Here is a 143,145-nt window from a genome sequence, read left to right as displayed (position 1 = left end):
TCAGAGAGTTTGTGCTACTGAGGAGTCAAGATTGTAGGAAAGACATTTTTTTCTTATTTAGATTGATTGTGTAATAGAGGTAGAATAGTTATGTAATAAAACTTCTACTTTTAGCCTAAAGAAGAAATAGGACAGTGTGACCTTTGTCTACTTTGTGTCTTTTTGGAGGCTTCAGGACTTCATTAAAACGCAAAGGCCCAAATCATCTTCATTTTTGGAGTTTTCTGATAAATATATGATTAAAAGCTTACCCCAAATTTGAAAATGACTTCCAGTTTCATTACTGGGGTAGCTGATATGTAATAAAAGGAGGGGCTTTATGTTCATTGAGTGAACTTAGAACTTGTATTGAGGCATACACACCAATTACAATGCGCATATATCACATTTTGAAAAATTACAGAGCATGTGCAGCATGGTTTGAAAAGTTAGAAAGCTTAGGAGGAAAAACACATGATAGAATTATGGCATTTATGGGATAAAGGTATGGCACCAGTAATATACTACTTGCTTAGCAAGCATCAAGTCCTGACTGAAATAAAATATAATTATGGTATTCATAGTTTAAAAAATATATATTTTTGGCTGGGTGCCATGGCTCACGCCTGTCATCCTAGCTGCTCAGGAGGCTGAGATCTGAGGATCAAGGTTCAAAGCCAGCCTGGGCACAAAAGGATCTGAGACTCTAATCTCCAATTAACCTCTAGAAAACAGGAAGTGGGGCTTGGCTCACATTTCAGGCAAGAATTATCTACATGTAAAATAGTAGAGTCAGTTGTTAATACAATTAGATTTCTGTTGCCTAGCTTTTGGATTCTCATGAGTTCATTGTACTTTTTTTCCAGATTAATAATTATGTAACCAGATGCCAGTGGCTCATACCTAATCCTAGCTACCCAGGAGGCTGAGACCTGAGGATTATGGTTCAAAGCCAGACCAGGCAGGAAAGTCCAGGACTTATCGCCAATAAACTGCAGTTCCAGAGCACTGTGTGGCTCAAGTGGCAGAGGAAAGAAAAAAAAAAGAAAATGCTCAGAGACACACCCAGTCCCAGAGTCTAAGGCAAAGGACCAGAAAAAAATGGTATAGCCATTCCATGAGTTCAAGTCAGAAAAAGAAATACTTAATCCTAGCCAACATCCCTAATATGTTACCAGAACGTTTAGGGCAGGAAAAAACCTTGGTCCTTGCAACTGGTAGGAGCAGAATTCAGGCAAGATGCAAACTTGAGTAAAGAAGATAACATTTATTAGAAGAGGAAGATGGCGGAGAAAGACAGCATGTGGCATGATGAGGCTTCGCCTCTGTTTGCCATCTTGGTCAGTCCAGGCAGAGAAGTCCACACATCCCCATCACCAACTGATCAGCAATAAATAAATAATAATAAAATGTCTTGGGGACAGCGCCCCAGGGTTCAGGTCCTGAGTTCAAGCCCCATGATACACACACACACACACACACACACACACACACACACACACGGAAGTCTTTCTGATTAGTGTGTCTCCTTTCTTTCCTATATTGTGACACCAAAGATTTACTGTCCAGTCCTTACCTGCTCACTTTTTTTGTCCTTTTGCTTCCTCATTCTTTTGCAATCCCCTGCATCCATTTCATGGTCAGGCAGGTTTGGGCTCATCAACTTATCCTGCCATTGCAAGCTGTATAGGCCTCCATCCCTGACTGGCTGGCTGTTTGTGTGCTGATTTGTACAATTGGGCTTGTGGGATCATATTTAGAGATGCTTCACTAGAAAAAAGGCCTGAGGGTTGAAGGAAAACTACCCAACATGTTGTTCAGAAATGTAACACTGTTTTCAACAAATGTATCAAATAAATTATCACATTTCCAAGTCCCAGGAGGACTTATCAGCTTATATCTAGCTCATGAACAGCAATGACAGGAAAGCCGGACACAGCCTCCCAAAATAGGGCTTGCATTGGGGGAGTGGTGGAGACGGGAGAGTGGACCGAGGAGGAGGGAGAGGAGCCCCATTTGTGGCTGTCCTGGAGGCAGGTTAGCTACACAGAAGAAAAGCTACCATGTCCTGGGCGCTCCACCTCCTGGGCCCCTCACCCACTCCTGCCTTCCTAGGGAAAGCCAGGATTCAACAGTAGTCCTGGGCTGGTTTACGGGCTCACTTGGGGATGAAGAATGGATGGAAGGGAAGCCTATGTCCTGAGTACCTCTGGGAACCACTCTCTTACTCCCCTGCCATCCCCCCCCATCAACCATCAACCACTTTCTTACTTTGTCGTGTGTGTGTGTGTGTGTGTGTGTGTGTGTGTGTGTGTGTGTGTGCACGTGCGCGCACACGTGCACCCTTGTACCATTACTGGGATTTGAACTCAGGGCCCTACATTCTTGCTTGACTTTCTTCCCGCCCCCCCCCCCCCCTTTGGCTCAAGGCTGATGTTCAACCATTTCAGCCACAACTCCATTTCCAGCTTTTTTGGTAATTAATTGGAGGCCAGAATCTCACGGATTTTTCTCCCTGGCCTGGCCGTGATTCTCAGATCTTCCTTGCCCTTCTGAGGAGCCAGGATTTCAGCGTGTGCCATCGGTGTCCAGACTCTGTTCTTGGTGAGGTTGAGGCAAAGTTCAAGTAGACCCGGATTGAGTTGAGTTGCTCTTTTTTTCTTTCCTGGCTTCCTGATCCCAGAGCGTACCTGTGTAGAGCGGCCAGTGTTTGTGCATGTGCAATTGTGTGTGCACAGCTTGGAAATGGTAGTGGGGGACAGAGTGATGAGGAAGGAAAAAAATTCCAGAAAGAATAACAAGCCCGCAGAGGATGGAGCCTGAAGCAGAAAATCTTCTGGAGTACTCTTTCTCTCTCCCTCCCTCCCTCCCTCCCTCCCCCTCCTCCCCTCCCTCTCTGTCTCTCTCTCCTCCCCCTACCCCCCCCTCCCTCTGTGTTTCCCTTTTTAGACCCTCCCATTCAGGAGGCATCTCCTTGGGGACTGGGGAAACAAATGGTGTGAGTTCCCTAGGGTGCTGTCAGCTCAACCTGCAGCTTCTGGAAAGAGGGAAATAAAATACAAGGGGAAGGAAAAGCCTCCAGCCAGCTTCCAGGCAGAGGAGGGGAGAGGGCCCTGACCGGAATCCCTTGGAGAGGTTTCTGGGAGTGGTCACTGGCTGCACTGGCTGGTAGCTTGAGCTCTGCGGTCAGTCAGGGAAAGTGACCAGGGAGCATCCTGTGGCTCTGGTGGCCCTGTGGGTCTGGGACAACTGGAGGGGTGTACCTCACACCCTTCCCACACCTTGTGGCCAAGATCAAATCCATCCCTCCCCCCATTTTAATAAAGGGCCTTTCCTGCAATGCCACTAATAAAGTACAGACATGGCAGAACAGCTGAGGGCTTCTTGTCCCTAAACCACATAGCTCTCCCTCTCGTTCTTCAGCCAAGGGGGAGAAACATCAGGTTGGCCACTACCTGCTCTGCTCCTCCTTTTCCTTGTAAATGGGCATGAAGTTGTCTTCATTCTATTTATATCCAAGTCTGGAGAGAGTGTGTTCTACTTTGGTAAAAACAAAACCCTCATAAACATCCCAGACCCAGATTCTTGAGACCGTTTTCTCATAGCCTCTGCTGATGCCATTTATTTACTACAAGAAGCATGTTTCAGGCATCCTCTGCCAGCTCAGAAATGTTTTGTGGGTGTCTTCATACACTAGGCCACTACAGCAAGCATGGAGAGATGGTGTGACACCACATGTGGGCACAGTGGGAATGTCAGTGAGTCACAGAATGCGCAAGTGACACCTCTCAATTCTCTTCCCATCAGTTTATACCAAGAGCTGGGTCTCAGTTTAAAGCTAATAAAACTTTAACGCCTTTGTAATTCTTGCATGTTGTCATTAATGTAAACTTACTTTTTAAATAGCTATAGGCCTAGAGGATTTTTTTTTGAGAGGGTGGAGGAAAAGATTTCCCCTGCTACAATTTAATTTGTTTGCTTTGCTTTGATTGCGTTTCTTTTTTAAGTGACTTCTGCTTCTGGCCATTGTTCCTAGACTTTCTTTTGTGTTAGGATAATCTGATGCTACCGGTGGCCCAGAACAAAAGAGAAGACAAGGCATGCATAGGTCTTGGAAATGCAGTTGAAGGCCAGAGAGCGATGCCCAGAATGAGATGTCCAGGAGTGAACATTCTGGGCACAGGGAATGAAAAAGGCAGTGGCCGAGAGATCCAAGCATGACAAGTGATTCCAGGAACAGAACCAGTCCCAGGACACGGGACATGAGAGGAGAGGGGTGGGGCTCTGATGTATACTCTAAGACATACTCCAGATTCTGGGTTTTGGAGGAGCAAAAGTAAAACTAGAGAGACCCACGGAGGCCAATGCTAGAAGTGGATGAGTGATGAGGGCTTCAGAAGAGGTAACCCGTGCCTGGCCTTGGGTATAGTAGAAAGGTAGGCTCTGCAGCAGCAGGAATGGTTTTGTGTAGGGTTTCTGCTATCAGCCCTCATGAAGCCTATCACCTTTTGCCACCGGCTCTACCTTGAGGAACAGTCTCAATACATATTTCAGGTATGAAGGAATGGTGCCTCTAAGGGAGAGGGGAAAGATTTGGGGAAGAGAAATTGGCACATGATGGTGAAGAACTTCCAGAGAAGAAGGAGGAATACAAAAGGCAGAAAATTACAGCCGAAAACCCATCCTAATATCTAGATATGGACATGGTATCTAGCTATGGGAACTGGGCTTTTAAAGGAAAATGTCTTCAGGACTGGGAATGTAACTCAGAACACTGACTGTCTGCCTAGCAGGCTTGAGCCCCAGAGCTCAAACCCCAGGACCTCAAAACAGAAAAGAGAGAGGGAGGGAGGGAAGAAAGAAGGAAGGGAGGGAAGGGGGAAAGGAAGGAGGGAGGGAAACAGCTTCCATGTAGATAATCTCTATCAGACAATATATCCTAACCTGCATCCTGACAAGAAAAATTATTCCTTGTCACAATATAACCTAGGTAAGTCTGTATCAAATCCCCCAGGTTTAGTAGAAACCCCATCAGGAGAAGCCTGAGAGCAAGGCTTTCTTGCAAGGCCTGCTGCCCCTCTTGAGTGTGTACTTTCACTTGGAATTAAAACTTCCTCCCACCCCTTTGCTTTGTCTCCTGTTTGAATTCTTTCTTTGGTGGTGACAAGAATCTAGAAATCATGTGTTTTGTTTTTTTGGCTTTTCTAAGACCTTTCTAGCTGCAACCCACAGCAACCAGGGGAGGTAGAGCAATTTTGAGGCATGTTACTTTGGCAGTAATTCATTCTTGAATAGGCAGCTGATTCCAGGATAGGAATAGAGAGAAAGCCCAGGCTAGCCTCACCCTGGCGGAAGTCAGCACTGCCATGGCCTTTAGAGCCCGGGGATTAGAGGCAAGTGCCAAGAGTTAATGTAAGCAGAACTGAGGAGGTCTGAGAGCTGGGGCAGCATCCAGGTATTATGGAGAAGAGGGAGACCCAAGGAAGCAGAAGCCAGGTAGGAGTTGAAGAAGGTGACCTGCCAACCTGGAAGAGATGTGACAGATGGTAAAGTGGCTCCGGAGCCAAGCTGGGCCTGCAGCGAGGCCTGGAGCTCTTGAGAACCACATGGCCCAGGACGCTACCTGTGGAGGAGAGAGGGCAGATGCTGAGAGCCACGGGTGCATAAAACCCGGTGAGTTCTGCTCTAAAACGGAGGAGAGGGAAGAGTAGAAGGAGGTCAGATGTTCCTGGTTGTTTCCTAAAAGTCCTCTATTGGTGACGTTGTAGAGGCTGACAGAACAGATAGAAAGAGCCATGATGTGTGGAGTGTTGGAGCCTGACTGGTTCCCTAGCCTGGACTACCAGAGAAACAACAGCACCTGTCCGCCTGTGGGCTGGCTTTTGCTACATTTATTCCGAGTAAGAAGCAGGCAGATTGGTGGTATTGAGCAGGTGGGGGTAGATGGGTTAGTTGCAAATGTTCTTCTGATTGTGTCCATTTTTCTCCCTGCAATAAGAAACAAGGTTCTCAGCCTGGCCTGGGGATGGATGGACACTAGAAGAGCAAAAGGAAGGTGTGAAGCTTTTCCCCGCCCCCCCCCCCCCCAGTCTTATGTCATCTGAAATCTCCCAGCAAAGGAGGCAAGTCAGGAATTATTGGCCCCAATTTCCAGATGAGGAAATCAGCTCTGTGAGAGCTGCAGTGACTTGCCAAGGTCGGAGCACACTGACCCGGGTTTCCCACCCTCGTTTCAGTGCTTTACAGCTCTGGGCTGCCCCGGGCCTCCGCTGTACAGGAAGCATCGCTGGGGGCTGAGCAGCCAGTGAGACCAGGATTTCCAGGTAAAGAACAGAGATGATATGCCGGATTGAACAGGGGAGGGAGTGAGGGCACAGGAGGGAGACAGAGACAGAGAGACGTCTAAGGAGTGTTAGCAGGAAATCAACTAGACCAATTTCATTGATTAAAAAAAAAAGAGAGGGAGAGAGAGTGTGTGTGTGCCACAAGAAAACCCTTTTAAATCTCAGGAAAATTTCCCTGAAAGTCCAGATTTCTAGCTTCTGTTGAATAAGCAGAACAGCTGATAATCCTGGTTCCAAATCTCTTCATATTTCTTCATAGCAATAACTAGATCTATCTAGCTATCTATGAATGAATGGCAGAACCTTTCTTTGTAGCCCCATGAAGCTTAAAATATAATCCTTCTAGTTCAGCCTTTGAGATGCTGAGATTATAGTGAGAGCCACTGGACCTGGCTTTGCTTTTGCTTTTAAATGAGCCACATGCTCTTCAGTTTGCCAAAGCCCTCACTGGTTTTTATTGCTTAGTCAGGGCTCATATCAAGCACTTCCATTACCTTCTTATCCCTATTAAGCATTTGAGGTCTAGTCTTATTTTATTATTCTTCATCATAGTCAAACTTATGTATTTTTTTTCTCTGTGGTATGATGGTTTGAATTCAGAGCCTGGCACTTTCTAGGCAAGGGCTCTACCACTTAGGCCATACCACTAAGCTTTTTTAGCTTTAGATTTTTTTCTTCTTTTTGGTGGGTCATGGGGCTTGAACTCTGGTCCTGGGTGCTGTCCCTGATCTCTTCAGCTCAAGGCAACCGCCCTACTCCATAAGCCACAGCCCCACTTCCCATTTTCTAGTTAATTGGAGATAAGAGTTTCACATTCTTTAGTGCCCAGTCTGGCTTAGAACTGAGATCCTCAGATGAGATCCTCAGATCTCAGCCTCCTGAATAGCTAGGATTACAGGTGTCAGCTACCATGCCTGGCTTTGCTTTTGCTTTTTTTTTTTTTTTGCCATATTAATTTACTTTTTGTGCTAGTTCTAAAGCTTGTACTCAGTCTGGGTGCTGTTCCAAACATTTGCTCAAGGCTACTGCTTTACCAATTGAGCCTCAGCTCAGCTTCTGACTTTTTGGTTGGCTAATTGGAGATAAGAGTCTCATGGACTTTCCTGCCTGGTTGGCCTTTAATCTTGATCCTCAGACCTCAGCCTTTCAATAGTTAAGGATTACAAGCATGCTAGGCGAAAGATTTTAGCTCTGATCAACCAATAAAAAGCCAGAAATGGGGGCCGGAAGTTTGGCCTAGTGGTCAATGTAGAAAAAAAGCTGGAAATGGTGCTGTGGCTCAAGTGGTAGAGCTCTAGCCTCGAGAAATTCCAAGGATAGTGCTCAGGCCCTGAGTTCAAGCCACAGGACTGGCAAGAGAAAAAAAAATAAGCCAAAAATGAAGGCATGACTCAAGTGGTAGAGTGCTAGATGTGTGTGAAAATGCCAGGTGAGCCAGGTGTGGTGTCTCACACCTGTCTTCATAGCTACTTAAGAGGGCGAGATCTGAGGATCTCGGTTCAAAGCCAGCCCAGCCACTAAAGAACCACTAGAAAAGGGGAAATGGGGCTGTGGCTCAAGGGGGTAGGGTGGTAGTCTTGAGCTGAAGAGCTCAGGGACAGCACCCTGGCCAAGAGTGGCTCACAGGGGCTCCTGAGGGATGGGTCAGTTCAAGTGATGAGGGTGCTCAGGGCTGGGGACTTGTGGCCATCAGTGAGGGTAGATTCACCTGCCAAGAGCCCTGCCACGTGCCACAAGTAAGGACTTAGGAGGAGGAGCCTTCCAGGGGCTTCCAGGCTACTGGAGAACCACTTGAGAGGGTGGCCCCAAGGGTTGGGGCCAGGGTAGTGGCTATGGGGATGGAACTGAGGTGAGAGAGGGAAGAAGGACTCAGAAGATTCATCAGGAGGGTGGGGTTGATTAGGGAAGAGCTGGAGGAATTCAGGAGTCCATGGGGAGCCAAGGATACCTCCACACCTTTAACAAAGGCAAGTGAAGGAGGAAGTGTTCAGTGTGTCTGAGGTAGGAGGGGGGTGGATGGGAGAAGGCAGAGCAAAGCAAGAGAGAATGGGACAAGGCAGAAGGAAAAGCTGGTGAGCCTTCCTGTCAGAATAGCAGAGAAAGGGAGTAGGAGTGGAGGGGGGAAAAAGCCCAAGAGCCAGAGGATGCAAGAAAGGATCTTTGGCTGTGCTTTCACTTCAGGGATGTTTGAGAAAAGACTCTAACTCTGTGCTCGGTCCAGAGGCTACATGTTGAATTAGATCACCAACCTGAAAGAAAGCTGAGAAATCTCCAGGGAGAACCTATCTCTGGAGGTTACATCCCACTGCCAAAGATAGACAGGGTCAGTGCACCCATGTAAACAAACTGGGTGACTGAAGGGGGGAGGGACAGTGGAGAATACATCCAGAGAATTCTCCCTTCCTTTGAAAAACCCTAAAGGAAGCTTGAGAGGGAGGGAGCCAGTCTGAGGGAGCACATTCCAGTACTGGGGATAGGGAGGACCAGGGTCAATGTGGCACGTGGTCAGGGGGTGCCCAGAAGGCCAGAGCCATTGGAGCATGGGGGCAGGGGTCTGGCCAGATTACAAACACCTTGGAGCCAGCTAAGGATTTTTGCTGTCAATCTATCTGTGAAAGACCCATTTGAGGAGTAAAGTCAGGCAGAGACAGGCTGTTACTCATGTTTTAAAGGGTCATTGAGGGGCTGGGCACCAGTGACTTTTGCCTACAATCTTAACAACTGACGAGGCTGAAATCTGAGAATCACAGTAAGTGGACCTGTGGTTCAAGTGGTAGAGTGCCAGCCTAAAGCACAAAATCTCCGGGACAGTGTTCAAGTCCTGAGTTCAAGGCCCCAGGACCAACACACAGAGAGTCAGGGAGGATAGCTTTGGCTATTCTTGGAGCTGAGATCTGAGAAGCCTGGTTCCAAAGCCAACTTGGGTAGACAAATCTGTGGGACTCTTATTGCCAATTAATCAACAAAATCCCAGAGTGGAGGTGTGGCTTCTGTGGCAGACTGGCAATCTTGAGGGAATAAGGAAGAAAGAGTAAGAGGCTCTGTGTTTAAGCTCCATTGCCCACACAGAACAAACAAACAGAACTGCTTGGCTGGGTGTGTGGACAAAGCCAGGAGACACAGGCCTTGAGGCTGTGAAGTGGAATCGGGAGAGGAACCTTCCCAGCAAATAATGAGAGGATCTCCATCCTCTATGGGGCTGTATAAGGGGCTGAAGTACAAGAAGACAAAGTACCTGGCCTTCATCTCTACCACATTTTCGCAGCTCCCTGTGGCATAGCTCCTCACTGGTCAGTATGGAAAGATGGCTGGCTGTCTTGGGAGAAAGCTTGCTTTTGCCTTCCCAGCTTCTAGGAGGAAGTAGGGGACCCCCCCACCTCCAACCTCAGGCCTGCCAGGGCTGAGTTCCAGGATGGGACCCACAGCCTGGTCCTTGGCCCTGCCCCCAGGCTCTAGGTAGGTGGAGTGGCCACCTTTTCTCCTCCGGGGGAGCATGTTGGCCTTCACTCACCATCCCCAAGTCCTGTCTACATTTCTCTTACCAGGCCAAGATGTGTGCTTCCTGTGCACGGCCCCAGCCTCCTTTTGTGCCCTGCTGTTTCTCCCAAGGTCTGGACAAGATGACTGTGCTTTTGTGAATCATGTTTTCCTCCATCTGGGCCTTGGCTTTCACCATCCCTCCAATACTCTCCCCACACTGGATTCCTTTCCTGCCTGATGAAAACCTCTGTGTGTGTGTGTGTGTGTGTGTGTGTGTGTGTGTGTGTGTGTGTGTGTGTCTGTGTGTCTGTGTGTGTCTGTGTGTGTTTGTTTGCGCACCGGGCCTTGCACTCTGGGTAGGGTGTTTTGGTCGAGGCTGGTGTTCTACCACTTGGCCTCACCTCCACTTTCATGTTTCTGCCTGGATTTGTCTGCCCAGGCTAGCTTCCTGCTGGGATTCTACTACCTCAGCTTCCTGAGTTGCTCGGTTTACAGGCATGAGCGTGACACCTGACACAAACACTTTCTTGTCATTTAGTGTCTGGGTGGATAGGCCCTCTCCATGAAGTCTTCACTGAGGTCACCTCCTGAACCCGTCCTCCCTTGCCACACTTGCTAGAGTCTTTTTTTTTTTTTTTTAATTAGAATTGTGTCCTGGGTTGGTGCTAAACAAAAGCAACTACTCACTTTGCCCCATTTGTTTCCTCGGAGGTCCTCGTCCAGACTTGACCATGCCAGGCAGTTTACCCACACTGCACAGGGCAGCGTTTCAGAAGAGACAAGGAACTCTGAAACAGACTCCAGAATGTGGGAGAGAGGCTTGTAAGGAAGGCTGGCAGATGCTGGACTGCGCTGCAATCAGATGTGGCCTGAGCCGAGAGGTGGCCAATGAGGGGCAAGGACGTGGTGGGCGGCCAATGAGGGGGAGAGGGAGTGGCAGCTGGCCAATGAGGGAGCGAGGGCGTGGTGGGCGGCCAATGAGGGGGCGAGGGCGTGGTGGGCGGCCAATCCCAGGAGCCCCGCCGGGAGGAAGCGCAGGCCTCCAGCCAGGACCGCACTGACCAGTGGGCCACCCAAGGGCCCCGGGTCTAAGAACTGGTTTGTCCCTGGAGCCATTTCCGACTGGTGCTGCGAGTCTTTCCAGGTCGTCACCCTGTGGTCAGTTATGGAAGAATCGCCCCCTCCACGGGCTTCGCTAGGCTCTCTATCCCGCTGCTCAGGGCTCTGCCCACCAGGCCCGCGCCAGGCGCCCTCCCCTTGGCTTATTCTGGCTCTCTTGAACGGGTTATCATCAGGAATTCTCCAAAATTGGTGCCCTGCACCTAACCATCAAAATAACCTGGCACCGAAGACTCTCGATATACTTTCATACTGAAACAACCACGTTAGTATGATAGGCGCAGGTCTGAGGATCGCAGTTTGAGGCCGGCCTGAGCAGCGAAGTCCAGAAGACTCTTCTCCTTAGTTACCCACTAAAAGGCCAGAAATGGAGCTTTGCTCCAGTGGTAGAATACTAGCCTTAAGCAGGCCCCGAGTACAAGGCCCCGTAGTAGCCCAAATCCCAGACAGGATGTCATCTTCTTCCTTTTTGAAGGTGAATTCCTCCCTTGGTGTTTAAAGCCGCTTAGCTTTGCAGGCCGAGCCTCTTGAAGACACCCTGGAGTCCCTGGAGCAGGAGCGCAGCACATCTGCCAGTGGGGATTGCAGACTCTGGGCATCAAGTGTGGGCTGTCAATTATCCTGGCTGGCAAACACATGTGGGGCTCCACCTAAGCCGTCTAACTCCGCCCCATGTTGATTTCTGCCTGCTTTCCACAGGGTTCTCCACCCAACCTCTCTGCTCTGAAGATTGTTGAGTGGCATGCAGGGGGTGAGGGTCACTGTTAAAGGCTAGCCTCTGAAAAAACAACAACAACAACAACAACAACAAAAAACCCTCCCCATTCCAACCAATAGCTCTAATAGCTGGGTGTGGGAGCACGTTCCTGGCATCCCAGTTATTCTGGAAGCCTGAGAGGGAGGACTATGTTTGAGGCTGGCCCAGCAGAAATACTAGCTCCCATTCTAAATGGAAATCAAACCCTTAGAAGAGGATGTAGGGAAGCAGCAGACAACAGTTAGTGTTCAATTCAGAGGGGCCATGGTGTCTGAGTTTCTCCCAGAGTGAGACATAAACTGAGGCATAGGGACAGGCTGGGAAGGAAGCATCGAGGGCTCCATTCAGGCACCTATCAGATAGGTTACTGCTTCTGGAAATGGCTTGTTAGATGTTTTCCTGATGCTCTATGGCCACAGTCTGGCCACCTCCACAGAAGGGAGGTGGGCGTGGTGCCAGGCCCACTCCAGGGAGGCAGCCCCTCCCACCAGAGCCGAACCCATAGAACCCAGCCAGGGCCTTCAAACCCAGAGTTAAATAGGTTTTTGTCTGCAGCATTTTCTCATCTATTGGCACTGTCTCAGCCAACCCCTTCTGCAGGCCTCTTCCATCTGCCCAGCCTGGGAAGCCTCCTATATGCCAGGCCCCTGAGAGTCTTCCAGCTACCTTCTGCTGACACACCATCGAACGCAGGCCAGACACACTTATGTTACTATAACTTCTATTTCTGGGGCCCAAGGCATGTATGTGCCTGAAAATGCTTTGCAAAAGCAGGAATAGCCAGGCAAATGCTTCCAATCTTCTACCTGTAATCAAGTAGCCAGTATGTGGCTGCTCCTTCGTGGCCACAGGAGGCCATGTGAATGTCCTTCACCAGCTTGCTGGGACCTGACACCTGCCCACTCACAGGACTGCATTCCTGTGCTACCGCTACCCGGAAGGGAACTGATGTTATTTGATGTCCAGATCCACACCCCAGATTGCAAACAAGCAAGTGGCCGTATGTATTGAGCACGGGCTATGTCCTTCCAAGGCTGCAATTTCCACTGGAACATCAAAGGACTCCCTTGATTGGCTATTATCTTTTTGTGAAAGGGTATATCCACCTTGGCATGGAACAAAGCAGGTGCCATATGCTCAATTTACCTTCTCTCAATCCGGTAGAGACTTGGGTGCGGTCACACAGGTTAGGACACAAGAACTAAGCCAGCTCTGGGTCCTATGTGTGTGCCTCAGTGGGCCTCCCTCTCACGTGACAGACAGTGTGAGATGCCCTCCGTTTTGAGCCACAGGTGGACCAGAGACAGGTAGAGCACCATAGTCACTGTGCCAAGTCACCTTCTCAGTTCCAACACCGGAGGGTCTAAAGCAGTACCTTCAGGATGAGGCTCTGTCATCTTTCACAGTCGTTCCCTCAGGAATTTCTGATATGCAGCCAGATGTGGGACTCACTGATGTGTGTTTAGAATACCACAGTTAGAAGGTGACCTTCCTGGCATCTAGCATGCTTAGGTCCAAAGGAAAGTAGTGGATTGAATTTGGAGGATTCTCCATGTGAAAGCTCTTGTAGAGATTGGATTCTCTGGCAGGACTATGTTGTAAGCCACATACAATCTTGGAAACATTGTCTGAAACAAAGAGGGATCTGTTTTATGAAAGCTAGACGCACAGGGGTTGGTTACTGCTAGTCAAAGCCAGCAGCAGGCATCTCAGGTGTGCTGGCCTCCTGGTCCCCAAAAGACAGCCATGTTCTGGAGGATCATCTGCCTTCAAGATTGCCGGAGGCAGAAGCAGGAACATCCTCCCCACCATCTCCACCCACTTCCTAGCAGACCTCTGATGAGCCTCCTGGAGAAGGTCTCGTGGCCAGCTGTTGTCTGTTACCCAGGAAGTATCAAAGGGTAGACTCTCCACAAGGGGCTTAGACTTGTGTTTCTCATATTGTAGGGATGTGTTGCCATTCCCCAGAGGGCTTAGTAAAGCATGCATTCATTGCTGGGCTCCGCTCCATACCCACGGATTGAGCAGGCCTGGTGAAGACCTGAGAATCTGCATTACAGCCAGTCCCCAATTGTTGCTGCTGGTCTTAGGGAAACAGCTCAAGAGCCACTAACTTCTATTAGTAATTCATTACGGTGGTGGGGCATTCAGTGCTTCTAGACACTGTTTCTGAAAGGACAGATTCCCTGTGTCCTGCGCAGAGGTGTGTTGGCTCCATTTGTGCCTTGAGTCCAGGGCTCCTTATCATCAAAACATGATTCTAATTGTAGCCAGGAGTGAGAAATATAGAGACAGGCCAACCCAGATCCTTTATCGGGAGCTGATATCAAGGTTCTATTCAGAAGGAGAAAGAAGGAAGGGTAAGAGGCAGTAGAGTTCAGACAGAGCTACAGATTGCCTGCATTTCGGAAACACTTCGGGAATCTTTTAAGAAATTTATATTTCAGGACACAGTGCAGAGAGAGAAATCACTGTCTCTGGAGGGAGAGCACTTGCCTCAGATGCTCATAGCGGGAGTCCAGTGCGCAGGTGAATTTGGGGTAGGACAAGAAAAATGATTATGTTGGGAAACAATTTAAGAGGAAGGTGTGAAGGAATGTTTATATATAGTTTCCAGCCCTGGGCTTGTAATCATAGCTACACAAGGAGCTAAGATCTGAGGATCACGGTTCAAAGCCAGCCTGAGCATGAAAGTCCATGAGACTTATCTTCAGTTAACCACCAGAAACTGGAAGTGACACTCTGGCTCAAAATAGTAGAATTCTAGCCTTGGGCTGAAGAGCTCAGGGATGATGGTACCGAGGCATACACCAAACCTCAACAACAACAATAATAATAAGTAAATAAATATTGTTTCCAGGTATGTGATAAAACTTCATATTGTGGTTGACCCTTAGAGCGTAAGAATTCAGAGGAGCAGGGCGGGGGGCTGTGGGGGGGCGGGGAGAAGGAGGAGGAAGTGGGATCAACCCACACAGGGCCCTTGTCCTAGAGGCAAAGAAAAATTTCCAGGCTGAAAATTGCAAAGAAATGTGAGATGATCTGTCATTTAAGAGGTATAAAAAAACAACCTAGGGCCGGGAGTTTGGCCTAGTGGTTGAGTGCTTGCCTAGCATGCACAAAGACCCAGGTTCAATTCCTCGGTACCATATACATAAGAAAAAGCCGGAAGTGGTGCTGAGGTTCAAGTGGTAGAGCTCTAGCCTCGAGAAAGTCCAAGGACAGTGCTCAGGCCCTGAGCTCAAGCCCAGGACTGGCAAAAAAAAAAAAATCTAAGTTTTTATCTGTTTAGAATGTATTAATATCATTCTTTGAGGAGAAGAAGCAGATTAAATGAACTCCCAGGTTTTCCTCTTTGAAAATTTCCTATTTTACTTCTCATTTTTACATCTCGACTTAAAAGACAGATGTCTGTATTCACAATTCAAAGAAAATATAACCTTTGCCTGCTTATCTGCTTGAATGGATAACATATCCATTCTGCCTGGATCTCTAAAACGCTGTTTGAGTTTTTGGAGGACAGCTACACACTCGCACTGGCATTCACATTTGATTTGAGCAGGTTTCTGTTTGAGGATGCCTCACCATTGTGTCTGAGCCACACCCACTCTTATACACTCACATACAGAATAGATGTGTTGTCACACAAGAATAGCTTCAGTGAGTTGGTGTGGAAGCGGGTGCCTGCGTGAAAATGTCACTGGCTACTGTGGGCAGCAAGTGTCCCAGGAATTGTCTTCATTGTCGTTTGCAAGTCTGTTGATGAGATTGCCCTGGTCATTCTGACTAGAGTCTCAATAACAAACTACAGCAACAAACGGAAACAAAACCTTGGAAACCATTAATGGAGCAAACCCACACTTTGTGGATCTTGGGCCAAACATCACAAAGCAATGTCCAAGGCCTTATGTGTGTCCAAGGCCTTATGTGGCCTTCCTGGCCTGTGTATGTAGTTCAGGAAGTCAAGCGGTGAGTCTGATGGGTGCACCCCACCAGGTTTCCACCTTGTCTTGTCACTGCCTCACCTCTCTCACCTACAGCCATCATCATTTCCGGACCAGTCCTCGAGCAGCCCAGAGCCTTTACTCTAACTAGCACATCATCCATCCATCCGCTTCTGCAGCAGGATCTGGAAACTTGCAGTGTTGTGGATTCTCCTTTTAAAAAGAAAAAGTGATCAGTGCTCCAGGAGCAGTGGCTCCAGCCTGGCATCCGAGCTACTTTTCAGGGCAGAATTCTACCGTGAGCCACCACAGCTGACATTGCTAGCTATCGGAGAGCCACCAATGGAGAGATGGCAGGTCAAGGCCAGCGTGGGCATAAAAGCTTGAGAGACTCCATCTCAACCAATGGCTGGGCAACTCAGTACATCCCTGTCACCCCGGGACAAAGGAGAGCATAAATAGGACATAAATGCCAGCCTGGCATTTTGTTTCTGAGACCACATCTCAGAAACAATCACGTGGGGGGCTGGGAACGTGGCCTAGCGGTAGAGTGTGTACCTCACATGTACGAAGATGGGTTCAATTCCTCGTTATCACATACATAGAAAAAGCCAGAAGTGGTGCTGTGGCTCAAGTGATAGAGCGCTAGCCTTGAGAAAGCCCATGTACAGTGCTCAGGCTCTGAGTTCCAGTCCCAGGACTGGCAAAAAATGGAAAAAAGAATATCAAGTGGGGGCCAGGAGCATGGCCTAGTGGTAGAGTACTTGCCTAGCATGCACAAAGCCCTGGGATTCCTTAGTATCACATATACAGAAAAAGCCAGAAGTGAGGCTGTGGCTCAAGTGGTAGAGTGCCAGCCTTGAGAAAGCTCAAGGACAGTGCCCAAGCCCTGAGTTCAACCCCTAGACTGGCAAGAGAGAGAGAGAGAGAGGAGAGAGAGAGAGAGAGAGAGAGAGAGAGAGAGAGAGAGAGAGAGAGAGAGAGAGAGAGTCAGTTTTGACTAGATCTACTTAAGGTGCCAGAGTTAAAATCTTGCCCAGTGTTAAGAGGGGCTGGTAGAGTAGACATTTGGAAGAGTGTCTGCACAAGAACTTGAGTTTTTTAGACACCAGTATGGACATCAAAACAAAAAAAAAATAAAAAAATAAACAATGCAGGTGCTGGTGGCTCACGCCTATCATCCTAGCTACCAAGGAGGCTGAGATCTGAAGATCATGGTTTCCAGCCCAGACAGGAAAATCCTTGAGACGCTTACCTGCGATTAACTAGCAAAAGGCCAGGAGTAGAGCTATGGCTCTAGGGGTAGAGCACTAGCCTTGAGCAAAAAAGCTCAGGGATGGTGCCCAGGCCCTGAGTTCAAACCCCAGGGGCAGTGTGCATGTGTACATGGGCACGCATCACTCATAAAATTAGAACTCATCTTGCCTTCTCTGGAGGCCTGCACAACTTCTCTGTATTATAGGATTGCAGCTGGCTCCTCCTTGGGCTGCCTTTCTTTTGCTCCCTTGGCACTAGTCTTCAAATTGTAATTAACCTTTTCTTCTTCTCCCTGCTCCTCCGGGACCGATAAACCAATACTTGTAGCTGACCAGCTGGGGTCTGCAGGGGAAACCCAAGGCTGAGGCCAGGACTTCTCCAAGGCCTGTGATAGGGCTTTCTGCTTCAGATAAGACTATGAAAGGAGCCTGAAAGGAAAAGAGCCTGCCTCCCCCTGCTGCTTGGACTGGCCCTTTGTGCAGCCCTGGTGTGAACTTAGAACAAGATTAAATGCAGCGCTTTTTCACCCTTTGTCCCATCATACTTGTACTCACTAGATGCTGTGTTGAACATTAACTAAACAACCTGTGGGTGGGAATGCCAGGGAAAAACTGGGAGAAGGAAGGGGTGACATTGGTCAAAAAGAAATATATTCTTTATCTGACTTACAGAACTGTAACCATTCTGTACATCACCTTTATAATGACAATAAAAAGGCACAGACAATTTAAAAATAATTAAAGAGCTGGGAGTCTGGCCTAGTGGTAGAGTGCTTGCCGAGCATGCATGAAGACCTGGATTTGATTCCTCAGCACCACATATATAGAAAAGGCCAGAAGTGGTGCTGTGGTTCAAGTGGTAGAGCTCCAGCCCAAGGACAGTTCTCTGGCCCTGAATTCAAGCCCCAGGACTGGCCTAAATAAATAAATAAAAAATAAGCGCCATGTCTAGGAGCAGTGCTGTTGCTAGTTTTCGAATCTGTGATTATGTATTCGAGGTCGTCCTCAAGCAGCCAGCTCACCTCTCTGTGGGATGGTGAGACTTTCCTGTAGGAACACGTGTAAGCACCCCCAAAACCCATTACTTTGCTTACTCAGAGCGCAAGAGCCCCAGGTTGCTCCTCCCGAAAACATGACACATTTCTTCAGTCTTGGATCTTGTGGTGGTGCCTGCTGGCTTGGGGCTCACCGGCAGGCAAGCCCATGGTTAGACCACCATCCTCATGGAATGTACCACCTGGCACGCTCCTGGCACAGTATATCAAAATTATAGAAAGAATGAACTTATATTTCTTCCTTCCTTCCTTCCTTTCATTCATTCATTCATTTATGCAGTTAGTAGGGCTTGAACCCTCCTTTAACTTTTTTCTCTCATGCTGGCACTTTATCACTGGAGCCACACCTCCAATTTTGGCTATTTTTGTTAGTCCTGAGGCTCGAACTCAGGGCCTTGGCACTGTCCCTGAGCTTTCTCAAGGCTAGAACTCTATCATTTGAACCATAGCATCACTTCTTTTTCTTCTTTCTTTCTTTTCTTTTTTTGGGGGGGAGGTCATTGGGCTTGCACTCTGGGCCTGGGCAGAGCTCTTCAGCTCAAGGCTACTGCCCTACCCCTGACCTACAGCCTCACTTCCCCTTTTCTAGTGATTAATTGGAGATAAGGATATCACTGTCTTGAGCCAGGAGTTTGGCCTAGTCGTAGAGTGTTTGCCTAGCATGAAGGAAGACCCAAGTTTGATTCCTTGGTACCACATACATAAAAAAGGCAGAAGTGGTGCTGTGGCTCTGTCTTTAGTGCCTGGGCTGACTTTGAACCTCTACCTTTAGATCTCAGCCTCCTGAGTAGCTAGGATTACAGGTGTGAGACACTGTGCCTGACTCCTTCTGACTTTTTCTGATGTACGTGGTACCAAGGAATTGAACCCAGGGCTTTGTGTGTGCTAGGCAAGCACTATACCACTAGGCCATACTCCCAACCCTTAGCTTTTTTTTTTTCTTTTTCTTTCTTTTCTTTTTATGTTGGTTGGAAATAAAGGTCTCATGGATGTTTCTGCCCAAGCTGGCTTTAAACTGGGATCCTCAGAACTCAGTTTTCCAAGTAGCTAGGATACAGGTATGAGCCACCCAGCTCTTCCTTCTTTTTAAAAAGCAACTTGAATTTTTGATTCTCAGTTGGCCAACTTCTCCTAGATTACATTGTGAAAGCTTCCAGGTTGCCCCAGATGGGGATATACCTCAAAGTCTCTGCTCTTGCTCTAGGCAACCCACCAAGAAGGCCTTGCTGCTTCTCCTTTAGAGATGAGACAAGCAACAGGGAATCTCCTACCCCAAGCCACAGAGCCAGGAAATACCAAGTGAAATGAAACCTAGGCACCTTAGATTCCAAGACCTGCCGTCTTGGAGTGTTACTGGTTCCAAGTGACTCTTGTATCCCACTTTCTGGCGATGGCTTAAGGAGCTAGTAGGATAGTGATAGGAATCTTCACATTAACACAAGCCTTGGGCAGATTCCTTAACTCTAGTTTCAGGTTTGTAATCTATGAAACGGGCCTCACAGGGACATAATAGACTTTGTAGGATAGACCAGAGAAGGAAGGGGGGTAGTGCATAACACTGACATTAAAAAGAAAAAAAAAAGTTTAACAATGATTCCCTTGAGAGGCCTAGAAGGAGCTCATAATTTATGCACACATGCACATGTGTGTGCTGCCCCTCCCCCCAACACACACAATTTCCTAAGTAGGATTCAGGGCAGAGTGTGAGCCAGCTGTGGTGGGGAGAGGCTGGGATGCAGGACTCTTCTGGAAGGAACATGGAGACTTGCTAGCAAGGACACTGAAGGAGAGAAGAGCAATGTCGTAAGCCACCTGGGAATGAAAGAGAGACTTCTGGTTACATTTTGTTCTTCCCTCCTACAAGCTGGCTCGCTCACATCTTTCTGTAAAACCTTGGAATCAGCCTTTTTCAACACTTCACAGAACTTGTGTCACCAGATAGTAGGAGTTTCCTGGAATGGAGTCATCTCATTCAACACCAAATAGTGTAAATGCTAGATGAAAGAAAATCTGCCACTTGGGGAACAGAAGATGATCTGACAGTGCTAGATGCCGGGCAGAGGTGAGCCAAGGCTGGGAGGGGTCCTGGGGGGAACAACAGATGATTCCCAAGAGTCCAGTGTCCTTTGCTGAGGGCCCAGGCCTTCGTGCCTTCACCCTGGGGCATGGGGGTGAGATCTCAGGGATTAGTGCTATGCTATTTTCTTTCTAATATTACCTTGGGACATTTCAGTTATTCCTGAAAGAAACAAGTTAGTCTTATTATTTACTCTAAACTCACCTGAAGAATATTACAAAAGGACAATTTAAATACCTACAAACCTTGGATCTTAATGTAGCAACAACTAAACCTATTTAATAAGGACTCTGTTTGGGTGCTACTATTTCATAGCTATAATCCTCACAACAAAAGAGGCTGAGATCTGAGGATCATAATTTGAAACCATCTGAGACAAAAAAAAAAAAAGTCAGTGAAAATCTTGGTCTAAGTGGTAAGCCCAGCTTTGGGGGGAAAAGTTAAGTGAGAATGCAAAGCCCTGAGTTCAACCCCTATACCAGCATGGTGGGGAGGGAGACTGGAGAGAGAGGGGGGGAGGGGGGGCTCTGGTTAAGTATGTAGTACCTGTGAAATCCTTAGTCTTTTAGCTCATAATATAGGTTTCTGATACTGAGGAAGGTAGGACAGTAAGATAATATGTGTGTTAGGTTTAGAGCTGTGTGTAATAAAAACCTAAAAACATCAGCTTGGGTAAATGAACCGTTATTTCCTTGTTCTTTAACTCTATAGGTAGTCTAGAAGTAGCAGGGACTCCTTCCAGCTTTCTCTGTCTGCCATTTGTGGGTGGTGATACTTAAAGACTGGAAAGTGAAAGGTAGTGGAATGGTATGTATGCTCCTTCCTTTTAAGGAATCCTTGAAACTGTCATTTTTATAGTTACATCTTTTGTTGACTTTTATCTAAGTGGCTAGAACTTAGTCCCATGGCCACATGTAGCTGCAAGGGATGCTGGGAATGTAGTTTTTGAAGCTAGTTGTAATGTACCCAGGGAGAAATGGTTTTGCTGTAATGAAGAGGATGGCAGTCATGAGAAGCAATTGTCATCTGCCACCTTTTCCTTTCTAACTAGAGGGATCTTTAAGGAATAGTTGAGTACTTCTGGTATTCTGAATACAATATAAGAAAGCCTATATATATACATATATATTATCATATCTCACCTTACAGTGTCAATACATGCCACAGGATAAGGGCCATTAGACCCCTAAAATTATTCAAGAAAGCAGAGTGAAATAATATTTGAGAAAATGATTCAAAGCCTGGTTCATTTCCAACTGCTGTCATTTCAATTAATCTATATTAATTAGTACATTGAAGCCTAGAAAATTGGTTACCTTCTTTTTGGACCTTCAGGTAGTGATACCTTTGTGTAAATTATTTACTAGTGAATTTTTTTTATACTAGTGTGTGTGTGTGTGTGTGTGTGTGTGTGTGTTTTGTTTTTGTTTTTGTTTTTTGCCAGTCTTAGGCTTGGGCTCTGGGCCTGAACACTGTCCTTGGGTTTTCTCAAGGCTAGAGTTCTATCACAGCATCACTTCCTGTTTCTTTTTCTCTATGTGTGTGGTATAGAGGAATCAAACCTAGGCTTCGTGCATGCTAGGCAAGCACTCTACCACTAGGCCAAGCTCCCAGCCCCTATGATGTGTTTTATTTTTTTTTTCAGAAAACAGGTATTGTTAATTATATTTTTAATAAAAGAATGACCTACATTAGGCAATCTTTCATTTTTTCATATAATTTTTATTGTAATTAATAGAAGGGTTACATTATATTCACCAGATAGCAGGTGCATTACTTCACAAACTTTGATACTCTTTCTCATGTTTTGGTCCCCATTTTCCTCTCCCCACCCCCGTGATGTGTTTTTTTTAAAGAAAGATATTTGGTGGGCTTAAGAGAATATGATTAAATTCTTACATCTGATCTATTAAAGAATTTAAATTCTCAGAAAGATGCTATTAACAAGATTTATATGTCTTCTTAAGAGTTTGAAGCATTTCAGAGAATAAGCTAAAATAAATTCATATTTATGATGTGAAATGTCTGAGGGAATCTGATTAATTATGTAGGAGGTGTTGACTTTAAACCGCAAATTCCAATTCGTTAAATGTGAACTAAACCTCAGAATATTAAGAATATTAGAATATAAGGTATTCCATCTAATTTATGAAAATGCCTGATCTAATTTGTGTTATGTTTCATTGTTTAACAGTACATTTTAACATCACAATCCAACAAAATCAGCTGTGTGTGGGTGGCTCACATCTATAGTCCATACATCTATAAGCCAGCCCACACAGACAAATCTCAGATTCTTTTTGTTTGTTTTTGTTTTTGTTTTTGCCAGTACTGGGGACTGAACTCAGGGCCTGAGCACTGTCCTTGGGCTTTCCTCAAGGCTAGTGTTCTGCCACTTGAGCAGGGTACAGTGGCTCACGTCTGTAATCCTAGCTACTTAGGAGGCTGAGATCTGAGGATCAAAGCTCAAAGCCAGCCTGGGCATTACAAACCTGTGAGACTCTTATCTCCAATTAATCACTAGAAAACCAGAAGTGGTGCTGAGGCTCAAGGTTAGGGTGGTAGTCTTGAGTTGAAGAGCTCAGAGACAGTGCCCAGGCCCAGAGTTCAAGCCACATGACCCACCAAAACCAAAAACAAAACAGCCAGTGGATAGGTTGGGCACTGATGGCTCTCACCTGTAATCGTAGATACTCAGGAGACTGAGATCTAAGGATTGAGGTTCAAAGTGAGCTTGGGTACAGAAGTCTTATCTCCAAATAACTTCCAAAATGCCCAAAGTGGAGCTATGCCTTACAGATCCAGTGCTGCTCTTGCACAAAAAAGCTCAGGCCCTGAGTTCAAAAATATTCATTGGGAAAGGGCTGTGAGACCTCCCCTGGTTTACACAAAGCCCTGGGCTCCATTTCTAGATCCCCACCCCATAAAAAAGATATACAAAGTAAACCAATCTAAAATCAATCACAACAACATCAAAACAAAATCATTGGTGGAACTTGGAGTTATTACAAAAGTTGTGGGAAAATGATGGTTATAAGAGAATCACAAGGAAATTTCCATTTACTTCGATATAGCAATAACCAATTTAGCCAATATTTCCCATGCTTGGAGCATTAACGTAACACTTTGGTTATTTTTATGATCTCTAAGTACTCACTTTATCATTTACTTATTTCTCATACTTATTTAAATTCCGTGTATTAACCTATTATCCTCAGAGTAGCCACAGTAATTCTTTGAGAAGGCAAATCAGATCACATCTTCTCCCCCCCACCCCCATCCTCTAGGAGATTTATTCTGAATCTCACCTGATTTGGAATAGAAATCGTCTGCAAGCACCTCGATTGAGTCCTCTGAGTGCTTCCTCCCCTCCCTTTTGCTTGCCCCCCCTCCTCCTAGCCTCCCCTTTCCTTATCCTTCTGCATTTGCTACTTTGCTGTGAGCCCAGCTTATCAGGCGCATTCCCACCGGGCTTTGCGCTTTCCCAGGGCCCTGCCTTCCTCACTCCTCCGCCAGCTATCTCCTTATGTTGCTACTTTAATAGTCCAGGTCTCAACTATCTCTTTCTCAGGAAGGTCGCTCTGACCAATGTACCCAGAACAGCACTCCTTGTGTTTATTCCATTACACTCCTTACTGTCTTTATCACCACTCCAATTACTAATTTCTTTAATTATTATCTGGCTCTCTGACTACGAGCTCTCGGAGAGTTTGGAGGGTACTGCTTCTTTTGTTCATTCACTCTTATATTCCCAGAATTTGGAGTAGTGCCAGGCATACAACTGACTGCTAATAAATAATTGTTGTATGGATGGACAGATACACGATCAGATTTGATTGTCTGGGAACAATGGGCTCTGTTGTTTACTAAGGGCAGACTCACTGATAAATAGGATGGGTGCATTATTAGTCCATAAAACATTATAGAAAAAGCTGACTTGCCTTCAGTTATAGGAAAAAAAAACACAAAAAACTCAATAGGTACTCAATATCCTCAATTAACTAATTACATATGTACCTAGACAAATTAAAATGAATAATTTAGAGCAAATTGCTTTTAAGAATCCCTTAAAAAGAAAAGAACAATGCCAATCTAAAACACAGCAGAGAAGATCTGGGGTGTAACAGAAGCCACAATGTTAGCCTAGGAAGTACAAGGCCTCGCTTTTAAACTCTAGGTCTGAAAATAAAAGACAACAACAAAAAAATCCAACATTGGAAAAATATTGAAAGAGCTACACCTTTTTTAATTAATTCAAAAGCATTGTTAATTTCCTTAGGATGTTTATTCCATTAAGTTTTTGCATTCTAAGGAAATGTACATAAAATTCATCTAAAAACTCACTGAACCCTTACTCTCTCTCTATTAGGATCACCAAAACATGCCACAAACACACAACACAAACAAAAGCAGTGTTGGCAATTGTAAGTGGCAGTGAAAATGTACTCCCGTGGAAGCTTCTTTACTGTGCTCGTGGAATACTGAATGGCAGAGCTATTCAGAATTTCCTATGAAGTTAAACATGCACGTTCATAACCCTGACTAGACTAGCTGGTTTTCCATCGCCATGGTTTTCCATCAGGTATCACAGAATACCTGAGATAAGCGATGGATACAGAGAAAAGTTTTATTTTAGCTCGCTGTTTCTGAAGTCACAACCCGCAAGCAGTTGGCCCTGGTGCTGTAGGGCACCGGTGAGGCTGTGGAGCAAACCCACTCACCTGCGGGTGGGAAGAAAGCGCAGGACACTGGGGCTTAGAATCCCTTCAGAGGCACAGGGCCCTCCAGAGACCCTGGGCATTCCACCAGGCCCAACCCTGGCTTGAAGGCCCCTCACTGGGTCTCTTTGCCTTCATAAGAGCTGTTGGCAGCCTTTTCAGGATCCGGAAGGCAGTTTTAACAATCCCGCTTCTAGGTAGTTACTCAAGAGAAGGGAGATTTTATCTTTGAATACTTCCAGTGTCATTATCATTACCAACAGCAGCCATCTTTCCACTGGTATATTGATAAATGAAATGTGGAATTTCATGCAGGATAACACACTCAGCAGTACCAAAGACATGAAATACTGTCATACACAAGAGCATGGCTGGAACGAAGCCTCATCAGGCTAGAAAAGGCCAGGCGGGAAGGGAGGAAGACAGATCAGGAGCTGAAGGTGAGAGAAGACTCTACGGGGGCGTGAGGACTTTTTATTTTAGGTAATGAAATACTCTGCATTTCTATTGTATTACTGGTTACCTACTGTGTGTACTTGTGGAAGTTCATAAAGTTTACAGTGGGTGAATTTTAGTGTCTGTAAAAAGAATATCACAAGAAGGAAAGACTTAAAACAAAGATATAGTTAAAAGTAAGGCAAGTGGAAAAGTTTTTAAAGCAAGTATAACACGATACAGAACAGGAGCACAGAATCTGAAGACAAACACTAGTTAGTAAATGACAAAGGTAAACAATGTTCCTTCTACATAGGACACAATGACTTAGGGATTCAAGCACATTGACACACAAATTAGCAACTTTATTCTCTTTACCCACTGCTTTTCAGAACAGATTAAATAGAACATTGGTCACAGCATAGAGCAAAAGATATGTACTCCCTAAAAAAGATAACTGAGTTTTCTTCTGACTTCTTTCTGAGAAAGAACATTCTAATCTAGAAAAGGGCTGGAGTGTAATTCCCTGGTAGAGTGCCCTCCCAGGAAGGTTCCAGAAGTTTCTATCACTGATAAGACGTGCTCATACTTTTCGTGCCAGGAATTTTACCTCTGAAAACAATTTTTCTGCCATTGATGTAATTTGAAAATTATATATCATATTGTTAATGTCTGAAATATGTTAGAGGTTTTGTAACAAATTAGATTATGATTGTGTTTACACTTAGTCAATTAAATTCAAAACTTTGGAATATGAGATTTGAGGTTCTTTGGTAGTTATTGGCCATGTGTGGGTGTCTGTAAATACAAAACACATTCCAGATTTAGAAGACTCCTAGTGGGAAACAAATGAAGAATACATTATTAATGGCCGTTAGACAGATTGCATGTGGAGGATAAATAATATGTAGTACTTAATTTTTTTTCTTGCCTTTCAAAGTGGCCACTGGAAAATGTAAAATTACATGCAATACACTCTGCGTGCATTAGTTTTTTGCTGAGCAACAATGGTTTAAAAATCTGTTCGCAATCCAGGCTTTGCGTCTCCCTTCCCCCTCGTAGTTTTCGGGAATAAAGGCTGAGCCTTCCTCCGTCCTCGGGAAGACAGCTCCCTTCCTTTCTCAGCTGCCATTCTTCAGCCGCCTTACATGTGGGACAGCTGCATCTATGCGACGTCCTGTCCCCACCCACAGTTGTCCAGTTCATTTTCAACAGTGTCTAGTGAGTTCCATGGCTGCATTTGTTCACCCCTCGTCCCTCCATTTCTGTGCCCCCCTTCCCTTACCAAAGACGGAAAAATGAACCAACAAGACAAAAGGAAAGGAAACCAAAACCAAGGAAAGACTTCTTGTTTCCATTTCCCGGAGTTCATTTTGATAAATCTTGCTGCTGCTGCTCCTGCTGTTGCTCCTGTTATTTGTCAGTTCTTGAGTTTGAACTCAGGGCCTCAAGTTCTTGCTCAAGGCTAGTTCTTTCGCTTGAGTCTTCCCCCTCCCCCGCCCCGCCAGTCCTGGGGATTGAACTCAGGGCCTGAGCACTGTCCCTGGGCTTTCTCAAGGCTAGTGCTCTACCACCTGAGGCACAACAACACTTCCAGCTTTTACTGTGTAGGTGGTACTGAGGAATCGAACCCAGGGCCTCGTGCATGCTAGGTAAACTCTCTACCACTAGGCCATACTCCTGGCCCCAAAGCTCTTTTGCTCTGGGACTTGAGCTGCATTGCCAGTTTCTATTCCTTGCTGGTTTAATTGGAGATAAACAGTCTTCTAGCTTTGTCTGCCTGTTGCGGCTGTGACCTTAGGTTTTAGATCTCAGCCTCTTAATTATCTAGGATTGCAGGCATGAGCCTCTGGTGTCTGGCTGGTGTTGTATGGAGGTTTCTATATGAGGAAAGCAAACTTGAAGAAATCTTCAGTAGATTTTCATGTATGTCTTAGGCCAGCAGGATGTTAGAATGAAATCCCAGTTTGAAAGAAAGGGAAGAAAATACAATTTTTTGCGGTTTTGCTGTGACATTTTTGTTATTGTTTGTTGGCCTTATTGTTGGCTTCATTTCTGTTTTTGTTTTGCCAGACACACAGGAAGTATTAGTCAGGAAAAGGGATTTCTGAGTTTTGTCTGCCTACAACTTCTTTGTCAAAATTTATTTCCCTAGATGGTGCCGGAGTCCCACAGAAAGTGGTTACTACATGTGCTTGCCCCTTTCTAGCTTACAAAGGGACATTGTTTCTCTAGAAACACAATTTTGCTTCTGGCAAAAAACATGATAATTTATCACATTTTATATTTTCCTAATTACCGTCACATTTCAGTCTTGCCTCTGGGGCCTTTTCATCCTTGCACAATGCTGGCAGTCTAAGCTTTCAGAGTCTGAATATTTGAGATGTGAATAAAATATGGGTTTCCAAATACACCAACAAAATGGAGAAATCAAAGTTTGTTCAATAGTTAGATGTTACACTCACTACATTAATTTGTACATGTAGTAGTCCACCAAAATATTGACACATTTACAATGTATTTATAGATTATGGTGTCATTCTCCTGAGCATGCACCATGATTATACAGAAATCACAAGCAGCTAGCCATGAAGTGATTTGTTTCTAGATCTGTGGCGGGGAAGGGGTGTGTGTATGTGTGTGTGGGTGCACATGCGTGTGCATCTTGGGTTTAAACTTAGGATCTGGGTGCTGTCTTGAGCAAAAAAAGCTCAAGCACACTGCTAACGCTCCAGTTTTACTTCTGTTTTGGTTTAGTTTTGGTGGTTAATTGGAGATAAGAGTCTCACTGACTTTTCTGCCCAGACTGGTTTTGAACCGAGATCCTCAGATCTCAGCCTCCTCAGTTAGCTAAGACTTGAGCCACTGGCATGGGCTGGTACTTAACTTTTTACCCTGCTTTGGTAAATACATGAGCCCAAATGGGAAGTAAATGGGGAGTCCATTCATTGCATCAAAAGTGCCTTTTGGGCTCTTGTTATATTAGTGCAATGTGAGAGCTCTGAGTAAGACCCCGATTCCTGACTCCAGCTGTGCTTCCACATTGCAGTGTCTTACCAGCATAGATTACAAGGAAAACTTAGCATTCACAAAAGCTGTGCTGGAGAAGGGGGTGCAGGTGTGGGTTAGTCATCAGAGAAGCTGGAAGGAACTTGGCAAAGAGTAGGCTGAGGACTGGAGGCATGGCTCCATGGAAGATCACCTGCCAAGCTGGATGGAATGCTGCAAACTCTGAAAGCCTGCCTCAGCTGCAATTCTAGAGCCCAGTTTTAAAGGCAGAGTTTATTTTAATATGTAGAAAATGGAACCTCTCTATACTATTCAATTGTGGTGGGTTAGCTGTGTAAATTATGCCTGTCTGTCTATCTATCTACACAACCTTAAAAATTACAATGTAGACATATACTTCCTATCATGCAAAGGTAAGCATGAGAAAATTGGAGAAAGACCAATGTGTGTGCATGTGAGAGTGTGTGTGTGTGTGTGTGTGTGTGTGTGTGTGTGTATCTGTCTGTCTGTCTGTATTAGAGACTTGAACTCTTGCTTAAGCTTAAACTCAGGGTCAAGCACTGATCCCTAACTTTATCTCTCAAGGGTGCCACTCTACCACTTGAGCCACATCTCTACTTTTGGCCTTTTGCTGGTTGGTTGAAGATAAGAATTCATCTGCCTGACTGATATCAAGCCATGGTCCTCATATCCCTGAATAGCTGGGATCGCAGATGTGAGCCATTGAAAGACATGAATACTTTTTCTTACAAGTGATTTAAAATTAAATATTTTGCAAATGAGTAATGATAGGTCTTTACCTTATATGCAAAAATTAACCCCAATTTAATTTTTTTAAGAAAAGCCAATACTATACAATTTTTAAAAAATATATAAGGAAAAGCTTTAGTACATCAGACTTAGTGATGATCTCATGGATATGACACCAAAAATCACATCAGTGGGAGCCAAAACAGACAAATAGCACTACATCATATTTGTATACTTGTGCATGTTAAGGAAAATAAGTGAAATGACTGACTATGAAATGAAATGAGAGTATTTGCAAATTGTATATCTGATAATTATTAATGTCTGGAATGTATAAGAAACATCTACAACCCTACAGGAGCAATAGCAGTTCTAAAACAACTCAAACAAATGGGCAAATGGATCAAGCAATTATCCTAAGAGTACAGACAACGGTAAGCAGAGATATGAAAGCATAGTAATCATAAGAAAAACAAATCAAAGCCACAAGGAACCTGGAACAGTGGCTTATGTCTGGGAGCCTTGGTACTCCAGAGGTGGAGATAGATTTGTAGTTTGAGGACAGGCTAGGCCCAAAGTTAGTAAGAGCTCATCCTAGGAAAGAAGCTGAGTTGGGGCCGGGAGTTTGGCCTAGTGGTTAAAGTGCTTGCCTAGCATGCACAAAGACCTGGGTTCAATTCCTCGCTACCACATACATACAAAAAAAAAAAAGCCAGAAGTGGTGCTGAGGCTCAAGTGGTAGAGCTCTAGCCTTGAGAAAGTCCAAGGACAGTGCTCAGGCCCTGAGCTCAAGCCCAGGACTGGCAAAAAAAAAAAAGAAAGAACTGAAAGAAGCTGAGTGTGCTGATTCACATCGGTAATCCCAGCTGTGCAAGAGGCAGAGGTGATAGGATCATGGTCTGAGGCTGGCCCAAACCCAAACTCAAGACTGGCCCAGGTGATAAGATGCTTGCCTTGCAAGCCAGAGGCCTTGGGTTGATTTCCCAGTATTGCTGAAACCAAACTGAGCATAAACAAACCACTGAGAATGACCCCATTAACCATTACACTAGGATTGTGACTGAAAACACGTGCAGGGGAAGGTGTTGAGAAAGTGGAACCTTTGCACACTGTTTTGGGCTCTTTTGGAAAGCAGTATGGCAGTTCGATTAGAAATAGGATCAACACATGACCCGACAATCCCCTGCTGGACACATATGGAAGACTTTAAGCGGGATCTCAAAAAGATGTTTGTGTATCAGAATTACCATTAGCCTAAATAGCCAAGAAGTAGAAGCAACGCAAATGTCCACTGACAGATTTATAGATAATACATTATGTACATCTGAAGAAAATGTAGTGCATGAGGCAATAAGGATTATGCTGCCTTGAAAAAGGAAGTGGGGCACAGTTGCTCTCGCCTGTAATCTTAGATACTGAAAAGACTGAAAGCAGAGTGTTTGGGTTAAGGGCTGATCCAGCAGAAAAGCCGAGACTCCATCCCAGCAGAAGCTGTCATCTAGCTATGGGAGGAAGTAGAAATAGGAGGGTCTGAAAGTAAACTCCAATCCCCAAAGCAACCATTGCAGCCAGGTATGAGTGGCTCACATTTGTAATCCTAGGTATTTGAGAGGCTGGAAGCCAGCCTGGACAGACAAATCCAGGAGATTCTTATCTCACGGGCTGGAAATGGAGGTGTGGCTCAAGTGATAGTGAGTTCAAGCCCTAGTGCTAGCACAGAACAAACGGGTGCAATAAAAGGCCAGAGGCATGGCTCAAGTGGTTAGCACCTGCCAAACCAGTTCTAGGCCCTGACTTGTTATGTGAACCAACCAACCCTTCAGGAGCCATCTGCCATTCTCAGAGGACAACAAACACTGGTGACTGCAGTCTGATGAAGAGCCAGAAGTAGCTACACCTATGGATGCTCTGGCAGTCCTGTGGCTCAGAGCCCTGTGAGATGACTTCCAGGTTAGCCGACAGACTGAGAGACTGGAGTTTTGTTAAGATGAAGATGCTTGCACGATAATGCAAATACATACTGCCCACTGAACTCTGTACAAGTATTTAAGTGGGTTACCTCCATAAAATCCAACCCAGGATCACACACCATGGTAAGTTCTGATTTAAAATCACACTTAGTCATTGTATGTGCAAGGACCGGAGGCATGCCTGTGACACTTAGGTTCTTAAATTGTGGCAATCGTTTTTTCCTCTCTGCTTTACTTTTCCTTAATAATTTCAAAATAAAGCTGGGAAGTGTTATGTGTTGGGTTCAGAGAAAGGTCTGTGGGCATCGCAGGGGGGGCATGCTGGCCCATCCCGCGGGTGGCTGCCATGATCCAGACTCCCCCCCCCCCCAGCTGTTCAGCCAGGGGGGCACAAGGCCCTGCTTTGCCTGGGACCTGGCGCCCTGCCTGCCTCCCTGGGTGCAGGGCTGGGGAGAGCCCGTCCTCCCTCCCGATATCTGGGAAGCCAAGGCTTCCAGTCCGCGTGGGGAGTCCAGGCCCAGGCGGAATATCCCCGCCCTCGGCCCCGTTGCCCCCTCCCTGTCCGGCCCGCAGCCAGGACAGTGGCCATCCGCGCACCCGCACCCGGTCGGCCGCCCCACCTCCACTCCCAGAGGGGCCTCAGGGCCAGGCGCCCACGGTTGAGGGCAGCGCTTTGCCCTGGGCTTCGTCGGAAGCTGGCTGGAAGCGTGTACAGCCCATTTGCCGCAGACTTCTGGTCTCCTCCAGTTTTCCTTGCTCAGAGCACGGGAAGGGGGGGGGGGCCCACAAGAGACCTTTCCAGTGTGGTTCAGCGCGGAGGCTCCTGCACCCTCCCCAGCCCCTCTGTGTCCAGAGCTCTGCCCCCTCCCCTCCCCATAGAGAAAGCAGCGTCCTAGGCTGTGCCCAGGGGAAGGCCGGCACCCCCGGAGCAGCCCCACACCCAGGCCAAGGCGAGTGCCCCACCCCATCTGTGGACCCCTCCCCAGGTGATACACGCTGAAACTCTCCTTGAGGCTCCAGGTTCAGTATGCACCAGACGCGGGAAAGGATGCGGATGCGTCCCTGGATTCGCTTTTTCCTTTTCTCTTCTTTTTAAAAATGTTGTTACCATAAAGGCAATGCACGGAGAGGTTGCAGTTACATAAATCAGGCAAAGAGTACATTTCTCTTTGGACAGCCCTTCCCTGGCTTTCTCCTAGCTTTCCCTCCACCCCCCCCCCCTGCAAGTTGTATTTCTTTCCTTTTTCCTTTTTCTTTCTTTCTTTTTTTAATGGGTCACTCAGCTTGAACTCTGGGCCTGGGCACTGTCCTTGGGCTTTCTCAAGGCTAGAGCTCTACCACTCGAGCCACAGCACCACTTCTAGCTTTTTCTGTGTATGAGGTACTGAGGAATAGAATCCCAGTCTTCGTGCATGCTAGGCAAGCACTATGCTATGCTCTGGGCCCTTCTTTTCTTTATGTAATTGCTGGGGCCTAAATCTGTGGCTTCTTATTCTTGCTTCTTCTACTCAGGCCTGGGCTCTATCACTTTTCTTTGCTGTATACTTGGAGAGAAGAGCCTCATGGATGTGCTTTCCCAGAGTGGCTATGAACCAAGATCTTCTGATCTCAGTCTCCCAAGTAGCCCCCAGCATTTGACTCTAAGAAAAAAATTATTTTCAAAAAGATTTTTTTAATATAAGAAAACGTATCTATAATTATGTACAGCCAATCTTTACTTTTTTTTCATTCTCCTGTCTGGCTAGGAACTGCCCAAGATGAAACTGATACATAATCAAAGCAAGAAAAGCAAGTGTGTGTGTGTGTGTGTGTGTGTGTGTGTGTGTGTGTGTGTGTGTGTGTCGGTATTGGGGTATGAGCTCAAGCCATCTTGCTTGGTTTTTCTCTGCTCAGGTCTGGTGTTCTACCACTTGAGACACAGTTCCCCTTCTGGTTTATTGCTGTCTAATTGGAGATGAGCATTGGCTATTTTCCTGCCCAGGCTGGCTTTGAGCTGTGATTCTCAGATCTCAGCCTCCTGAGTAGCTGGGGATAACAGTGGCATGGGGGTAACAGTGTTGTGGAGGGAAAAACTCTATCTGATAAGGTTCTGGTCCCCTCCTCACCCCAATGTAGAAGGAGGGCTGCTCTTGCTTTGAAGAGTGAGTGATGGCCCTGTATACCACACCCGACACTGGGCAGACTGGATGGGCTGACTGTGGTTTCTTAGACATACATGCTGGAGGCAAGAGAGAACGTACGTCACAGGGGTTGCTCTGGGGAGGAGGATGAGTGTGCACAGCATGCAGAAGGCAGGCTGGGCTGTTGTCGGAGGCTAGTATGACCCCAGTTTCCTGCAGGAGGTTGAGCCTGGCTTGTTGGAAAGATTTTCTGGGCTGGCAGGAGAGCAAACTGTGAGGTGGAGGGCCTGGTAGGCAGTGGCTGACTCGTAACAGCAGGCCTTGGCCGCAGGAAGCCTTTCCTACCAACTCACAGTCAGGCGTTGAATCTCAGATGTGGCAGAGCAGCACAGGAAAGTTTAGGGCCTGCACTCTGGACACAGGAGAACAAAAGGAGCCATGGGTTGTGGCGAAGCCGAGAACCACACTGTGCGTGCATCCAGTCACAAACTGGCACAGGAATGACATCAGGAAACCCAGTGACTCTCTTCAGAGGTGGCCCCAGCGTTTTGAGGAGCGTGGCTTTTGCCAAGAAGCACAGAAGGGCCTGAAGCAGACCAGCAGTGTGGAGGCCATGGTGTACATGCCAACCAAGGCTATCAAGGCCCACCCAAGACCCCGCAAGGTGCCAGCCACCGGCTCCCTCCCAGCATCGCTCACCCCAAACCGGGGAAGCAGAGGTCCTAACTGCATCCCTAAGGGGCCCAGGGTCTGCCAGTCCAAGGCAAGCTGAAGCCAAGGCTTCATTCATTCAGGGCCTCGATCCAGACCTGGCCTTCTGATTCCACTCAGGTTCAAAGTGCCTAGGCCTCCACAAAGGCTTCTATCCTCATCATATCTAAGCTAATGAGCGTGTAAGAAGAAAGGTTTCTTTTAGCTTATGGTTTGAGCAAATTCTGTCCATTGTAACACAAACCCTGTTGGCTTGGGCCTATGGTGAGATATCATGGTGGAGGTTATGTGGCACAGTAGAAGTGCTTCCTTCATGTCAGGAAGTTAAAGAGAGGAGAGGGAGCCAGGCCCTCAGTGACTTCAAGTCCCCCCTCCACACTCCTACTCTTAAAAGTCCCTGTGGAGCCAAGCCAGAAGAACCTTTCTCGCATGGCCTTGGGGTCCTCACCAAAGCAGTGCTGTCATCAGGGCTTCTGCTTGCTGATGTGAACACAGGACTCTCTTGATCCCTGGTGTTCAGTGGGCTGTGCTATTAGTATAAAGCCAAGGAACAGGAGGAGGAGGAGAAAGAGGGGGAGGAACAGGAGGAGGAGGTAAGATAGAATGATTCTTGACGGCAAAGATCTTGAATTCTCCAGGCAGGGCGAGTGGGGGTTACGGCAGTGCCCAACTGTGATGCGTAGGTCTATGTGTTAGCACAAAACCTCTGAGCTCATAGAGGAAGGGAGGGAGGTTCAGTTATTTAGGCCTGGTACGTGGCGAGAAGGCTTGATGCGACATGGGTGGCATTTCAGAATGGGGGGCAGCACCTGCTGGCATGGATGGGGCAGGACACTGGGTGAGAACAAGGGCCTGGGGAGGGTGCGGGTCTTGCTTGTAGGATCCGGTTGGCGACTTCAGGCAGTGGCTGTGCAGGAAGGCAGCCAGCCAGCCAGGACTGTTTGTGGAGGACTTCAGCGTGCACCTACGGTGAACCACCCTGGAGGCACAATTTGGATATTCTTTTCAGCATGCACTTGCTTTGAAAGAGCCGGGACCCCCTGAAGGCAGGAAGTAGCCTTGGTGTTCCTTGTCTCCTGGGAACCCCTCAAAGTGGGTGGCCCCATCCTGGCAGGGTTAGCTCTGTCTAGCTCCCCCTGCCCTCCTCCCTCCGCTTGGTGCGTGCCCAGTGATGCCAGCTCAGCACTGGAGCTTGTTCTTGCCTGCAGAGCCCTGGGTACTCCATGCTCCAGCCAGCTGTGCTTCTAAGAGAAAAATGAGCCTCTAAATTACTGAAGGGAGCGCTGTGTTCTTTCCAGAACAGGGTGGTTGTTCCCTGGGCGTCCAGAGCAAGTATGCACCACTGAAGATATTTATCGGAGACTTGTTTCACCTCTTGTTCTTGGCAAATGAAGCACAAAGATACGCGGCAGCATGTCCTCAGCTTTGTTCTCATTTCGCATCCCTAGTGGCCTCCGAGGGGAAAGATACACGGGTGTTCTTTGACTCTAGGAAATTTATTATGGCTTCATTTTTTTCCTTCGTGAATTGCTATGTACTTCCTATGACACGCCAAATACTTTAACTGATATAAAGAGGAACAGACATCCTCCTATCTTAGGGAATCAACAGCAATATGAAAAAAAAAACCTTGAAGGGAAGAGAAGAGCTGGGTTCTGGTTATAATCCTTGCTACTCAGGAGGCTGAGATCTAAGGATTCCAGTTTGAAGTCTGTCTTTTTTTTTTTTTTTTTTTTTTTTTGGTCATGGGGCTTAAACTTGGGCTGGGTGCTGTCACTGAGCTCTTCAGCTCAAGGCTACCACCCTACCCTTGAGCCAAGCCCCAATTCCCATTTTCTAGAAGTTAATTGGAAGATAAGAGTCCCAGGTCCTTTTGTATCTGGGCTGGCTTTGAACCTTGATCCTCAGATCTCAGCCTCCTGAGTAGCTAGGATTACAGGCATGAGCCACAGGCCACGGCTTAGGCAGACAAATCTAAGAGACTTATCTCCAATCAGGCAGCACAACCAGGATGTAGGGGTGTGGCTCAAGTGATAGAGGGCAGACATAGAGTGAAAAAGCTAAGTGACAGCATGCAAGACCCTGAGTTCAAGCCCCAGTATTGGTGAGAGAAAGACAGAGAGAGGGAGAGAGAGAGGAGAAAAAAGCTCATGAGTACAATTACTTTAATCTACTTAATCTGTCATATAAGAAGTTTCAAATGATCCAGAATAAATGGCTGTATCAATGAACCCCAAGAGATCCAGCACAGCCAAAAGACTAGTTCGGTTGCTGGGGGCCACTGTGCATAGACATTCTGTTACTCATTCTGAGAAGTCTGCAGAGTTTGAGGGCAATCGTGATGCTTGGATGATGACCTTGAGGGGGAGATGCCCCGTGTGGGGACGCCAGGAGGTCTTCCAGTATGCACTGGGTCAGTTAGGAGGAAACAATTCTGACTAGAAGAGATCACCAGTCCAGTGCCTGCATCTGGACCACTGTAAACCATGCCAAGTCTGCCGAACTCGCTAAGGCATGCGGTGTTCTGCACAGGGAATGGCTGCACAGAGCGTGCTGCACGTGTGACTTACAGCTGTGCTCCTGGGATGTCAGATGATCTGAGAAAGGATCATGCCAGAGTTGTGACACCAACCAGTCACCACGTACTTCCTGGGGGAATTTTTCTTCTTTTTCTTTTCCTTTCTTTTCTTTTTTCCAGTCCTGGGCTTGAGCTCAGGGCCTGAGCACTGTCCTTGGGATTTCTCAAGCCTAGTCTCTTTCACTTGAGCCACAGCACCGCTTCCAGCTTTTCTCTATGTATGTGGTATCAAGGAATTGAATCCAGGTCTTTGTGCATGCTAGGTAGGTCCTCCTGGGAGAATTTCTGACCTCATCTTCACACTACCATTCTCTCTGAATTCCTGAGTGGTTTTTGAGTCATAATTCCTATTACCAAGTAGCTCCAAAATGAGGATTTAGGAGCTATAAACCTTAAGACACAGTGCAGAAGTGTGAGATTAGCAGCTGTTGGACAGCAGAGTCACATGGGACCTGCTGCAATCCTACTCTCCACTGTGGCTGCTTTATTTCCAACTCACTGCATTTGATCAGGGAGTTTATGGTACCTTGGCCTACTCTACCCCATTCTAGAAAGTACGATGGTGTCCATCTTGTTTCTCACTCATAAAAATGGATGGTGTGGTCTGAGGCGGCTGTATAGATGACGAACTGCACCCACACTACAGATGTAACTTGTTTTATCACTCATTTTATATATTATAATTTACTCAATATTCTGTATTTTATTATTCATCTCTTATGATATATTTTGCAACCCTTTTTGTTCCGTGTGTAAACCTCACTGTCCTTCTGACCTGCAAGGAAACCACAGTTCTCTAGGTGAAGCTCAGGGCCAGGATCAGGGCGAGGTGAATGAAACTTGTGGACACACGGTGAAGGGATGTGGAAAAACTCCAGCATCCACACGAGCAATGTCATGCTGCAGCGTTCTTAAAGGCCACCTGGGTAAACTGTAGCTGGGGGCCAGTTGCCCCATTTGATAAATAAAGCTTTATCGGAACCAGGGCCAGGATTTGGATGTGGCTAGTGAGGCAGGATCATGAAAAGTAGGGTTAGAGCCAGTCTCCACCTGGATTTTTATCATTTTCCCCCCTCGTGATTGTTTTTGCGTTTTTTTGTTTTTTGTTTTCTGTTTTTTGTTTTTGCCAGTCAGGGGACTGAGCTCAGGGCCTGAGCACTGTCCTTGGACTTTCTCAAGGCTAGAACTCTACCACTTGAGCCACAACACCACTTCCGGCTTTTTCTATGTATGTGATACCGAGGAATCGAACCCAGGACTTCGTGCATGCTAGGCAAGCACTCTACCGCTAGGCCACACTCCCGACACGGCATTGATTATTGGGATGGTTTATTCACATACATTGACTGTACAAGTGACATTTGTACATGTACACAATGTGTCCCCAACAACCTCACCCCTCTGGCACTCTCAATTCCAGCAGGCTTCCTTGTTCTGTTTTCAGAAGTGCATGACAACGACTTTGAGCATGTTTATCCTTGTTCACGCTCCTTGTTGCCTCCCCCCATTGGCACCCCTCTACAATCTTAAAAGGCAGTCTTCTGACCTCTTCCTTGTGCCATCATTCTAATAGCAGGCAAGATGTATCCGTGTACAGAACTGACCTGCTCTCTCCGGGCTGTTGCTCTGACCAGTGTGGCGTGTTCGATGTCATCATGTGTGCTCCAGCTCCCAGTTGACCGAATATCAGCACAGGAGTCACTTATGTTTAGTCATTTAAAAGAATGCTTTCTTCCTTCTCTTCTAATGACTAAAATACGTTCTATTCTATTAGGATATGTTTGCCAGTACTAGCTTGAACTCAGGGCCTGAGTACTGTCCTTGGGTTTTCTCAAGGCTAGAGTTCTACCACTTGAGCCACAACACTACTTCTGGCTTTTTCTGTGTAAGTGGTAACTGAAGAATCGAACCTGGGTCTTTGTGCATGCTAGGCAAGTACTCTACCAGTAGACCAAACTCCCGGCCCATCTATTAGCATATTTTAAAAACAAGTTTGTGTGTGTAAAGAATCTGTGTCAGTCAGGCACCAGTGGCTCATACCTGTAATTCCAGCTACCTGAGAGGCTGAAGATCTGAGGATTGCTATTTGAACCAGCCAGGGCAGAAAAGTTCATAAAATGCTTGTCTTCAATTAAGCACCAGAAAAGCTGGAAGTGAAGTTTCCAATGTCAGAGTGCTCAAAGCAATAGCTTTGAGCAATAAAACTCAGGGACAGCTCAGAAACAGTTCAAACTCCAGCACAGGCACACATGCATGCACCCATCCATGCATGCACTCAGGCACACACACACACACACACACACACACACACACACACACACACACACACACACACACCGGTCAGCTGGTCAAGGTGACACACACCTGTAACTCCCCTGCTCAAGAAATGGAAGATGGTGATTCAATACCAGCAGGGCACAAAATTAGTGAGATCCCATCTTAACCAGCAACCTGGGTGTGGTGATATACTTTGGCAGTCCCAGCTCTGAGGGAGGTACAAGGATCATACTGCGATGCAGGCCTGGGCAAACATGTAAGATCTTCCCCTCAAAGGGCCAAGGTACTGGCTGAGGTGGTAGGACACCTGCCTACCATGCTCAAGGTCCCAAATTCCAACTCCAGTACAGAAAGGAATCCATTAGTGCCAACCGTGTGACCTTATGGAGGCCCCACGCTCTTCATCTGCAAATTGGGGGATTCACAGGCTGGTCTTTACCTTTCTCTCCAGCTCTAGTTGGATCAGAGGTCAGGTTCTCTGATGGTTAAAGAATAATCCATTAGTAAACACTGGAAAAAGTCAATCCCTTTGCACCTCAAGGACTCCCTGTGCCCTGTACAAGAGCACACGTGCATTTTTTTTTTTGTCAGTCATAGGACTTGAACTCTGGGCTTAGGCACTATCCCTGAGCTCTTTAGCTCAAGGCTACCGCCCTACCCCTTGAGCCTAAATATCTTTAATATAAAATAACCTACAGCTGTGATTCAGACACATTAAAAAATGCTGATCTTTTTCCTCCCTGGTGGTATTGGGGTTTGAACTCAGTACCTGGAGTTTACCAGGCAGGAACTTTACCACTTGAGCTTTGACACCAGCCTTTTTTTGGGGGGGGGGGTTCTGGAGGGGTCTTTCTGCTGAGTCTGGGTCTTGAATTCAGTACCTCACACCCCTGCTTGGTTTGTTTTGCTCAAGCACTCTGCTATTTGAGCCATGCTATCCGCCTTGCTTTTGACTAGATAATTGGAGGTAGAGTCTTGAAGGCTTTTCTGCCTCTTGCTAGCTTTGAACCTCAGTGCCCCTAATCTCAATGTCTTGAATAGCTAGGATTATGGGTGCCAGCCCTTCTGGTTCTGGTTGTTTATGGGACAGATTCTTACTTTATTCCTGGCCAGCCCAGATTTCAACATGACTAGCGCATCTGCACAACCCACTTTTTCTATTGAGTGTGTGTGGTGGGGGAAGAGGGTGTGCTTCATGAACTCTTTTTGCCTGAGTTTGAACTACAGCCTCCCAGGTAGCTAGGACTCCAGGCGCAAGCCTCCATACCTAGTTTTTAAATGCTATTATTTTAAATTACCAATACTCAATGTTAACAGGGAAAATGGCTTGGATATTTTTATAGCATGCCTGAGTGAGACTATGCAGATTAAACAACAATCCCCATAGAAATGACGTTGTGACCTCTGTATACAGGTCAGTGTGGCCAGTGTAACACCTGGCCCTTCACTGGCAAACACAGGAGAAGAAAGAAAGTGGTCATGGTGTTAGGGGCTGGGGCAGAGGTTCAGGGCAGGGACCTGTGACAAGCTGAGAAGAGCAAGGAGCCAAGAAGGCCTGACCAGGAAGCCCCAGGGCCTCTGACTTCTCACTGGTGTCAGTTCATTGCAAGAGGACCAGCATGCCTATGAAGGGAGGAGGCAGGGGTAGTAAGTACCATGTCAAGTGCACCTCATGGTGGGGATTCTGTTTCCACCAAGTGTGTACTCCCCAGATTGGCAGAAGCAACCCTGCACTTTTGATTTTATTTATTTATTTATTTGCCAGTCGTGGGGCTTGGACTCAGGGCCTGAACACTGTCCTTTGACTTTCTCAAGGCTGGCATTCTACCACTTGAGCCATAGCACCACTTCCAGCTTTTTCTGTGTATGTGGTACTGAGGAATCAAAGCCAGGGCTTCATATGTTAGGTGAGGATTCTACCACTAGGCCAATGCTCTCAGCCAGCCCTTCACTTTTTTTTTGGGGGGGGGGGCACGCACGCACATGCGCGCGCAGATACTTAAGACCATCTGATCAACCTGCTTTCTGCCTTGCCTATATCCAAGGAAGGCTTTTCACAGAATGATTGTGACACTCAAATCTGAGTGAGTTATTTGTTCGGGTGTGAGCTATGAGTTTCATGTCTTATTCAGGTAGATCATATGACTCAGACACATAGTCTGTAAGCGTGCATGCTAGGATTCTTGCCCACGTAGAGGCCTGCGTGCAACTACACCCAGATCAATACAGAGAACGTTCTGAATCTTCTAGCAGCATCCTGCCCCTTCCCCACCTCTCCACCCACCTCTCCAGGCTTTGCCTGTACTTAAATTTAATACAAATACAATCATCCAGCACATATTGTGTCTATTTTCTTGCAACACTGATGCTTGCACTTTCTGCCCATTCGATGCACATCAATTTAGTTCATTCTTTTTCCTTATTGTGCAGTATGCCAGAGTGAATGTACCACAATTTATCTATTGTTTTACCTCTTTGCATTTGTTTTTGTACAAAACTTAGCATGGGAGAAGGTTTGAATTAAAAAAGTGAGAGGCACTTTTCTGGAGCCTGGGAAGGGGACGGTTCCCGACCTGGTCCAAAGTCTAACCTTCAGCCTCACAGCTCAACAGCCTGGATTTCAAGGTGCGGAAAGGACACCTGAAACCATTATGCCCTCAGAAATCCAGTGGAAGCTGGCACCATTTATTCATCTCTTAGGAGAAATAAGATCGTCACATTTGGGTGAACACATTTCATGTATTTTTTAAAGGGCTCTATAATATTTATGTGGCCTTCTCTTCCATGAAACAATGAATATATTGAAATAATGAGTTGCCACAATGCCTTGAGAAAGACTGAGAATTTACAAAGAATTTGGGCTGAAGAACTAAGGATCCTTGGGACAAACTTATAAAGACAAACATCAGAGTTAGCTTTATGTCTGCTTTGTTACCCCTTCCTAGTCTAGGAAGCAGGACAGGAAAATAGTTAAGGCTTCAGCCTCTGGGGTTGGCAGCCTCAGATTCAACCACACTTACCACCCAAGAAGAGGAAAATAGTCCTAGTTAAATCAGCTGACAGGGGCAGAGTGACTCGAACAGGACTGGCATGTGGCAACCAGTTACGAAATGCCAACTGTTATTATCATCTTGGGCTCCAGAAGTTGTTCCTTCCCTCATTCTCAGAAAATTAGATCCCATTTGGGTATTACCAACTCCTCAGCCTCAGCTTGAAGCCCTGAGGAGTGCACCAACTTTCTTGACGTTCCAGAGGGGCCAGGCAGTCCCACCCTCAGTCTGATGCCGGTCTGGACAACCGGAAAGAGATTAGAAAAATAAGGCCAAAGATCCGTCCAGACATCCCAAGGTGTCAGAATGTTTTAAGTAAATATACCACATTTCAGAGACTGGTTTGTTTGTTTTGCTTTTTAAAGTACATTCTGGAAAAGCAGAGAGAATGGAAGGCATTATGAGAGCAGAGGCCTCTTCTGAGATGTTGCTAAGGACAGTTAGGAATCCAGGGCTGCTAATTAAAATTGAGTCGACTTACTGTGCATAAATTAGATCCTAATGAGGTGGAAAAATGCAGAAAAATAATTAGAGAAAGAAAATATTTTCTCTGGATAAAAACAAAACAAAAGCCAGGTGGCTTTGGGTGCTGAGCTCCAGTGCTTCTCGGGACAGCTTGCCGCCGCAGCATGGAGCAGCCTGGCTGAGTCTGTGTGGCCAGAGGGATGCCAGGACGACTAACTGGGAACCATGAGTGCAAAACCTTATCTAGAAGGAAAGGACAGGAGCCAGAGAAGTTCTGGGACTCCAGGCCAGAGGGACAGGAACAGCCATAGGCCAGGATGAGTATCAGAGGAACCAAACTGGGTCTTACTTATCTCCTTTAAAGATTCCATTACCAGTGCTGGGGCTTGAGCTCAGGGCCTGAGCCCTGTCCTTGGGCTTTCTCGAGGCTAGAGCTCTACCATTTGAGCCATAGCACCATGTTCAGCTTTTTCTATGTATGTGGTGCCGAGGAATCGAACCCAGGTCTTTGTGCATGCTAGGTAAGCACTATACCACTAGGCCAAACTCCCAGCCCAAAGATAATTTTTGTTAAGGAGTAGCCTTCATTTTTTTCCTCCTGTGCCTACACTGGGACTTGAACTCAGGGCCCTTGCTCCCTCAGGTTTTTCACTCAGGGCTGGTGCTCTACCGTTTAACTCGGGCCTTTGCTTCAGGTTTCTTGCTCATTCATTGGAGATACGAGTCCTTTGGATTTATCTGCCCACGTTGACTTCAAACCTCAGTCCTCCAATTTCAGCCTCCTTAGGAACTAGAATTACAGGCATGAGCCACTAGCATCAGGCTAAATTCCACTGTTAACAAAAATAATTTAGATGGAAAGTGAGAAAGGTATGTGAGAGGAGATGGGGAGGGAGAGGGTTAAAGGGAGGAAGGAAGGGAGAGGGAGAGATGCAGGAAATCTGAATATATTTCTATGTCTTGAATTTTCATAAGCATGAGAGGGTGGGTGGGACTTCCTGGGAAAAGCAAATCCTAGCCAATTGGGTTCTTGTTAAGAGTTCGTGTAAACATCAGGAATAAGGAAGGGGTGGGTGCCCGTCTCTTGGGACTGGGGAAACCCTGCAGGGGCCTCAGACTAAAACTTGACTGCATACAAACCCTTTTGCAATGATCCACACAGCCTCCATGTGATTCTGAACTCTGAACTTTTACCATGGATGTTACAAAACACAAAGGTCCACGTAGCCTCCCAGTTTCTGGCCCCTCTCACAGACTGACATGGTGGCAATGTTATCCAGAAAGGCTGTCTACCTGCAGCTGAGCTGCACCACTGCTTTGCTGGTCCACACAGCTGGAGGGAGGTCTGGCTCAGCCCACTGTCTCCTCCCTCCCGCCCTGCGCCCCACCAGAGAAGACTGGAGGCCCAGGTTCACTTAGAATATTCACCATAGTGGATATGGTCTCTGGAAAAATCCAGGTTAGTCGGCTCTCTGTGTGCCCGAAGGCAGAGAAAGGAAGCAGGTGAGCAGGCCTTGGATCCACGTAGAAAGTGGCCCCAGTTAAGTGCCAGACTCTAAATATTTGGATAGACACTTCCAGTCTGAGCTTCTCCAGAGCTGTGGCCGGCTCTCATTCCTTGTGCGCCTAATCAGCTTGTGCATAGCACAAAGTCGGTATGTAATAAATATTTATTGAATGAATAAGAGTTCAGGTGGCTGGAATTCGTTTTCTCCGCCGAGCCTGAGGAAGCATTTGCTATTTTACAAAGAAACTTAGCTTGTGTCTCTGGCTACTGGTCTCAACCCATCAAAAGCCTGAACCTGTACTTGTATTAGTCCTGGGGGACGTTCAGCTCTAACAGCTAGTGACCTGGACAGGAAAATGACTGGGCCACCACTGCGGGCCCTAGGATGCTTGAAATGGGCCTTGCAGGGAGCAAGCCCAGTGGGTGTCTCTGAGGATCAGCGGTGTCACCTTCACTGCAGAGGAGTACAGGGCTTCTTCATCCAGTGTGTAAGTCAGCACAAGGCCTCCAACTCCATGAAGAATTCTATGTCAACCAGTGGCTGTGACTCTGGAAAAGGAAGCTGGTTTCCAGTGCACCGACTTGACCAATTTCCCCTTGGCAATGAGACAAACATCCAGTCCCACAGGATGTAAACTCTACTTTCAAACCAGGGGTGCCAACCTCAGCCTCTTCCCCTCCCCCCACCCCCACCCTGACTCAGGGGCTCTGGTAGGTAAGGGGGGTAAGGGACAGCCAGTCCTCTGCTGTCTCAGGCCACTAGTAGCCAGTCTTCTAATGTTTCCAGGGGCATGGTTTGATATGCACATGGCCCATTATATGTGACATGTTTCAAGGAATCAAAACAACAAGGCCTAAGGTGAGCAGGCAGATGGAGCCCCTAGCACTGGGGTTTGTGACATATGCTGTTCTGCCAGAGAGGGAACAGGGTCTCTGTGATTGGCCTGAGTAGAGCCCTCCCCAGCCCCCTCCCCCTCCAAACAGGGACCCAAACCTTCTGAGGTCATATCTTTGTGTATTTCATTCATTCATCCATTCATTATGTTTTAAGCTTTATTCTCAGATACTTTGGAATCTTTACATACAGAATAGAAGCATTAACAAGAGAAGTTTCACATGGGTGTGCACACACGCATTTATATATATATATATATATATATTTTTTTTTTTTTTTTTTTGCCAGTCCTGGGCTTGAGCTCAGAGCCTAAGCACTGTCCTTGGACTTTCTCAAGGCTAGAGCTCTACCACTTGAGCCTCAGCACCATTCTACCACTAGGCCAAACTCCCGGCCCACACATATTTTTATCACAGGTAACTAACATTTGCTTAAAGAATGCTTTTGCACTCCAATTTGGTTTGAGTAGGGGTTTTTTTCCTCTTTATTTCCCTGTACAACCATGGGATAGTAATGCATCCCTTACCCGGAGCTGTTTTGTTTGGGATGTGGGGAAATGAGAGAACTTTCCAGGCTTTGATCCCTGGAGCAGAGTATTGCACTATTATTATTATTATTTTTTCTGTCTCAGTGAGGTCAGGGGCAGGACATGGGAATGGAAGCAACTTTGGAAGCTCTCCTTTCCTCCCTCCCTCCCTCCCTCCTTCACTTTCTCCCTCCCTCCCTAAGTCTAGGGCAGTGCTTTAGGACACAGGAAGCTCCAGCCTGACTTTCCTTTTGTAATAATCCTGGAAGTGAAGACAAAGGTATTACCACTTGCATCCTGGGTGTGTGTCTTACTTGCACTGGGGAAAAGTGATGGCTAAAAGCGAAACTCATTTGATTTAAAGATTTTCACTTGCAGAGAGTAGATCTTTGTAACTACCCTGCAGGAATTTTGTGAACACCGATGCTTCCAACGTCTACAAAAATACAAATACTCAGCACAGAAGACACTCAAACAATGGTGTTAGTGTCGTTGGTATTCGTTTATACTCTCCTTTATGCCTTAAAACTTTTATTCCAAGTATGGCCTGGAACTCTCAGGGTCAGTATGTTCTAAAAACTAGTTAACTGGAGGTAAGAATCTCTGGGATGTGTCTGCCTGCCAGGGCTGTCTTTGTACCATGATCCTGTGATCTCAGCCTCCTAAGTAGCTGGGACCACAGTGAGCCATCAGCACACACATCTGTAACAGTATTTCAGAGTGCTTCTTTGAAATACAGAATCCCAGGGCTGGAGTCATGGCTGGGTGGCAGAGACCCTGCCTAGACAGTCAGTACAAAGCTCTGACTTCAAAATCCCAGTACTGCCAGTGGGAGAGAGGGCTGGGGGAGAGTAAGGGGAGAAGAGAGGAGGGGAGCAATTCAGAACCGCCCCCCCCACCATGATGTACAGAACCATGCAAGATCCTGCATGGTTCCTGGGTCTGGTGCTGTGGAGACATGCTGTTAGATTGCATTTTGGCTTCATTTTCTGAGAGAAGAGCTTGCTTCCTTCCAGGTGCATTCTTGGACTGGGATCCAGTCATATAGGGAATGCCCAGTCAGCGCCACCATGCCCAGTTTCCTCCATGGAAATGTGGGATGCCCTGGAACCATGATCCTCTCATTCATTCCCCTCACACAGCTGGACCCACACACCTTCACCTCCTCACACAGCGGGACCCACACCCTTTTACCCCTTCACACAGCTGGACCCACACACCTTCACCTCCTCACACAGCGGGACCCACACAGCTTCACCTCCTCACACAGCTGGATCCACACATTCACCCATTCACCCCCTCACACAGCTGGACCCATACTTGTGGGTCAGTTTATTGGCTGAAATGGGATCTTACAAAACTTCTGCTAGGACTGTCCTCAAACTGCAGTCTTCCTAATTTCTGCCTTCCAAGTGGCTGAGATTACAAGGCTGAGCCACTGCATTGGGTTGGGGTGGTGGTGGTGATGGTGGCAGCTGTGGCGGACATGGTGGTGGTGGTGATGATGGTGGTGGTGTGATGATGATGGTAGTAGTGGTGGTGATGGTGGTGGTGATAGTGGAGGTGATGGTGATAGTGAAGACGGTGATGGTGATGGTAAAGATGATGACGATGATGGTGGGGGTGGAGGTGGTGATGGTAGTCATACAGGTCATTATCTATACACACTTAGATCTTACCTTGTGTTGTCCTTACTTGGACATCATGAAGTACTTTGGTTTAAGTTTGGTTATTTCTGGGTTTAGATCTTGGCTTTGCTGCTTAACTGTCAAATGTGCCTGTACTGGGACTTGAACTCAGGAACTAGATGCTTTTTTACTCAAGAATCGTACTCTACTGCTATAGCCACACCCCCACCCCCAGCTTTCTGTCTTTTGTTATTTGGGCTGGTTTTGAGCCAAGTTCTTCATATCCCAGCCTCCTGCATGGCCGGGGCTGCAGGCATGAGCCCCTGGCCTGCCATTGTGAAGGAGGAGGCCGTCCTTCTCCAAGCACTGCTGCCCTGGTTTGGAAACCAGGTGGGAAGCACCACGCTAACCAAAACCGCAGGCCGCCTCCCCCCATGGCCTCTGGAAGAGCCAGCTCCTAGCTTCTGCAGAGCATGGGTCTGTTCTCCATGTTGAAAGCCCAAGCAAAGTGGTTTGGCATGCTACCTTTGACTTAATGTACTAATGTTTAAAGAGAGGCCAAAACACTCACTGCAGGCAGCAGGTATTTGCAGTTTTGAGGATTTGCTTTTCACTTGGTGAAAACAAAGTGTGGGGAGGAGGAAGAAATGTGTCTTCTCCCCATGCACTCGCCTGCAGGGGCGGGGCGACCTCACACAAGAAGAAAACGCCAGGAATTTCCACACTAATCTAATTTTAAATTTCTGCACTTTGTATTTCATCGTGTAGAGACGTATTTATCCATGGAAGGGAAAACCTCAAGCTTTGCTAGTGCCAAAGGCAATCCTGCTAAGTGTGGCTGGCAGGAGCATACTGTACCACTAAGGAGCAACCTACAGGGCGGAAGCGAGCCAAAATCTCCACCTGTTGGCAGGGCTCAGTGGCTCACGCCTGTAATCCTAGCTACTCAGGTGGCTGAGGCTGAGATCTGAGGATCAAAGTTCAAAGCCAGCCCACCCACAAAAGGACCCAAGACTCTTATCGCCAATTAACCTCTAGGAAATGGGAAGTGGGGTTGTGGCTCATGGGGTAGGGTGGTAGCCTTGAGCTGAAGAGCCCAGGAACAGTGCCCAGGCCAAGTTCAAGCCCCTTGACCACGACCACCACCGACAAAAAAATCTCCACCTGTCTTCCTAGCTACTCATGAGGCCATGATCTAAGGATCAGGGTTCAAAGCTAGCCTAGCAGGAAAATCCCTGAGACTCTTACCTTCAAGTACTCATGAAAAAGCTGGAAGTGGAAGTGTATGAAGAACCAGGTTTTTTTTTCCTGTTTGAATTCCCCCCCTTTTTTATTGTGGGGATAATGTATAGAGGGGTTACAGTTACATTCGTCAGATAGTAGGTGCATTACTTCTCACACATTGCTACCCCTTCTCATTGTCCCCATTCCCCCCTTCCCAATCATCTTGTTTTCCCCCTTCCCTTTCCTATTTCAAATAAACAAATAAATGTATATATAAAATATCAGGTAACAAAGTCAGATACAGTAACAATATGAGATTAACCACAAGGGCAAAAAAGAGAAGAGAAATAGCATAGTACATTAAGAACAACAATCATACAAGATAAAGCTATAAAGAGCCATCTTTGAGGGGAAAAGCTAAGCTAGGGGCCGAGGCCTTCAATTCAAGGCCCCTGTACCCGCACCAATAAATGAAATGAACCAAGAACACATTATATGTCACTTCCAGATGTGTTAAGAAAAGGAGTTAGACGAGGGGCTGGGAGTTTGGCCTAGTGGTAGAGTGCTTGCCTAGGATGCACAAAAGACCGTGGTTTGATTCCTCAGTATCACACAGAAAAACTGGACGTGGTGCTATAGCTCAAGTGGCACGGGAGGAAAAAGTCCAAGCACAGTGCTCAGACCCTGAGCACTGGCTCAAGCCCCAGGACTAGCAAACCAAAAAACAAAAATAAAAATAAAAACAAAAAAACAGAGCTACTATTGTAGTCACACTGTGACGAGATGGAGGGATCCGCGATCTTGGGGCAAAGGTTCTCCACACCCTGAGGCCTGAAGTTTTTCTCTGGACTAGCATTGGACACCCAGAAAGACGTTCAGCCCCCGAAGCAGCAGCCCATGGTTGATATCTGTGGAGAGTGTCACACAGAAAGTGAAATAAAATCCAGAGATCCAATCAGATGCAGAGAATGTGGATACAGAATAATGTACAAGAAAAGGACTAAAAGATTGGTGGTTTTTGATGCTCGATGAATCATAGAAATCCATGAGTGTCTTCATTTTACTTGCCTTTGCTCCATTAATGGTTCTTATTGTTGGTATAACATTTAGTTTAGCACACTTATCTTTTGATTGTAAAACTATACATAGGATTTTATTATGTTAAAAGCAAGATTGTATTTAGGTATCAATATTTGGTATAAAATATTTGTTCAACTACATGACATGTATTCTGACTCACAATGAAAATTAAAACTGGTTCCTCAAGCAAAAACAAAAAACAAAAAGCAAACAAACAACAAAAAAAAACCCCATGAACAAGAAATACCAAATGTCAGAATAGATAATTCATAAATCATAGTGAAAAATAAATGTCTGAACTTTATCCACTAAAAGATGAGATTCTTAGGTTGGCTCTTTAAAAACTATTGTATATACTGTTGTATAAGATGTATTCCTCAAACAAGATAGCACAGAAAGTTCCCAAATCAAAGAAGAAGAAAAGACCTGCCAGGAAATTAGTAACTGGAAGAAAGCTGGTTAGCAGTGCTAATATCAGATAGAGTGGACCTTAAGTTAAAAGTATCTCTGGCAACAAAGATCATACAGATAATAGAACTATTCACAACAACAGTATGGAACCACATATTTATGTGCCTTAGATGCAGCTTTTGTGGATGATCCTGAGAAGATTTTGGAAAGTGGCTTGCTGGGTATGAATCAGCCATTTGTGGAAAGTGTTTAGGAAGGATTGTGGTTTCTAGGTTTCCTTGCAATTGATTCTCCAAGCAACTGAGCTGCTATACAACAAAAGCAAATATTGTGAGCTGGACACAGGAAGTGTGGCCAATGCTGCTTTAGTGCGGAGGGTTGCATGAATTCTAATCCTGATGCTGGTGTCAGGGTTTGATATCAGCTGGTGGCTGGGAGTGGCAGCAGAGTCAGGCCCAAGGCTGTCTGCTGGGTGTTGGATGTGAGTCCTGGCTGTTGTGAACCTGGTCTAGGTGTTTTATAAGCTTGATTGTTCCGTCTGTCAGAAATCTGTAAGCTACCTGAACCCTACAGCATCTCCCTTCTGCTCAAACCAGCATATGCTGTGGAATGCACTGTGGTCTAGGAAGCCCCATATTGGTAGTTGCATATGGGATTCTTTTATTTTCTCTTTATTTAATTACTTTATTTTATATTTGTGCTGGTAAGGAGGCTTGAACTTGGGGGCCTGGGCGCTGTCCCTTAGCTTTTTCTGCTCAAGTGAGCCATAGCTTCACTTTCAGCTTCACTTTCAGCTTTCTGGTGGTTAATTAGAGATGAGTCTCACAGACTATTACACAGGCTGGCTTTGAACCTTGATCCTCAGAGCTCAGCCTCCGAGAGGCTAAGATTACAGTGTGTACACAGCTAACAACATTTTTGAGTGTCAGCTATGTAGAAAAAGGTGCGTCAGGCTCCAAGTTAAAGGAAGAAGATCTTTAAAAAATAATTCCATCTCCTGTGTCTGGTTTCCAGGCTTGACCTGAACTTTCAGCTAAGGTTGCCAAATATAATTGCTTTGTAGCTAGAGCTCAGGGTCAAAACTAGTCAGAGGCTGCGGCTGGTTAGTTTGTTCTTCATTCCAACCTTCACTGTAACTTTAATTTATTAGGACACAATTAGGCATGTATATGCATATATATAAACCAGCCTAAACTCAAGATTAAACTCTCCCCTCTTTCCTCCACCCTTCCTCCCCCCAGCCCCCAGCCTATGATTCCATCCTGTTTGAAGTATTCCTTCTTAGGTCACGGATTCCCCTGGCCTCTCCCTTGGCATCTGGCAGCCTCCTCCCTCAGGAACAGGACTTGAACCCACATCCATCATCTTCTCCTGACGGCTGGCTTTCTGGGGAGCTTGGTGAAAAAGACTGAGAGCCTCTCAGCCTCCCACGAGCCTAACCAGACTAGCATTCCCGGATCCATCCCTCTTAGCTAGTCAGAAAGTTTGGTGACAATGCTTCTTAATGGTGATTCCTCTTTCAGGATTATTAGATGCACTCGCTTTGCCCTTTAGACTTGATTGTTTTTTTTCATTTGCCTCAAGTTGCAAACCAAGGAGAGTAGACATTATTTTGCATTCAATAAAAATAGCCTTATCTTTTCTCCCACGAATTTCCTGCTTAGTTGGCACTACTGGAAAGCATTTCGCATACAGTACATGCCCAGGGCTGGATGCATTCCAGCTTAGGAGAAACTGGGCAAAGACTCAGGGCTCAGTGCGGGCTCCTCAGCAGCGCCATCTGCAGCACAAGTCAGTCAGGACCCTCTCCAGGACCATGCCTGTCCTTTGCCTGTCCTTTCTGTGCATGCTGATCCTGGGGCTTGAACTCAGGGCCTGGCAGCTACTCCCTTAGCTTTTTCCATTCAAAACAGGTGTTATACTACTGAACCACAGATCCGCTTCTGTTCTTTTTGTGTTTAACTGGAAATAAGAGTCTCACAGACTTTTGTGTCCAGGCTGGCTTCAAACCATGATTTTCAGATATAGCAGCTAGGATCATCACATCCCCATTGAAAATTGCATGTTGAAAGTCCAAGATCCAATCAATTACAGATAAGTTGAGTTTTTAAAATATTCTTGATCAAAGGAAGACTTCATTTTTCTTATGCATTAATTACATCTCTTTGAAACAATGAGCATTAGGTCATGAGCAAAGAGAAGTAAGGAAACGGTTTCCTTACTTTTTTATTTTTTTGGCAAGCATTTTCCCAACTTATTTTCTTAATTTATTTTTTGTCAGTCCTGAGGTTTGAACTCAGGGCCTGGTGCTGTCCCTGAGCTTCTTTTGCTCAAAGCTAGACTCTACCACTTGAGCCACAGTGTCACTTCTGGCCCTTTTTGTTTATGTAGTGCTAAGGAATCAAACCCAGGGCTTTATGAGTGCTAGGCATGCATGCCATTAAGCCACATTCCCAGCCCACATTTTCCCAACTTCTGACTAAGAAAGCATAGGAGCTAATAGAAAACTCACAGTGAATCTTAACACAGGTTGCCATCAACAACCTGAGAATAGCATAGGTCCTTGATTAAGATTCCTGAATTCATACTCAAAGCACTTATTAGGAAGTTATTTATCTACGATTCCAGTTTATATAAATCAAGGGGAGTGGTGATATCTACTTTACAGGGATTTGGAAAGATTAAGTGAGAAAATTTATGTAAAGTACTTAGCAAAGTACAAGACATGTGGTTTACATTCAGAATCTATTGTGTAAAGATTCATTTTTGTTTGCAACATTCTAAGTCTTACTCCTTCGCTTTGTAAGCAAGTCTGCCTTATTTATTTGCAAATCATGTGTGTGTGTGTGTGTGTGTGTGTGTGTGTGTGTGTAAACCAGGAGATAAGACAGAGAAACTCCATTGCAGAATAGAAAGCCATCCTTGGAGAAAGTGGAAACCGGCTTTACTCTCTTCCCAGGTCATCTCCACCCTCAGCTTCCTTCGGCAAATCCAAAAGGGACTTGAGCCTGACCCAGGAAAAGAGGAGAGAGAGGAAAGGCTTCCTTCCCTACCAAGGGCAGCAGAAATGGGTTTACTGCCTCCTCTCTACCAGAATCACAATTTCTTTCTGTGGTGGCTAATTTTATGCAGACTACCTGATGCCCTGGTAGCTGGCCACACACACTTCTTGGTGTGTTATACAGATCTTTCTGGAACAGATGAGTACTAGGACCAGTAGATCTCTTAGCCAATGGACAATATAGCATCTGTCCAGAGCCCAAATGGGAAAGAAAAGACCAGTTTATGTTGTGTTTGGGAGCTGGGAAATCCATCTTCTGCCATTGACACGGGCCATTCCAAGTGTCAGGCCATAAGGCTTTGCCTGGGGGACACCCACAGTTTTCCCGGTGTCTCAGCAGACTGGGGACTTCTCCACGCTCACATTAGACAATTGCTACAATTAATCATCAGCACGCATGTGTGCTATTGGCTGTTTCCCTGGGAACTAATATAACTAGGATGATAGAACAATTCTGCAAGTTGGAAAACATAAATGCACACAAAAGAAGGCAATAAAAATTGACCACGATCTCACAACCCAGAAAGAATTTCTATTAATACTTGGAGACAACTTCTCCAGTCACTCCCAAACATCTGTACCTCTATAATCCGTGCTGTATATATCTATATAGTTTTACTACATTCCCAGTAATTTTAGTGTGAGCATTTTTCAATGTCACTGAAAGTGTTTCAGAAACATTCTTTTCGATGACTACAAAATTGTCTTCCAGAGGAAATGCATCATAATTTATGTATTATTTTAATAACCATGATTATTTTCTAATCACAAAACAATTGGGCCCATTTATAAAATTAGAGACCATAGTATATAAATCACCAATAGTCTTATTGTTCAGACACAACCATTTTGAATCATTTATTTCCTTCCAGTATTTTTCTGTGATTAGCTACTCTATATTTAAAGAAATTGAGGTCATATTTTACAAGTATTTTCCCAAGTCATTTAAAATACTTTCAAAAAGTAATTTTTGGTGCCTGTAAAATATTAAGTGACAAATTTCTGATCTCAGCCCCTTACTGGGAAAGAGGCGAGTTATTTCCAGTCCATAAAGACAGGAAATGTCCAGGCAAAGGGAGGTAGGCCTGGGAAGACCAGACCCCAGGTAAGCATATTCAGCCTCAGCAATTCCTTCCAGACTGACAAAGCCAAGGGGGACAATGGCTTGGATCAAGTCCCTCTAGTTGCAAGTGGCTTCTTCCAAATCTAGTTTAAGAAAAGCATGTTAAAAAAAAAGTCAAGGGGCTGGGAGTGTGGCCTAGTGGAAGAGTGCTTGCCTAGCATGCACAAAGACTGGGGATCAATTCCTTGGAACCACATACACAGAAAAAGCCAGAAGTGGTGCTATGGCTCAAGTGGTAGAGCTCTAGCCTTGAGAAAGTCCAAGGACAGTGCTCAGGCCCTGAGTTCAAGCCCCAGGAATAGCAAAAAAAAAAAAAAAGTCAACAGCAGGGGTTGGGACCGTGGCCACTAGGCCACCAGTGGTAGAGTGCTTGTCTATCATGCATGAAGCCTGAGTTCAATTCCTAAGTACCATGTACACAGAAAAAGCTGGAAGTGGTGCTGGGGCTCAAGGGTAGAGCTAGCCTTGAGAAAGCTCAAGGATAGTGCCCAGGCCTTGAGTTCAAGCCCAGGATTGGCCAAAAAAAAAAAATCAACAAAAAGCCAAGCCCCAGTGGTTCCCACCTACAATCCTAGCTGCTCAGGAGGCTAAGATCTGAGGGTTATGGTTTGAAGTCAGCCTGGAAAACAAAATCTGTGAGACTCTTATATCCAATTAATCACCCAAAAGCTGGAAGTATTCTGGGGCTCAGCTGGTAGAGTGCTGCCTCGAGCAATGCAACAGTGCTCAGGCCCCAAATTCAAGCCTCACTGCTGGCAAAATGAAACAAAACAGCACCTTCTACCACCACCTTCCTCTGAAACAAAGGAAGACAGTACTGGAAAATAATGTAAGAGGGACTAGAGTTTAAGGTCAGAACTTCCTGGATTCCAGCAGCCAGCCTCCACGTCCAGCTGGCCCTTTGGAGACCATGGAGCCTGGGCCTGAGCCTGTAGGACAGAAGCACAGACTTGTGTCTTTATGTCTGTTGTCCCAGATGCTCTTCAGAAGGACTTGTAAAAAGCGTGAGTACTTGCAGGACAGAACCTGACCAAACCACTCAAGCATCTGCCGTGCCCTCCCTTGTCTCTTTGTGTTTATGGCTAATTAGTAAATGGAGTGAAACATACTGAAATCAGGAAACCTCACTCTGGAATCTGCTTTTGGATTTTCATCCCATAGGTTCTTCTTAGATGACACTGAAATAGAAGAATGTTCAAATATGGAGTCCTGTAAGATGAACAAGAAATTACAACTGTCTTCCTGCGATCAAAACCATTGAAATTCCTGACCTACTTTATCCTCCATTCTGTTGCCATAGTGCTTGGGTTAAATGTGTAACGAAAGAAAATTGATTTCCAGTGTAAATCTTAATTTTTATTGTGTCCTCTGTGCTTGAGGAATGATTTGTGTGTGAGGCATTTGGTGTTAGAAGACTCTGGGGGGAGTTTGAGACTGAAGTGCCCTGCCCCTTCTCAGTGGTTATTAAGAGAATATATTTTCTGCAGAGATGGATCATTTTCTTAAAGAAGCAAATGAATATCCTTAGGCCCAAGGAGACAAGCATTTCTGATGGCTTTATCCAAGCAGTTCCCAGGGCACATGAGCCAGACCAATATTTCCTAAAAAGGAAAACAATATTTATCTTGGGAAGTATAAGCTTCAAGCTAAAAATCAAATGCTTTTCCTCCGAAAGTTGAATGCCTCATTTGCTTTAAAAATCAATTCCATGCTAAAGCTTGTATTTAAATTTCTAAACACTTTAACTTTAATAATAATAATAATAATAATAATAATAATAAAGTCACCTGCAAGGGGGTGGAAGATGGGTAGATAGAGCAGGGCGCTTGTGCCCCTCCCCCACAGTCATCTCGGGGCCCTCATGGCCTTTTCTAGTATGCTAGGGCTATTTTCATTACATCTCAAGGTTTTTCTACATGCATCTAAGTCTCCTTAAACTTGGGAGTTTATGAGGCATATTAACCCCTTAAGCTATTTGGCTGAGGTAGTAGTCACTGTTGATTTCTTGAGCCTTATCTTCAATTCTTGATGTTCTTTTTCTTAAGATACAGTCTCAATTTTTGGAAGGCAGTTATGCTCACCATTGTACCATCAATGTGAGCTATAGTCTCAAGTTTTGACTGGAGTCAGCTGGAACCACATTCTTCCTATTTAAGCTTCCTCCATAGCTGGGATTCCAGGTATTTGCCACTGTGCCTAAATATTGGTTGAGACAGCGTTCCATGAACTTTTGACTTGTGTGAAACCCTACAGATCTCACCTCCTGAGTTTCTAGGGATTACCTGTGTCAGTCTGTCACCATACACTGCCCTGCCTATGCTGTATGCTAACTTGAGTCCCTTTTGTAAAGCAAGAGTTTTACTTAACCCACTGTTCTCTCTTGTTTGGATCCATCTGGTAGGGCACTTGATTATGTTACCTTGCCTTTTAACATTTTAAGAGAGGTAGATCGATTGCCAGTTTATGTTGATCATAGTAGTTACCTATGTTTCTCTAGTTTATCCTAGTATATTTCCAATGTCTTTTTTTTTGGGGGGGTGGGGGGGTGAGGGGGAGGGGGCGTCAGTCATGGGGCTTGAACTCTGGGCCTGGGCATTGTCCCTGAGCTCTTCAGCTCAAGGCTACCCCTGGAGCCACAGTGCCACTTCTGGTTTTCTAGTGGTTAATTGGAGATAAGAGTTTCAGGGACTTTAGTGCTAGGCTGGCTTTGAACTTCGATCCTCAGATCTTAGTCTACTGAGCAGTTAGGATTACAGGTGTGAGCCACTTGCCTGGCAGTGGCTCTTTTTTTTTTTTTTTTAAATGGTGATTCTGAGGTTTGAACTCAGAGAGTAAGGTTCTGTCCCTCAGTTCTTTTGCTCAAGGCTATGCTCTGCCATTAGAGCCATTTCAGGCTCTTTTTTTTTTTTTTTTTTTTTTTGGTGGTTAATTGGAGATGAGTCTTATGAACTTCAAATGCCCAGGCAGACTTTGAAATGTGATCCTCAGATCTCAGCCTCTGGAGTAGCTAGGATTACAACCATGAGCCACCAGTGTCAGGTTCCAATGTCTATTGTTTGCAGTATTGAGATGAGGGAGTGCTGGGCCTGATCACTGGCCATGGGGCCTCTTTTAGTGTACATGGAGAGACCAGGAAGCTCCGAGGTTGTCTGAGAACTCTCCAGTTTCCTCATTTTGAAGTGATATCTGCTAGGGAGGTTTATGCTTTGCACATTTTCTCATTTTCCCTTCCTGTTTCTGTATATCAGTATGCACTGTTTCTTTCTGAGGTTTTACTGAGACAAGAGAATCCAGTATGGGGATATAGCTCAAGTATTAGCCTGCCTATTGAGCATGAAGTACTGACTTAAAAAATTCAGCATGAAAAAAAGAAGTCAATCAAAAATCCAGCTGGGGGCCGGGAGTTTGGCCTAGTGGTAGAGTACTTGCCTAGCATGCACGAAAACCCGGGTTCAATTACTTGGTACCACATACATAGAAAAAAGCCAGAAGTGGTGCTGAGGCTCAGGTGATAGAGTCTAGCCTTGAGAAAGTCCAAGGACAGTGCTCAGGCCCTGAGCACAAGCCCAGGACTGGCAAAAAAAAAAAAAAAAAATCCAGCTGGGCGAAGTGGCTCATGCCTGTAATCTGAGCTACTCAGGAGGTTGAGATCTGAGGATCAAGGATAAAAGCCAGCCCAGGCACAAAAGGACCTGAGGCTTTTATCTCCAATTAACCTTTAGAAAAGGGAAGTGGGGCTGTGGCTCAAGGATAGTGTGGTAGCTTTGAGCTTAAGAGCTCAGGGACAATGCCCAGGCCCTTGACCCACCAAAAATAACAACAACAAAAACAAAACAAACAAAAAGAACCAGTTAACCCATAGACTCCAGTATGCAAAGGCCAGGCCGCTTACTGAGGCATGCCCATGGGTCAGGCGCAGGATCTCTCCCCCATTCTCTCTACACCCCCTTTCCAGCATTGGCCAGAGTTTCAGGGTGAACTGGCTGAGTACCATAACTGGTGCCCAGGGGAAGCCCTTGGCTGCCTGTTCAGAATTGGGCTTCTGGAGGCTGGCATACTTGGAATCATCTAGCTCGATGGTTCTGAGGAGGCCAAACTCTGTGATGGGAGTGCAGGCTGCAGTCCCACTGCCTGTGCTTAGTGTGTGGGCTGCAGGTTTCCAGTGAGTGTCTCACTCACCAGTGCTGCCTTTTCATCTGGCCAGGAGGGTAACCACAGCTACTTCTCAGGTTGCCCCGAGGACATCAGACCACACATGGAAGAGACCACGAGCCAGCCAGCAGGAACAAGACAACAGTAGATGTTGGCTACTGTCATAGTCATTGTTGTGATTTGATTACTTTTTGGAGTTTAGCTCAGCACCTTTTATTTAGTGACTTCTCAGTAAGTATTAGCTGAATGAATAACTGAATGAGCACCTGAAAACTATAGTTTGTCGGAGTAAGTGATCTCCTAGGTGATAAATGAATGAATTATACCCTGAGACTAATGCAAGGGTGCCATCTTCTCTTCCAAAACGATTTCCATAATGAGATTTGCCTTTCAAATAGACTAACGCATAAAAGCTTTTCCCTCCCTCTCCCACGTAGCCTGGTTCGTTGGTTCGTCTATTTGTTATTCTTTAGATGGATTCCAGAGAAAAGCTAGTTGTGGATTTCTTTATTGGCTACATAATTTGCAGTGTCTGCCATAGGAAAGTATATTAATTATTAGCTTGCCAGACTTTCTTCTATAAAGCCATCTGTAGTGGATGAAAGAAATCTGTTATCCATTTCCCCTGACAGCAATACATATTATTGCTTTAAATCCTCCCTCCCCGATCTGATAAATGTAACATGACAGAACAGAAATGGTAAGCCAGGAATGCTAACTAGTAATGTAACCAGAAATGGGTCACAGATTAGAACCGGCCTGGTATAGAAAGCAGTCCATCTGGTAGCTTTGAGTTATACTGAAGTGAGCAAAATCTCTTTTGAGGCATCGTGTTGACTGGCCACCTCTCTCTTTCTCCCTTACACCTGCTTACCTCATTTGTCCCTGCACCATGGCTGTGTTTGCCTGTCCTGATCTTGCTAATCCTCAGAAAAGAACTCTATAATTTTGACGCCAGAAAATCATGCCTCAAAACTTCAAGTGTGCTGTCATCATGATCTTCACTTTTTATTCTCTTGACAAATCTCCTCTCTCATAGACTTCATTAGAGTTCTCTAATTTATCATATACATATACATACATACATACATATAGATGTAGGGGGGCTTGAGCTCATAGCTTCAAGCTCCATCTTGGCTGCCTTACTCACTGCAGGTCCACTACTTGTGCTGCACTTCCAGTCAGATGCTTTGCTGGTTAGCTGAAATGGAGTCTTGTGTACTTTTTGATCTAAGCTGCCTTTGAACTGAGATCGTCTAGGTCTCAGACTGCTGAGTAGCTAAGATGATAGTCATGAAACACTTGGTGGTTATAATTCGTTGTAACCTCACTAATTCTGATTTCCTTTCTTCAAAAATTGTGATAATTTTGTCTCTTTGATATTACAGATTTCTGAGTTTTATACCCCCCCAAAAAAAACCAACCTGGGTTTACAAATATTCCAGTGGAAATATAGTTCTAGAAACTGGTTTAAAAAAAAGGTTCTGTTTAAACTTTACAAGAAGGAATAGGAGATACACTAGGTCTCCTTGGCACAGGTTGAAACTTTCTTAATAAGGACCAAGAAATACAACAAATCAGAGAAAGCCTGGATAAGTGAAACTGCATTAGACTGCAGAGCTTCTGTATGGCAAAGGACATAGCTAGCAAATTAACTAGAAAGCCTACAGAGTGGGAGAAGTTCTTCACTAACTATAGGTCTCATATCTAAATATATATCAACAGCTCAAAAAATTGAATCATTCCGAAACTAATCTCCAAAGAAACAACCATTCCAATTAAAAGATGGACCAAAGACTTAAAGAGACTCTTCTCTGAAGAAGAAATAAGAATGGCTTATAGACACATGAAGAAATGCTCAACATCTTTGGTCATAAAAGAAATGAAAATCACAATAACTCTAAGATTCCACCTCACTCCAGTTAGAATGGCCAGGATCAAGAAATCTAATAACAACAGATGCTGGCAGGGATGTGGCCAGGAGGGACCACTAGTACACTGTTGGTGAGAGTGCAAACTCGTTCAACCACTATGGAAAGCAGTATGGCAGTTCCTCAAAAGACTAAACATAGAGCTCCCCTATGACCCAGCAATTCCACTACTTGGCGTTTACCCAATCATCCAGAAAGAAGGGCATACTAAATCCACTAGCACAACTATGTTCACTGCAGCACTATTTACCATAGCAAAGATATGGAACCAACCTAGATGCCCCTCAGTTGATGAGTGGATCAACAAGATGTGGTATTTATACACAATGTAATTCTATGTGGCTATTAGAAAGAATGACATCGCCCCATTTGTAAGGAAATGGAAAGACTTAGAAAAAAATCATATTAAGTGAAGTAAGTTAGACTCAAAGGAACATAGGCTCAATGGTTTCCCTTATTTGTCTTATAATCAGTAGAAACCTTGGGCTCCCCTAGCAGAGATTTACAATAGAACAAAACCTAGATACATTAGGGCTATTATATATAGTATGACGGTAAATGAAAGGACCTCCAGGATATAGAAACAAAAGCCATATAATGAGTGATTGTTGTCTTTAATGTTATCTCTCATCTCTTTTGCTGTCCCTTGGCTATCTCATATTGTTACAGTATTTCACCTTGTTATCTGATATATTGTATATATGCTTATTTGGCTATTTGACATAGGTTAGGGAAGGGGCGGAAAACAAGATGGGGGTGGGGGGAGGGAAATGGGGACCAAGACATGAGAAAGGATATCAATGTTTGTGAAGTAATGCACCCTCTATCTGGTGAATACAATGTAACCCTTCTATTAATTACAATAAAAATATACGGGGGGGGGGAAGGTTCTGTTTATGAATTTGTAGTAGATGGAGAAGGGAGAAGGTGAAAGGAGAAAGCTGGGAAGTGGAGGAAATTCTGCCGGCACGGTGGGGAGAAGCACGGGACGCGCACCGGTGGTCTTTCGGCGTGGGGTGGGAGCTCCCGGGTCTCTGACCGGGGTCCCCACTTAACTTTTACCCAGCTGGCAGGGCCAGGCCGCTGTACAAGTTTGATTAAAATAAAGGCAACAAAGCCGGCTGAGCGGTGTCACTACCATCATGGAGACCCCATTAAAGTCACCGACACTGCCGCCTTCCCGCTTTGGAGAAGCATGTGCATGGGGGCTTTGGTGGGCCTGGGCTTCGGCAGGGTGGGTCACAAAGGCCGGCTTCAAGAAGAGGGGCGCACACCTGCTGGCCCCCCTTGTCCTCCCCCTGCTCCCGCTTCCCTGCCCCTCCCCCTCCCCGCTTCCCCGTCTTGTCCTCGCAGACGGGTTCTGAGGCGCCCTGGTGTCCTGGGCATCGCCGGGGTTCTTTCCCTCTGTCCCATGGTTGCACACGCCTACTAATAAAGTTTTCTAAATTGAAAAAAAAGCGCTCACTAAACTACAAATCCCATCGGCCCCAGACGTGGACGGTCACGTGACTCTACAGGACTCCGGAACACGTTCCCACTCGCCCAACCACAGCGGGAGGCCCGCGCGGCGGCCCCGGGCTGACCAATCACGGGGCAGCTCGCTCGGCGCCCGCGCCGGGGCCCGCCTCCGCGCGCGCTGACGGGGCGTTGGCGGATACGGCGGCCTCGGGGGCGGGCCGGGGCCTCGCTGGGCGGGCCGGGCTCCGCTTGGCCGCCGTCCTCTCCGCCGCCGGTCCCCGCGCCCCGTAGTCCCCACTCCCCACCGTCCCGCGCTTCTCCGGCCCCCTCGTCCCGCCGCGGCCATGGCTCCCAAGGGCGGCGCTAAGCAGCAGTCGGAGGAGGACCTGCTCCTCCAGGACTTCAGTCGCAACCTCTCGGCCAAGTCCTCGGCGCTCTTCTTCGGCAACGCTTTCATCGTGTCGGCCATCCCTATCTGTGAGCTCGGCGGGGACGGGCGGGGACAGGGCGGGCGACGGGGCGGGCGACCGGCCGGCGGGGAGGCCGCGGCGGGGACGGGGCTGGGACCCGGCGGGCGGCGGGTCCAGATCCCGCGGCCTCCCCGTGGAGCTCGGTCCAGGATGTCTGGGCAGCGCGGCCCGGCTGCGCCTGTTCGCGTCGGGACCGGACGGGACGGGGCTGCCGGCCTGGAGCTTGCGCCCTGCCGGGGCCTGCGCCGCCTCCCTCCCCACGCGGCCCGGAGGAGCTGTGGGTGTCCCGGGAGGCCGCGCACCCGAACTCGGGGGAGCAGAGGCGGCAGCCCGCCGGGTCGTGGCGAGGCAGCCCCGGATCCCCTCCGCCACGCTGGAGCTCGGGGTCCCGCACTGGATTCAGGACGAGGCTTTGCCTGGCAGTCGCATCCACAGACACGCCTGTGGTGCCCCGGCGAGCAGCGCCCCCCTTCCAGACTGCAGCCACGTCAGCAGAGCTGTACTGCGGGGGTGCACGTGGCGTCCTGAGTAGAAGTCCTGGGATGGACTGTGGAGAGCCAGTTTGTCAATGTGCCCGTAGAGGCAGCAGAACTCTCATCTGGGCCGGTAATAGCAAAGGTTAACGTCTTTGAAGCTAGTCTGTTTATTTTTGCCAGACCTGGGGCTTGAACTCAGGGCCTGGACACTGTCCTTGGGCTTTCCTCAAGCCTAGAGCTCTACCACTTGAGCCACAATACCACTTGTAGCTTTTTCTGTGTATGTGGTACCAAGGAATCAAACCCAGGGCTTCATACATGCTAGAGGAACACTGTACCATTAGGCCAAACTCCCGGCCCTAGTCTGTTTATTATACCTCCCTTTTGAGTAGCCTCAGACACTACTGCCCTACCCAGTGTGGGTTAGACTCCTCAAGCCACCTCGGGGATTCCCAGGCGTGGTTCTGCCACGGTTCACTCAGAAGGCTGCTGTGGTGTAAGGGTGCTGAGGCCTTGCTTCCCTGTGTCTCCCCGTCTCCTCAGGGTTGTATTGGCGAATATGGCACATGGATCTCATTCAGTCCGCTGTCCTCTATAGCGTGATGACTCTTGTGAGCACCTACCTGGTGGCCTTTGCATACAAGAACGTCAAGTTTGTTCTCAAGCACAAGTAAGTATATTTTTCAAGTTGCCTTTTTTCCCCACAGTTGGAAGTCTTGAAGATGAACACGCATGTGTTGTAATAGGCGTTGGTTTGAATATGTGTGCCTGTGTAGTGCTGATTGTGGGAAAACATAGCTCGAAGAAGCAGTGTAACCTGTGGGACACTGCAGTGGAGCTAAGCTGTGTGTATGCACTAGAGTGCCTGTGTGTGGGTTGTGGGTGCATGTCTTTGGTCAGTACTAGGACTGGAATGCTTTCCTTTTCTGCCATGGCTTGTGCTGGTCTTGTTGGGCCACCTTACTTCTGGCTTTTTGCTGGTTAATTGGTAATACGTTTCTCAGATTTATGTACCAGACTGACTTTGAACTGTGACCCTCAGATCTCAGCCACCTGAGTAGCTAGGATGACAAGGTGTGAACCTCGATCTCATACCTCAGCCTCCTCAATAGCTAGGATGACCGATGTGAACCACCAGCTGTACTAGGGTGTTTTGTTTTGTTTTTGTTTTTTTTTTTTTTTGCCAGGCCTGGGGCTTGAACTCAGGGTGGGGGCACTGTCCTTGACCTTTCTCAAGGCTAGCGCTCTACCACTTGAGCCACAGCACCACTTCTGGCTTTTTTTATGTATGTGGTACCAAGGAATTGAACCTAGGGTTTCATGCATGCCAAGCAAGCATGCTACCATTAAACCATACCCCAGCCCATGACAATGTTTTTTTTTGTTGTTGTTGTTGGTCATGGAACTTGAACTCTGGCCTAGGCGCTGTCCATGAGCTCTTTAGCTCAAGGCTAGTGCTCTACCACTTGGAGTCACAGCACCATTTCTGGTTTTCTGGTGGTTAATTGAAGATAAGAATCTCATGGACTTTAGTGCTTGGGATGGCTTTAAACCGTGATCCTCACATCTAAGTCTCCTGAGTAGCTAGGATTACAGGTGTGTGCCACTGTGCCTAGCTACAGATTTCTAATATAATAAGGCCAATGTCTTCTGGGCTCTGAAAGTCAAGTCATCTGCTTCTTGCCTGGGAGCCCAGCCTCATCTTTTAAGAATTGGGCCTTAGTTCTGAATCAGAAGGTGACTTTTGAATATGTCTTAGGCCCCAAAAGCCGTCGTTTAGGGTGAACTTTCTTTCTTCCTGTTTTTACATGTCTAATATTTCAAGGCCAAGGGACCTTTCCAGAGAAAAATCTTTTTTTTTTTGGCCAGTCCTGGGGCTTTAACTAAGGATCTGGGCATTGTCCTTGAGCTTTCTCAAGACTAGAGCTCTACTACTTGAGTCACAGCACCACTCTGGCTTTTTCTGAGGTATGTGGTACTGAGGAATCAAACCCAGGTCTTCGTGCATGCTAGGCAAGCACTCTACCACTAGGCCATGCTCTGGATCCAGAGAAATCTTTTCTAACTTTGATTGTTCATTTGGCTTTTTTGTCCTGGGGTTAGGCTCAGTACATTCAGATGGTCTCCGTTAACTTGACTTCATTGTGAAACATGGCCAGAAATGGCTGCTAAGGCAGCTTCCCTGCTATCTGAGTACAGTGCTCAGGTTTAAAGACTATCTTTCTGGCAGGGCTGTCGGGCCATCTGTGTTACCTTTCTGTTTGTCAGCCCTTTACCAGCTGATAGTTCAAGGTGTCCATTGTAGGCCTTTTGTGAGGGTAGCTGGCATGGACAGGAATGCCTCCAGGAAGAGGATCGTGCCATGGCCCGTCCTGTGTGACCTGGAACTCAGTCCCTTTGGTTCTTAGCCTTGTCACTTGTATCACAAGCCCCTTTTTATTTTCATTCTTTGGAATCAAAAAGTCATGTTCCTTTTACCTTCGGATTCTATCTTTGAGGACAGCTGGTATACATTTTGCTTTATATATATTCTTTGTAATAATAGTAAGTAAAATTTAATTAAGTAGCCGGATGCAGTGGCTCACACTTGTAATCCTAGCTACTCAGGAAGCTGAGATCTGAGGATCGTGGTTCAAAGCCAGCCTGTGCACTAAAGACTGTGAGACTCTTATCTCTATCTCCAGGAAACAGGAAGTATGGCTGTGGCTCCAGGGGGTGGGGCAGTAGCCTTGAGCTGAAACCCTCAGTGACAGCACTCAGGCCCAGAGTTCAAGCCTCATGAACCACAAAAAAAGAAAAAAAATGAAGGAAAATTTCAGAGACTGGTTTAACAGACTGAATAGATTTTTTTCTCCCTAGGTTTGCTTTAGTAACTTTCTTTCATGCCAGTGCTACTGGGACTTGAACTCAGGGTCTTATGGTGTTGCTTAGCTTTTTTGCTTAATGTTGACCCTCATACCACTTGACCTACAGCTCTGCTTCTCACTTTTTGCTGGTAAGAGATTGTCAGGGCTGACTAAGCTATGATCCTCAGATCTCTGCTTCCTGAGAAGCTAGGATTAATCAATCCCAGGTGTGCGCCATGGCACTTGGCAGTTTAATAACTATTTTTCTTACAGATTGGCTTTACAGGCTGAAAGACCTGGGGGGCACTGGGTCCCTTGTGCTGAGTGGTAAAGGAAAGGTGGTTGGACGCCCGGTCTGGATCCTGACTGCTCCTCTTGAGTGTGAGCCCTGGCCCTAGGTTCTGCCCATTCAGGCTGTCAAGGGTCTGACAGCACTTCTGCAGGAGGGGATGCACACCTGGTACTTTATACTTTAGGCATGATTTAAACAGTGCTTTATTTATTTATTTGTTTTTTGTGGGTCATGGGGCTTGAACTCGGCCTGGGCACTGTCCCTGAGCTTTTCAGCTCAAGGCTACCACCCTACCCTTGAGCCAAACCCCACTTCCCGTTTTCTAGATGTTAATTAAGAGAGTCTTAATTAAAGGAGTCTTAGGTCCTTTTGTTCCTGGGCTGGCTTTCAACCTTGATCCTCAGATGTCAGCCTCCTGAGTAACTAGGATTATAGGCATGAGCCACCCATGCCTGGCTTAAACAGTGCTTTCTAAAATGTTTTTTTTTTTTAAGAGATTAAATAATTTTCTGTTAAATTTTACTTGTTGGTCATGATTATTTCTTGTACATTTGTAGCTGAATAGTTGGTTGTAGTTGTTGAGTAATTCTTCAGTCTTTTCTGTCCAACTCCATGTTAATTCTGGTGCACACACAAAGCAGCGGCTAATGGCTAATTTAACTATGGCGTGGACAAACCCTGACCTAGTGTATTATTTCTCTTAAATGCAGTTGTCCTCTGGAGTAGCATTGAAAGCATAACTTAGATTTTATAGTTGTTTAGGGCTGGGAGCATTGCCTTGTGGTAGAGTGCTCTCCTACCATGCCTAAAGCCCTGGGTTTGAGTTCTCGGTACCATGTACACAGAAAAAGCCAGAAGTGGTGCTGTGACTCAAGTGGCAAAGCACTAGCCTTAAGTGTCCAGCCTCAGGACTGGCCAAAAGAAAAAAAAAAAAGATATAGTTGCCTTTTGCCCCCTTTGTTTAAGTCATGTTTTCTCTCTAATTTACCCAGAATTGAAATGATATATCATTTAATTGATGTCTTATGAACTTTGGAAATAAAATAGAGTTGTAATGATTCATAATTGTACTGATAACATTCGACTTTTATATCCATATTAAGCACCCAATCTTTGGGAAATTCTCCCTTCCAGGCAGAAATCAAGGCATATAACTAATAAACCACATGTTGGGAGTTCATTAACTAATAAACCACATCTTGAAGGTTCTTGAACTCTTTTTTTTCCCTTTGGCCAGCACAATGTAGTAAACTGGGGACTTTCTGTTCAGGCTGTGTTCTTGAGATATACAGCATCATTCCGCTACCCAAAGGAACTCTCCAGTACACACTTTCTGGGCAAGTGTTCACCTGAAGCCTATGGAAGCAAAGCTCTTTGTGTTCTTCCTTCCAGAGTAGCACAGAAGAGGGAGGATGCTGTTTCCAAAGAAGTGACCCGAAAACTTTCTGAAGCTGACAACAGAAAGATGTCTCGAAAGGAGAAGGACGAGAGGTAGGACTGGGACAGCTGGGGTGAGGGCTGCTGCTGGGAGGTGATCAGCTTTCATGGCTGTCTAACAGCCAGGCCTGGAGCTGCCAGCAGACCTTCCTGCTGTAATACAGTAGCACCGGGAACAGTGAGAGCTGACTGTGCATTTCATTGACCCATGTACATTGCTCTCTGCTGCTTGTTCTGAGGGCATGTGAAAGCTGGAGTCACTGGTCGGGGTTGCAGAGTAGCACCATGGGTCTGTGATCACACTGTAGGCGGAGGTGAGAGCTTGGAGCCCAAGCTCCCCGTAGAATTCAGGAGACACAAAGGTCTGTCACTGGTACCCAATCAGTCCTGACCCTGTCACCTGACCTTTCTGTGTGGCATTGTGTGTGGGATGGCCAATTCTATGAATCTGCATGCTGGTTGGGAAGCCAGAGAAACTGGACCCCTTGTCTGAGTGTGTGTCTGTTAGGCCTCCTTCTGATTTTTCCTGCCAGCTGCTCTTAGAATGCTTATTAAACAGTCCCAACTATTTGAATTGCCTAAGTCCCTGAATAATGCCAGATGGTTTAAGAGAGTCATGAGTTTGTTTTTTTCACGGATCTTAAGTTTTAGTATCAGCAAGTTGCTTTTTAGGACAAAATGTTTACGACATTCGGTTTCAGAAAAGCTTTATGGGGATGTGCAGTATTAAAGCAAGTCCTGAGGCTTGAACTTGGGGCCTGGGCACTGTCCCTAAGCTTTCTCAAAGCTGGCACTCTACCACTGGAGCCACTGTACCACTTCTGGCTTTTTTTGTGTATGTAGTACTGAGGAATCAAACCCAGGGCTTCATACGTGCTAGGCAAGCACTCTACCACTAGGCTGCCCTCCTGCCCCCACCCCTTTTCTTTTAAAGATCAGAAGCCCTTTTGTTTTTTTGCCAGTTATTGGGCTCGAACATGGCCTGAGCCCTGTCCTTGGACTTTTCTCAAGGCTAGAGCTCTACCCTTGAGCCATAGCACCAATTCCAGCTTTTTTCTACGTATGTGGTACCGAGGAATCAAACCCAGGTCTTTGTACATCCTAGTCAAGCACTCTACCACTAGGCCAAACTCCTGGCCCCAAGATCAGAAGCCTTTTAAAGAGAGAAAAGGTGTTTGGGCAAGAACCTTTGAATGCCAGGTTTACCTCTGAGCCCTCAGGTGTCTGGGAAGCCTCTGCAGCCCCATGGCTGCAGTGTTTGAAGAGATGCAGTGTGTGCAAGCCCTTCTGCAGAGATGCTTTCCTGGCACCAAGTCTTGGAAGGACTTTATCTAGTGGATCCTTTACTTAAGGGACACAGAGTAACTTCGTGAACAATGCTTTCCACAGTGGTTTTGGAAAGGTACCAAAGTGTTAATAACATGATGCCCTTCTGTGAGTCCTTTATGAAGCCATAAAGGCACTATTAATGCCATGATGAGGCCTTTCACAAGGAGCAGCTGTACTGAGGTCTGGGTCCATCACTTTGTATGTGTGTCTGTGTGAGTCTGTGTCTGTCTGTGTCTGTACTTGAGGCTTGAACTCAGGCCTGGACATTGCCCCTTAGCTTTTTGCTCAAGGCTGGCACTCTGCACTTGAACCACAGGTCCACTCTTCTTTTTGGTGGTTAATTGGAAATAAGAGTCTTGTGGATTTGCCAACTCAGAGGTGACTTAGAACTGAAGTCCTCAGATTTCAGTTTCACTAGCTAGAATTGAAGGTATGAGCCACAAGCGTTTGGCTGCATGACTTTGGATTGCACATTGTGTAGGAATGGAGATTAGAGAGTCTAAAGCACATTTCTAGGTGTTTTGTTGAATTTTTATTTCGAACAATGTTTTTGAAACTGGGGTGCATATCATAGTACGGGATTTCACAATGGTGGTTATAGCTACTTGAGTGGTGATTGCATCAGGGTGGCGAGCCAGGTACTGACTGACCCTCAGCACACTCGCCCACTTGGTCTGGCACTGGCCTTTCCCCTGGGACATGCTCTGAATTTTGTCAGTGTGGTTTTCAGGTAGTCATTGTTAGTGAGTCAGAACTGGTGCTGGGAATAAAACCCCAGCCATTTGCTGGAGCAGATATGTAAGCATACAGAGATCTAATAGAAGTTTTGTGGATGTGTAAAATGCAGATTGGTGATGATAACGAATTCTTGTTATCAGTAGCAATTTGTGATCTTAATAATTCTCAGAAAAGTCACAGTAATCAAGATATATTGTACTCAGAATTTGACTTGTTGAATTGAAATCTCTTTGTACAACTACTTAAAACTAAAAAAAACAAAAACCTACGGCCATTTGATCACATATGAAAAAGAAAAAAAAAGACACCAAAGCAGAGAGAGACACAGTAGGGCCACAGCTGACACACAACAGGCCCACAGCAGACACAGCAGAGCCACAGCAGGGCCACAGCTGATACAGCAGGGCCACAGCAGATACAGTAGGGCCACAGCAGGGCCACAGGAGGGCCACAGCAGAGCCATAGCAGAATCAACAGAGACATAGCAGACACAGTTCAGTAGTTATGATTGGCTTTGATCACTGGGACCTCTTGGAAGATAAATTGCTTCTAAGAGATTTGATCTAGGGGAAGGCTCAGCAACTCTGCTTAGTAGCCTTCAAAGCTTTGTTGATAGTTACTTGAAATACACTGCTTTGAAAGTGCTTTGAGATGTCTGTTTGTCCAAGGACAGGCAAGACAAGGATTCAGCATATGTTCCTGGTTGTGAGTTTTCCTGATTTACTGATGATATCGTCTTTATTACACTCTTACAACTACTTGCTGCTTGGATTCAGCCTTTTTCTTGCGTTGGGAAACTCTCTTGAGGACAACTCTTTGTGATGTGTTCTCCCAAGCTAGGTTTGTTTTTAAACAGTGAAGTTTTGGTAGAAGGACTGGCAGAGGTAGCCTCGGGGGTTTATGTGTTTTTGAGGTGAGTAGCATGCAGGCAGATGAAGGAAGCTGTTGGTGGCCAAGTGCTGGGCCTTCTTTCCTGTCAGCAGGGCCGTGGGCAAGGTGCCTGGCCTGGAGGAGCTCCTCTTCCTCTGCAAGGTGCAGTCTCAGTAGAGGCCGTCGGGGTGTGCATCCTGTGGGCCTTGGTCTCTCTGGCCACATCCCAAAGGGCAACATTTATTACCTCCGTTTTCAAGTCATACACCTGCCCGTGGAGGGCATGTGGAGGGGTGTCTAGTGATGGCGCCCCTCCCTTCCCTGTGCCTGGGGGAAACTCCATGGAGTGTCTTGATGTGTGTCCACGGGTGGGAAGCAGTGTGGTGGAAGTGTCAGTGTCCAGTGCCCGGTGTCCCAGTGCAGGGTGCCATTGGCGCAAGGAGGATTTAGCCTGGACAGCCAAGCTTGTTGACTGGATTAGAGCACGTGGTGTAGGAAAAGTATGGGCTCAGCAGCCTGATCCTGAGGGCAGTACAGAAGAGGCTGTATCACCTAGCCCTAGGGAACCTACCTTTGGGGAGTGGGTCCCCCATCAAAGCCTCACCTGTGACTTTTGACCTTTCTAAGGAAACCTTAGGTTTCTCCTGTCGATCAGATACACCTAAGGTACAGAAACACGCCCTAAGATAGTAACCATCCTGCTGTAGGCATTGCCTGGACCATTAAGAAATAGTTTTAGCCTACTCTCCTCATTCCTCTGGGACCTTCTCAGTTCATGTACACCCCACTAGTGGGTCACAGCCCGTTCTTCCCAAATGGCTCGACAGTGTCAGTTACCCAGGAGTTATTACAATACTGTCTGCCTTCAGAAACACTCTGGGATTTCCTCTCACTTTGCTGATAAAGTACTAGCAAACTAATAGGATAAAATATCAAAACAAATAAAACAGAATGAAAGAGGTAAAAGCTCACAGAAGTTGAAAGCACCCATGTGGCAATAGGGTAAGTTGTTTGGGTTAAGGAAGGCCGGCTAAAGGGAGTCTGTGAGTAGCACTTGGTTTGCCTGGTCTGTAGGAGCTCAAGTCCGGAGGCAGATGAGAAGCCGCTCGCAGACTGCAGCCAGTGGCCCCCAGCCTCTGGTGATGAGTGAGGGCCTGGACAAGGCCAGTCTTGGCTGCCCATGCGGGCAAGCCACACAGTTAACTGGTTAGTCCCTTCCTCGTGGTCCTGGTGTTCCAGGATAAAATAGCACGATACTCCAGTATTAACAGAGGAAGAGGAAAGAAGGGGTAGTTCTGACCCTTTGGTGCCATTGGGATTTAGCAGCTCATGTGCCCGTTTCTGTGTCTGCAGAATCCTGTGGAAGAAGAACGAGGTTGCTGATTATGAAGCGACCACCTTTTCCATCTTCTACAACAACACTCTGTTCCTGGTCCTGGTCGTCGTGGCCTCCTTTTTCATCCTGAAGAACTTCAACCCCACCGTGTATCCTTAGGAGCCGCTGTCTGAAGGGTGCTATGGGCCGTCAAATAGCACCGACTAGGCAGGAACATGTACTAAGAAAACTGAGCACGCACAAGTGTGTGGTCTTGTTTAGCATTTTCAGGATGACATTATGGTAAGCAGCAGGCAGTACAGAGCTGCCTTACACTTGTGTGTGGTTCTCTGCCTGCCTCCCTAGCGTTCCAGGAGTTGGGCAGCCTGGCCCTGCTGACCCCTGCAGGCTTGCTGTAACCTGGGCTTGAGTGGCTTGCCTGCAGTGCCACTGAATAGGCGCAGTTCAGTTAACAGTGTGCAAGCTGCTTTTAAGTTGAGCTTTTGGCCTGGAGTCATTTGTATTTTACAGAATAAAAGTAATATTCTAAAGTTGTTATCCAGGAATACACAATCAGATTTTTCATAACGGAAGATAGTGATGTCCTAGACACCACACACACTCCCACTGGTGGCTCCTGGGAACACTGCGGTGCTTTGCCAAAAGTGGCCCACAAAATGATGTGCGCAGAGGGGGGGTGCAGCCGTGGGTGGTGAGGAGTTCTGGGCCAGAGGTGGAAGTAGCACACACCAAGTCTGGCTTCATTGGCAGGAGGCTTGAGTCCCGAGGTATCTCCATGTGTTCTTCATGAACATGTGTGTAGGATTTTTTCTAGTGTGTGGTTCAGGTGGAAGGGCTTCTGCCAGTGAGCGTGCACTGTTAGGTAGTGAGTTCTAGTTCCTCTCGAGGCACATTGCCTCTAGTACTTGTCACTCTCTGTGCTGGCAGGCTGGTCTGAGGGAGACAGGACAAGCCAATTTGGGGTCGTTACTATTTCCTTAACATGGGATTCTTGCAGGAACTACATCTTGTCCATAAGCGCTTCATCCGGACTCATCGCCCTCCTCTCCACTGGCTCCAAGTAGAGGCAGCCCCGCCCTGCCCCGCCCGGCCCAGCAGCCAGGGTCTGTGTGGGAGGCCCACAGATGCTTTTGTGGTGTGGAATGGGAGGTTTAAAAACACGACAGAATGAGTATTTGTTTATTGGTTCTCTTTTGACAGATTGTTGAAATTAAATGAATTGAAAGGGAAACTTGGAGTACTAGGACATTTATTAAAGGCAAGAAGTCTCTCAATGTGCCATAATCATCAGAAGAGAAAATAACTTGTTTCCTTGATCTGTCAGAGGTCATGGTAACCTGGACTGCGCTGTTATTATTTATAATAGCTGCAAGAAGTTAATAACTGGTTCTCTGTGTTCCAAGCACAATATTACAACTTTTTGAACCATAAATATCAAAATGAGTTTTCTTCCCCTGGGAATGAACAGAAGCCTTATGTTTGTAAGTCTGAATTTGTGATGGGTAATAACTCAAACTTCAAAACATGGCTTCTCTGACTTGTGAAAAGTTTCTTTCTTTCTTTCTTTCTTTCTTTCTTTCTTTCTTTCTTTCTTTCTTTCTTTCTTTCTTTCTCTCTTTCTTTTTTTTCTTTTTTAAAAGAAAGGCAGCCAGGGTCATAACCTAAAAATAGTGGCCAGGCTTGTGATAGTTGGCCTGTCGGGTTAAAGCACAGGGTGTTCAGCTGAATGGCTCTAGTCCTGAGGCGGCCAGGGAGGTCAGCCTGACCCTGCCATGTCGGCTGGAAGTGTGAAATCACCGCGATTGTGGTTTCCCCAGATTGGTGTCTGAACACCATGGGTGGAGTGGGACTTCTTCCTCCGTGTTGACACGAGAAAGACCACAAGAGTTCCTTGGGACTGGGGTCTGGAATGTGAAGCATTCCCCAAGGCATTATCAGTGGTGGTCTGGGGGGGCCTGGACAGGTTTGGCCCTTCAGCCCACAGGGAACCTCGCACAGTGCAGCTGAGTGCCACTGCTTAGCTGTGGTTGCGGTGTCGCTGGTGTGTGTGGACTATCCCTTTGTCTCGCGTGTAACATGCAGCATGACTGGGTCGAGTTTAGGAAACTGGTCATTACTTAGGATGCCAGCTTTTTCCTTTTTTTTTTTTTTTTTTTTGCCAGTACTGGGGCTTGAACTCAGGTCCTGCGCACTGTCTTTGGACACTTTTTGCTCAAAGTTAACACTCCGCCACTTGAGCCACAGCATCTCTTCCGGATTTTTCTGTGTATATAGTACTGAGGAGTTGAACCCAGGGCTTTATGCATGTATTCTACCACTGGGCTCCCCGTCCAGGACACCCGTTTCATATTCATATTAGCTTTCGCATTCCAGTGATTTACTACAAATGGTACCTTAGAGGCATGAATATATATAGAGAGATAGATATAGATCTATCTCTCTCTGTATATTCATTCATAATCCTTATTTTCCACTTCTAGATTTAAGACAAATATTGCAAGAAGCATTGCCTGTTTGTAACTTGATATGTTTAAAAGTCCAGCCCCATGTCTATGCTAGTGGATATGTGGGGCTACGTTCAGGAATTAGGAGGAAGACAGGACTACCTTGTTCTAGTGACCTCCAGCGGCAGGAGTGGCAACTGCATCTCATCACTGCTCCTAGAAGCGGTTTTATTCCTCAGTGCTGCTGCTGAATAGTGTCCAATGAATGAGAGAGTGCCTGCACAGGAGACCCCATGCCCTTTCCCCCTCTCCTGGGTCATGCTGTGCATATCCTGCACTCCAGGTGGCTCTCTCCTGCTGAGCCATGCTCTGACCCTGTTTCTAGCTGGTTGTTGGGACAGCCCCTCTCGTCCTGCCCGACTCGTACTTGGGCTGTGGTCTGCTTTTCAGAGGGTCTCTGTTGCCAGGATGACAGTAGTGCATTGCTGCATCCATAATCCCTTCGTGAAGAGGAGTTACTGTGGCCATTTCTGCCTGGCCTCCTGCTTTTTGTCCTTCCATTCTCAGCCTCCAAAGGAGCTAGGATTATAGGCGTGAGCTCATGGCTGTGTCCCTCCCTCACCCCCATTTTGTTTTTACTGTTGAGCTTGGCCGGGGCCTTTCCTTACTAGGAACGGGGACAGATGCTCTTGGAATGGCTGCTGAGGATGGTTACCAGGTGGCGGAGCTCAGGTGGGAGAAAGCCTCACCCCTGGGTGCCCTGGGGTTGGCCTAAAACTTGACAGTTCATCTGAGTTAAGCCAGAAGTGTTAGAGAGTAAGCGTGCAAACCTTGCTTTGTTGCTGACGTCTCTATGCTCTTGCTGGCGTTTTCCAGCTCCACATGCTGCTGAGTGTCTCTGGTGTCCACTGGGCTCTGTACACTCAGCTGGCCGTTTGCACTAAGGGCTGGCTGTGGCAGGACCTTCGGTACACAGCCTCACCCCACATGGAAAAGCCCATGGCAGAAGTCTTATTTTCAGCCCACTCCCTACCCAACAGCAGTAAAAACAGATCCAGAGCAACTTCCTTCCTTCCCACTGGTGACAGGGAGAAGCGAGGTGGGAACTCCTGTTTCCCTGTATATCTAGTTGGTAGATTAAGGTGGTATGGCAAGGACAGTTTGAAACAGGTTTGAAGGTAACTGTAATGTGGAGGTTGGATTTATACCCAGAATTCTTGCAAAGTCTTAAGCATAACTCAACTTTGCTTCTTAAAATGTGTGTTTCCTTGGGCTTCTTCATACGCCATAGGAATTGAGTATATCATCTTGGTTGCGTTACTTCACACTGCTTTCACTTTCTACACGTGTAAGTGGGCATCAAAGGCACTGGCTGGCGTAGCAGGGCGGGCCTGCTTTGTGTCCTGCTGGCAGTTTCTTTGTTCCCAGTGCCTGCCAGGCAGAAGGGAGGATGTGTTCAAATGGGAGAGGGTGTACATGTGTGGAGGGAGAAGAGAGGGTGGGCATGTGTGGATAGAACCAACGCATGGGTACTAGAGTGAGGAATCTGCATTCAGGCTGTTCTCACTGAAAAAATACACAATTCTATAAAACCTTTAAGCCTGGGTTGGGGATTTAGAATACTGGAAGGCCTCTGCCAAAAACAAAATACAAAATCCTAAAGCTATAAAGGTAAAAACTCCTTGCAGAAGCTGTGGACTGGAGCACAGAGCGTGTGATCTCGAGGCCAGACTTCACCTTTTAGTGTGTGTGCTGTTTCCCACAGGGAAACACGGGTTAGACGCCAGCGGCTTTGCAGACCTCATCCTTCACTGTGCGTTCTGTTAGCAGAACAAGGCAGAGCGGCTCAGGTCTGCCTGTCACCTGCCCATGTGGGAGGTGTGGTGATGTGATGGAGGTGAGGTGATGTGATGGAGGTGAGGTGATGTGATGGAGACGTGGTGATGGAGATGATGTGATGGAGGTGTGGTGATGTGATGGAGGTGAGGTCATGTGATGGAGGTGAGGTCATGGAGGTGTGATGTGGTGATGGAGGTGAGGTGATGTGATGGAGGTGTGGTCATGGAGCTGTGATGTGGTGATGGAGGTGAGATGATGTGATGGAGGTGTGGTCATGGAGGTGTGATGTGGTGATGGAGGTGTGGTGATGTGATGGAGGTGTGGTCATGGAGGTGTGATGTGGTGATGGAGGTGTGGTGATGTGATGGAGGTGAGGTGATGTGATGGAGGTGTGATGTGGTGATGGAGGTGAGGTGATGTGATGGAGACGTGGTGATGGAGATGATGTGATGGAGCTGTGGGGAATGGCACTCTCCTTGTTGCTCATTGGAATAGGAGGAGAAATGAGTGTGTGTAGGATGTTACCCTCAGGATAGACCAGAAATGAATTGCCTCCTGCATTTACCTTATGAAAGGTATTTGCTATCCACAATTAAGCAATAATGCTCATATCCGATTTTGATTGTTCCCTTAATGAGACTGAGAACTTCATCTTCACTGCAACCCAATGAGAATGAAGCAGGTCTTTCTAGTTCTTGGAACTGCTGTGATTAGAGGTGTGTGCATTGCAATTTAGATTGCAGCCTTATTTGATCAGCTGTTTCTCTTAACTATTTAGTGTAGCTTAGTGATGAGCATTGTCTGGGTGGTTATTATTTTATGGCACCATGATAATTACTGTGTAAAAAAAATACAGCATGAAAGATGAGACAAAACCGAGACTGCAGAAAATGCTTTTATTTCTCTAAGCAAATGAATTAAATTGCATTTCTCTTTAGACACCACCTCAGCTCATTTATTCACAAGGTAGCTCAGTAGCTAAATACATGATAGATGACAGAACAAAACAAAACATTTTTCTCACTAATCTAATATCCAAACTCCCTATTAGACCACAGACTGTAGCAGTCCAAAAGATACTTGCAGTTCCTTCTAACATTTCAGAAGATTTAGAACTTAACCCTGAAGTACAAGATTGGGAAATGATGACAAAATAGCCTCTTAAGGTGATTATTCTATATTAAGTCCTTAGTGATTGCTACATGAGGAATTTGAATTCTGTGCTTTCTCAGGTGTTAAGAAGAACCTGAGGACTACCCTGCCCCATCCCGCAGAGAAGAAGCAAGGGGTCTCCTTCACATAGGCATCCGTGCAAGATACACCCGAGAACCTGCTTCAGGTGGGATAGGAATGAGGACTAGTAGCTGCGGAGACTAGATGTTAACTGGGGTCTGGGCACTGCAGACAGGCTCAACTGTATCCATGTGGAGGGATGGGGGCTGCGGCAAGGGGCACTCCTTCCCTTGGTGCTGGGCCTCGTCCACCAGCGCCTTTCCCACAGAGCCTTAGGTGGACTTTGATGTTAGGGCTTCAGGAACGCCAAGCCTGAGCTTACAAACACCCCATGCTAGTTAAATGGAACATTTGCCTTCCTGGGTATTTTACAGGTTCACTTGCAAAAACAACAGATGAATATTTTTAAAGCTCAAATATGTGAACGATTTAAGGTTGTGCCCACAAGCAAATCAAAGTATAAGCTGTTAGAATGTTAAAGAATGACTATTTCATTGCAGGTATGTTTTTATTCAAAGCCAGGTTTCTATAGCAGTATTGCCCTTTCTCTCATTAAGTCAGCCATAAAGTCTTTCATTCGAGCAAGGGTGTTTGTTTTTATCCACTCTCCATGTGCAGGGGGTACTGCTGGGGTCTATAGGCGCAGGGTAAGTTACAGCGCAGGGTAAGTTACAGCGCAGGGCCAAGCAACAGCGAGTGTTCAGAAGGGAATGAAGCACGTACGTGGGAGTTTTCAGGTTCCTGAATGATAAGTGACGAGCGACTCAATCTGAATGTGAAATTAAAAAAATCAAAAACTATTCAAAGCAAGACTTGGAGTGAAGATACACTACTCTTTCTTAGGTCATTGCAGATGTAGATTCTGTCCTTTTGAAAAATAAATAGGCACAGCCCTCTTTTAAGTGACCAGATGCCTGGGGAGGATTCATCCTCCCCCCATCCTCCATATTTTTGCTGTCTGCACACTGAATGTGCGAAGGGGTATTCTTTGTGATCACGGTGTACCCCTTCCCGAAACACCTCATTCCTTGCGTGAGCGTGGGGTGTTCAGAGCAATGCCAGGGTGGGGCTGCAGTCCACAGTAAGAAAATAGAATGGACTTCCTGGTGTCAGAATCCAGGTGCAGGGCAGCGGCGGTGGTGGCAGAACCTCTTCAGGACCCAGGAGGACCCCCTGGGGGGTCCACATTGGGGGCTGGCATGAGCTGGGCCTTAGGACCTGTAGTCCTTCTTGCTGTATGGCTTGTTGCGCAGAATGTTGTCAATCTCAGTGACCACATGGGATGTCATCTTTGGGAGGACCTGGGGAGGAGCAGAGAAGAGAGGTCACTGCTGTGGCTCTGTACTGTGCTCTCTAGGCCACCCTCTGGGCTGGACTGCAGCCCCGGGCCCAGGCGGCTGGAACAGAGTCTGAACCGTAAGCCAGGGGCCAGAGCCCTCTCACAGACTGGAGGGAAAGGCTCAGCTAGTCATTGAAGCACAATGGGAATCACACATTTCCTTCATTAGATCCAGACCATCTTTAAGTGAAATCTGGATAGAAAATTAGTTTTTTTTTTTTTTGGTACTGAATCCTTCACATACTGTGACTATTTTATTCATATAGCCTAGCTACACCTCTGGACATGTGCCAAAACTGTGGTCCTGGCAACCAGGGAAAACAGGACTGGTGTTAACCTTGGTGAGTCATGGCGGAAGGCAGAGCAGGCCTCGGGATAGCCAGCCCTGCCCCTCAAGGGCAGATGTGGTGGTGGTGTGAGATGGCATGGGTGCCATGATCCTTCTAGACAGGACCGCTGCGGGGGAGCGTGATTGGCAAGTGGGTGAAGGGGCATGTGTGACACATCGCCCAGATAAGGGCCCTCGCTGAGTCTGTGACTACACTGTGGGAAGGCTGGCTAAGCCACAGAGGGAGGACCGGGGGGTCCCAAGGCCCAAGGAGAGGGATCCTGGCATGGACTACTGAGCTAGAAACCAAAGTGGAATGAGATGGGCAGATTGTTAGGTGTGGGGTGTCTGGAGACGTGACTCCCCACAGCTGCCAAGTCTTGGGAGCATGGAGCTTTGGACCTAGAGACAGTTGGCATGGACACACTTGTGCACCCCTGGGAGGGGACAGGCCCTCACTCGGCACCCGCAAGCACCGTGAGCCTAAGGAATAAAGCTGACTGCTGCTAGAGTCCTGTGACCCTGTGTGGAAGCTGTGAGGGCAGCTAGGACCGAGGCTGGCTTCACCCCACCTGAGCTGCCACCCTCTGGTCAAGGTGGCCTTGTCCCCACAGGAGGGCTCCCCTCTGAAGCACAGGACTCCACTGCTGCTCAGCTTGGGAAACTAGTTCTGCTTAGCACTGGACTACCTGAAACTGAAGGTGCTGGCTACCGCCAGCTCTGGCATCTGGGATGGTCTGGACAGCGACTGTGGTACTGAGAAGGAGATGGTGATCATGAGGCTGAGTTCAGGAAATGGACTTGTTGAAAGTTTTGTCTGAAATTCAGTGGGCTAGCCACATGAAGAAAAAATATTCCTCCCTACCCCAAAACATCCACAGTCAATTCTAGCCACTCGGAGGCTGAGATCTGCTGCTGCCGGCTGACCCATCGGGAGACTGCCAGTCTGAATCTAGGGGACCGGTGGGTTGTGGTGGGCTGTGGGCATGGTGGTCAGTTTGGGATAGGGCACTATTGCATGTGAGTGGTGTGTGGTGGCTGCAGGTGAGGGTTCTGGGAGTCGATGTGTGTGTGAGTTTGGAGGTGTTAGGTGGGGCTCAGGCGTCCTAGGGGCGGGGCAGTGGTGATCATGAGGTCTGCCCTCATGCTCCCTCTCTCCAGGCTCTCCTTGTACCAGCCCTCCTGTGTGTCCTGGGCACATTCCATCCTGTGGAGCTGCTGCCTGCCCCAGGCCTCTGGAAATTTCCTTGAGCACAGTGCCCAGCCCTGCTTTCCTACTGTCTCCAAGCCCACACAGTGCGAGCTGCCCAGGGGCCCTGCACAGGGCTGCTCTTCAGTACCCCTCCACTTCCTTCAAAGGCAGAAGCGACTCATTGTGTCCCCCTCAGCGGCTAGGTGCTGCAAGGCGGCTCTCCTGGGAAGCTGGTAGCCCTCAGGCTTCCAGCCCCACACCATCCCCGGGAGTGGGGGCGTGAGCCCTGCCCTTCAGCTTCCCATTGCAGCCAGACCCACTTCAAAAATTCCCACGTGGAGGCATGCCAGCCCTTACAGTAAGACCCTGGAGGATCCTGCACCCTTCCCATGAGCTGGCCCGGGGGCTGCCTCTCCCCATCTGAGGCCTGCTGTCCCTGCCTATCACATGCCACCACACTGATGGTGTCTGGGGGAAATCCAGTTCTCCCAGGACCTCGCTTCTACCACCCTTCCCTGGCTGGCTCGTGGGGGAGGGCAGGGAAACAGAGGTGGTGGCCTTGGACTCTGTGCTGTGGATGGCTGGTGTTGAAGGTCAGCCTGCTGACTTCTTTGTGGGTCTCTAGCATAGCCTTCTATGTATTAGTTTAAAAGCCTTTTCACAATCTGGAATGTGAGTCTATGTGTGTCTGTCTTCCCCTGGTACATAAAGCACTTGGAAACTGGACAACATTTCTAGTGTCCTGTGCTCTCTGCAGTGAATGAAGCGCTCCTGATTCATTCTCCTGCAGCCCGCCCAAGCTGTCTTCTGTGGCTGGGCAGGCCGTGCTCCCACAGCCTGCCTCCCGAGGCTCTCCTGGGCTGACCCACTGTGCCCTTGCACCACATCATGGGGCATGGGAGGGGGCGGGTAGCTCACAGAGGGCATGGCCTGGAGGCCTGGCCACCCCACAGAACTCTCCGGGGCTAAGGACGGTAGAGGGAGGTGGAGCAGGGTGGTCACACAGGCTCCTGTCCCACCCCACCATGGGGGGGGCGGGAATGGGCAATGGGTACTGCATATGGAGTGCCGTGGGGAGAATGAAACAGGCTGATGGAAGATGAGGAAGGGGGCTTGGCACACAGAAGGGTAGCGTGAATGTGAAGGAAGGCGGAAATGCGTGAATGTGCGTGCTCTGTCCGTGCTGCACGCATCAAGCCCGGGCATCGGCGTGCCTGTGGAGCAGGTCTGGAGTCGCTTCCAGCACAGGAAGAAGCACAGGAGGGGCTCTGGACTACTTGTCAGTCAGCAGATGACACCCTGGAGGTGTGGACTGTGAGGGCAGCTGCTGCTTACGCCACAGCCCTTGGACACTGCCCCAAGGCTGTCAGGGCACCATGCCATGCCCTGGACAGCCGAGGGGGCCAGGGCACTTGCCTGGATGGCACCGAGGTTTTCGATGAGTTGCTCAGGAGTGGATGACCCCAACAGCACAGAGCTGACACCCTCGTTTCGCAGACACCATGCTGTGAAGAGGGAAGCACACTGGTTAGGGCTGGTGGCCTGCCTCAGAAGTGTCATGGCTGCCTGCAAGCTGGAGTCCCTGCATTCAGATCTCATCAATGGGAAGAAAAGGGTGTCACTGCACGATTGGCCTCTAGGCCGGTAGTGGACAATGTATTCTGATATGTTTTCATGTTCATGGCATTGTAGGAATGGGGAAGGAGGAGTGAAAACATTTCCACAGAAGGAACATTCTGGGCAACCTTAACAAAAATCTATTAGCAGAAACTCAAGTTTCTGACGGCCGACATTTTCCTGCAACAGGTGTGTGGACCAACAATAGAAAACTGCATTTCCTCTGACCTCAGCAGAAGTAACCCCGCCCTCCATGGCGCGAGGTCTTACCCACAGCTAGCTGAGGCAGTGTGCACCCCAGGCGCTCTGCGATGGGAGAAAGGTCTTTGAGCTTATTTTGCTGCTTGCGTCCTTCTTCACTGACAATTCTTTCCTTCAGCCACTGGTAGCACTGCGGATGGGGACAAACATTAATATCCATGGAAGATATGAGGTCAAGATGGTGAATTTTCAAATCTTCTCCATGCTTCCCTTGGTTCTGAGGGACAGGATGCTTGTCTTTGTGCAAGACCCTGTGAGCTATCTTGCTCTTTGCTCAAAAACAGACTGATTTTTGCAGCACCTTCACTATTCATATTGGTCCATGGGCATAAGTATCCTCGGAGCTGGCCTGTGAGACCCTAGTCTACCAAGGGGCAGAGATGGTGGGGGAGGTGCTTCTCTCTAGACAGCCACTTTTAAAATACAGCAAATACAGATAAGTAATGCAGAAAGTGTTTGCATTTTAGCAAGATCTGTTATGTTTCCTTCCTTTATGGTAAGAAGGCCCAGTACCAAGTGTTCTGCTCAAAGAAACGCATTGTCTCACATTCTCGAGTTAAGTATCTCTTGTCTTCCATCACGGTGACTCTGTGTTCCTCACATTTACTATTAGCCCTTTAGGCTTCTCCCTGGGAGCAGACAGTACAGTTTGCTATTGGTACAGTTACCAAGTACATTTTTATGTTTTTAAGTTAGAGAAACATTGTCCTGAGTGTGTGTTGGCAATTGTATAACTCTGAAATCTATCAAGTAAAGAAGCTCAGGATGGGAAGTATTCTGTAAACTTCTAGGAAGAGACTGGCCCTGATCCGTGGACTCTAAAGTAGGCCTGGTTTCATAGATGGAAATGGAAAAACATGTCAGAACTTCTCAGTGCCCTGCTTTCCAGATGACTCTGCTCTTACCATGAAATCTGCACAAAGCTATAAACTATGCAGCAACTGCCAGCTAGAGATAATAAGGCTGAGATGTTAGCATGTTTATGTGAAAATACTAAGTGGTGTGTGCCTCTCTCTGGCTGGAGGGTCAGGTTGATCATCGCCACCAGGGATTGTCTCAGGCCTTAGACTGCTCCAGAGTCCTCAGTGTGCCCAGGCACTCAGCCACAGTTCAGTATACTCCTGGCCTTTATTTCCTTTCTTTTCTTTTCTTTTCTTTTTTTTTGCCAGTCCTGGGCTGAAGCTCAGGGCCTGAGGACTGTCCTTGGATTTTTCTCAAGGTTAGAACTCTACCACTTCTGGCTTTTTCTGAGTATGTGGTACCAGGGAATCGAACCCTGGTCTTTGTGCATACTAGGCAAGCACTCTACTACTAGGCCAAACTCCTGGCCCCTATTTCTTAAATACTAAGAGAATCTTTCCTGTGATTTCTGGAGGACTTCTGCTGAGGTGAGAAGGAGAAGGGTGAGTTGCCCTGCCCATCGGCCTTCTGGACCTCACAGGCTTGTGGTCCGTTCTCCTCCGGAGACCACACTGTGGAGACAGCCAAACCTCTCCTGGCAGTATCAGCTCTGGAGGGAGCAGAGCCCAGGCCAGTGGGAACCGGGTGGGCAGATAGGAGCTGTGAGTGCTGCATCAGGGCCCTGGCCAGCTTTCAAGGGCCAGGAGCTGACCAGACAGTGCCTGGAAGTGATTCTGTCCCTTGTAGAAAAGCAACAGCATCTCTTCTTGAGTTTTGTAACCACTTCCAGGGGACTGAGATCTCTGAATGCAAATCAAACAGGAAAAAAAAAAAGATAAAGGAACAGACAGTTGCTCTTGACAACTGCTTTACAGCAGGAGAGGTCCTGAGGTTTAGATGTGTGCCATGAACACAGAAAAATGTCATGTTTATGTATCAATCTTGTTGAATGCTTTTGTTTTAAAATCTTACACGTAATGCATTCTTAGAACTGGGTTATAAGGTGTGTGTGTGATGTGCACATGACATTAAGGCATTTCTAAAGAAACAGACATCAAACATTCATTTACTGAATCCTTCTCTCTTGTTACCCTCAATCTGTCACCTTTTTGTTTGCTGTATTTATTTGGTGGTGCAGGGGTTCGAACTTGGGGCCTCGTACTTGCCAGCCAGGTGATTCTACCACTTGGTCCAATGTTTCTTATATTTTTGCAGTTAGGTTCACTGGTCTCTCTATGTGGTTATCATCTCAGGTCATTCCTCCAGCTACCCTGAGCTCCGCTTCTGTTCCAGTTATTTTCAGTTCATGTGCTCGTGGCTGTGCATATTTTTCTGCCTGAACACATGCAGCTGATCACTGGAAGTGGCTGAGCTCTAGAGCGATTATGGGTGACACCAGTCCCTTGTTGAGACCCCAGTGCTGAGGAGTTGCTGTAGGCACTGGGAGCTGACAGAACATTTTATTTATATGTTTGCTTAATATATATATATATATATATATATATATATATATATATATATATATGCTTGCTTATTTGTTTTCCAGTCCTGGGCTTTAACTCAGGGCCTGAGCACTGTCCTTGGGCTTTCTCAAGGCTAAGGCTCTACCACTTGACCCACAGCACCACTTCCAGCTTTTTCTATATATATGGTACCAAGGAATTGAACCCAGGTCATTGTGTATGCTAGGCAAGAACTCTACCAGTAGGCCACACTCCCAGCCTTTAAGTTAGCTATATTAAATGCATTTCTGACTTGGATGTTTTGATTCACTGGGACTTGGTTCAGGCTTAACCGTGTTGTAAGCTGAGAAGCATGTGCACAGCGACTTGGCCCAGCTGCTGTCTTCAGGCATTGCTCTTTGCGAGGACAGAGAGAAATGAAGGAAAACTCAGCCTGGTGTGGGCACTGTGTAGTAGGTGCTTAGTGGAACCACAGCTGGTGGTGCTTTCCTTCCTCCCTCTCTGTCTTCTCACTGTCCTCCTTTAAATGCATTCTACCCTAAGACGCTGTTACTTTTTCTTGGCTGACTCATGTAGATTTGGTTCAGAACAGGCTTTAATTTTCAGGAACAAGATCTTACTTCACAATCTGGGATAAGTGTCCTTTCCAATAGTACAGAGCCAGGAATGGGTTCGGGTCAGCGTGCTTCGGGGTTTATTTATGTTGCTTTATTTTAGAGAACAAACAAGCTAAAAGTTCAAGTCTCCCAGGCAGAAGGAGAGGGAGGGCTGCAGAGGCTGGGCTGGCTCTGATAGGGATGGGTGGGGGACAAGCAGGCTGGGGGGAAGATGGTGTGGGTAGAGGCGGGGGGGGGGTGCAGGCAGAGGCCCTCCCAGCACATAGCCTGTTCTACTGAGAACTTATGGACTGGGAGCTGGCTCAGCATCTGGTTCCGCTTAGGAGGACTTGGTCTGGTTTTACGTGCTGGTAGCCACCCTCCCTTGACTTCTGCAGAGTACTCTGAGATACTACTTTTTACGTGCTGGTAGCCACCCTCCCTTGACTTCTGCAGAGTACTCTGAGATACTACTGCTAGTATACATTCTCTCCAGCTTTTTGGTTGTTTTGTTTGTTTTTAAATAGACATGTTCTTACGCATAAGAAAAGAACTGTTTGGAGTACTCTGTAATAAATGAATCAAGATGTCCCGAGTGGAGGAGATTTTGATTTGATGATCTTGGAATGTTTGAGGATTCAGAGCCAGTGACCCAGCCAGTGACAGAGGTCTGAGCATTCTCCTGTCAGGCCCGCCCTCTGTCCTTCCACCATGGCGGTAGTGGCCAGCAGCCCCAGCCACGTGGACAGTCCACCTGATCACCACACACTCTGCCCCAGCCATGTGACAGTTCACCCATATCACACCACACACCCCGCCCCAGCCACATGGACAGTCCACCTGATCACCACACATCACACATCCTGCCCCAGCCACGTAGACAGTCCACCTGATCACCACACACCCCGCCCCAGCCACATGGACAGTCCACCAGATCACCACAAACCATATACCCTGCCCCAGCCATGGACAGTCCACCTGATCACCACACACCCCGTCCCAGCCACGTGGACAGTCCACCAGATCACCACAAACCATACACCCTGCCCCAGCCATGGACAGTCTACCTGATCACCACACACCCCGTCCCAGCCACGTGGACAGTCCACCAGATCACCACACACCACACACCCTGCCCCAGCCACGTGGACAGTCCACCTGATCACCACACACCAAGGCCTAGCCACATGGACAGTCCACCCATGTACCATGTACCTCCTGAAGCAGGAACTGGTTGGTAGGGCACAGTGTTCTGCCCAAACTCATTCCACAGAGCTAGCAGGCACCTGGCTGGGAGCAAGGGAGCTCAGAGGGCCTTAGAGGCTGTCATAACTACCAGCTGCTGAGGTTACCGTGTGCTGGGAAGGCCCAGGCTGTGCCGAGCCACTGGTCAGTCTCCTCCCCTCCAGACCCAGAGTATCTTCTACAAGTTGAGGGAAATACCTTCAGTGATGCCCTGGAGCTTTCAGGCACCCCGTTCCCGTATTTTCCTGAGATAATTCCACAGGCCAGAGGAGACCAAGTCACCGCCCCAACCCCTGTGAAAAGGGAGCACAACAAAACAATGTGAGATCGCAGCTCCAGGGGCTGGGAGCATGGCTTAGTGGTAGAGTTCTTGTCTAACATGCACGAAGACCTGGGTTCGATTCCTTGGTACCGCATACATAGAAAAGGTAGTGGAAGTGGTGCTGTGGCTCAAGTGGTAGAGCTTTAGCCTTGAGAAAGCCCAAGGACAGGTGCTCAGGCCCTGAGTTCAAGCCCCAGGACTGGGGAAAAAAAATAACCAACCCCAAACTAAACCAAAGCCAAGTGCAGTTCCACAAAGGAGCGTCCAAAGTGTAGAGGGGTTGAGCATCAGGGAAAAGCTGGCCGGCGCGTGGGTGAGTGACACAGCTTGCCTTACAGCCTAGGAGCCCCACGGCCCTCATTCCCTCCTAAGCCGATCACACATTCGGTTCTTGGGGCTGAGCTGCAGGAGCAAGTGTGAGAATGCAGTGCAGCCACGATGGTTTTCATTTTATTTCTATAGAATGGAGTTTGTATCAGGGCCTCTTGTTAGCTATGCTGGTGTTCTAACATTGGAGCCACGTCTCCAGACTTGCTTTTGTGCTGGTTGTTTTGGAGATGGAGTCTGAGGACTTTTCTGTCTGCGCTGGCCATAAACTGCTCTTGTCTGGATCTCAGACTCCTGAGTAGTTAGGATTACAGGTGTGAGACACAAGTGCCTACCCAGCCCTGCGGCTTGGACGCCTGCAATCCCTAGACCCAGAGAGAAACCTTCTGGAGAGATGATTCCCTGCCTCCCTAGCAGCCCTGGCAGCGCCTCCTGCAGGACCAACAGTCTGTGCCGGTCAGAAATCAAGCGAAGCCCCGTGGTCTTGGTCTTGGGGTTGGCCTGTGTTCTGGTTTTAGCTGGCGTTTCCTGCTGATTTTCAGGAAGAATAATATTCCTGGGAGCTGCTGTGGAATAAGTGTGCGTATGTCCGGGACATTTTGGGAAGGCTTTCGAGGCCCTCTGGAACATGCTTGGACGAGAGAAGGCACCTGTGAGCGCGAGCTTATCCACTGGGCGCCCCTTCACCACACAGACACCCTTTTGGAACAACTCCTGGCAAAGCACCTCTTGGGCACAGCACCCCCTGCACTCAGCTGACAGACTCCGTGCCACCCTTGAGGGATGTTGGAGACTGGTTCTTTCCTTGTTAGGAGGATTCTGGAGGCATGATTAGAGGATTACCTATTTTGTGGTAGAGCTCTGGCAGCTGGACCTCCACCTTTTCTCTCTGGAAGAGGTGGTACTCCGCTTGTTCGCAGACTGGCGGGATCAGGTTGAATTGCCTGGCCACCGAGTAGGCTTCCTAGAGAGAGACATGAGACCCCGGGGGCCGGGGGATTGGTACTGGCAAGCACACAGTAGGCCTGCTCACCCTTCCCATGCGAAATGGTGTTTCAGGGAGGGGACTAGAGCAGAGGAGATGCAGGGTACAGGGTGACAGGGTGAGGCCAGGGCCATCTCACTCAGTCCCCCTGGGGGAATCTTCATTCCGGGCCAAGGTTTGGACACAGTAAAGGCCAGGCAAGATTTGCCCACGTGTGAATTATCAGTTATAAAGAAAATGTGATTTGATTGTATTTTGTTCCTAAAAGAAATAAAACTTAGACTAGTATATACAAGAGATTGGTATTTAAAAGGGTTCTAAACAGAATGGTTGTTCTTTAATATAGTTGTTACAAGAAAACTAGAATACTCTGCCCCTCTATCCACTACTTGTGAACTGTCCCCCTGCCCCCAAAGAATGCAAAGTCCCAGCTCCTGCTCAGATCTAGGTGTTCTCTCTCTCTCTCTCTCTCTCTCTCTCTCTCTCTCTCTCTCTCTCTCTCTCTCTCTCTCTCTCTCTCTCTCTCTCTCTCTCTCCCTCCCTCCCTCCCTCCCTCCCTCCCTCCCTCCCTCCCTCCCTCTCTCTCTCTCTCTCTCTCTCTCTCTCTCTCTCTCTCTCTCTCTCTCTCTCACATGCAGGTACTAGGGCTTGGGTCCATGGTCTCAAATTATTTCTTAGGATTTTCATTACTACTTGAGCCACAGCTCCACTTCTAGCTTTTTGCTGATTGGTTTGAGAGAAGAGTCTTGGATGTGTCTGCCTGAGCTGGCTTTGAACCACGAGTCTCAGATCTCAGCCTCCTGAGTAGCTTGAATTACCTGTCCAGATATCTCTTTGATGAGTCTAGAATCTCAATTGTGCTGTGACTGTGTGGTGGTTTTCTGAAGATCTAGAAAGGCGTGCCTAAGCTGGCTGGGAGGGTAGGGGAGAGGCGGGGCTGAGCTGCATGTCTGGGAGGGGCAGCTTACCATGATCTCCATGGCACCCCACCTCGAGGTACCCCAGTACATAGCCATGCCTTGGTTGATCACGTGTGTCATGGCGCGGACGATTTCTGTGAAGAGTCAAACAGCACCCGTGATGTTCAGAGCCAGGCCTCCTCCAGTGCTCACACGTTTAAAGCAGGGATGGATCTGATTCATGAAATTACTTTTACACTGGTAACCCCATTAGTAGTCTAACTTGCAGTTTTGAGTCTCAGAGACCTACAGTAGTTTCTGGCAAACAGACATTCCATTTGTTTGTTTAGTTATTCGTTTATTTGTGCCAGTACTGGGGGGCTTGAACTCAGGGCCTTCCTGCTCTTGCTTAGTTAGCGGTTTTGCTCAACACTGGTACTCTGCTCCTTGAGCGGGGCCTCAATTTCTGAATGTTTGGAGTTCATTAGTTAAGAGTCTTCCAGATCCCCGGTGTCAGCCTCGCAAGTAGTAACTATAGATAACCCTAGGCCCTGGGCACCTTGCTGAAGGTGTGTAGTAACAGCATTCAGTGGTATTAAAAACAGTGACTGTAAAGCTATTTTCAATGTCATTTTACTTCTTTTCAAGTAGTGTAAAGGCATTCCATGTTGACATACCCACACTCCGTTCTCTTATGAGCAGGGGGAAGACGGGTTTTGCCCGGGCATTGACACACGTGCTAGCATTGCACCTGAGTAGCCTGCTCTATTGCTCTTCTACCCCTCCCCACGGGGTTTCTTTTCTTTTAAAATGATCTCCAGTTGCACTGAGAGGCTTCTATGTGACATGTTTTAGGAGAGCAGTGCTGATCAGTGTCACCCCCCCCCCCGTCATCTCCCCACCTCTGTCCACCCCACCCAGCCGTTCATTCTTCCACCCTCCCTATCCACTCACTTTCCCCTTCCTGGAGTCCCTGCCCCCACCCTCACATGGTCCAGGATCCTGGAATGCATTTTGTTAGACTACAAGTTAGTTGTTGAGAGGAATCCTCTTCTGCATCTACCATGTGTCAGCACATCCGTGCGCATGTGCATATGACCCTGTATATGTCTGCATCCGTGTTCATAAACCACAGCTGACTACCATATGGTGGAAAATAGGTGTCCTTAAAGGCAGCGCTAAGAAGGCTTTCAGCTATGAGCAGCATCTTTATGAACAAATTAAAGAAGTCTCAAACCAATACTCTTAATTTCTGCATCGCAGACAAACAAGAACCCTAAGCCAGTAGACAGAGAGAAATAATGAAGATTACGTAAGAAATAGATGAAATTAGAGACTCAAGAACTATACAAAGAATCAACAAAACGAAAAGTTGGTTCTTTGAAAAGATAAAGCAAATTGATAAGTCCTCGGCAAATCTGACCCAAAAGTTGGATTTCTTGTGTTGAGACATGCCAGCCAGACTTCTGCTATGTTGGGTTGTTGCTGCACTTCTTTTTGTCTTTTTTTTTTTTTTTTGATACCGGGGTACCAAAGATTCTTGTACCTAGAATGTGGCTCTTGCTAGGCGAGCACTTTGCCACTGAGCTACATCCCAGCCCTTGCTGCCCATTTTTAAGGGAGACAGGCCTTGGGCTCCACTGCAGGTTGCAGGTCTCCAGGTGGTGTTGGGTAGGTGTATTGGGGCTCTCACTTGTCATGAGCAAACGCTGTCTGTGTGGTCAGAGGACTTTGGAATGGTGGGCCCAGGCCAAGTCTTGGATCTGTGGTTGTTTGGTTTATGTGAGCAGTTTCAACCCCCCCACCCCGGTCTGTCCAGCAGAGGTGGGATTTGGTTTCTAAACACACTGGTTTTTCCTCTTGGGGAATAACATGGAAATATGAGACAACAGCAGACACACTCTGTAGTTCATTCTCACTTCATTAAAAATCTGGGTGGAAACTGGGCATGGTGGCTCCCACCTGTAATCCCAGCTACTCAGGAGCCTGACAGCAAATGGCCTGGGCTTTACACTCAAAGACAGTGGGTACTCTACCACGTGAGCCACAGTACCACTTCTGATTTTTCAGTGCTTAATTGTAGCTTAGGTTCTCATGGACTTTCTCGCCTGGGCTGGCTTTGAACCATGATCCTCAGATCTCAGCCTCCTGCATAGCTGGGCTTACAGATGTGGGCCACTGGTTCCTTTGACTGGAGAGGACTGGGAGGAGGAGGGGAAAGAGGGAGGGCCCTGGAGTTCTTGTCCTTAGAATTGGTTGCACATGCAGCCGTGAGAGAGACCGAAGCTGGAGATTTATGTAGGCTCAAACTTTGATTGAGTTTTTTAAGTTATTAATTATTATTGTCAGAAAAAAAAGTCATTTAGCTAGCTAACAGCAATCAATCAACCACCAATGTCTTAACCAGCTGTAATGTGCATGGACACCAGAGGGCACCATCGTCAAAAGAAAAAGCCACCTCTTGGGGATGTGTGTGGAAATTTAGTTTCACAGTCTCCCAGGCATAGCCTGGATTCTGAGTTAGGAAGATCAGTTAGTGTGTTGGCACACAGGCCTCTGAGCAAAGATACCCCGACAAAGGTTAAATCTACACCCCAAAGTGGATCCTAATCATTCCTGCCCATGTATTTTCAAATAATTAGCCCAATATGCCTGTTTATTTGATAGGATCAATTCATCCTGATTTCAGAGTAGCTAAATGAAATCATTATTGTTCATCAGAATACAGACTGTAGGTAATTCTGGTGAACAACAATAAAACTTCTGACTAGCACATAGATATGATTTGAGTTTTGCATTCTCCTCATTTACCTAGATTATACTGAAGAGGTCTAAAGACGAAAGATGAAAACTTCAAGAAGGATTAGAGTTTGTTTGTTCTTTGTGCTGGTAGTGGGGCTTTAAATCAGGTCTTGGGTGCTGTCCATGAGCTTTTGTCACTCAAGCCTGGCACTCTACTTGGGCCACACCCCCATTTCCAGCTTTTCGGAGGTAAGAGTCTCATAGCTGAGATTATAGGCACAAGCAGTTGGATGATTAGCTTTTTATTTTGATCTTCTTGAGCTCTGGATAACAGGTTTTTCGTTGTTGTTGTTGTTGTTGTTGTTGTTGTTGTTTGCAAGTCCTGGGCTTGGGCTCAGGGCCTGAGCACTGTCCTTGGACTTTCTCAAGGCTAGAGCTCTACCACTTGAGCCTCAGCAGCACTTCCGGCTTTTTGCTATGTATGTGGTACTGAGGAATTGAACCTGGGTCTTCGTGCATGCTAGGCAAGCACTCTACCACTAGGCCAAACTCCTGGCCCACACAGTGTGTTAACAATGTCTGTAATGACTGACGAATTAAGCCCCTGGGCATTTTGGAAGGAAATGTATTAGCTGAAATCCCACCAAAGAACAATTTCTCAAATGCTCACAGAGCTTCTCACAGCATAGATGTAGCCGAGCTGGGACAGTTCTGCATGACACCTAGCGTTCAGTGCCTGCTCTCAGCCAATGCCGGCTCTCAGTGCAGGATCCTGCAGCTGGTGCTGTGTCTCGCTGTGCTGTAGATGCCTGACTCAAGCCCTGCATTTCTGATCTTTTCCGTTTTGTGACTGTCATCTCATTGGTCAGTCAGACTGGTGTGGAACTTCCTTCCTTCCTTCCTTTCTTTTTCATTTTTTCTTTTCTTTTTTTTTTTTTTTGCCAGTCCTGGGTCTTGAACTCAGGGCTTGAGCACTGTCCTAGGGCTTTCTTAAGGCTAGAGCTCTACCAGTTGAGCCACAGCACCACTTCCAGCTTTTTCTATGTACGTATTATAGAGGAATCAAACCAGGGTCTTTGTGCATGCTAGGTGCACAGCTCTCCTCTCTTTGGAGTGCAAGAGTGAAACTGTGAGCCGAAATGCATCTTCCCACTCCAGAATGTTCCTGTCAGGCATCCTGGAAGACTGGGTGATGAAGGTCCTCAGACGCCCTGTTTTCTTCCCAGGTCTGTCCTCGCAGTGATTTCACCATTCTGCAGGGTTCACGTAGGTCAGAGCCCTTCCTTCTTTCATTTCTGAGTGTTCTTCCGGCCAACACCACAGGACCATTTCTCTTGCTTTTCTGCATGTGAATCCTCTTGCTGAGGAAGGCTTCAGCAGAGGCTTCCACTGGTAATCCATAACCCAGCTCCAGGTGAAAACCCACGCCAATGTTCTGTTCTAACCACGACAGAGCTTTGAAACAAAGATAGACCCAGTGGCTCTGTTCGTTTACCTTTATTTGTAGCTAAGTCTTCCCAAACTGGAAAAGTGTACTTTTCCACATGGCCATTCTTGTGGCGCTGTGTTTGGAGACAGGAAGGCAGCATCATTTACCTAGGCTCAGCTATCCTTTCCCCTCTCCTCCCCCCTCCCCTTCCCTCCCCTCCCCATTTCTTTGGGTTTTGAAGGCCTGTCTGTGATGCTCAGATTCTCAGGGTTGCTGATAACAATTTGTCTAACCCTTCGTGTGTATTCTTCTCTTCTGGAACATTCTAGGTTGACCTTGATATTTTAAATGGATTTCTTTATGTGGGTCTCTGTTCATTTATCTGGGTTATCAGCGGGCGCTGTCAACCCAGAGCCTGAAGTTATTGAGCTCTGCCGTTCTCTCGGACTGCTCTGTGGCGGGTCCTCTCCTGTGTTTTGCCTGTTCAATGTTAGACATTCTTTAGTTGACAAGATATTGACTCTTCTGGATAGAGCCTTAACTTCCTTGTCTTTTCCATTCCATGGTTTAGGCTTTAAGTTTACCTTCTGGAACATTCTCTTAGCCATTCTACTCCACATTATTAAGTTCTTGTTGTTTTTATGTTTTTTCCTTCCCCTTCTTCCCCCCAGTCCCTCTTCCCCCCACCAATGGAAGTGGGGCTGCGGAGCCAGTGGCCTCATCTTTCTTCCTTCCCAGCTGCCTTTCTGCACCCTCTTCAGTTCCCAGGCTTTTTAAAAAAAATAACAAACTAGTTTTCTTGTAAAAGTAAATTCTGGGCTATGTTTATGTTTTTGTTAAATCTAAAACTGTGTTGTATACTTTCTTTAATTGACGTGGTTATCTTTAGCTTACTTGACCCTAGTTATAACACAGCTCTCTGTTCAGAATGTAAAACAAACAAAGCAAACCTCACATGGAGAAGCATTTAGAGAAGGGAGGATGAATTCTGACCTGCGAAGGCTGAGATCTTGCAGTGTATCACACGTGCTGTGACCTGGATTGTGGATGGTTGTTCCCACAGTAGAGGCGGCGCTTGGAAAGATCTCCAGGTCCCTGAGGAGATTTGTGGGGTGGAGCTCGGCTGGGACTGGGTGGGGATTTGAACCTCCAGCCCCTACACGTCAAGTTTTTCAAATGCAATGTATCCACAAGCTTGCGTTCTTGGTGGCCAAGGCTGTTTCTTTGAGGTTGAAGTCAGGGGTTTAAAGTTATATGTGACTAGCAAGCAGCACACTGATAACTCCACCAGCACCCTCATCCATGTGGACGTTCCCACTGCCCACCGCTGTCCACAGCCCTCGTGAAACTCAGGCTGGGGCCACAGCCTTCAGCCGGCTCTTGGCTGACAGTGCCACGGCCTCCCAAGGCCTGTTTCACAAGTGCTGTCTGGATTTTAAGCAGAAGCTGCAAACTCAGATTCGTCCTTCCCATCTGGGAGCTGCTTGCACTGGAGGCCAGTCTGAGGGGACAGGCCCTGGGCCCGGCGACACTGGCCTGTGTCCTCCTGTCCCTGAGGCGGGGCGTCTCCCGGCTCTGTCATCAGGTGGTCTCCAGCTCTCCACGCTGCTTAGTCCAGTGGTCAAGCCTGAATCCCAGCGGTTTTGAACCCCGGCCCTCCCCAGCCAGGCCTGCAGTGAAGGGGACGAGGTGGATGGGCTCAAAGGAAAGAAGCTATCAACATGATAAAGAGGGCAATGTCATTAGGCCAGTGCCCATTGGTCCCCTGTGGAAGCACAGTGGAGAGGACGTTTGACTTCAGTTGCCTCTTGGCGTCAGTGATGGCTTCTGAACATCGGCAACTTTTCCACATTTGCCCCAGCTCGGAGCTTCTCAGCCGCTTCCACCTAAAGCCTCGGGTGTTCTTGGTCTTTACAGTAGGTTCAGCTGGGGCAGCGTGGCCTCCATAATGGTAGCTTTCCAATGACACCGAGACGCAGCGTGGCATCGGCTCAGCTAGTTCAGCCCCGCTGAGCTCCTCTTCACCACGGCACACGCCCGGACCAGGCCCTGCTCCCGACTCACAGCCCGCGTGAAGATCTGCAGCCACTCGTGAGGTCAGTCAGGCAGTCCGTGAGCGTGCTGACTCCAGTGTCATGGCCAGAGCTGCCGCAGAGCCGCCGCACAGCTTGGCAATGTGCTGGGGGGGGGCAGGGTATCCCCATTCCTGTGCATGCCCTGCAGGTTGGCTGCAGTGCCATGCAGAGCTTCTCCTGGGACCAAGCCAGTCAGTGTGCCCATCATGACTCTGGTGCTCTCACCTGACTCACGAGTCCTTGGCTCCCCACTGCCAGCCGGGGTCAGCACCCCCTCCATTCCCCCACCTCTCTCTGCCCTACTCTGTTGGTCGTGGGGCTTGAACTCTGGGCCTGGGCGTTGTCCTGGGCTCTTCAGCTCATGGCTAATGCTCTACCCCTTGAGCCACAGCCGCACTTCCGGTTTTCTGGTGGTTCATTGGAGAGGAGAGTCTCTTTCTTGGGCTTGCTTTCCTGCCCTGTGTGGTTTGGAACCACAACGTGATCCTCAGATCTAGCCTCCTGAGTGGTTAGGATGACAGACGTGAGCCCTTTTCTTTGTGGGATCTATTTTAACTGATTTGTTGAGTGATGTGATTCGTGAATCTTAATCTGCTGTGAGTATTTCTCTATATTTGGAATGGCCATTGCATCCAAGTAATGGTCTATTTGAAAACTGCACAGCAGTGCTATGCAAGCCACAGCAATAGCAAAAATGATAGCTGCAACTTTTTAAGCAGTCACTACACACAAGGTAACCCCTAAGTCGCTTGTGCATCTCAACAAATCCTCATAGCAGATAGCATTACCTGCATTTTGCAGGCAAGAAAACAGGCAGAAAAGCTGCACAACTTGTTTCTGATCCATTAGCTAGAAATGAAAACAATAGTGGCTGCTTACGTCTAAAGCTATACCCTTGCTAGTTTGGGAAGATCAAGTTGTCCCTCTGTGTCCTTCTCAGCTAGACCTTCCTCTGTCGTCCATCCAAACCTCCCCACCGCAGGCTGCCAGGCTCCCAGGATTCCACTTTTCTTCCTTCCTTTCATCACTCTTTCATCATTATTATTCTGATTTATTAACCTCTGCGCAGCCTAAGGCTGGCACACAGCAGGTGTCCAAGGAACATTTATGGAATGGAAGAGCTAATCCTATTACTGAGGTTTGGTTTGTTATTTTCTAGAGACTGAAACAAGATGGCTTTTCCATCTGAATAGATGAGTCATGGAAAATGGGGATTAAATAACTCAGGGGCAGGAAAGATTTCAGAACAAAATCCCAAGGAGAAATAGTAGAAGGAAATTCGAGTGCCAGTTCTGGTGTGTCCACAGGCCTCTGGGGAGCAGGCTTCTGTCTTTGCCCCAGTAAGAAGGAGGTTCCTGGTACCCTTACCCACTCCCCATCAGGTGCTGCTGTTTCCGTGGCCCCTGTGAGGCAGAAACTGCCACAGGCAATCAGTGCCTGGCAGGGGAGCCAAGTTATGAGCTGGGCCCTCTCCTGTTCTAGCCACAGCATCGCCCCCTGATGGAGGTTGCTAACGGATGGACATATAGGCCACCGAAGAGATGGGAAGACCCCATGTGGGCCCCTTACCTCTTCTTGTTTGGGGTCATTAAAGTGGACTTCCCTTTGTATGGCACAAATCAGTGGTTTGGGAAGGGTAAAATGTTAGCTGAATAGGATTTTAGTGTATTTTTTGGTGAATCCTTAGTTAAAATGGAAATAACTTCAGTGAACTTGGAACTGCTTTTTCATTTTCATTTTCTTTTGCCACAGGCTCATCTTTGTGACTATAAAAGTAATTTCCTCCGAATTAATGTCTTGCAAGCTCAGCTGTCCCAGCCTTCCAAACCAGGAAGTTAAATTGGATGCAGACTCCCTGAGGCGCCTCCAGCCAGCTCAGGAAGGGAATGTGTGCAGCGACTTCCATTTGATGTGGTGACCATGGGAGTGGCTCTGCTGCTAGGGACTGTCTCTCTTCTCTGGGTCACCTGGTGTCAATCAGACATGTGGATGCTCTGTTACTGCAGAGGAGGAGTAGGAAGAGGAGCTGAGTGTGCTCAGCCCCCCCCAGTCCTAGGGCTTGAACTCAGGGCCTGAGCACTGTCCTTGGGCTTTCTCAAGGCTAAAGCTCTACCACTTGAGCCACAGCACCAGTTCTTGCTTTCTCTATGTATGTGGTACTGAGGAATTGAACCCGGGTCTTCATGCATGCTAAGCAAGCACTCTACCACTAGGCCAAACTCCAGGACCTGTTAGTGGAATATTTATATTTCCTATGTGGCTTGCACTGTGTTTCTGTTGGGAAATACTATTACATTACTGGTAGAACACATTTTTTTTTTTGCCATTATTGTTTCTTGGGACAAGTTGAGGCCATTTTTGAGAGAAGATAATACAAGGTAGAGACAGGGAAAATGCGGGAGAGGAAAGAAGGCTCGGTTCAAATAGAATTGTACTCATATCATGTATCTGTAACCCCTCCATAAATCACCTCTATGATAACAAAATAATATTAATAATAAAAGAGGTAAAGGCAGAAAGACTAACCCTGTTGTGGCTCAATGATATGGGTAAGTTTTAGGTGATCAGATTATTTATTAATTACTGGGCCCTGTATAATTAATTTGAGGTGCTACAATCAATGTTTGATGCTTCCTGGAATTTTCTGAGTTGTCCTTAGATATTCTAGATTCCTGAATATTCACAGATGACTATTTGCTTAAGGCAATACTATACAAGATGATTTAGGAAGGAATAAATATATAGAGACTTCCTGAAAATTTCCTGATATTGTGGAACTAAAACAAAGATAACTTTATTATTAGATTGTTGGGGACCGAGTATGGGGCAGTGATCTTGGACCTGCACAGTTGAGTACACTAGGAAGTAAGCTGTTATCATGATGACTTTGAGCGATGTCAATAGCTTCTCATTTAACCTATTTGAGACTTGACTGATGTTTTGTAGGGATGTAACCCCTGGCAGTTTCCTGGTTTTAAGAAAAGTATTTAAGGTTGGAACTTGAAATAAACTGCACTACTGTCTTAAGCTCACTGCCTTAGGCCTTAGGCTACAGTCTTAAGCTCGCCTTAGGCTGGAGTCTTGGGCTGCTGACTTAGGCTGCTCCGACCCCATCTTTTTCTTGTCTTCTTCTTTTCCCAGTCTTCACCCCCAAGGTCAGGAATCCCAGTTCGCTACTGGCTGGCTCCGGCATTAGATTTTATTTTATTATATTTTTTGTGGGACGGGCATTTGAGCTCATGACCACACATGCTAGGCAGATGTTTTACTGCTTGAACTACCGATGATGATGATGATGATGATGATGATGATGATGATGATGTGTTCTGATTATTTTTGAGATAGAGTCTTATTTTGCCTAGGTTGTTCAGGACTGTGATCCTCTTATTTCTGCTTCTTGCTGTAGCTGGGATGACCATGTCCAACTTTTTCTGTTGAGATGAGGTTACAAACATTTTTCTCAGAGTGGCCTTGAACAGTGTTCTTCCTAATCTTTCTTCTCTTCTCAAGGACACAGAATTACAAGTGTGAGCTACTAGGCTCTGCTTTGCCAATCTTTCCCCCTTTTTTTCCTTTAAGGAATCTGAGTTGCATCGTGTTTGTATTAACCTTCAAAAGGGATTAGGGACTAAGTAACTTGACAATAAACTTAAATAACTAATTAGTAATGGAATAATAGTTAATGACTCAGGGATTCTAAGAGATTTCATTTTGGCAATAAGTGGTAAATGAAAGGTGAAACTTGATCTGCAAGTGTTTTTTGTTTTTTGTTTTTTTTGCCAGTCCTGGGCTTGAGCTCAGGGCCTGAGCACTGTCCTTGGGCTTTCTCAAGGCCAGAGCTCTACCACTTGAGCCACAGCACCACTTCTGGCTTTTTTCTATGTACATGGTACCGAGGAATCAAACCCAGGTCTTTGTGCATGCTAGGCAAGCACTCTACCACTAGGCCAAACTCCCGGCCCTGCAAGTGTTTTTTAAATGAAAAGTTAGTTAAGCTCCCAGCATGCTCAGACCAGCACAGGGGTAGATAAGGCTACCTACAGTAGAATGGGAATCCATTCTCTGGGCCACTACATAACATAGTTCCCACCCGGCTGGCCTTCTTTCTGAGCTCAGCTCTGTCCTCCTGGCATTTGGACACAGCAGGTCCTGCCCCACCCCTCGCCCAGGGCCTCAGGCACACAGACAGACGCTGGGCCTGCACACCAGACGCTGGGCCTGCACACCGCTATAGGGCAGTATTGACTTAAGTTGCTTCCAACCTTCTCTTACTAGTGAAGATTTTGAAATACACTCTTGGGGCTGGATGACCATGACACAATTAACCATAGGTGCCTCAGAGATCACAAGGATGGCCACTGAGACTCCCTGGAATCTGTGATCAGGAAGAAGTGGGCATGGGTGGGTTGATTTCTGGGGTGGGGAAGTATGCCACTTTTGCCAGGAATTGTGGAAGAGGCAGATGGCATGGCAGACGCTGTATCGTGAGGTGAGCCAGAACAATATAAACAAGAAGGATGGACGAGAAAGATACAGAGCATGTTCCCAGCTGTTGGGGCCACTTCCCGTCTCCCTGGAATGTCCGCCTGAACCCCACTTCCCATCTCCCTGGAATGTCCGCCTGAACCCCACTTCCCATCTCCCTGGAATGTCCGCCTGAACCCCACTTCCCGTCTCCCTGGAATGTCCGCCTGAACCCCACTTCCCGTCTCCCTGGAATGTCCACCTGAACCCTACTGAGCTGCAGACTGCACATGAGGTCTCTCTTGCTGTCCCCACTGATTGCACATGTGGAGTCACAGCCACTCTGGGTAGAGCTTGCTGTTTGTGGGCTGTGAGCCTGGGAGAGTGAGCGACAAGGATGGCTTGAATGTCTGGTGCCAGTCCTTTCTGAGAGCATGTGAGCTGCCCTCCTCTTTTTCTGGCTCAGTTGCTTGCTCCGCTGCCCACCGCTCCCCTCGGGTTATTTTAGAAAATCTCTCAATTAGTGCTGAGGCATGGCACACACCACACAAATGGAATGGAAGGGCAGGTTAATCCTATTTAAATGGAAGTGGTCCAAATTGCGGCTTGGAGACAACACACAGGGCCAGACCTTACCCTGGACAAGGCCGTGGCGACTGGCTGGTGGGCTCCAGTGTCCCTAAGTGGCCAGCTCCGTCCTACCACCTCACCCACCACAGGGAAGGGCCGGCGCCCTGGCTGGGAAACCCTAAGAAGTGGGGTGTTAGCTTGTGCCCTGACAGGGAATAGTTAAAACCAACTTCAGTGATCTTCAGCCTGTGGGTCTGCCCTGATCTACAGAGTTCACATGTGAACACAGTACACATGGGCGAGCACTGCTGTGTCACCTGTAGCCAGCAGAAATGGGTTCCGTGGAGCCAGAGTGGACAGTGGGCACTGATGAGCAAGGACCAAGTATGGTGGCTAACCCTGTGACCCCAACTACACAGGCAGTGGAGAGCAAGTGGTTCGAGGCCTGCTCAGAAGAAAATCAGCGGTGTATCTCCTTATCACACAAACCACAAGAGCTACTACAGGCCTGGTAAGTAGGAGGATTATGGTCCAGGCTAGTGTCAGTAGTGAAACTGTAAGAGCCTATTTCCCCACTGGTTCAAAGAAAAGAAGCAAGCAAGCCAGCCAGGTGTCAGCGGCTCACGCCTTAATCCTAGCTGCTCAAGAGGTTTAGATCTGACGATCGCAGTTCTAAGCCAGCCTGGCAGGGAAGTCCATGAGACTCTGATCTCCTATTAACAACAGAAAAGCTGGAAGTGAATTTGTGTCTCAGAGGTTTAGGAACAGCACCCAGGCTCTGAGCTCATGCCATAGGTCCAGCACAAAAATTAAAAAAAGAAAGAAAGAAAATGAATGAAAACTCATGCAAAAAGATCACTAAAGCAGAAAGGGCCAGGGATATGGCTCAAGCTGCCTAACAATAATGGGCTCTGAGTTCAAATTGTTATGGGGCTCTACCATTTGAACAATGCCTCTACTTCTGGATTTTTGCTGAATAGTTGGAGATGTTGGATTTGTCTGCTCTGGCTGGCTTTGAACATTGATTCCTAGACCTCCTAAATATTTAAGATTAAGGGCACGAGCCCCCAGTGCCTGGCCATAAACATTTCCTTTTTTTTTTTGGCCAGTCCTGAGCTTGAGCTCAGGGCCTGAACACACTGTCCTTGGACTTTTCTCAAGGCTAGAGTTCTACCACTTGAGCCTCAGCACTACTTCTGGCTTTTTTCTATGTACGTGGTACCGAGGAATTGAACCTGGGTCTTCATACATGCTAGGCAAGCACTCTACCACTAGGCCAAACTCCTGGACTGGCCATAAACATTTCTGAGTCTAATAAAATGCTTATGATTTACTTTATCAAACACTTGATCTTTGCTTTGATAAAACCATACGTTTTCATTGAGGTTTCACAACACTGATACTGCCTTATAGTTAATTCCTAATTTAGTCAGAATCAAGAAATGAGAAAAGTTTAGTAGAAAATTAGACATATATACATGACTAAGGTATATGATATATGCACATATATTTTTCTGTAGTAGAGAAGTGATAAATGGAAAATATTGTTTCCATGAAAATTCTCATGGTCAGAAATGCAAACTAGAAAAATCCAACCAGCTTCTATAACTGTACATCAAAAGTCAAATCATCACTTTATTCCACGACCTGCAACTGTGTTTTGAATCGTCAAAGGCACAGTTACCTTCAGTGTAATTTCATATGGAGTTGGTATTGTTGGTCTTTGAAAATGAAGAACCCATATTGCAATATAAAGTTTAAATACCCAAGACATAATTCCCTTTCTCAATCCTTTTCCTCAAGAATCACCATTCTTATTCACCCCAGGGAAGTGATATAACCCTGAGATTACAAGTCTCAACCAGCATTCTCCTGGTAGAGCCCCAGATCACCTTTCTCAGTCACCTTGTGAAAGGATGATTGCTGGATGAAGCTAATCTGGTTTTAGGAACATTTTGCAAGCTTCCTCAGGAAGAAGCTTAAATCATGGCCTAAGGACAAGCACAAAGGGGTGGGGGGCGTGCAGCTCTGTGGAGCTCAAAACAAGCTTCGAAGAAGCCTGACTTTGAGCCACTTCCATGGAGTCTGGCTGAGCCCTGGCTTCCACAGAGCGGGGACAGCCCCAGTGTCCTGTGGATCTCTCTCCAAAATAAGGGAGTTCATGCCCACACCCTGGAACCAGCGCAAGCCTAATGCCTTCAAGTGATTACGAAAAATACACGTCAGAATCATAAGAAGAATATAGAACACGCTTTCAGGGCCAATCTTTTGGCTAAAAAAACCACCACAGTTCTTGATTTTCTCATTCAGCCTGGTCAGTCTGAATTCATCTCTTTCCTACTGTGACTGCAGTGTACTCACACTGGCAGGCACACAGCGGGCACTGGGCATGTTGGTTTCCTTACCTTCCATGGGAGTGTTGTTGTCTGGGCGATTCGCAAAGACCACATCCACGTAATCCAGCTGCAGCCTCTGCAGGGAACCCTTCAGTCCTGGGAACAGAGCCGCAAAGTCAAGCAAAACACAGAAACTCCCAGAGACCAGGTACTGCAAGCACTATTAGAAAGGGTAGAAATTCGACTTCAAATAAATACTGTATTAGGGTCAGGAGGGGCCAGGGCCGGGAGGCAGCCCAGGGACCCCGGGGTCCTCTTCCCCTGAGATGTGGTTTCACAGGGGTTCACGCGTGACACTGCCTTCAGCAGAGCTAAGGAAGCCCAGCGAGGGGTCAGAGTCCTGACTCACAGCCACGAGAGAAAGCACCGGGCTGGATGCTGGGTGCTCACGCCTGGAATCTTAGCTATTTAGGAGGCTGAGATCTGAGGATCATAGTTTGAAGGCATCCTGAGCAGGAAAGCCATGAGACGCTCATTTTTAATTAACCACCAAAAAGCTGAAAGTAGTGGAGCTGTGGCTCAAGTGGTAGAATGCCAGCTATGAGCAAAAACGTTCAGGTACAACACCGAGGGTCTAGGTTCAAGCCCCAGGACTGGCAAACAAGCAAACAAACACCTCCCCCCAACAAAAACCCAAATAAACAAGAATCCTCCCAAGGAATAAAGGTAGAGGAAAAAGGAAAAGATCTCTGAAATGAAGGTGATAGAGCCGTGGTAAGGGAAATTGAAAAGACACAAAACAAAGAGGAATGGCCACATGTTTCATGGCTGAAAGAATCCACATTACTACAATGTCCCATCTGGAGTTATCTATTAAAATATCAAGAAAATTATCTACAGGGGTGGGAGTAGAATCCTAAAGCACAAATGGAGATACTTCGCCCTCTGACATAGCTACAGGAATGTTGAACAAACAGAACAAATGAGGAGACACTTTACTTCCTGACATCAAAAGACACTACAAAGCTGTCATGCTTGTTAGAATTTGGAACTGGGAGGCCCCTCAAAGGCTCCTGTGAGGAAGAGCCGTTCCTCAATGAAATCGAGTTCAGAGAGGACTGGGTTTGTCCAGGACGGGGCGAGGTTTGGGTGGCACTCTGGTGCAGTGTCCCAGGGACGAGGCCTACATGCAGGGTGCAGGCCACTGTGGACACAGAGGTCAATTGCCTCCCCAGTCTCATTCTCCCACCCGCTCTCTCTCCATCCAACCACCATGAGGCCAGCAGAAGTTTGTGTTCTACCATTCCTTCTTTATCATGTTCTGTCTCACCTAAAAGCAGGGGCGCCAAGTGTAACTTCTCTAACTAGGAGGCAAAAGCATCCGTCTTCTCTTGAGCTCAGCTGTCTTTTTTTAGGTATACTGTTGCAGTGACAGTAAGCACGTCAATACCACACCAGCAGAGAAACAGACACAGTGACTAGTGGAATAGAAAAGACTGGAAGTAAATCACACACGGAGTCAACAGAGCGCTGAGGACAAGTGCTGGGAAGGAGAGAGTCTTCTTGGCTGGGGTGCGGGGAGCTGGGTATCTATCCACAGGCAGAGCAACGGGATCGGCGCCCTCTTCTCTTACTATGTACAGGAAAAGCAACTCGAGACCATTAGAAACTTGTCTGTAAGACCAGAACCTATGGAATTACTCACTGGAGGAGAACTGCTTCAGAATTTTGGCATTAAAAAAGAGGTTTTTTTGTGTGTGCGTGTGTGTTTTTAAATAAGACTTCCCCAAAACACAGGAAACAAACAAAAATAAATGATATCAAACTACAAAGATTCCGTGTTACAAAGGAAACAACAGATTGAAGAAAGCACAACAGGGGAAGAGATGGTGTCTGCAGAACCACCATCTCACATGCCTCAGATACGCAGCAGCAAATGCTCACTGTCCTCATCATCTTTAAGACATGGACAGTGGACTGAAAGCTCCAAATCACATGTACAGACGGCTGACAGGTACATGACACCGCGCTTATCCTCACCAATCAACAAGAAATGTGAATGAAGCTCGAGTTGAGATATCTTCCCTCCAGTCAGCCAGAGGCGAGTGGAGAAGAGGGAGGATCACGCGCTGGGGGGGGGGGGGGGAGGAGCTGCATCTGGGAAGCCCTTATGGAAAACCATGTGGAGCTTCCTTCAGGAAAGTTCCCTAGCTATCTAGCACTCCCACTGCTGGCTGTAAACCCAAAGAGGATGGAATCATTAGGCTGACGAGATTTCTGTGCCCCCTTTCAGTGAAGCCCAACTCACAGTACCCAAGAAATGGAATCAATCTCTGTATCGGCTGATAGATGAATAAAGAAAAGCCCACTGAAAGTATACTTTACTCACAAGTGGATCCAACAACACGGATGCCATAGAAATTAAGAGCAGCACCCTGGGGAGGGTGGGAGAAGATAGATGATGTTGAGACAAGCTCTAGAAAAGCTAGAAGAAGGGGTTTCAAAGAAAGAAGACCTGCTTGAGATGGCTACGCTTTATGGCTACTGGGGGATGTGTGCAGGTTTTGTGTCAATTAGGACATTTTTAAATTGAGACTAAGAAGAGTGACACGATCTGTGACGAGGTGTTTCTAGAACCTCCAAGAATATAATGAAGACTGGCTTAGCCTCTCAAAGGGAAAGTCCTAAGCCTTCCACGACTCCACTAGAGAGCTGAAGTTTCATCACCTTGCCTGAAAATCCTAAGCCTTCCACGACTCTACTAGAGAGCTGAAGCTTCATCACTTCGCCTCCAGGGAACACAGGCAGAAACAACAAGGAGCTTCTCAGAGTTTCCTGATCCCCGTGGAGAATGCGAATTGATATTTACATTGTGAGTTACTTAGCAAACTTGCAGTGAGATGGAGATGTATTTGTTGTAAATTAAACCCACGGGATTACTATAAATCAGAAGGAAATGACGGCCTTGACACTATTATACATGACTTTTAATAAAGCTCATCTAAAATTCATTTCGATCTAAAGTAGAGAGTAAAGGAAGACTCTGCTCAATATTTTACTCATGGCCTCAGCATTGACAGAACCTATAAAACATAGTTGAGCGACATACATTCTTCATCATTCGAGAAGGAACAAAAATACTAGCTGCCATGACATCCTCGGATGTGTTATGAGGGACAAAGAGAGGCCCTAAAAACCAGTGTCCTAGGTTTCAGCCCCAACTAGTTGGCCACATTCCTAAAATTAATTAATTTTAGTAAAAGTAAAATATTCCTAAAATAGGATATTATAGGAGACGCTATGCAGCCTGAAGCAGGGTGACATTCAAGATTAGTTCCTCTCATTTCCGCAAGACACAGCCTTGTCTCATCTGCTTCTTTCCGGAGATTTTTGTCTTTTTATTATAAGCATAAAATTAATTGCCTGTTAAATGAGGCTCTTATAAATTTAAATTTGGCTCACTTAAATTTGATTTTCAAACTGGTTTATTGGATAGTCACAATTACTTCCTTGACAGGAAAATGAAGTGTTTGAATAGAAATATTTTGCATGTACTGAGAAAGGGCTGTCTGCCATGGCGTTTGTTCAACGCCTTGGTGAAGAGACTAAGGGCAGACAGGTGCTACCGGTTCTAACCCTGCTCTTCCTGAATGGCCGGTCTCTCAGGATGAGACAGCTCCGGCCACCTCAGAGAGTGAGTGACTCACTTGACCTTGAAAGCTGGAGACCCTAGGTCATGCACTGTACAGCATCTGCCGATCAAACTCAGGACAGCATTGAAAGGACCATACTGTATAGAAGGTAAACTTTAATTCATCATACGCCTGCAGATTTCCAAAGACTTTAAGCAGAATTGAATGGTTAAAAGTGGTCAGTGTTGCAAGTTTAGAAGTTTAGAGATTCTACAAGGGTACTTCTCCAATACTCCTTCTTGTCAATCTTTATGCTTCTACATCTGTCACATGTTTGATTTCCTAACTAGTTTGGAAGTCATAGTTTAAAATACTTTATTGCATAATTTCCAGTTTCTTTCCTAATAAAATGTACTCCTCCTCCTCCTCCTCTATTTTCTTTTAAGGTGATGTGGTATAAGAACCACGTGCATCTGTACTTCTCACTTTGAAATGTAGTTATCCTGGGTGGTGTTAGTTTCCATGAACATGGTATGCTGGAAAGGAATACTAGGGTGAATCTTTTCCTTAAACTTTGAGACGTCTTCAGTGATCAGAGGGAAGGTAACTCTTGTCATTCACTAAAAACTGTCAAGCTGATATTTTGCAGTTTATTTTTCCTCTTTTGTTTATATAACCATGGCTGTACTTGAATCACATAGTGAGACTGAAAGGCAAATGTGGAAATAGAAATAACATTTGAACCATAATATTCACAGCCTCAATCTACTTCTTCTTCTTCTTCTTTTTTTTTTTCACCATTCCTATGGCTTGAATTCAGGGCCTGAGCACTGTCCGTGGGCTTTCTCAAGATTAGAGCTCTACCACTGGAGCCATAGCATCACTTCCAGCTTTCTATGTATGTGGTACCGAGGAATTGAACCTGGGTCTTCGTGCATGCTAGGCAAGCACTCTACCACTAGGCCAAACTCCCAGCAGAATCTTATTCTTATACCATGACTTTGAAAGTATTCCTGTTCCACTCTGGATACTCCAGGAGCTCTATCTGCCAACTTCTAACACTGGCTGGGTGAATAAACAGGACTTTAGGATTTGAAATGACCCTGGGATTCTGAGTAGATGTAACAGAGCAATTAGTGAAATTTCTTCTCCCTCCTTGGCAATCTAATGAGAACATTATATTAACTAGAGTAAGTCAAGGACTTTGGGCTTATAGAAGTGTTCTTTTACAACAACAAACTACATTAATGCACATGCCAAACTCTTTTACTACTCTGTAAACTCCTTTTATTCAAATGGTCAAAGTCACCCTGCATGTAAGTGGCCTAAATTCTGTAGGAACTGGGCTCTTATTATCTAATGGTGTTTTTCAAGCATATTGTATGTCTGAATCACTGGTAAGTAAGGTCAATTTCAACATAAAAGTCCCATAAAACCCCAGTGTAGATATTTATAAACTTGTTCAAATTTTATGTTGGGTTTAGAAATACCTTTGTTTTCTACAAAATTTACTTAATTCTCTACTCTCAGCTTTCCTACAAATAACCTGTAAGGTATTTCCTGTACTCATGAGTCCTGGCTTTCAGATGAAACCACAAACTGCAAAATACCACTAGCAATAACAATATAATAATAAGTGACCTCAATCTCAAAAGTTTGAAAGTTTGTGTTGAAGTTTGAATCTGGGTCAGCTTAGATGTCAGCTGAACTGGTTTATCTAACCTAAGAGACTAGTTCCTGAGAGAATTCCTGGCTTAATTAAAGGAAGAAGAAATCTGAGGCATTTCTATTAAGTTAGATGAGGCCATAAGAAAACTGATTTAAAGAAAGGAAGAGAATTGTGAAGTTGTTCATATGCATTGGTAAGCATGTAAACAACAGAGTTAATGAGCACTATGGCAGAGCTTCTCTATTCTCCTTTTTAAAATCTGATCTTGTAATCTTTATTGCTTCCAGTGTGAACCATTTTCTGAACCTTTCTCCTTCCCAATCAATTAATTTAAAAAGAAAAGAAGGGGAGAATGGCCCCATGGCTGGGCTGGGACATGAACCAGTGCAGGCAGTGACACACACCAACAACCTCACACTCCAGCAACATTACACACCAACAACCTCACACTCCAACAACCTCACACACCAACAACCTCACACTCCAACAACCTCACACTCCAACAACCTCACACACCAACACCTCACACTCCAACAATCTCACACACTAACAACCTCACACACCAACAACCTCACACTCCAACAACCTCACACACTAACAACCTCACACTCCAACAATCTCACACACCAACAACCTCACACTCCAACAACCTCACACACTAACAACCTCACACACCAACAACCTCACACTCCAACAATCTCACACTCCAGCAACCTCACACACCAACAACCTTACACTCCAACAATCTCACACTCCAACAACCTCACACTCCAACAACCTCACACACCAACAACCTCACACTCCAACAACCTCACACACTAACAACCTCACACACCAACAACCTCACACTCCAACAATCTCACACTCCAGCAACCTCACACTCCAGCAACCTCACACTCCAACAACCTCACACACCAACAACCTCACACACCAACAACCTCACACTCCAGCAACCTCACACTCCAGCAACCTGAGACCACCACAGTGCTGCCAGTCAGCTCAAAACCAAGGCCAGGACCTGTGAGGACCCCTCCAGGGACCCTTCCCATGGAGATGGTGCTGGTGAAGACCCAGCATGCTTGGCACAGACCCCTCTCTCCCACCTGCATTGAAGAAGGCAAAAACGCCAGAGCCCTTCCTCATGCCCCTTCTGCTTCCTGTGGGACCACTGGGTCCAGTATTGGGTGGGCTGTAGGACCATGCATTCTCCACAGCCCTGGCTGGTGCCTGGATAACCTCCTCTCCCCCACCCTCTCCCCACAGTGCTCAAAGAAGAGCCAGGTTCCTGAACCCCCCTCTTCCCTCTCCTTTCTCCCTCCCTCTCTCCTCTCTCCCCTCCTGCAGTGTTCAAATAAGAGCACTACTGTTAAAAGTGTGTGTGTGTGTGTGTGTGTGTGTGTGTGTGTGTGTGTGTGTGTACCTATCAATCCTGGGGCTTGAACTCAGAATCTGGAAAGTGCCTTTTTGTTGTTGTTGCTGAAGGCTAGTGCTCTACCATTTGAGTCACAGCTCCACTCTGGAGGAGGAGTCTCACAGACTTTTGCTGCCTGAGCTGGCTTCAAATTAGGATCCTCAGATCACAGTCCCCTGAGTAGCTGCGATTGTAGGTGTGAGCCACCATCACTCAGAGAGTATGTGTTTACTCTAAGATCATAGAAAGTCTTCATTTTAAATGAAATGACTGAATACTGATTTTTTAAATTGCTTGTCTGGGATTTTTCTGAGTTGTGTTTAAAGGCCAAGGAAGTCCTCCCAAATTAAGCATTGTCTTTCAGACGAGAGTCTTTGAAAAATGTTCACAACAAAACAGCAACCCAGAAGAAAGCATTTGCAGCACACAACCGAAGAGGAAGGAGGGGGCTCCTATTTGAAGAGCTCTGGAAACATTCAATACCACGCCTGACAACACAATCGAAAAACAGCTTAAAACACAAAGAGGTAAATTCCTAGAATAAGAAGAATGAAGTTATACAAGGTGGGTAAGTAAATAAGTAAAACCAATTCATCTGACAAATTGGAATATTACTTCTGGAACATAGTTGTATTAAAATATGCCTTATTCTTTGGCTTATTGCTAACCCTTCTAGAACTAATCGTGTTTCCCCAAAATGGTTCATTCAGTTTGAGTGATATTTGTATTTCATAAATGAAAATTTCTAAGAAAGGAGAAAATAATGTCTAATGATTAATCATGAATCTAGACTTACAGTAATCTTGACTCTTTTTGAAATCATCTGTGACTATCAACCCAACTCTTTATGTTCAAAAGGGGCACACTGTGTACTTCAGTAAACTTTTGTGGTATCAATAGAGTGCATCAATAGAGTTCTTTATGCAAGTCTTACAGGAATACTTCATTGTACTGTTATTGGCTCTATAGTCCCGGCCCATCCTTCTGGGTCCTCAGGCACTACTCCCCTCTGTGTCCCTGCACTCAACCCCAGGAAGGAACTTGGTTGACTGTGGTCCTTCTATAGTTTCTTTTTCCTCATCTATGGTGATTTGAACCTATTGGGCTGATAATTCTCTTGAATTAGAAGCCCACAGACAAAAATGAAGCTGTGCAGCAGAACTCACCTTCAATGATATGCTTTCTTGACAGCCCTCTTTCCGTCTCCGCTCTGCAAAGAGGAAGCAGTTTGTGACTTGATTGGGAGTGTGCTTTTAAAAAAATCGGATTCAAAATGTAGAAAAACAATAGCTGTCACTTAGTCTTCATGTCTCATCCAATACCCTTGTCTCTGGTGAATTCTACAAGAATGGTTGTTGGGCACTTCTTTTTCTTAAAGCCTCCATGTGATGAAAGGATTGTATTATGGCCACACTGTTAGAACCACTGCATTCTAGGCTCACATGAACCATCAGCCATGTGCATCCTCCAGCTATAGTTTGTCCCGTGCTCCCACCTGCTCAGCTGCCTGAAGCTTGAGGAGGAGGAGCAGGAAGTGGAGGAGGAGGAGGAGGAGTTGCTGCTGTGCACTTCTGAAGCACATTTGAAAAGAGAATTTACAAAGAAACTTCCCAACTGTTTTTCTTGAGAATGTGATGAGCCAAGTTTTTCTTTAGTTTCCTGAGAAGACAAAACTTTTTTCTTCAAAGATACAACTCTGGTTGGGGATGGAGGCAAAACAAAGAACTGGGAGAAGCAGGAAAGCAGTGGCATTGTCCAAAAAGAAATGTAATCTTTACCTGACTATGTAACTGTGACCCTCTGTACATCACCTAATAATAGCAATAAGATAAACCAGTAGATAAATGAAGACAAAACTTGTTGATAGAGACTTTTACCCTATCCATTGAGTCTCAAGCTATGGGCAATTAGTAAACAAGTGTGGCTGTTTTATTTCAAAACTGTAATGAACTGTTTCTTTAACATCCGTACTTCCAGCAGACTCTTTAGAAACCTAGCCATTTACCCAAGTGAATGTGTCTGCAAGAAGTGTATTTAGGTATTGCATGCAAAATGGCACTAGATAGAGTTCTTGCATGTTGGTTGTTTTACCTCCTGGTTCACCACTGGCAAAGCTTTGCCTACCATTACAATCAGACCAACCAATCATATTGTGGGCTGTAAGACAGGTAACAGAAATCCATGTTCCTCACCAGGTACCATGAAGTTTCATTTTTATAGAAACGCCAGTAGGAATTACAATGCAAGTTCCATCCCATTTATGTCATAAATTAACCGGGTGAAGAATACTTACAGGGGTATGTGTGTGTATGTGTGTGTATGGACATGTGTGAGTATGCAATATGTCTTGTGATACACACACATACTCACACACACCGATAGTATTGGTCCCTACCTCCTATTTAAAAGAACAGACTCTCTACCAAACTCTCTACCAATTACCAAGAGGTAAACAAGGTTTTACTTGCTTCCATTTTTTTTTCTTTTTTGCTAAGATTCTAACACTCTGGGAGATTTCCATTAGAGGCACAGTGTCAACCGTGGCTCTGGTATTTGCACTGGCTTGCTGGTTTTCTTAAGTTTGTAAAAAAAAAAAGGGGGAGGGAGAGGGCAGTCTTTTGGATCTTGCTAGCAAATGTAAACACAAGTTCAAACCCTAGCAGTCTGGTCCTCCTGCTGTGAAATGGGCTCTGCATCCCACATCAGATGGCAGACCTCTCTTTCATTTGGCCTGACATGAGTGGTGCAGGTGCGTTTTCTTGCCTTTTCCCAAGGAGAGGGGCCTTTTGATCAGCCAGCTCTGAGCCCTCTGCAGAAAAGGCTCAGAGACCCACAAGCAAAGCCAGACAAGTTATTTTTATCTTTGTATTCTGTGGAAGCCTCTGAGTTTTGGCAGATTTGAGTAGCTTTTCTTCCACAGATGCTTTATTTTCCTCCTCTGAAGTCTGAACTCTATTTTGGAAGTGGTTCTAAGTATGACACTGGCATTTGAAAATTCTGCATGAATCACTTAGTAACAAGTGACCACATGCTTTTTTTTTTTTTAATTTCTTTGGGAATACCTTGCTAAAACGGAATCCTGGCAGACTGCTATTTCTGTAGCATGAGGAGATAAAAGGCAACAACAACACATGTCTCTCTCTGAACTAATTAATTTTAACATAACTCAAATGTAAAGTAGTGCTTTAGGAAAGAAAAGAATCCCCACAAAGTACTCATTATTCCCTTCACAGTGGGGAAAATAAAAAGTATTGAACTTACTTTCCACCCCAGTAGAGTTTGGTTGTTATGACCAGGCTGGATCTCCTGTATTTCAAACAGGCAACAGAGAAATGGTGAAAACCTTGCAATGCTGCCAGCCTGTCTCACGTTTCTAAAGACCAAGGAGGCAAGCTTGTGACTTTACCTCAAGGAGCGTTAAGGGCAAAGGAAGCAGGCGTGTGCTGTGGAGTCACACTCCAGAAAGACATGCTGTAGGTGGAGGGGGGGAACAGCAGGCAAAGGTGGCAGAGAGTTCTGCAGGAGTCGGAATGGGGCATGGGAAGTTAAGAAACAGGCCTTAAAGGATGGAATGTTGTATCAGTGCAAACAAACAGCACTAATGAACACTCATTGAGACTCTGGCATCTGTGGATTGCCTGGGGACTCTTCCTGGGAGGGCCGGGAACGGAGAGACTCTGAGTTTGATCATCTCTGTCATTGCCTCACAGAGGGCACAGGTGTGAGGACCTCAGCCAGAGAGCACAGGTGTGAGGACCACAGCCAGAGATCACAGATGTGAGGACCACAGCCAGAGGGAACAGGTGTGAGGACCACAGCCAGAGACCACAGGTGTGAGGACCTCAACCAGAGAGCACAGGCATAGGGACCACAGACAGAGAATACAGGCGTGAGGACCATAGACAGAGAGCACAGGTGTGAGGACCACAGCCAGAGAGCACAGGCATAGGGACCACAGACAGAGAATACAGGCGTGAGGACCATAGACAGAGGGCACAGGTGTGAGGACCACAGCCAGAGGGCACAGGTGTGAGGACCACAGCCAGAGACCACAGGTGTGAGGACCACAGCCAGAGGGCACAGGTGTGAGGACCACAGCCAGAGGGCACAGGTGTGAGGACCACAGCCAGAGGGAACAGGTGTGAGGACCACAGACCGAGGGCACAGGTGTGAGGACCACAGACAGAGGGCACAGGTGTGAGGACCTCAACCAGAGGGCACAGGTGTGAGGACCTCAACCAGAGAGCACAGGTGTGAGGACCACAGACAGAGGGCCCAGGTGTGAGGACCACAGACCGAGGGCCCAGGTGTGAGGACCACAGCCAGAGGGCCCAGGTGTGAGGACCACAGCCAGAGAGCACAGGTGTGAGGACCACAGCCAGAGGGCCCAGGTGTGAGGACCACAGCCAGAGGGCCCAGGTGTGAGGACCACAGACCGAGGGCACAGGTGTGAGGACCACAGCCAGAGGGCCCAGGTGTGAGGACCACAGACCGAGGGCCCAGGTGTGAGGACCACAGCCAGAGAGCACAGGTGTGAGGACCACAGACCGAGGGCCCAGGTGTGAGGACCACAGACCGAGGGCACAGGTGTGAGGACCACAGCCAGAGGGCCCAGGTGTGAGGACCACAGCCAGAGGGCCCAGGTGTGAGGACCACAGCCAGAGAGCACAGGTGTGAGGACCACAGCCAGAGGGCCTAGCTGGGAGGACCACAGCCAGAGGGCCCAGGTGTGAGGACCACAGACCGAGGGCACAGGTGTGAGGACCACAGCCAGAGGGCACAGGTGTGAGGATCACAGCCAGAGGGCACAGGTGTGAGGACCACAATGGTGTGTGGGGTTTTGCTTACCCCTGCAGACACCACAGCCACCCTCCCCACCCCTGGTTTGGGGCACAGAAGGTGACAGTGGGTGATAGTCCCCCGGCGTATCTTGAGGACCCTTGCATGGTATCAGTGAAGCATTTTTCTGAGTGATAGGCATTTTCTGGGTGATAGGCTCCACAGTGAACAGATGGGTGCTGTTTTCTGAGTACCTGGGTATACGGGACAGGTGCTGTTTTCTGAATAGTTGGGGAGATGGGACAGGTGCTGTTTTTTGAGTGCCTGGGTAGATGGGACAGGTGCGGCCTGACTGCTCAGACAAGCAGCTCCACAGTGCTAAGCCTGGTGGCTTCTCATTTATTTGTTTGCACTTAGAGTTGTTAATTGAGTGACTGGTGGCTGTACACGTCTATGCATGGCTACTCCTCTCCCTGACACTTGCTCCCCTCACCTAGTTACTCCCAAAGGTCATGAAGGCTAGGAAAATGGCCCCTCTTTCTGCACAAGTATCTCATAAATACTCTTTCCCTGGCCAGGCCTGCAGTATTTTGCTGTGGCCAGCAATGATATTTCGATGGTATTTGACGTATGGGTTTTTAAACCACTGTGAATCATTTCTTCATCAAGAGTGAATTTTTCTCTTGTGGGTCATAGGTCTTGAAATCTGGGCCTGAGCACTGTCCTTGAGCTTTTTAGCTCAAGGCTACCACCCTACCACTTGAGCCAAGTCTCACTTCTCATTTTCTAGAGGTTAATTGGAGATAAGAGTATCAGGTTTTTTTGTGCCAGGCTTGGCTCTGAACCTTGATCCTCAGATCTCAGCCTCCTGAATAGCTAGGATTACAGGCGTGAGCCACTGCACCCGACCCAAGAGTGGATTTTTTGACAGGTTTTGATCAAGCACATAAGACATTATCTTTTTCTTTTGGTATACCCAATGGTAACTTTTTGGTGCCAGTGGTTCATGCCCATAATACTAACCACTGAGGAGGGTGAAGTCTGAGGATCACAGTTCAAAGCCAGCCTGGGCAGGAAAGTCTAAGAGACTCCTATCCCCAATTACCCAACAATAACCCAAAAGTAGAGCTGTGACTCAAGTGGTAGAGCACCAGCTTTGAGCACCAGAGCTCAAGGACAGTGCTCAGGCCCTAGGTTCAAGTCCCAGGATCAGCATCCAATAAAAACCCAAACCAACAATCAACAAACAGAGGGTGGTGGGGAACAGGGTACCTCCATCCTTTCTTCTTGATGATGCTCCCCAGAATCACCTCGGCCCTGGGGAGAAGCAGAGAATGTCTTAGATGGACAGTAAGGGCCGACTTGAACCCCAGCGCCTTTCCTTGCTGGCACTCTCAGAACCTGCGTAGCCCGAAATAGAAGTGTTCTCAGTGGGTAGCATGCTTTCCACTGATTCCTGCTTGTGCCAGCACAGTTCTGCTATAGAGCATTCCAGAAGGGCCTGCCAAGTCCTGACAGGCTAGCAGGAGACTGCCTATACTGAGAAACGGCAGACGCACTTGGCAGTTTGGGGTTTTCAGGCAATTGACCCGGTGCACACAGGGGCTCCAGGTGATCTTTCTCCCTGCGTGGAGCGAGTCAGCTGCAGCCATGAGGATGGGAGGCCACACACGGTCTAGGTGGGAAATATGGACCCCTCGGTGATCTGGAGGGATCACCAGAAACCTGTGATGGGCCCGGAAGTTCCCAGCATGCAGTGGGCCTGAGAAGATGTCCTGGGGTCCTGTGATGGACTTCAGAGGAGCAAGGCCCAAGGAGGGACTACAGAGTGCTGTCCCGAGGCTGAGTTTGAACAGCTCGACTGAAGAGAGCCCCTGCCCTCCCCTCCCCATCCTACAAGGCTGGGCCTTGGGTCTGCGCTCAAGTGTGCCCATTCTCCTGCGACCTGGGCAGGGTGGGCATGGGAGGCCCCAGGGGGACATCTCCCATGAGTGTGCGCCTGCTCAGGACCCAGGGAAAGGCACCAGTGAGGTGACTCCTCTCGCGGCCTTCTCTGCCTCTAGGTGTCTGCAATGTGCTCTCATGAGAGCTGTTGACTCACGGCCCGGTCTTGGCACAGGCTGGTGAGCAGGGAGACCACAGTCAGCGTCCTGGCAGTGGGGAGGCTGCCCTCTGTGCCCCTGGATGACCTCCAGGAGAGCAGCTGGCTTTCACCATGAGGGATATTGTTCCCTCTGTGACCCAGCGAAGCCTGCCGGCCTTCCCAGTCACTGCTCTGGCCCCAAACACCAAACTACGGCCTGCCTCCCGCCTTCCCTCCCTGGTCCACGTTGCATCAGGGAAGTTTGGATGGGCAGTGTGTCCAGGGCTAATGGTGGCAGCGGAGAGGGGTGCAGGGCCCAGTGCAGCCCCTTTCCAGCCGCCCTGGGGAGTCTGGGACGTCTCAGGTACCTCTTGAAGTGCACACAGGCAGGTCGAGACTTACTTTCCAGCCGCGTAGACCTCAGCAGTGTCGAAGAGATTGACGCCGCTCTCGTAGGCAATGGTCATCAGGCGCTCAGCCACCTGCAAGGGGACTGGAGGTCAGCAGGCCGGGCCCAGGGCCGCCCAGCTTGGGGGCCACTCGGAAATCCCTTTGCCAGTCTTTAAGCCCACGAAAGTCCACCAGCTGCCCCTTGTTCTCTCAGTTGTAATGGGGGTGGGGGTGTCAGGCATAGGGGAGGAGGGAGACTGGGTCCCGGGGTGGCGAGGGCTCAGCTCACTACAAGGCTGGAGCTAAGGGAATGCCTCACCCAGTGGCAGAGTGGCATCTCCTGCTCTGGTCTGACAACATCCTGTGTCATCTAACCTCTCTAACAAAGCATCAGTTGTATCACAGCTCACTCTCCTCTCTACACCCGTGTGTCACCGCGGCTGGGTGAGTTCTGACCTAAAAGCTTGTGGTATTTTTAGTGGATGCTTAGTGGACTGTATGGATGAACCGTCAGGCAGGCAGAGCCCTGACTGTTGTGAAACTCCTGCAGCCCGGTGTCATCTGAAGGAGGCTGAATCCATGCAGGGAGGCCAAGAGTCACCAGACCCACCAGGATGGAGTCCTTCCTGCTCAGCTTGCAGACAGACCTGAGCCCTGTCCTGATCGCAGGAGGAGAGGGAGAGAGAGCCACCAACACACCGCACCCCTTGTCCCTCAGTGCCAGCGGGGCAGGAGAGAGTGCAGAAGCAACAGCTCAGGGACACAATAAACAACAGCATTCAGGGAATGTGTTTTCTTTTTGCCATCTTATTTATTCCTTGTTTGATGAATACCCACTTCACAAGTAATTGCAATTGATTTTCTCATTATGTATGTTTATTTATCTATTTTCTTTTGTGAAGTTAGGCATTTCAGAGGTAAACCCGTTTCCTGTTCTTTTGAAAATCTAAGAAGACAGAGTCCATACAGACCCTGTCACAAAGGTGGTAGCTATTCAGTGCTAGAGGGGACTGGATTACACTGTGCACACACTCACACTCAGTATTTCTGCCCTCCCTCCCCCACTTACAGTCAGGCCAGGTCAGAGGAGACACAGCATTAACCTGGAGGGATTCCTTCCTTCCTTCCTTCCTTCCTTCCTTCCTTCCTTCCTTCCTTCCTTCCTTCCTTCCTTCCTTCCTTCCTGTCTTCCTCTTCCTTCCCTCTCTCTTTCCTCTCGCTTATTGGCATACATTAGTTACACAACGGGATCTTTCATTGCCACATTCCACACCTGTATACAATCTAGCACCACCAGCTTTACCCCTCTGCCATTCTCTCCCATCTCACTTTCTCTTCTCAGGGGACTTTTCTGGTTTTCTCTTGGTGGGTAAAGAATGAGCTTTATTGTCACTGAACCAGCAAAGGGGAAGATGGAGACTTCTTGCTTTTGAAAAAGCCATCTTGGCTGGGAATGTGGCTTAGTGGTAGAGTGCTTGCCTGGCATGCATGAAGCCCTCAGTACCACATACACAGAAAAGACCAAAAGTGGCACTGTGGATCAAGTAGTAGAGCATTAGCCTTGAGCAAATGCACAATGTCCAGGCTCTGAGTTCAAGCCCCCAGGATTGGCAAAGAAGGAGGAGGAGGAGAAAGAGGGGAAGGGGGAGGAGAGGGAAGAGAGGAAGGAGGAGCGGAAGGAGGGGGAAGGGAGGAGGGACAGGAGGAGAAAAGGCCAGGGCTCCTGTGGAGATGTGGGGCAGGTATGGGGTAAGATGCATGTCACAGGTCTGCTTTGCTGTTGCTGTGTGGCTGCTGAGCTCACAGGAGGAGGAGCTCATGATTGTCTTTTCCTCCCTTTCCTGGGGGATTCATGGTGCTCAGTGCCTGACGCCTCACTCTCCTCACAGTGAAGAGGAGGACATCTCGGCAGCAAGCGCGGGGCCTCTCTATGACTGTAATTACTGCCGCTGCCATGGGTGCGGCGTGTGCAGCCTCAGGCCCATGCAATGCATGATGGTTAACTTATCCTCAGAATCCAAATCAGCATCGTTATCCTCGTCTAAAGAGACGTGAGGCTAACCCGCCAAGCCACAGTGACCAACTGCCCCATCTGCCAGGACGGAGAGGGTTTCTGTGACTTGAGCTTTTGGTGCTAAAATAGAGAGACTCTCCTGTGAACTGAGATCCACTGCTCACTTGAGTTGCAGCTTCAGATGAATAAGGAGAGCAATTGATCAGAAACACTCAGCAACAGCAATGAAATCTTTTCACAAAATGGCAAATAATTCATTCCGGAAGGTTTCATTCTCTCCCTGCTGGAGCTGCCTCAGAGGCATGTGTGAGACAATGGCAGGAGAGAGAATGGCAGCACTGGGAGGACTGAGTCTATCCTCCCTGTGTCCTGCACATCACTCCCCACCCCGGAGGATTCCCAGCCCCACCCCAGCCCTGCTGCCCCATGGCCCCCTTCACAGTAGACACGAAGCAACTCACCTCATCTGAGATTTGCCCTCCAAATGTCACCCATGTTCCTGGAAGAGAACACAGCATTGTGCATTTTGAGAACAAATAATAGGAGTGCACTTCCTTTTTGGTAGATGGGAAGAATATTCAAATGAAAAATGTTTGCACAGAAAAACCCCATCCCAAAGGCACCGTAATAAAAGCACCTGAGACTACTATCCAGAAAAGATGCGTTCTGAAAAACTTTGTGAGCTGAAGAAACAGCAGCATATATATATATATATATATATATATATATATATATATATATATATTTTTTTTTTTTTTTTGCTAGTCCTGGGCTTGAACGCAGGGCCTCACCACTGGCCTTGGGCTTTCTCAAGGCTAGAGCTCTATCACTTTGAGCCACAGCACCACTTCCAGCTTTTTCTATGTATGTGATACTGAGGAATCAAACCAGGGTCTTCCTGCATGCTAGGCAAGCACTTTACCACTAGGCTAAACTCCCAGCCCAGCATTTAAGAATAAACTAAGTGAGTGGCTCTGAATTCTGCTGTCTACTAAGTGAAAAAGAATTGCCTTGGCATACAAATCTTTTTTTTTTCTTTTACTGATAATGTATTTATAGCAGAGTCCTGGATGAATGCTGCAGAGATGAAGTGTAAGCAAGCTTTTGCAGACGTTAGCATGCCCACCAGCTTTTTAACTCAGCATGTTGAAAAATGATTGCGAACTTTCAGGACAAGCTAAATTATTGGTGCCATTTGCTATCGCAGCAAGTGAAAAACTGCTACAATCGTTATTTATGAAATCATAGCATAGTACTAACGACCGCATTTACTTGTGGAGTGGTAAGAATTCGGAGGGGTCAAAGGGCTTTTGGACAGGGAAGTTAGGACAGGCCACAACATCAGGGAATGGCTTGCTTTGTGAGATGAAGAAGGTCTTAGATGGTCGGCAGTAGAACTCACTAGTCAACCTAGACGGAGCCTGAAGGATGGGTGGTTGCTGCCATCTGAACCATAGCACTGGGTGGTGGGCACGAGGTCTGCCTCTCTCAACTTCCTCATCATCAGGAATTGCCTTGGGCTAAAGCACTAAAGTGGGACAAGCCATAAGTTCAGTAATTATCATCACAAATTAGCTATTCTTCATCTCCGTCTTCAAGTAGAATCAGGTCACTGTGTGCTTAATGAATTTCCTGGCTTACTTGTACTATGATGCAGATGAGGACATTTAAGTGGTTCAGAATTGTCCCCTTTTCACTGAGCAAAGACGCCCAGGCATGACATCACCACTCCTCTGTACCTGTTGAATATTTTTGTAGAGGAACCGTCACAAATGCTGATGTACTCCTCCTTACAGTGGGCTTATGATACAGGTCAAGTGCAGTTAACATACTCAACCCGTCAAGCACCACAGCTTAGCCACACAGTCTCCTGCAGGTCATTGTCAAGCACAGTCTCCTATAGCCATATAGTCTCCTGCAGGTCATTGGCTGTGTCCCCCATGGCGACCTGGAGCTGTCCCTGCTCCTGGATCCCAGCACCACTAGAGAGTCTTTTTTTTTTTTTTTTTTTTTGCCAGTCTTGGGCTTGAGCTCAGGGCCTGAGCACTGTCCTTGGACTTTCTCAAGGCTAGAGCTCTACCACTTGAGCCTCAGCACCACTTCTGGCTTTTTTCTATATGTGGTACCGAGGATTCGAACCTGGGTCTTCATGCATGCTAGGCAAGCACTAGGCCAAACTCCTGGCCCCCCACTAGAGAGTCTTAAATCATGCTGCTAGCCCAGGGACAAAGTTTAAAGAACCGGGTGTTTGCCCAGCAGAACATGAGGCTCTGGGTTTGACTCCTAGCACCACAAAAAACAATGGAAGATAAAAGGACAAAGGAAAAGGAAAATTAAAAGAAGTAGAGTTTTGCCAGGAGTGGTGGCTCATGCCTGTAATCCTAGCTACTCAGGAGGCTGAGACCTGAGGATCAAGGTTCAAAGCCAGCCGGGGCACAAAAGGGTATTCTCCAATTAACCTCTAGAAAATGGGAAGTGAGGCTTGGCTCAAGGGAAGGTCAGTATCTTGAGCTAAAGAGCTCAAGGACAGCACCCAGGCCAAGCTCAAGCCCCATCACACACACACACACACACACACACACACACACACACACACACACACACACGAAATATTTTCCACCTGAGTGTACTGTTTCTATGCCATCATAAGGTCAAAACAAATAGAGTCTATGCACTACAAGCTGAAAATTGTATTGCACAAATAGAATCGTTTGCTTCTCTTTTTGTCAGGTGAGTTAAAGAAATGATTATTTTTAAGTAGTTGTGCAAAGGGGCTTACGCCAGCACGTCCTATGACAAGTGTGGTGTATTCTCTTTGCTCCCGGCTGGGCTGTGGTCATTCCCTTGCTACTCCCCACATCTCTGTCCTGATGCCCTCATCAGAGGCCCACCGAGCCTTTGCCCTCTCCAGGCCCAGTTTGTCCTCCTGGACCCATGGAGCTAAAGTTTCTTCATAAGTAACTTGTGTCAGGCATTCTATTATAGTTATATAATGTATTATATGTAATATTATACATATTTAATTATAGTAATATAGATATCCCATACCATGATAGGTATCATTGTAGCAATATAATAATATAGTAGCACAATGGAATACATATGCTATATAATAATATAGGATAAATACAAACTATTATATAGTCTATTACAGTTGTATATATTATTTCATTCCATAGTATATATCTATTTCATTACAATAATAGAATATAGAATATAGAATATGTATAAGATAAAACATAATTCCAATATTGTCATGACCAACTGTTGGGGCCTAGCCTCCATCTCTGAAGCCTGATTCTGGCTCAGCTACAATTAAAGGGCTTTGTCTAGGCATTCGGTCCTTTGCATACCTCTCTTAAGGCATCTCTGTGTACGTGACTCGATTGAACCCCCCGCAGTTTCGCGGGTCTCGCAGCAGCTCAAGTCTCGCGCGCTTTCCTGCACCTGTCCTGCCCACTACCTGAAAGCCCCACCCAGACCCTTAGTGGTAGCACAGAGGCCCTCTTCCTATTGGCTAGCTTCCCAGTGCCCACCTTCTCCTACCCTAACAGTATATAACTAATTGTCTGACGCAATAAAAGAGGAGAGCATCAGAGAGAACGAGAGATCAGCAGAGATGAGCAGAGAGATCTGATGCGCTTTCATGGTTAACACTGCTTCTGACTCAGCGTGGTTTTTTCTTCCCCGGTGATTGGGGGAGGGCTGGGTCTTCGACACTTACCATCTCGCTCGGCTCCCGGGGGACTACAGGCTGGCCCTGTGTGTCCCTCCCCGTTCCCGTGTTGCTGCCCCGGAGAGGAGAGGAGCAACAACCAACATCATAACTAAATGAAAGTAAGGTCACTATTTCTGGCAGTTTTCCATTCTTACACCCCAAGGGGCTACTTCCCTGGCCCACTAGATACTTGAGGCTCATTTTTAAAAGGTATTCATTTATGGACTTCTATCTTTTACTAGCAAGTAAGCTGTCTGATGGTCAAGCTTTTATTTTATTTCTCTTCCTGTCACCACAGCCCTAGAAGGGATTTTAGTGGATGGCTGGTAAGTGTTGGTTAAAGTGAATCGTTACCCTTTGAGCATATTTGATCTTCACAATATCGGGCAATTTCCTTCCAAACAAACGCTTGTTTAGATTTATAGGAAGATGCGCAGGCCCAAGGATCCTCTTCAGTTTTTGTCCTCCTTACATGAGTCCATGTTCCTGTGTTTCTCCCCTTCTCCTGGAGGGGCCGGGGCAGGCCTCCGGGGGGAGGGGCAGGCCAGGCTCCAGGGAGGAGGGGGGAGTCCAGGGAGAGCTGACCCACGCAGGAGTCTGCCTTCTGCGAGGTACCCACTTGGGGTGTCCCCATGTCAACCCAGGAGCTCATCTGCGCCCACACCTTCAGCCCACCGCACATCCCTCTGGAAGAGCTATGTGGTTTCTCAAAACTCTCCGTGACAGGTGATAGCTTTCATCACCATCCTTATGCCTCTCATGGAGACATGCTTGGACAACTATGACAATTTCACTGTGAAATCTCAAATTAATGGGATATTACTCGAGATCATTTTCCTAAATGGACACTTGTTATTTCCAACATCTTGAAAGCAAATAGAGCAGAAGCAGAAGGGTGGCACTGTTATTGGATTTTCAGATAAAACCCCCTCAGACACCAGGGCACCTGTGCTTTGAAAGCACATCAGGGTTTTCGAAGTAAACTGTGAATAAGAAAGTGACTGGTGAAACGTGAAAAGAAGACTGAACACACACACACACACACACGCACGCACGCGTGCGTGCACAGGCATAGCCTTGGTTGCTTAATTATCTTTTGGTTGTTCACAGGATAATTGCTTCTTGTTTGTTTCTTCAGAAGCACTCGTGTCTTTTAAATGTCATTCTTGCTTTGCAAATGAAGACATATTTCAAGGTTTAGGTGCAATAATGTTAACATTTTATATCACCACAGTTCAGTGACCAAACCCAGGAATTAAGTTGCTAAAAAATTAACCTATGTGTCTTTGAACACCATGACTGTTTTTCTGTTCTGGAATCTTGTGCAAAATGCAGCATCGAGTTTCCTAGTATTTCCTGTGAATGCCCCGGGCACCGGTGATATCCCAGTGTGCCACTCATTATTTTCCACCCTGCTCTCCAATCTCCTAAAAGTCCCAAACTTGCCCTTACTCTCTAGATATATACATCTAAGATCCTTTGTCTGTTTTTGTGTTTCTCTTTTAGATTACTATCCACACATGACAGAAAACGTGACTTTGTCTTTCTGTACTTTCTTCACTTAACAGGATGAGCTTCTGTTCCATCCATTTCCCTGCAAACAACATGATTTTATTCTTCTTTATGGCTGAATAATATCCGTGTGTGTGTGTGTGTGTGTGTGTGTGTGTGTGTGTGTGTGTGTGTGTGTGTGAAATACTTACTGATCCGTTTATCAGTTGTCTGGCATCGTGGCAGACAACTTGGCTTGTCTTGGCTGTTGTGATTAGAGCTGTAATAACATGGGCACTCCTGTGCTTTGCTGCATCTAGACTTACTACTCCTTCCAACAGATGCCCAGGAGTGGCACTGCTAGCTATGTGGTAGGTCCTAGTGTAGTTTTGTGGGAACTCTCCATACTAATTCCCCTTGTGGCTGCACTGGTTTACACTCCTGCCTTGAGGGATGAAGGGATCCGCACATCTGCACTGGCATTTGCTGCTGTTTGTGTTCTTCCTGACCTGGGCCATCTCCGTGGAGTTCATTTCACCTCACAGGGGTCACTATTCCACCAATAAGGAATCATCACCCCCCAATGTCCTCACTGCTGCACAGCTGGCCCCCCAGGGCTTTCACTGTCACTGCTTCCCTGCCCTGCCCCCGACCAGTGGAATCAAGTTTCTTCTTAGTGGAGGTGTGTGTGTGTGTATGTGTGTGTGTGTGTGTGTAGTGTATGTATGTGTGTGTGATGTGTGTGTATGTATCTTCACAGGAACATACTTCCACGTTCCCTAGATCACTCTAGGGAACTAGAATGCAGTCTAACTGCAGTCTGAGCTGAGAGCCACATTCTAGACTCTTCTGCACTCTCACTAGCTTGTCTCCATTTTTTTTTCTTTTGTTCAGCTACTGCCCCCCATATTTCAAAGGGCAAGTGACATGTCCAAAGTTCATATAACCGGAAGGTAACAGAGAATGGAACCAAGTGAACATAGCTTGCCCATACACTTCCTCCCTTAGTGAAGGATAGGTCCCACAGAGCTCTGTTCTTCTAACAAGAGGGAGAATCACCTCGAGATCACAACCAATCGAACTGAAACCAATGTCCTAGAAGCCTGGCCAGAGAAGAATTGCCTGCCAAAGGCTCTGGGATACACAGACAGGTGGCAGAGATGGGGCCCTGGCCTCTCGCCCTGTTCACCCTCTAGTGATTGCTGGGTGGAGAAGTCAACAGGTGTGGTAACCAAAATGAGTCCTCTGCAGGATTTTAGGCAGGCAGAGTGAAATTTGGTAAGAGATGAACTGTCTCCTCTACCATAGTGCTTGCCATAACGCCTCTGCTCTGTCTTGTGTGTTGGAATCTCCTGCAAATGCCAGCTCTGTTCTGTGTGTCTGACATGCACTATGTGACCTGCCTGTTTAATAAACATCCCAGGTGATCTAGAAGTGGGGTGCTTACTGAGCAACCCTGCTGGGGTTCTGCAGGAGGCACTGAGTACTGAGGTGTGTTTGGGCGCCTGAACATGGCACTGGCTGCCTCTCCAGTCTCCCCGGGTGATGCCTGCAAGGCCAGTTCCCTGGTTCTAGCTTGCATCTGTCAATGTTTTCCACCAAGCCTGGCCCTTATTTTTGGATACAAGCTGCAGGCTGATCTTCCAGTTTTTGGCTTCCAATGAGTTGCTAATGAGCATCTGGCCAGAGTTAACAAATGTGGTAACAGCTTAGCCTTTTCTTTTTCCTTTGATTACTTTTTCTTGCAGGAACCAATAATACTCCCAGGCTCTCAGAGGGAGGGGGTGGGGCTGGTTCCCACCTGCAGGCTACAAAAGAGCTGGAAATAGCAAGAAAGCCAAGTCAAGGGTGGGAGAGGCTGCTGAAGGGCGAGCCTCATTCTCTTTCACAGGTTAAGAGCACACACCTACACACACATACTTCTTAAAGGGCTAAATACTATTTAAGACTTTCTGCTATGTGGGGTTTCTCTGTAAGTGCTCAGAAAAATAGGAAAGTGCCGCCAAACCAGGAAGAAATTCTCAGCTCACCACATGGATGCAACGTGTTTTTCTCCATGCCTCTGTGCCCGGTGCACAGAAGTTCTAATCCTTTCGGCAGCGTGGCAGCATCTGAATCATCCCACCTGTTTTCTGGATGGGGGCCGAGTGGTGGAGACCTGACTTGTAGTGGCTTCTTGGTGGTAGACTGTGCACTCACTGGTCTTCCCACAGCATTGAGGCTGTCCTGGAGGGCGATGCCTGCCTCGTCCTCTCCTCCTAGCCCTCGCTTCCCAGCCGTCCAGACTGCCCAGTGCTTGCTCTGCCTGTGGCCCTCTTCCACGGACGCCTCCTTCGCGATGGTTAGCCTCTCCTCTCACTGCCCATCTGGGGACGAAGAAGGCCTGTCCCCACACCTCTGAGCCCCCTCTCCAATCCCGTGTTCTAACTCCACCTGAGAGCTGTCTCAGCACCTCACATCTCACCTGCAGAACCACCTGTGGCTCAGCCCAGCTGAGGCGGGCCTGAGGCCGGGGCAGAGGACCGGACAGGCACTGCCTCTGAGGGGCTGGGCCCAGACTGGGCCCGGGTAGGCTCTCTGGAGGCAGGGGGAGCCTGTGGGTGGCAATGCTGGCAGGGCCACTGTCTGATCTCCCAGAAACACCTAAGCAGCCCATGTGTCAGCTTGAGGATTTTAGTGTGAAGTGGCTGGGGGGTGACAGAGGTGCTTCTTGATCGAAACAGAGAATGTAAACTATTTGATACTGGATTTCTTTCTTAAGGTTTTTGTATTTTGGTGCCAAGGGATCCTCTCAGCTCAATTCTATATTACGATTTGTGGTAAGGCCCATTTGCCTGTGCAAAAACCATCCAAGAGTGCCACCACCCAAGGGGAGATGGTTGTGTTCAGGTTCATGGTTCCAGAAACACTGTTGATTGTGAGTGTGGGTGAGGCAGGCCAGCATGGTGGGCCCAGGATGGGGGGGGGACACTTCCCCTCAGGAGAGTTGGATGTGTGGTGGAAGGGGTGGGTGAGGAGGTGGGGGGGGCAAACATGGCCCACAGGACATTCCAGTGGCCCGCTTCCTCCAGCCATGTCCTGCCCTGGCCCCACCCCCACCCCACCCCACCAGACGCAGCCACTGTCCGGGGACCAGGAGGGCCGCCTGCACCTGGGGACTATTTCACACTAAAATTGTGACAGCTGGAACCGCATCGTCATGCATCTGGTCTGTGCAATTTCCAGGGAGAGGAAGTGGCTTTGGAAGAGAGTAAATGAAGAGGGCATGGAGTTTAGAAATTTATATTATATATATTATATTCTCGATTGTAAACCCAGTTTCTCTTCTGGGATATATGAACGGATGAGGACTGAACTTTCAGTATACTGAATCTCTCCCAACAACACAGACCTGCCCTGCACACCTGGAGGTCAGAATTAACACAGGTAGCCATTTTCAACCATGGCTTCACCTCTTTGAATTTCTTCATGCAGGTATAACTCCTAAACAGATGGACTTAGTACCTACCTTTACGCTTGTTAGGAAAACTTAAGGCTAAAACTCCCTAGATAATTTTGTCTTCTTTTGATTTTCTCCATACATTATTAAAACATTTTTTTTTTTGCCAGTCGTGGGGCTTGAACTCAGACCTTAGCACCGTCCTTGGACTTTTCTCAGGGCTAGAGCTCTACCACCTGAGCCACAGTACCACTTCCAGCTTTTTTCTATGCATGTGGTACTGAGGAATCGAACCTGGGCCTTCGTGAATGCTAGGCAAGCAATCTAACACTAAGCCAAACTCCCGGCCCCACAAATACTAATTTTTGTAATCAGAAACAAAAATTACTTTAAAAATCCTTATAAGAAAGGAGGAAGAAACTGAGGAAAAGCAAAGGAAGGGAAGACATTATCCAAAACAAAATGTACTCATTACTTGGCTTATAAAATGGTGTTCTTGCTGTATGATACCTTAATAATAACAAAAAAATTATATTTAAAAATCCTTATTAATGGACAATCCACTCACAAACAAGGGCTTCAACAAATTACAGTTCCTCTTACTTCTTGAACATGAAAAGAGGCAATGCATACATGTTTGTTAGTATTTGGTTCTAAGTTTCTTGGGTACAACTCCTCAGGTTTTCTTGTAATAGTATTTATATACTGAACCTTCCTTTTTTTCTTAAACAATGACTTTCTCAGCATGCATCATCTTACTCCTGTTGTTTTTGGAAGAAGTCTTCTGAGAGCTGTGTGAAAGTATTGGCACTGCGAGAGGAACTGTATTGTAATCACACCAGACAGGCGCTGGGATGCCAGGGCCAAAAGGCCATTTCTGATTCTTAAAGCCATTTCAAGTATTTTCAATATTTCCTTCTGTTAATATAATCACTGTTTTTAAAATGTGGAAGAATTAAAACAGAAGAAATATATAAAGGATAACTTAGCAAAAACCTAAAAATATCAAGGTTTCTAACCATAGGTCATTCAAATGAACTCACTTTCTATGTTTTGATGAAGATTTTAGGACTTCCATGTAAGGTTTAGCTTATTCATCTGTGCCCAATGGATATCAACTGCTAATAATTTCAGTTTTTTTTTTTGTTTGTTTTTTGCCAGTCCTGGCTTGAGCTCAGGCCTTGAGCACTGTCCTTGGACCTTCTCAAGGCTAGAGCTCTACTACTTGAGCCTCAGCACCAGTTTGTTTTTGTTTTTTCCTATGTAGGTGATATGGAGGAATCGAACCCCAGTCTGTCTTCGTGCATGCTAGGTAAGCACTCTACCACTAGACCAAACTCCCAGCCCCTGATTTCAGCTTTTAAAAAAGATCTGTAATCTCCTTTTCTTAATGTGTTAAGTGGATGGGGCACTTTTAGATCCCCCATTGAGTCTTCTTTTTAATCAATTAACTACTTCCAACTAAAGAGTGGAGATCTTCCTTCCATAATTATATGGGGGAAAGTAGTATGTCAAAGAAGGAAATGGGCCAATTATACATCATAAAACCATGTTATTGATACATCTTCTGTCTTAGACAATTTCATTTAGGAACCAAGTAGCAGAGTGGAAAGTAGGTGGGTTGGGAGAGGGGGAGAAGGCATCAAACAAGATGTGTTCTACTCCTGAACCGCTGTGTGGAATCGAAACCCTGCTGTTCAACTGCTTAATGAAAATACGTACATAAAAGAAGATTTCATTTAATCCAAAACCCAGAGAACCCTGCTGCCTCAAGACAAGACACGTTAGCAAAGACTTAATTATGAAGGCTGGGAAGCATGGAGCAGCACTGCACAGCCTGGTCTGGAGACAGCTCCCATAGCTAGACACTGCGGGTTCCTTAGAAAAGCTTTGGCCTTAAGGCTGTGCTATTATTGCCACACAATCTTGGTTGTACAGGGCTGGAGTGTAATTTCTTAACTTACTATATGGAAAATCATCCATGATTTTAGTTAAACAGGTATCAATGCATTTGTATTGCAGCAGAACTTTGGATTGTTCTTAAACAGAGTCTACTAACACCCTGAGGTATTAGTAGAAAGTCCAAATCCTGCTTGGGGGGGGGGGGGCGGTACAGAGTTTTATGAAGGAAGGAGTGGATACAAGAGCAGCTGGAGGAAAAGCGACCCACAGAGAGGAGATGCTCAGTGAACTCGTTTATCACCTGAGGGTGCAATTCATATGAATTCATTGCCTGGGAATGAAGACGAATCTATCTGTGGTCTTGAGATAGGTTTGGGTTTTCACCAGCCCCATGCACTCTGGGAGAGCATTCTGGAGGGAGGTGGAGGTGGCATGCAGTAGGCTAATGCCAGCATCTGCCATCTGAAGGTAGTGATGTTAGTTTCTGCTCCTGACCGCACTGGGTGCTGGCTGCGGGTAGCGGGGGGGACAGGGGGCATGGTGGGGGAGCCACGCAGCCGGGTCCCCATCTGTGTTATCTTTGTGACCAACCAGGAACCTCAGGGACCACACACAGGAAACAGTTGAGCCTCCTGGCACCAGGAAGGTAACTGAACTGTGGTGAAGAACAGGGGTCTGGCTGGTTCCTCATGGTGGGGCAGGGCAGGGTGGGGTGGGGTGAGGTGAGTGGGGTGAGTGGCTGTCTGGCATCTCCCCTTTGCCTTCTTCACAGGAGGATGAGGTTCAGGTTTCCATCACTTAGCAGGTACATTCTAACATCCATCCTTTCCTCTTCCAGCAATGTTGCTTTCTATCGACACCTGACGTTCTTTCTGACATCTGCAGGGAGTTCCATGGCAATTGATTAGTTCCTCCGAGATGTGGGCCCATCCAAAGCCCTTGCTGGCTGGCGCTTCTGCACTTGAGAGAACACGCTTGGTGCCAGGCTCCATGGCTCACCCTTGACTTGCAGGACTCTGATGCTCTGGACTTGGGGTGGTGGCAGGCAGTGGTGTGACCTCGGCCCCTGTCAGATGATTGCAGGAGGACGTGCAGCCTACAGAACAGGGCTCCCCTTCGGCCTTTACTGACAAAGAGACTCTTGGAACCAGCAGAAGCTCTATAAGATTAACGACTTCTCCAGAGCCTCCAGGGAGACCCAGAGTCCAGTGAGAATGCCTCCGTTCTGTCAGCAGACCCAACTTCACAAAGCTCATGAAGACTTTTTTCTTTTTAATTTATTATGGGTTATTCTGAAGTGACACATGGAGAGTTATAAATAGAGCAAAGCATTTAAAAATGCTGAAAACTTCTTTATTTGAATCAAAACCACAGCAAAGTGGAACACAAAAACCATTTCCCTTGTTTCTAGCCTTGGTAACTGAAAGGACATCGGCCCCATCTGTGGTTACCTCTGCTCCGGGGCCTGGTGGGAAGCCTGCCCACAAGGGCTCTGGGTCCCATGGCTGACTCTACCCTTGATGAGCAAGCACTGGAGATACGTGGTCCCCGAGGGCTGCGGCGGTGCCCGAAGCTGGTTTGGAGCTGCTTGTCCAAGACTGACACACCAGAATCCTTCTCCAGTAACACTCACCCATCTCACACCACCAGTCCTGTGTTTTCTAATTATTTTCCTGCACCATGTGCACATCCAGCCTGTTTCCATAACCTCAGCAGAAAGCAGCATGTCTTGTGTCACTGGGAAAATACAAGCTGACAAACTGTCAACACTCTGTCCTTTCTATAGCTGGTTGTCAGCTCCTGACCCTCTCCCTGGGGATCGTGTGATCAGGGCCCAGGAGCACAGCCACACTGGGGACTCTGATGCACCTGAGTGGAGGGAAGGCCCGGGGAAGTATCTTTAACTATCTCCCTATGGGATATGGATGACCCTGGAGAGCCATGTTGAGTCAAGTAAGTCAGGCTCCCAGCGGCAAAAGGCACACACTTCCTCTCCTATGGGGAAGTTAGATCTGAAGCATAAACACATTCGGGAAAACACAAGGCAGGCCGTCAGCAGACACAGACACTCAGTTGGCTGAGGTGTGGGTGGAGCTCCCATTGGGGTGACTGTACAAGCTGAGGGCCAAAGGTGACCTTGACATCCCAGGGGAGGCTGCATGGTCCCGGCGGGGTCTTTATTTTGACCAAATGCTTTATACTGTTCCTCCAAGATTCTCCCCATGGAGATTTGTCCTTTATTTTATTAGTCCTATTAACCTGCAAACGTACCAGTGGCAGTAAATAACTGCAGTAAAAAGTCACTTAGTGGAGATGCAAAAAGTATGAGAACAGCCTTTTCCTGGTGTGGTACAAGGCCACAGGGCGGCCATCCTGGGGGCCTTGTGGAGAGAATGCCCATCTGATGAGGGTGGGCAGGTGGGTAGGTGAGGGGCCTTGGTGGATGGAGGAGGTGGTATTGCCCGGGTACAGGAGGTGGGTCAATTCACATGGAGAGATGAAACACCGACTGAAGTCCAGCAGGGACTGGGCTGCCGGATACCATGGGCCACTGTTAGGTTTCTGCCAACAGGAAATCGTCTCCATATTCAAATAAAATACAAAATGCAATCAAAAACCAAACACAAATGCCATTTGGCGGTCTGCCCAGGCATCCCTTTCTTAGCAGAGGTGATGGGAAGTGGACCGCCTCTCTGTACTGTCCCCCACGGTTGCTGGAGAGTGACAGGCATCGTGGCTGCCTGTACCCGCTAAGAACAGACACCAGGCCTGTCCTAGACAGAGCAACTTCCAAGTGTAAAGTGCAATTTAAAAATGCTGTGAGCTGAGCACCAGTGCCTCTCGCTTGGCGTCCTAGCTACTCAGGAAGCTGAGATCTGAGAATCTCGGTTCGAAGCCAGCCAGGGGCAGGAATATCCATGAGACTCTTATTTCCAATGAACCACCAGAAAAACCGGAAGTGGAACTGTGGCTCAAAGAGGTAGAGCACCCACCTTGAGCAAAAGAGCTCAGGAACAGGGCCCAGGCCCTGAGTTCAAGCCCTAGGACCTCGGGGTGGGGTGGGAGAGCACTTAGAAGACAGTCATTTTTATTAGTAGAAAATATCAATGGGATAGAAATACGAGAAGTCCAAAAGAATCAGATCTGAACATGAAGTCAGGCGGAGCCGGGCCATAGCCCTATTCCAAACCCATGTTCCCCTCCCCACCTTTCCCTCCTCTTTTCTCTTGCCTGGACCCATCTGGACTGTGAATCCCTACTTTACATCTTCTGCCTAGCTGACATGCTAGGCATGAGCTACTGTGCTCAGCTCTTTCCACCGAGGTAGAGTTTTGTGGACTTTTTGTCTGGATATGACTTAACCACGATTCTTTCTATCTTAGCCTCCTAAGCCACTGCGATTGTGGGCACTAGCCACTGTGTTGGCTCCTTAGCCTTTCCTAGGATTTAAATGCTATTTGACTTTGATTTCATCATTTGTTTTACATCCCAAATTCAGTTTTCTCCATAGTTACCTGAATTTTCTCTGTTCATTTTTCTATCTGCTGTGTATCTTTGTCTATTCTATTAAAGAATATAATTAGGAACTATTGTGTTGTCTATGGCAGCTTTTCCCTGAGATGTTATTTTACGCTTTAAAAGCGTTTCCATGTTAACTTTCACCACCTGATTTTGTGAATCTGCTCAAATCACATTTACTACAGATCTTAAAAAGCATTTTGTAGGGCTCTGCACCTGCTCCTTTGATCTTCTGTAAAAGTGACATGGTTTAGTCACCAAGCCGATCTCCCTGCCTCAGTTTCCAGGCCTCTCCCTCTGACCTCTGGGGCTGGCCGAGTGCCTGACACGTGGGATGCCCTTTCCACTTCCATGCATGAGTCTCGGGTGTGGCCTCGTTTCTTTCTGCCTTTGTTCTGCGGTCACCTCTCATCGTTTTCTGTCTCACATAGCTCCCATTCGTGGTCTTGCTAATGTAGGCTTCCACATGTCTCCTCTTCTCGTGTGTATGCACCAATTCACTTAGGGAGTAATTACTGAGACCTCTCTACCCCCTCAGAGCCACCAGCAGGTAATAGTGATGGGTAATTCCTGCAGCTGCAGACAGGTGGGAAAGGTGGGCACATACTCAGAAGTCCACAGTACAGGACAGGCCCATGGGGGCCTCACTGCCAATTGGGATTGGGAAGAGAACCTGCAGTGGGCCTCTGGCCCCCACTTTATGAACTTGTCAATCCATCCTATACCTGAGCAGGAGCCAGAAAGAAAGAAAAGAAAAGAAAGAAAGAACGAGCTGAGGTTTATTTTCCTTAGGCTGATGGGGTCCTCTTTACTCCTAACCACATAGCAGCTTCTCTCAGCTTCTCCCTGACCCTGCTATCCATGTCGTGGTCCTGCGACTGTGTCCTGTTCCTCCACCTCCCAGCCTGCGCCACCCTCTCACCCTGGTTCAGCAGCTCTGTGCTCCACCTTGCCGTGCCTCCTCTACTCCCTTCCGGAAAGCTCTGTGATGTCCCACAGCTGTGCTGCAGGACGTTGCTGGATATACAGACTCTTATAAGTTCTCCAGAGCAGCCATCATTCATCCATCCCTCCATCCATCCATCCATTCATCCAATCACTCATCTGTCTTATGAAGGAACACTGACTGGACCTCTGATCTAACAGGAAACAAGAACATTTAACAATGCTGGGCTGAGAGCCAGGCCTCCACTCTAGGCTGTGTGAAGCAGGTGCCCCACATCCTTCTCCCAGTCTCCAGCACAGAAGCTGCTCCATCTTTGTGCAACCCCTGAGGCAGGAATGAGTAACAGAGTGTGTTGGACTTTGGGGTTCGGGGGACATTGAACCAGACTCAAGAGCTGGCTTGCCTTAGGCCACAGAAAAGGTGGGGAGAATTTTAGTGTTTAACCTTGGCTACTGTGGACACAGTGACAGTTCAGATAAACTTGCATTAAGAAGTGAAGGTTTCCAGGCTTCAGGAATATCTTTTCTTCAGGAGTCTTCACAATGGTCATCTGTTTGCTTTAGCCAGCTATTCATCCCTTTCTTTATGTAAGCCTTTTTTACATTTCTCATGAGAATTCCCTTTCCCTATGCCCAGAATGCCAGTTTGGGTGGGGTAAAGCCATCTCATGCCTGGACTGAAGTCCTTTATTAACAGCTCAGACAAGGGCACTGGGCCAGTGAGAGTTCGTGGACACGAAGCCGAAAGCCCCTGCAGCTTCTCTCCTGGTGGAGTCTGAGCAAGGGTGTGTGGCTGGTGGTCACTGGTCATTCTGACAGCAGAGCTGCCAATAATTCTGAGGAAGTGTTTTACCCATGAAATCTCCACTAAAAATCCTGTTTTGCTAAAGAACAAATGCCTCCTTATCCTTCTTTGGTTTGTTTCATGGTATTTGCTTATTAAACTTTCCATGAAGAGTGACAAGCCTGGGTTCTCTGGTTGTATGTTTAATATTCATGCCCCATTTCAATCCTGCAGGTATTTTGGTCTTCAGATAGCTCATGCTGTTTGCATTATGCAGAAAAACTGTTCAAGTCTTTAGGGGAAGAAATGGTAGCATTAGAACGGTCTCTCGAGTGTCTGAATGCACTCTGCAAACACTCATCTTTATTGTTATAATAGCAGGCGAGGCGGCTGCTTGAGGGTAGCCGTAGCAGTGGAAACGTGGAAGACAGGGTGTCATTAGGAATAATACCTCCATGATAAATGTTTAGGGTCATGCTCTCCCAGCTCCAGAACGCTAGAAGCCAGGCCTCACGGAAGAACAGTGGTCCTGAACCTGTCCTTTGTAGCCAGATGACCCAGTGGCCACCATGGGGTCACCGCTAGAGGTTCCCAGTGCTCGCCTTGCACTCATGACGAGCGCCTGGCCGGTGGGGCTCCCTCCCGAGGGGCTTCCTGGCTCTCCAATGTGTCTTCTCCTTCTGCACCCCACTCCCTCCTGCAAGTAAGTATCCACCATGATGAACCTGGCTGTGGGGCTCTCCCAAAGACCAGGAGGCTCTCCTCACCCCTCCTCATCCCATCCCACCCCCCTTAACCCCCCTCTCCCCTCCTCACCCCTCCTCACTCCACCTCATCCCCCTTCAACCCCTCTTCACTCCTCCTCACTCCTCCTCACCTCTCCTCACCCCTCCTCAAACCCTCTTCACCCCTCCTCATCTCCCCTCAACCCCTCCTCATACCTCCTCACCCTCCTCACCTCTCCTCACCCCTCCTCACCCCTCCTCATCCCATCCCACCCCCCTTAACCCCCCTCTCCCCTCCTCACCCCTCCTCACTCTACCTCATCCCCCTTCAACCCCTCTTCACCCCTCCTCACCTCAAGGGTTTCCTGGCTGTTCTTTCTCTGATAGCAAAGCCTATCAGAACTGTTAGCTTTTATTACAACCTTCAGAGTATTTACACATGTGTGGTGTGGATTGCTGCAAGGGTTTATTGTCTCTTTTATTTTTATTTCAGTCCTCAGGCTTGAACTCAGGGTCTGGGAATTGATTGTCCCTGAGCAGCTGCTGCTGCTTTGCTGATGCTTTTTCTTCTCCTTCTCCTTCCCCTTCTCCTTATTCTTGCTCAAGGCTGGCACTCTACCACTTGAGCCACAGCACCACTTCTGGCTTTTTCCATGCATGTGGTTCTGAGGAATTGAACTCAGGACTTTGTGCATGCTAGGCAAGCACTCTATCACGAAGCCACATTTACTGTTGTCGCTGGTCCTGGAGGTTGAACTCAAGACCTGGATGCTGTCCCTGAGCTTATTTTGTTCAAGGCTAACATTCTGCCACCAGAGCCACAGATCCACTCTGGTTTTATTTATCTGTTTACTGTGGTTTATTAGAGCTAAGACTCTCAGTCTTTCCTTCCTGGGCTGACTTTAAACCATGATTCTTAGATCTTAGTCTCCTGGATATCTGAGCTTACAGGTGTGAGCCACCAGTGCCCGGCTTGTATGGTTCTGAAACCAGGCCACATTATCCAAGAAGGGTGCTCTCTTCCTTTCTATGGGCCTTCTGTCTCCTCTGGTGCAGCCAGGCTGCTCAGAGGACCTCTCCAAAGTGCCTGTTTAGCAGTCAAGCATCGTTCCCTGTTCTGAATGAAGGCAGGAAGGCAGGCAGCCTTCATTCAGAAGGGTCTTGTTTCTCCTGATTTTCAAGAAGTATCTTATCACAAGTATTCAGGCTCTCAGAGAAACAATGAATAAGAAGTAGCTGTTTCTGAATCAAGCATGCTTCAAAGTTCACAAAACACCCACAGCTCACAAACTGGCCCCTGCTTTTTTCCACTGTATTTCTTAATTTACATTTTGACCAATGTGTGCTGTCTTTTAATTTTCTTTCGGCAATAGTGAATGATTATACATTCTAAAAAAAGAAAAGAACCCCAACAACCGGGGCCAGGCTACTCCTTGACAATGAATCTCAAGGGTCTTCATGTATATTAAACAGTAATAAGACCAGAACCATGACTGAAATGGACGTGGAATTATCTTGGACTTACAGCAAACCTCCTGAGTCAGGTCACAAGGGAAAGGGCCTGACAGCTGGCTCTTCCCTGTACACCGGCTTTGAACCCCATTTCCTCCCTTAGAACTTTCTGTCTGTGGTCACTCTCCAGCCCTGTGGTTCCCCTCCCACCGCGGCATGGATTGCCCCTTCTCCAGCCCCTCGCCTTCTGCACAGCCTCCCCTACAGGAGAGGAGACTCACGGCCAGCCCGTCTCCCTCACACTGTCACTATGATAAGCAGTCTGTGATGGATGCACATTCCTCTCCACGCACAGCCAGCCTGTCCCCCTCTCACTGTCACCGTGATAAGCAGTCCATGATGGATGCACACCCCTGCTCCACTCAGTCTCTGCTCTCTTCAGACTTCCACTACCTCCTCGCTTCCTCACCATAGTGCTAACCTTGTGTCCAACACCCAGTGCAAGCACAACAGCAACAGCAGAAAGCCCCACAAAGAGCCTCCATCTTCCTAAACCCATGGCCAAACCTTGGCCTTGGTCTCCCCTGATTCATGAGCCACTGCTGGCAGGTTGGTGGCCCCATCCTCCCTGGTGTTTTGCACTGGTTTGTGGCTGGATCCTCAACTTGGTCTCAATTTTTGTCTCACTTTCCTCTACGAGATCTCCTCTCAGCGTGTCATGGCTTAGAAAGCCAAGAACTGGCTTCTACATTCTGGATTCATGGGTCCACTGACTTAACAGCTTTTTTGAGCTTCTTAACATATCCAAACGCCAGCTCTGGGTCTCCCTGTCTTCTCCTCCCTCATCTTTCCCCATCATCCTACTTCTGCTTTCAACATACTTTTTTAAATTGTATGTGAGTAACATACAAAGGGATTTTAAGTCAACATGCATCCTGACCAATGCCATACCCATTTTCTCTCTTGCTCAAAAAATGTTGGTGTCAGGAAATCTTCTGGGTTTCCCTGTGAAGAAGAACCATCACCTGCCCACTTCTCACCACATCCTCACCTCCTGCACTGGTTGGACTTTCTCAGGCTGCTGGCATAGTCTTGGGGCGGGGGTGGGGGAGTGCTGAATGGCCTAAATCCCCAATGCTGCCTTTCCGGGTGTATGGAGAACAGCTGAATGCTTTGTGTGCTCACGTCTCCCACACAAGGCTCACTGTTAGAACTGCCATCTCTACTCACCGTTCTTTAAATATTTGCACTTTCTGGAACAAATAAATATTTAGTGTGGTGCCGGAGATCAAACCTAGGGCCTAGCCAATGATAGGCAAATACATTGTGGTGGCCGCTATGAATAATAATCTTCATTTAATTATATATACATACGTATGTATATATTATCTATCACACTTTTACCTCGCACCCCCAAGAATTTAAAGTAGGATATAAAAAGTGCATAAAATATATATCAATACCAGGAAATGAAACCAGATACGAGGCGTCGGGAAGGTGAGGACGGGTGGGGGTGGTGGGCAGGTCACCGCCTCACACTGCTCGGTGAGGTATGAAACCCCTCTAGGCTTCATCGTGCTACGTGGCCCAGTGGTGCCCAGGTCTAGGGAAGGAGATGGCTGTGCTGGGCAGGGGAATGGAGGAAAGGGGAAGAGGACAGTGCTGGTGCTGGCCAGGGAGCCTCCTCACCACCCCATGCTGCGCCCTCCCCTACACCAAGCTCCCCCGCTCCCTCCCTGGCCTCCCTTCTTCCAGCCCACCTCTGCACCTCACCCGAATACTCACCGAGACCCAAGCAAGAAACTCTGAGGCCTGACTTCCCAAGATTCCTAGAAGAAAAGCAGAGCAACACATGGTTGTTTTCTCTTGATGAATCTATACCCAGGTCATCTGCCTGGCTGTTGGCCCTGGAGGAGAGTGCAGGGGCAGGGCCTGTGAGGTCCTCTCCTCCTCACTCACTTCAGCACCGGGAAGCAAACAAGGTGCTGACTGAGCACAGAACAGAGTGTCCAATCCTACATTGTCTCTGTTAATGTGCTTATGCATGCATGCATGCATGCATTCATTCATCATCATCCATCCATATACTCATTCATTCATTCTTTTTTTTTTTTTTTTGCCAGTCCTGGGCTTGAGCTCAGGGCCTGAGCACTGTCCTTGGACTTTCTCAAGGCTAGAGCTCTACCACTTGAGCCTCAGCACCACTTCCGGCTTTTTTCTATGTATGTGGTACCAAGGAATCGAACCCGGGTCTTCATGTATGCTAGGCAAGCACTTTAACCACTAGGCCAAACTCCCGGCCCCTCATTCATTCATTCTTACACTCATGCATTCCTGCATTCATCCATGCATTCATTGACTTCCTCTCTCCTTCTAGATGGCAAGTTCTTTCAGAGCAGAGATCTTTATCCTCTTTACCGGATGCTACCATTGTTCTCCACAGACCCAGGACAGCTGTAAGCCTTTGGTGAGTGTCTATGGAGCCACTGACTAACAAGTTGACTTCCAAAACAGAGTATTATTTCCAGTGGAAGAACAAATACAAAACTATCTCGTAGGCTATCTTAATCATTTCCTAATTCTAATACAAGATTACATAAAATTACCACAGGAAGATTCAACAATCCTTTTCTGTCCACTCCCAAAAGCTCATTAAGGAAAAGAAATATATTTTTGCTTCTTAATAGAGATGGAACCAGGAAAGCCTAACGTTTTAGTGAAAACCCAGATTTGATCATTCTTCTGTCCTTTTTTTTTTTTTTTTTGCTTTTAAAATGAGTTTAATTTCAAGATGCCACCGAATTCAAGAGTAGAACAAAGAAGATACTGTGGCAAGAATTTAGGCTGGGTTGACTTTAAATTCATAGTTGAGATAGGAATGTGACAAACTAGAAACAATGTGGTTGTGATGCTTGAAATTAGGGCCTGGGCATTGTCCCTGAGCAGTTTTGCTCAAGGCTAGCACTCTACCACTTTGAGCCTCAGCTCTACTTCCAAATTTTGAGTGGTTAATTGGAGATGAAAAAGTCTCATGGGACTTTTCTGCCTGGGCTGACTTTGAACTGTGATCCTCTGATCTCAATCACCTGAGTAGCTAGGATTACAGGTGTGAGCCACTGGCACCCGGAAACTGTAGGGTTTTTGTTTTGTTTTTTTTTTTTTAAGGTTGTTTTTAATGTTCACAGACTCCTAGACAAAACTTTATTCTTGTTTGTTTGTTTGTTTTTTCCCCTGTCTTTCAGCAGCTGTCAGACAGAAGATGCCTGGGAGACTCAGCATAGAGGTCCAAGCCAAAGATGCTAGCCTGCAGAGACTGTAGCAACAGAGAAATGGGCCTTCCTTAAGGAAGGTGCAAGTGTTCGTGTGAGACTGTAGTTTGCCTCCTTGCTTCTAGCACACACAAAACTGCTCAGGCCGCAGCATAGCTCATTTCTCCAGCTGCTTCTCCTCCATTATCTCAGCTTCCATGCTAGCAATTAATTAGTGCTCTCATTTTTGTATCCTAGTTCTTTTTCTTGCTTATTGCTGCTGTCTATAAAATGCCACCTAAGGAACATGCATAATTATATAGCACAATCCAATGTGTATTGCTAATGCAAAGAGTTGAAAAGCTTGAGTGTTGATCCATCCTTACAGCTAGCTTGGTGACCTGGGCAGGAGGTGGGGAGGGGGCTCCATTTTCCTGGGGCGTTGATTGTTTTCTTTAGCAATTCTGGCTGTTGATGTCTGTGCCATCAATCTTGAATCTCTGACATGGAGCCAGAATGTGATTGTAGGTACACAATACAGTATATAATAACTTGTGTACATTATAATGTAGATTAACACAAGGAGTCATGAGTTTTTGCTGCATTCTGCTGTCTGACTCTCTTTCATGGTAAATTTGTTCCCCACAGTAGTTGGGTATTTTCAACCTGAAGAAAGCTGTTGCTTTCAAGTATACATGGAAAAAGCTTCAGGTAACAAGTGGGAGAGAATGCCTGGATTTCTTCCATGAGAATAATTTGCAGAAGACATCTATGCAAACAGAAGACCTGGCCTGAAAGCAATGTGAAACGACAGGGATCAAGAGTAGAAACTGTGAGCTGGGCGTGGTGGCTCACGCCTGTAACCCTAGCTACTCAGGAGGCTGAGGTCTGAGGATCAAGGTTCAAAGCCAGTCCATGAGACTCTTATCTCGAATTAACCTCTAGAAATTGGGAAATGGGACTGAGGCTCAAGGGGTAGGGCAGTAACCTTGAGCTGAAGAGGTCAGGGACAGCGCCCAGGCCCAGAGTTCATGCCCCATGATTGACAAAAAAAAAAAAAAAAGAATATAAATTATGTAACTAAGAATATCCAAAATGATACAAACAACAATCACTCAGACATTCAACAAGACTGGTCAATAGATCTTTAGTGAGAGACAACGCTGTCCCAGGAAGTCTAGATAGGATACAGCTCTCAACCCACCAGGAGCCTGGAGTCCAGCGAGGGACACAGGACAGCAGATGATGCCGACTGCAGGGTGGGCCCTGGGGAGGGCGGGAAAAGGGGCTACCCCTGGCTCTTATCCACAAAATGAGAGTTTATAATGAAGACAGATTTTTATTTATAAGTGAGTGCTTGCAGCAAAGACAAGGTCCTCATACCATTTTAATATCTTCCAGTTTGATTCTTAAAAGAGGCATGGTACAAAAAAAACCCCATGCAAAGCAAGATGGTTCGAAGGCTGAAACAGAGTCCAGAGATTTTTCTAATGAAATAAAAGAAGGACAAGCTTCTGTCTGTCACTGTGTTCCTACAGAGAAATAGTGTAGCATAGGGTGGGGGTCCGCCCCATTTTCCCTGTAGCAGTGACTCAAGAAGATAATGATCACTTGGCAATGGTTTTAGAACACTGAACTTCAGAATTGTCAGCAAAATCTAGCTGCCAGGCAAGACGAACTAAATGTGGCCCATTTTCTTCCCCTTGCTACTTAAACACCTGGCATGGATTTCTGGAACCAAAGCCTTCAGAAAATAAATAAATATAAAGAAAGTTCAATTCAGACAAATACTGATAACAGCAGTAATGGGCTCTCACCCCGAGTCATGTGTTTCCATTCCTTTCAGTTCTTCAATCCCTGTCACTCTTTCTGTAAATAGATTTCTCTTGTTGAGAGAAAGGTTACCATAGTCGTCAAGTTTCTTTTGTTTTGTTTTGGCCAGTCCTGGGGTTTGAGTCCAGGTCTCTGGCTCAGTGGCTTTCCTGGACTGCTGTCCTGTCACACTGTGACCAGTTTACACATCACTCTGGACCATGACACAACCACCACAGCCTTTCTCTTGCCAAACACTTTGTGTGACATTTTATACAACTCTGCATGTTTGCATTTGCTTTCTTTTCCTCCATGTTCACTCAGGCGAGCAAGGCCGCCATTTCTACCTGCGCATCCTGCTTCCAGCGAGCCCCCACTCCTTCCCCGCGCAACTGCGAACAGCTGAGGGCACAGGTGTCCTCTGCTAACTGTGTCAGGCACACGGGCTGCACAGGAGCCCTGCGTACATTTTTAGCACCTGCTTTTGTTCACCTCAAAAATAAAAGCTCCTCTTTCCTGGGCGGCTGGTCGCTAGGCACTAATCTTAGACACGAGCAGATCCACACGGGGCCTGGCTACCCAGCTTTGTCAAGTCACACTGTGCCAATCCTAGGCCTCAAAGTGGGATGCAGGCTCCCTGGGGGCAGGGCGGGACTTTTTGGGTGGACGTGAAGGCAGTGGTGGGGCCTTCCATGGAAGCGTGACATCCCTGCACAGAGCAGTACTGGCGCCTTTTGTTTGTGTCTTGAAGGCAAACACAGAGCAGCAGAAGGGAAAGTCAGCGTGAGTACAGCCCAGGGCGCCATTCTCCCTCCAGCTCCCTTGCAGACCAGAGGCCGAAAGCAGAAGCCAGCAGCCGCCTGCGTCTTTCGCTCCAGGGAGACAGGAGCGGTGAGCTATCTGCTTGCAATGGACCAAGAAAGGATCAGGACTTCAGGGTGCTGCAGCAGGCCAGAGGCAGAGGACACAATGCAGTGACCAGGTCCCACTGGCCAGACCCTCGCCATCTTGCTTGTTTGAACGTCTTCTCATCCTTCAGGTCACAGTTTGGTCATGTCACTAAGCTCGAAGTTACTAATCACGTCTAGTCTCTCCATCCCCTTCTGGAGAGCCCTCTTCTCTGGGCAGCCGCCTGGTGGTGTTGCACAGAGGAGTCAGTGTGCTGGGGGGGGGAGGGTCATGCGTGAGGGCACTCTTGGTGGATGCTGCTGTGACACACGAGAGGGTGGCTGCCTATTTCTGGAGCAGGAGTGACAGAACAGCTTCCCTCAGCGCTGGCTTTGGTGAGCCACGATTCCGCTGACCGCCGTGGCTGGGCTGGGCATGGAGGAACACGGCGGCTCCGTCTTGCATTTTGCCTGCTTTCCCCGATGGCCTGGTGTTGGTCCTCCCGCTCCGCGCATGCCCTGCGCTCCTGGATGTCTGTCCCTCTTTCTGTACAGTCGGCATGTTCAACACGACCTCTTAGCCCAGGGTGGGTTCCTGCAGATTCAGGTGCGGTGTGGGTCCCCTGGCCATGGATATTCAGCACTGATTCCATCCTGGCTCTCCAGGGCCTGCTGGGGGCGGAGGGTGGAGGACAGGGCCGGCCCTGGGGGAGGGAGGGAGGGACAAACACGACCCCCCACACCTGCCTAGAAGTACCAGGGATCAGGGTTATGCCAGGAGGACAGACTGGGGAGAGAGCCATGTCCTTCCTTCCACCTGCTGGCGGGGATGACTCACCCAGGAGGAAGGGCAGTCACCCAGCTCCCATCTTCGTCCCATCTGGGTTCCCGTGGAGCTGAGCCCCTTCCATGGCCATACTGCAGCCCAGGCTTCCGGGCGGATCTCTGCGCTCTCCAAGCTCTGGAAGGCTGAGGCCAGAGGACCGTGAGATTGGGACCCCTGGCCTAGCTATGGACAGCAAAACCCATCTCAAAAATTGAAAAAAAAGATTTAGTATAAAGCTACAAATGAATTTCAGTTCTAAGAAACTATTGTCAAAAACAACAAAGTACAAATAAGTGGAATGGAATAGTGAGATTAAGAGGCGCCGCCTCCCTTTCAAATACTTTCACCAATAACCAATAACAGCACAAAAGAGAAAAGTGCGATTTTTCAGTGAACAGTGCTGCAATGAACAGAACCATTGCCCACAGGTTTAAAAACTGAATCTCGACACAAACCTCATATCTTAACTCACAATGGAACATGGACATGAATGTAGAGCATAAAACCACTCCATTGCTAAGGGAAAATGGTGAAATTTTGTGACTTTGAACTTGACAACGCTTTTAGTTGTAACACCAAAAGGATGGTCCATAAAATGGAGAGGAATTAGACCTGAAATCACCAAAATACTGAGTGTGTGTCACCAAAGAAGATATCTGATGGCAAGTAAGCATAAATATATACACATATACTTACATATATACATATATACACACACATACATATATTACATATATATGTAGAGGGAGAGAGAGAGAGAGAGAGAGAGAGAGAGAGAGAGAGAGAGAGAGAGAGAGAGAGAGAGAGAGAGCGAACACTGCTGGATTATGGTGAGGTCAGCTGGCCAGCTGCTCTGGACACTGAGATCGAAAATAGAGTTCCGCAGAAGCCCTCATCTCAAACACTGGGAGGCAAGATGTGGTGAACAC

General features: G+C 47.1%; 2 protein-coding genes and 1 long non-coding RNA gene across 3 annotated transcripts; 2 read left to right on the top strand and 1 right to left on the bottom strand.

Annotated features, from left to right (window-relative positions):
* The first annotated feature begins 61,316 nt into the window (after positions 1–61,316).
* Ssr3 (signal sequence receptor subunit 3) lies at positions 61,317–72,421 on the top strand. Its single transcript, XM_090338037.1, has 5 exons — positions 61,317–61,567; positions 62,580–62,706; positions 66,567–66,665; positions 70,902–71,033; positions 71,882–72,421. The coding sequence occupies exons 1-5, from the start codon at positions 61,435–61,437 to the stop codon at positions 71,946–71,948; spliced, it is 558 nt and encodes a 185-aa protein (XP_090194163.1). The 5' UTR covers positions 61,317–61,434; the 3' UTR covers positions 71,949–72,421.
* A 3,455-nt stretch (positions 72,422–75,876) lies between these two features.
* LOC150068438 (uncharacterized) lies at positions 75,877–79,909 on the top strand. The gene is made up of 3 exons (XR_016536463.1): positions 75,877–76,506; positions 78,006–78,080; positions 79,229–79,909. It is a non-coding gene; the product is annotated as an uncharacterized LOC150068438 (long non-coding RNA).
* Positions 76,890–137,269, bottom strand: Kcnab1 (potassium voltage-gated channel subfamily A regulatory beta subunit 1). The gene is made up of 13 exons (XM_090338015.1): positions 137,229–137,269; positions 117,930–117,967; positions 115,467–115,546; positions 114,254–114,298; positions 111,464–111,508; positions 109,369–109,412; positions 101,560–101,646; positions 87,944–88,029; positions 86,834–86,954; positions 85,540–85,634; positions 81,147–81,267; positions 80,676–80,764; positions 76,890–77,701 (listed from the first exon to the last, which is right to left on the bottom strand). Exons 3-13 carry the CDS (start codon positions 115,529–115,531, stop codon positions 77,612–77,614), a joined length of 888 nt encoding a protein of 295 aa, XP_090194141.1. The 5' UTR covers positions 115,532–115,546; positions 117,930–117,967; positions 137,229–137,269; the 3' UTR covers positions 76,890–77,611.
* Between the last annotated feature and the right edge of the window lie 5,876 nt (positions 137,270–143,145).

The sequence above is a fragment of the Megascapheus bottae genome, chromosome 1 (assembly GCF_031878675.1).
Source record: "Megascapheus bottae isolate mThoBot1 chromosome 1, mThoBot2.hap1, whole genome shotgun sequence".
In the NCBI taxonomy this organism is placed as follows: domain Eukaryota; kingdom Metazoa; phylum Chordata; class Mammalia; order Rodentia; family Geomyidae; genus Megascapheus; species Megascapheus bottae.
This window is presented reverse-complemented; position numbering and strand designations above follow the sequence as displayed.

Coding starts and splice junctions, on each gene's coding strand:
- Kcnab1 (XM_090338015.1), bottom strand. CDS start 115,531: ATGACCATTGCCTACGAGAGCGGCGTCAATCTCTTCGACACTGCTGAG. Junction 109,413..111,463: donor AAACTCTACTGGGGTGGAAA/GTAAGTTCAATA, acceptor TCCTCTTTGCAG/AGCGGAGACGGAAAGAGGGC. Junction 77,702..80,675: donor AAAACCTCGGTGCCATCCAG/GCAAGTGCCCTG, acceptor GCTCCTCCCCAG/GTCCTCCCAAAGATGACATC.
- Ssr3 (XM_090338037.1), top strand. CDS start 61,435: ATGGCTCCCAAGGGCGGCGCTAAGCAGCAGTCGGAGGAGGACCTGCTC. Junction 62,707..66,566: donor AAGTTTGTTCTCAAGCACAA/GTAAGTATATTT, acceptor TCTTCCTTCCAG/AGTAGCACAGAAGAGGGAGG. Junction 71,034..71,881: donor AAGAACTTCAACCCCACCGT/GTATCCTTAGGA, acceptor GGATTCTTGCAG/GAACTACATCTTGTCCATAA.